The 126,778-nt window shown below is 36.1% G+C and overlaps 3 protein-coding genes across 3 annotated transcripts; 1 reads left to right on the plus strand and 2 right to left on the minus strand.

Moving 5' to 3' along the window:
- Positions 1-40,485: 40,485 nt before the first annotated feature.
- Positions 40,486-74,511, minus strand: LOC123244355 (protein SCO1 homolog, mitochondrial). Its single transcript, XM_044672780.1, has 6 exons — positions 74,173-74,511; positions 71,709-71,799; positions 69,536-69,733; positions 61,563-61,655; positions 53,114-53,229; positions 40,486-41,678 (listed from the first exon to the last, which is right to left on the minus strand). Exons 1-6 carry the CDS (start codon positions 74,443-74,445, stop codon positions 41,544-41,546), a joined length of 906 nt encoding a protein of 301 aa, XP_044528715.1. The 5' UTR covers positions 74,446-74,511; the 3' UTR covers positions 40,486-41,543.
- A 6,269-nt stretch (positions 74,512-80,780) lies between these two features.
- ADPRM (ADP-ribose/CDP-alcohol diphosphatase, manganese dependent) lies at positions 80,781-86,128 on the plus strand. Its single transcript, XM_044673733.1, has 3 exons — positions 80,781-81,966; positions 82,298-82,414; positions 85,585-86,128. Exons 1-3 carry the CDS (start codon positions 81,300-81,302, stop codon positions 85,878-85,880), a joined length of 1,080 nt encoding a protein of 359 aa, XP_044529668.1. The 5' UTR covers positions 80,781-81,299; the 3' UTR covers positions 85,881-86,128.
- Positions 86,129-90,432: 4,304 nt separating this feature from the next.
- Positions 90,433-119,651, minus strand: TMEM220 (transmembrane protein 220). The gene is given in 8 exon segments (XM_044675178.1): positions 90,433-90,568; positions 90,949-91,008; positions 93,796-93,919; positions 99,590-99,650; positions 103,980-104,009; positions 105,553-105,684; positions 105,686-105,795; positions 119,540-119,651. Coding segments are annotated over 8 exon segments (765 nt in total).
- Positions 119,652-126,778: the final 7,127 nt, after the last annotated feature.

The following is a 126,778-nucleotide window of genomic DNA, read 5'->3' on the forward strand; positions in this document are numbered from 1 at the left end:
AACAAAAAACATGAAAAATTGAGAAAGTTTTTTTTTAAGCTTCAATCTGCATTCAGACTCCATTGGTTCATTCTCTGTAGGTGGATAGTACTTTTTGATCATACAACCTTTGGACTTTTATTGCTGAGATGGTGAAGTTATTCACAACTGATTATTATGCAATATTGCTGTTTCTATGTACAATGTTCTCCTAGTTCTGCACATTTCACTTTTTATCAGTTCATGTCTGGCTTTCAAGACTTTTCTGAGAGCATCCTTTTGATCATTTCTTATAGCACAATTGTATTCCATCACAATAATATACAACAATTTATTTAGCCATTCACTAAATTATGGGTATACCTTCAATATCAAATCCTTTGCCACTTCAAAAAAATATTTATAATTTTCGTACAGATAGGTCCACTTCTTTTTTTTTTAATCTTTGGAAGAGATCTAGTAGTGATATCATTGTATTAAAGAGTATGCATGAGCTTCCCGGTTAAGATGGTGGCAGAGTAAAAAGCAGCTGCTTGACCTCTCCTAACCCATGCATACAGGACTCCTCAAGAAGACATAAAAACAAATCCAGATGAACGAAGGGACCCCACAACAGGGCTCAGCATTGAAGGTACATGGAATCAGGGCACTTCCATGCTATAAAGGGGTGAAATAGCTCTCACTAAAACTTGAGCTGAGCAACCCCCTCCCCCCCACACCACCTACAGTGCCAAAGCCAGCTCAAAACAGCTAGAGCAAGTTTGGGGCACCCATTAAGTCACTGGCAGCTGTGGGGCCTGCTCCTGAAAGCAGCAAGACTTAAGACCCCAAGAGGCTAAAGAACGCGTGGATTTTCAACACAGACCCTGAGTGCAGGCACAGACACAAATCCTGAGCACAGGCGTGGACCTTCAGTGGGGACCAAGCACAGAGGGCTGCAATACTGTGGAAGCAGTGCCCTGAGACGGTTAAAGAAGCTTCAGGCAGAAGAACAAACAAGGGGACCACCAGGAGGCTTGACCCTGAGAACAACTAGACCTGAGATCTCAGAAGCCTAAAGAGCACAGACAGACCCTGGGCATGAGGATAAAGCTGAGAGGGCAAGCCAGACTCAGGAACCCCAGAAGAGAAAGATCAAGAAGAAACCTTTAACACTCGACAACTTTTACACGGAAAAAATCCAGACAACAGAGGAAACAGCAGAGGAGAACAAACAAGTAACCATATCCAAACATTCCCCCCAAAATGAAAACAGGTCACAAGGTCTTAAAGAATTCAAATCTGAGATTATGACAAAGATGGAAGAGATCTGGCAAGAAAATAACAGTTTAAAAGACAGAATTTCGCAATTGGAAAGTGAGGCAAATAAATTGAAGACCAGAAATGACCAGATTGAAAAGGAAAACCAGTCTCTTAAGGCTAGAATTGGGCAATTCGAAAAAGATGCCCCCAAATCAGAAGAATTGATAAGCAAATTGGAGACCAAAATCAAAGAGCAGAAAAGCAGGAGAGACCAAATCAAAATGGAAAATCAAAAGCTTATAGCAGAAAACCAGTCTCTAAAGACAAGAATTGGGAATTTTTGTGGCTTCCTGGTTAAGATGGCGGCAGAGTAAAAAGCAGTGCTTAACCTCTCCTAACCGAAACATACAGGACTCCTCAAGGGGACATAAAAACAAATCCAGACGAACGGAGGGACCCCACAACAGGGTGCAGTGTGGAAGGTACGTGGAATCGGGGCATTTCCATGCTATAAAGGGGTGAAACAGCTCTCACTAAATCTCGGGTTGAGCAACCCCCCCCCCGGAACACAAACACCACCTATAGTGCCAAAGCCAGCTCAAGAGAAATAGAGCAATTTTGGGGGACCCATTGAGTCGTTGGCAGCTCCAGGGCCTGTTCCTGAGAGCAGCAAAACTTAGGACCCCAAAAGGCTAAAGAACGCGCACAGACTTTGAGCGCGGACACAGAGCTCAGGCGCGAGCACAGGTGCGAGTGGAAGAGGACACAAGCGCGCGTGAGCGAAGGCTCTTAAACCCTGAGTGTGTAACCAGTGCAGACAAGTATACGACTGTGGAAGCAGAGCCCTGAGACTTGTAAAGGAGCCTCCGGCAGAGGATCAAGCAAGGGGGTACACGAGGGGGATTGACTTTGAGAAAAACCAGACCTGAGTCAGCGTGAGGATAAACCTGAGAATAGGCTGGGCTAACAATGGCAACCCGAATCAGGAAGGCCAAAAGAGAAAGATTAACAAAAAGAAGAAGAAATCTTTAACACTCGACAACTTTTACACAGAGAAAATCCAGACAACCAAGCAAACAGAAGAGGAGAACAAACAAGCATCTGGACCCTCCCAAAATAATAAAAACTGGTCACAAGCTCTTGAAGAGATCAAATATGAGATGACGAAAAAGTTGGAAAAGATTTGACTAGAGAAATGGGAAATAGCTCAAAAGAAATCAGGCAAGAAAATAACAGTTTAAAAGGCAGAATTTTGCAATTGGAAAGTGAGGCCAAGAAATCAAATGAACTGATAAGCAAATTAAACACCAGAAATGACCAGATTGAAAAGGGAAACCAAAAGATCATAGCCAAAAACCAAAAGATTATAGCCGAAAACAAGTCCGTAAAGGCTAGAATTGAGCAATTAGAAGCTAATGATCTCTCAAGACAACAAGAACAAATAAAATAAAGTCAAAGGACAGATAAAATAGAAGGAAACATGAAATATCTCAATGAGAACGTGACAGACCAAGAAAACCAGTCTAGAAGAGACAATTTGAGAATCATTGGTATTCCAGAAAAGGCAGAAATTAATAGAAACTTGGACTACATACTTAAAGAAATTATTCAGCAAAATTGCCCTGAAGTTCTACAACAAGAGGGCAATATAGACACTGAAAGGATCCATAGAACACCCTCTACACTGGACCCAGAAAAGTCAACACCCAGAAATATAATAGCGAAATTGAAGAGCTTTCAAGTTAAAGAAAAAATCTTACAAGAAGCCAGAAAGAGACAATTCAAATATCAAGGAGCACCAATAAGGATCACACAGGATCTGGCAGCCTCAACACTAAAAGACCGCAAGGCTTGGAATACAATATTCAGAAAGGCAAGAGAGCTGGGCCTTCAGCCACGAATCAACTACCCAGCGAAACTAACCATATACTTTCAGGGGAAAGTATGGGCATTCAACAAAATTGAAGAATTCCAAGTTTTTGCACAAAAGAGACCGGGACTAAATGGAAAGTTTGACACTCAACCACAAATATCAAGAGAAAGATGAAAAGGTAAATAAGAAACAGAGGGGAAAGAAAGAAAACTTATAATTTTTAAATTTGCCTTTTTAAGGGCAAGTAAGTAAGATCTAATTATCTATATTCCTATGTGGAGAAATGCTATGTATAATTCTCTGTAGTGAACTCTATTCACTATTATAGAATTCACTATTATAGAAATCAGAAGAATAATTCATAGGGAGAGGGTGGAATACTAAATGGTCTAAGATGATATGGGGGGTGGTAAAGAGGGGGGTGAATAGCAGGGGACACCAAGAGAAACTTGAGAGAATGAGAAAAATAGGATATTCTATTACACACAAAGAGGGTATGGGAAGGGGAGGGGACGAATACTATTATAAGAAGGAGAGGAAGAGAGCATTAAGAGGTAATATTTAAACCTTACTATCAGTGTAATCAACCCGGAGAGGGAAGAGTAGTTATATTATCCTTTGGGATATAAAACTCTATCTAACCCTACGGAGAAAGTCAGAAGGGATAAACGAAGGGTAGCAGAGGAGTGGGGAGGTCAAAAAAGGGAGAGGAGAAGAAGGGGGAGGGAATTTATTAGGCCTTTAAAAATAAAAATTGGGGAATAATAAGGGAGGGGGTAGAAAGGGAAGTTAATCAAGGGAGGGGAGATAAGGGATACCGGCTTAAAGCAAATCACTGGTTTAAAAGGAAATAGTTTAAGAAGAAGGGGTAGGAATAGGGGAGGATACGAAAATGTCAGCAAATGCACAACTGATAAATATAACTCTGAATGTGAATGGGATGAACTCTCTCATAAAATGGAAGCAAATACCAGAGTGGATTAGAAACCAAAACACATGAGGCGGGTGGACATACACAAATTTAAGGTTAAGGGCTTGAGCAAAATCTTTTGGGCATCAAATGAGAAAAAGAAAGCAGGAGTGGCGATTGTGATTTCTGACAAAGCCAAAGTAAAAATAGATATGATTAAAAAAGACAGGGAAGGTCATTACATCCTGATTAAAGGCAGTATAAACAATGAGGAAACAACACTGCTCAATATGTATGCACAAAGTGGCATAGCATCCAAATTCATAAAGGAGAAACTGGCAGAGCTCAAGAAGGAAATAGATAGTAAAACCATAATAGTGGGAGACCTAAATATTCCTCTTTCAGATCTAGATAAATCAAACCGAAAAATAAATAAGAAAGAGGTAAGAGAGGTGAATGAAGTCCTAGAAAAATTAGATTTAATTGATATGTGGAGAAAAATAAATAGGGACAAAAAGGAATACACATTCTCTTCAGGTGCACATGGTACATTCACAAAGATTGACCATGTAATAGGGCATAGAAATATTGTAAACAAATGCAAAAGAGAAGAAATAATAAATGTAACCTCCTCAGATCATAATGCAATAAAAATAATAATTAGTAATGGCACCTGGACAGGTAAATCAAAAACTAATTGGAAATTAAATAATATGATTCTCCAAAACCCGTTAGTCAAAACTGACTATATACTTTCAGGGGAACGTTTGGGCATTCAACAAGATAGAACATTTCCAAGTATTTGCACAGAAAAGACCAAGACTAAATGAGAAGTTCGATATCCAACCATAAAAACCAAGAGAAATATGAAAAGGTAAATAAGAAAGAGGGGAAAGAAAGAAAACTCTTATTTTTAAATTTACCTCTTTAAGGGCTTCAATAAAATCTAATTATTCATATTCCTATATGGAGAAATGTTATGTGTAATTCTCTGTAGTGAACTCTATTCACCATTAGAGTATCCGCTATTATAGTAATTAGAATAACTATTCACAGGGAGAGGTTGGAGTACTAAATAGTCTAAGAAGATACGGGGATGAGTTGAAAAGAGATGGGTGAATAGTAGACGGCACCAAGAGAAACTTGAAGGAATAAGGAAAATAGGATATTCTCTTACACACAAAGAGGGCATGGGAAGGGGAGGGGATGAATACTATTATAAGAAAGAGAGGAAGAGAGCATTAAGAGGTAATATTTAAACCTTACTCTCAGTGTAATTAACCCTGAGAGGGAAGAGTAGCTATATCCATTTGGATATAAAACTCTATCTAACCCTACTGAGAAAGTCAGAAGGGATAAACCAAGGGGAGCAGAGGAGTGAGGAGGTCAAACAAGGGAGTGGAGGAGAAGGGGGAGGGAATTCATTAGACCTTAAAAATAAAAAGAGGGGAATAATAAGAGAGGGTGTAGAAAGGGAAGTAAATCAAGGGAGGGGTTTAAAAGGAAATAGTGTAAGAATAAGGGGTAGAACTAGGAGAGGATACTAAAATGTTGGCAAATACACAACTGATAATTATAACTCTGAATGTGAACGGGATGAACTCGTCCATAAAATGAAAGCAAATAGCAGAGTGAATGAGAAACCAAAATCATACCATATGTTGTCTACAAGAAACACATATGAGGCAGGTGGACATACACAGATTTAAGGTAAAGGGATGGAGCAAAATATTTTGGGCTTTGAATGAGAAAAAGAAGGCAGGAGGGGCGATCATGATTTCTGACAAAGCCAAAGTAAAAATAGATATGATTAAAGAAGTCAGGGAAGGTTATTACATCCTGATAAAAGGCAGTATAGAAAATGAAGAAATAACAGTGCTTAATATGCATGCACCAAATGGTATAGCATCCAAATTCATAAAGGAGAAACTGGCAGAGCTCAAGAAGGAAATAGATAGTAAAACCATAATAGTGGGGGATCTAAATATTCCTCTTTCAGATCTAGATAAATCAAACCAAAAAATAACTAAGAAAGAGGTAAGAGAGGTGAATAAAGTCCTAGACAAATTAGATTTAATAGATATGTGGAGAAAAATAAATAGGGACAAAAAGTAATACACCTTCTTTTCAGCTGCACATGGTACATTGACAAAGACTGACCATGTAATAGGGCATAGAAACATTGCAAACAAATGCAAAAAAGCAGAAATAATAAATTTAACCTTCTCAGATCCTAATGCAATAAAAATAATAATTAGTAACGGCACCTGGACAGGCAAATCAAAAACTAATTGGAAATTAAGTAATATGATTCTCCAAAACCAGTTAGTCAAAGGAGAAATCACAGAAACAATCAACAATTTCATTGAAGAGAATGACAATGATGAGACATCCTACCAAGCTCTGTGGGATGCAGCCAAGGCAGTACTCAGGGGGAAATTTATACCCTTGAGTGCATATATTAACAAATTAGGGAGGGCAGAGATTAATGAATTGGACATGCAACTTAAAAAATTAGAAAGAGAGCAAATTAAAAATACCCAGATGAAAACTAAATTAGAAATACTAAAAATCAAGGGAGAAATTAATAAAATCAAAAGTAAAAGAACTATTGAATTAATAAATAAGACTAGATGCTGGTATTTTGAGAAAACAGATAAAATAGACAAAGTATTGGCAATCTAATAAAAAAAACAGAAAGAACAAAACCAAATTAAGAGTATCAAAGATGAAAAGGGAGACCTCACCTCTAATGAATGGGAAATTAAGGCAATCATTAAAAACTATATTGCCCAATTATATGGCAATAAATATAGCAATCTAAGTGGTATAGATGAATGTTTATAAAAATATAAATTGCTTAGATTAACAGCAGAAGAAATAGAATACCTAAATAATCCAATATCAGAAAAAAAAAAATTGAACGAGCCATCAAAGAACTCCCTAAGAAAAAATCGCCAGGGCCTGATGGATTCACAAGTGAATTCTATCAGACATTCAAAGAGCAACTAATCCCAATACTATACAAATTATTTGATATAATAAACAAAGAAGGAGTCCTACCAAATTCCTTTTATGACACTAATGTGGTACTGATTCCAAAGCCAGGGAGATCAAAAACAGAGAAAGAAAACTACAGACCAATCTCCCTAATGAACATAGATGCAAAAATCTTAAATAGAATACTAGCAAAGAAACTCCAGAAAGTAATTCTTTAAGAAGATCATCCACCATGATCATGTGGGATTTATACCAGGAATGCAAGGTTGGTTCAACATTAGGAAAACCATCCACATAATTGACCACGTCAACAGTCTAACAAACAAAAATCACATGATTATCTCAATAGATGCTGAAAAAGCCTTTGACAAAATACAGTATCCATTCCTATTGAAAACACTGAAAAGTAGAGGAATAGAAGGACCTTTCCTAAAAATAATAAACAGTACATACCTAAAACCATCAACAAGCATTATATGCAATGGGGATAAATTAGAAGTCTTCCCAATAAGATCAGGAGTAAAATAAGGATGCCCATTATCACCTCTAGAAACAGTAGCAGTAGCAATTAGAGAAGAAAAAGAAATTGAAGGTATCAAAGTGGGCAAGGAGGAGACTAAGCTATCACTCTTTGCAGATGATATGGTGGTATACTTAAAAAATCCTAGAGAATCAACTAAGAAGCTTGTAGAAATAATCAACAACTTTAGCAAAGTTGCAGGATACAAAATAAATGCCCATAAATCATCAGGATTTCTATATATTTCCAACACATTAGAGCAGCAAGAGGTAGAAAGAGAAACACCATTTAAAATCACCCTAGACAATATAAAATACTTGGGAATCTATCTACCAAAAGAAACACAGGAATTATATGAACACAACTACAAAACACTTTCCAAACAATTAAAACTAGATCTAAACAATTGGAAAAACATTGATTGCTCATGGGGTAGGACAAGCTAACATAATAAAAATGACCATTCTACCTAAATTAATTTACTTATTTAATGCCATACCTATCAAACTATCAAAAAACTTTTTTACTGAATTAGAAAAAACTATATCAAGTTCATTTGGAATAACAAAGGATCAAGAATATCAAGGGAAATAATGAAAAAAAAATGTGAAGGAAGGTGGCCTAGCAGTACCAGATATTAAACTATACTCTAAAGCAGCGGCCATCTAAACGGTATGGTACTGGCTAAGAGATAGAAGGGAGGATCAGTGGGTTAGACTTGGGGTAAATGACATCAGCAAGACAGTGTATGGTAAACCCAAAGAGCCCAACTTTTGGGACAAAAATCCTCTATTTGACAAAAACTGCTGGGAAATTTGGAAAACAATATGGGAGATATTAGGCTTACATCAACATCTCACACGCTACACCAAGATAAATACAGAATGGGTGAATGACTTGAATATAATAAAGAGGGAAACTATAAATAAATTAAGTGAACACAGAATAGTATTCTTGTCAGATCTCTGGGAAAGGAAAGATTTTAAAACCAAGCAAGAGTTAGAGAAAGTTAAAAATGTAAAATAAATAATTTTGATTATATTAAACTAAAAAGCTTTTGTACAAACAAAACACTGCAACCAAAATCAGAAGGGAAACAACAAATTGGGAAAAAATCTTTATAACAAAAAACTCTGACAGGGGTCTAATTACTCAAATATACAAGGAGTTAAAGCAATTGTATAAAAAATCAAGCCATTCCCCAATTGATAAATGGTCAACGGACATGAAAAGGCAATTTTCAGATAAAGAAATCAAAAGTATCAATAAGCACATGAGAAAGTGTTCTACATCTCTAATAATTAGAGAAATGCAAATCAAAACAACTCTGAGGTATCACCGCACACCTAGCAGATTGGCTAAAATGACAGAAGGGGAGAGTAATGAATGTTGGAGGGGATGTGGCAAAATTGGGACATTAATGCATTGCTGGTGGAGTTGTGAACTGATCCAACCATTCTGGATGGCAATTTGGAACTATGCTCAAAGGGCTATAAAAGATTGCCTGCCCTTTGATCCAGCCATACCATTGTTGGGTTTTTACCCCAAAGAGATCATAGATAAACAGACTTGTACGAAAATATTTATAGTCGCACTTTTTGTGGTGGCAAAAAACTGGAAAATGAGGATATGCCCTTCTCTTGGGGAATGGCTGAACAAATTGTGGTATATGCTGGTGATGGAATACTATTGCGCTCAAAGGAATAATAAACTAGAGGAATTCCATGTGAACTGGAAAGACCTTCAGGAATTGATGTAGAGCGGAAGGAGCAGAGCTGGAAGAACATTGTACACAGAGACCAATACACTGTGGTAAAATAGAATGTGGTGGACTTCTGTACTGGCAGTAATGCAGTGACTGTTATGTGGGTAATTTGAGGAATGGTGGGGTATAAAGGAGTTTGAAAGGAGGAATGTAGGAGACTTGCTAAATTGGTAATCTCGGTTACAGGTAGGCTGGGATTAAAGGAGATCCAGGGTATAATAGGACTGAAGTTAGGAGTATAACACAGAAGGAAAACAGAGATTTTCAGGGAGAAGAGAAGTTAAACTAAACAGACAAACACAGCAGGCTTACAGACTGGGACTTAGACTCAAACACAAGCTGAGGGAAATAGATTAGACTGAAATTAACAAACAGGCTTTAGTTAATTTCACAGGAAGGGACTTGTTTTGAAGTAACACCTTCCTTCAAGATGGATGCCCCAGCTTCCCTCTAAGCCCAGAGTATGTTGTCTCTTTCCCTCTTCTTCCCTCTTGATAACTAACAGACAAATTACACTAATAGGACTGTTGAAACTCAAAAGGGTTTATTTTGTTTAAAGGATGTTTGTTAGGAAGGTGGATCAAAGGAAAGCCCTATCAGTTGTCTCAGGAACCTCAGGCAGGGGAAGGGAAGCAAAGATGGAGTCTGAGTAAGGGCCTGCCTTTAAACTCAGCTTTACAGAATGCTATTGCTATCTAAAGGGAATAAATGATGACTGACTAACTATAACTAATGCTGTCAATTAGATAACTCTTCATAGATTTAATTCCTCTCTAATTACTCTCCTTATTAACTCCACAGACATATAAGGTAAGGGAGGGAAGGCAGGGTGGTATTAGGAAAGGAAGATATAAAGGATTTATCTAAAATAATAATTTCTTAAGTAAATATAACAAAGCTAGGCTAAATTTCAATATTAAAGCTAGATAATCAAAGCAGCTCGGCTGATTCACAACCTCCCTCCACGGAAGATCCAGTCAACTGCTTTTCCTCAAGATTCTAAACCTCTAACAGCTTTTGGAACTCAGCCAAAGCTAGGAAAAACTATATGACCCCAATTCTGTATACTACACGACTCAGGACAATTCTTAGGGATTTATGGAAAAGAACGCTACCCACATTCAGAGGAAGAACTGTGGGTGTGGAAACACATAAAAGGGGCAACTGCTTGAACACATGGGTTGAGGCAGACATGAATGGGAATGTAGTCTGGAAACTACCACACCAGTGCAACTATCAACAATTTGGAAATGGATCTTGATCAATGACACATGTTAAAACCAGGGGAAATGCGCAACGGCTATGGGAGGGGGATGTTGGGGGGTGAATGGGGAAAGTAAGAACATGAATCATGTATCCATGTTAACTTTTCTAAAAATTAAATATTAAAAAACAAAGAGTATGCATGTATAGCTTTTTGAACATTGATCCAAATCACTCGTCAGAATGGATGGATTAGATCACAACTCCAATAATGCATTAGTGTCTCAAATTTCCCACTTCCCCTCCACATGTGTTATTTTCTTTTTTGACATATTAGTCAATATGATAGGTGTGGGGTGGTATATCAAAGTTGTTTTCATTTGAATTTCTCTAATCAATAATTAGAGTATTTTTCCATATGATTATAGATAGCTTTAATGACTTCATCTGAAAACTGCCTGTTCACAGGCATTAACAATTTATTGATTCAAGGAATGACACATTTTTTTTAAATCTTTTTTTTTTTAAACCCTTAACTTCTGTGTATTGGCTCCTTGGTGGAAGAGTGGTAAGGGTAGGCAATGGGGGTCAAGTGACTTGCCCAGGGTCACAGAGCTGGGAAGTGTCTGAGGCCAGATTTGAACCTAGGACCTCCCGTCTCTAGGCCTGACTCTCAATCCACTGAGCTACCCAGCTGCCCCTTGAGGCTACTTTTTGAGTCTGCAGTTTCTGCAGTGTGCTGCCTCAGCCCCAGTCCCCTCTCCACACCCAAGGTGCACACTCTTCAGTCTCCTGAGGTTTCAGGTCTAGCTGCTGGTAAGGGTACTTTTGATCCAGTGCCAAGAACTTAGAGGTTGTCCTACACTGCTTTAATTCTAGTGCACTGGCTGTGAATCCTGCCTTGTAGGAGGGGTGGGGGAGGGTTGATCAGCTCATGTTTTGGTGGGAGCTAATTCACCCCCTTATAGCATGGATGTTTTATAGACATTTGAACTTTGTTCCTGACACAAGTCAACACACTAGAACATCAGTTCCAGTGCAAGATGACAAGCGTGGGATAACATCAAACGACACAAGTGAGGCATTGCTGACTTCGCAGATCTTCACGAGGACAACAAACCTGAGAACTACAAAAGACATCCGTGACCAAATACATCAATCGTAAGAAGGACATCCACACTGTGAAGAGAAGTATCAGATCAGCGTTGGACACATGTATTTGAAGAAGATAACTTACACCCAACAGAATTCTCACTGCATACAACACTAGATTCCATCCAAGCAGTACATGCACTTTGCAAAGAATTCCGGTGGAGTAAGTATGTAACACATCATTACATGGATAAGTCACACTAGACAATACATAAAACATTTTTTCTGACTTCACATCTACATGTGAAACACTAATCTTACACTTAAGAGAGAAGAGTATGTCTGCCTTAATACAGAATTTCCTCTTACTTTGGGTTCTGACACCTTCTACTCAAATCACCTGACACTTCATGTAAATATGTAATTTTGCTTACTAACCCTTAGCAATAAGTTTTACTAACACAGAGAGACAGTTTACTTAGTTTAGTAAGTTAGAACAGGGACAGATTTTTCTAAACTTTCTTTATAAATATTGTACATAGCATAAGTCTATGGTTTAACCAATAGACTTACAAATAATTATAGTCTTATTTATTCTCACTAACATTTCTAACATCGGCATAAGTGTACTAACCTATTCATACACTAACTTTAGCAAGTGAACTAGAATTTAGGAGATTAGATTGCAAAATTTTTCTTAGTTAATATTTTTCTTGTTAGATTATAAAATTATTGTGATAGTCTTTGGGAGGTGAATGCTTGCAATGTGGTGTATCTTAAAGTAGATTCCACTTGGTGTGGGGAAAATACTTTCAGTTCACTCCCTAATTCCAAGGATGAAGATTTTCTAATCATGATGGCTACAGCAGCTATGGCTTTTAAACAACTAGGCATACCACAAATCACCGAATCTAATTTTGAGCTGTAGTAGGCGACTGGTCTTAATCTATTCCCGAATGATTGTGTGAGAACACTAGAGGCTATCCCTTTATCTTCAGGTACATAAAGAAGGAATGGTTTGTCATGAACAGGGATACCTAGACTAGGGCTGATAGAGTAAGTGATTTTAATTTCTTTATTGCATGGACATGATCGTTAGTCAGCTTTAATGGTTCTGGAAATTCCTTCCTGGTTAGCTCTATCAGACGTCTTGCGATAAGAGTATAATCTGGAATCCAGTTTCTACAGAATTCCTATGATTGCCCTGAGTTGCCTCTCGGTCTTAGGCAAACTCAAATTTTGTATATCTTGTGTTCTCTTTTGGGAAATTCTTCTGGAGCCCTTTTCTAGGATGAATCCTAAATAACTTACTTTTTTCATCACAAATTGAAGTTTCGATTTAGGAAATTTTATGGCCCCTTTTGCCTAGCTCTTTGATTAAGTGTATGCTATCAGTGTAACAGACTTCAGCAGATGGTGACATCAGCAGGATGTCATCAACATAATGCACCATTTTGCTGTTTTGGAAAGTGATCGACTCCAGGTCTCTCTTCAGGATTTGACAGAAGACCAAAGCTGAATCTGAAAAACCCTGGGGCAGACAGGTCCATGGGATGGATTTGCCTTCCCATGAGAAAGCAAACAGCTTCTGGCTGTCTCTGTGCAGAGGAACAGAGAAGTATGCAGAGCTCAGGCCCAGAACAGTAAACCAAGCAGCTTCAGGTGGAATGGCTACTATGATTTCTGATGGACTTGGTACTACAGCATAGGTCTTTTGCACATGGTCGTTTATTGCTCTGAGATCTTGTACTAAACGCCATTGAGTCTTCCTATCAGGAGATAATTTGGCTTTCTTTACAGGCATGATTGGTGTATTATATTGTGAAAAGCCACATTTAATATACCCTGCTTTAATAAACTCTCTATGATGGGTTTCACTCCCTCTATCGCCTCTTGGCTAAGTCTGAACTGAGGAATTCTTGGAGGTAAACCTTCTTTTACCTCTATCTTTACTGATTCCACTGACAATATCCAGCCCACCTCATTTGAATTTTTAGCCCACACGTAATCTGGAATATCATCTGGAACCTCATAGATGTTATCAATTGATCGGTATGATGGTTCCTCACTACATGGGTCTAAAAATAAAATGGAATGGTGTTTTAGAGATCTCTTGGTAGGTATAGATAAATTTGTCCATCCAGTTGACATTGGATAGTGGCGGCCAATTTGCATAGGAGGTCTCGTCCCATGAGGTTTGAACGACATGATGGCATCAATAAGGTGTGTTCAAGAGTTAGAGGTCCAAATTTTAGCGTTTTAAGTTTTAGCTTCGGGACTTGTTGTGATACCCCAGAAGCTCCTCTTACTCTCAAACTGCCTTGATATTGGCATCCTTCTGGTGCCTCGCGTAAAACGGAACAAGTTGCACCACTGTCCAGTAGTCCTTCATAGTGCCCCCCCCCCCCCGATTTCTAGAGTAACTAATGGTTCTCCACTGTCATTGGACTTCACTGGCACTAGGGGTAATAAAGAATCCTCAGTATTTTTTGTACACTTATCATCGATCCAGTGTTACGTATGGTCATTTGTGTCTAAACCCAAACTTCCTATAGCACCATTTGGCAAGTTCAGTTTAGACTCAGGAATACAGAAAGCAGGCTTAAAGAGCATTCCACTCATTGAGAGTTGGTAAGTCATTGTCATTTGTGCAATTTTCATGTTGGCTTTTGCTAAGGGCTGCAGAAATGGAGGCTTGATTTGATTTACTGTCCACTCTGATATTTAAAGAACTGTCATGCCCCAAATCAGAAGTTTTCCCCTCAGTAGTATCCGGGAATGTATGGTAGTTAGATGTTCCCTTCAACACTTCAGGTACAACTACTGATTCAAAAGCTGACTGATGTTCCCTATTTTGCCCTGATGTTTGCGTGACTGAAGTCATATGGTTTTTGTTTTCCATCACAGCAACAGTTTCATTGGTGTTATTATTAGCCACACTGATTACTGGGGACAACAACTGCTCCCTTTCCCTTTCCCAAAGTTTTTGTTGAAATGCTCTTAAGAGGTATAAGTAGCATGGGAAGCCAAGTAGGAATGTAAATAGTTTAACATTATTGAATTCCTTATGCTTTCTCTTTTCTGTTTATCTTTTTAGACCTCTTGAGTCTTATATTTGAAAGCCAGATTTTCTGTTCATCTGGCCTTTACATCAGGAATGCTTGAAAATCCTCTATTCCATTGAATGCCTGTTTTTCCCCCTAAAAGATTATATTCCATTTTAATATCTACATTATTCTTGGGTGTAATCCTAGCTCTTTTGCCTTCTGGAATATCATATTTCAAGACCTCCAATCCTTTAATGTAAATGCTGCTAAATCTTGTCTTATCCTGACTGTAGCTCCATGATATTTGTATTGTTTCTTTTTTTGGAAGCTTGCAATATTTTCTCCTTGACCTGAGAGCTAAGAAATTCAGATACAATGTTCCTGGGAGTTGTCATTTTGGGATCTCTTTCAGGGGGTGATCATTGGATTCTTTCAATTTTTATTTCATCCTCTGGTTCTAGGATATCAAGGCAGTTTTCTGTGATAATTTCTTGAAAGATGCTGCCTATGATTTTTTTTTTAATGGCTTTCTGGTAGTCCAATAATTCTTAAAGTATTTCTCCTAAATCTATTTTCCAGCTCAGTTTTTTTTCAACTAAATATTGAACATTTTCTTCTATTTTTTTTTAATCTTTTGATTTTGTTTCTTGATGTCTCATGGAACCAATGGCTTCCATTTGCCCAATTCTAATCTTTAGGAAATTATTTTCCTCAGTGAGCTTTTGTACCTCTTTTTCTATCTGGCCAATTTTTTTTTTAGAAAGATTTTCTCTTCAGTTGATCTTTGTGTCTCTTTTACTAGTTGACCTATTCTGTTTTAAGTTGTTATTTTCTTCAAGTATTTTTTGTTTTCTTTCCCAAGTTGTTGATTCTTTTTCATAATTTTCTTGTTTCATTCTGATTTCTTTTCCCAAATTTTTCTCTTTCTCTTTTATTAGGTTTCCAAAAACCTTTTTTAAGTCTTCCAGAAATTCTTTTTGGGGGGGGAGCTGAGACCAATTTATTTTTCTTTGAGGTTTTGGATATAGAGTTTTGAATGATTTGTTTGGTTCTGAATTCATGTTTTTATCTTCATTGTCACCATAATAACTTTCTTTTGGTCAGTTTCTTCTTTTTTTTGTTCATTGTTTCAGCCTTTTTCTTTATATTTTATATGCATTTATTCTTTTTTAAGTTACCATTTTAATTTTTTATATGATATATAACAATAACATAATACATATAATTTGTTATAAATATGTAATAATTTATAATAAATATGTTTATTCAAAGGAAACAAATTTTCACATTAGCTAAATCCAAATTTTTTTTATGTCTTCTTTCCCTCCTCCCCTCCCAAAGAAGGTAGGTTAAATGATATAGGTTGTAGATATGTTATTATATAATACATATTTCCCTATTTGTTATTTTGGGAAACAAGACACATATTGTGTTCCTTCTATGGTGGTAGATATCCTTTTTAATCATTAGTCCCTTAGAGTTATCTTAGATCCTTGTTTTGTTGATAATAATTAAGTTATTCACAGTTGATCATCAACCAAAAAGAAAAAGTAATTGAAACTATTAATAATTTTAGCAAAATAGCAAGATACTAAATAAATAAATATAAAATAAAATTATCAGAATTTCAATATATCACTAACAATGTCTTGTAAGAAGAGATAAGGGATAACCCATTTTAAAAATTAACCATATATAGAATAAAATACCAAGAAGTATATCTTATAATACAAATCCAGAAACTATATCAACATAATTATAAAACACTATATATATAAAGTCAGATTTAAAATAACTGGAGAAATATTCAATGTTTATGAATGGGCAGAGCCAATATAATTAAAATGACAATCCTACCTGAACAAATCTACTTATTCAATGCTATCTCAACTAAATTACCAAAAAATTATTTTTATTAAATTAGAAAAAATAATAAAATTCATTTAAAAAAGCAAAAAAGTCAAGAATGCCAAAGGATATAATGGGAAAAAATGTTAAGGAAGAAGATCTAGCAGTACTAGATTTCAAACTATATTATAAAGCAGTAATTATCAAAACTTATAAAGCAGTAATTCAGTAATTACCGAAACTATCTGGCACTGGCTAAGAAATAGAAAAGTAGATTAGTGGAACAGAAATAGATATTCAACAAACAGTTGTAAAAGATTATAACAACCTTATGTTTGACAGAGATAAAGTTCCAAGTTAAGTGACTTTCCCAGGGTCACAAAGCAAGTCTGAGGCCAGACTTGAACCTAGGACCTCCCGTCTCTACGCCTGGCTCTTACTGAGCCATTTAACTGTCCCCTGGAAAATATAATTTTAAGGCAGAATCAAAATTGAAAGGTAGCATTTTTTAACATTTATTAATATTCATTTTTAACATGGTTACATGATTCATGCTCCTCCTTTCCCCTTCACCCACCCCCCCCACACTCCCCCCACCCATGGCCGATGCGCATTTCCACTAGTTTTGTCATGTGTCCTTGATCTAGACCAATTTCCAAATTGTTGGTAGTTGCATTGGTGTGGTAGTTTCGAGTCCACACCCTCAATCATGTCCACCCCAACCCATGCGTTCAAGCAGTTGTTTTTCTTATATGTTTCCTCTCCTGCAGTCCTTCCTCTGAATGTGGGTAGCGTCTTTACCATAAATCCCTCAGAATTGTCCTGGGTCATTGTATTGCTGCTGGTACAGAGGTCCAAAAGGTAGCATTTTTGCCTTAGATCCTCTATAACTTACTCCATAACAACAGATCAGATTCTAATAAAGTCAAGAAAAAGTCACAGCAAATCATTTTTCTGGCTCAGGACAGTCTAAGAAGATAAATACTGGATGTTAGACACTGGTGCTGGCCAGGTTAGTGACAGTTGTATAGCAGCAGGAGGGGATAATCCAGTGTCCAAGGAAGATAAAGGGATTGAAAACCAGGGCAGAAAACATTTGGAAAAAATGAGATTTGAGGGAACCCCTGTAAAAGGACCAGAGGCAGGAATGAATGCCATCTGACAGCTCTGTTGCCAATTCCTTAGTTCCAAGTCCAAATTCCAGGGCAGAGAAGAATAGTCCAAGGCACATGAGAGCAGGAGCTCTACCTATGTAAAGAACGAGGAACAAGATCCAGAAACACAGCTTTGTGGCTCTGAGCTCAAGAACAGAGGGAAGACTCAGTTCTAAGCTTTATCCCAACATACAAGCCTGCAGCGGAATAAACTGTCAAGGAACTAAAACCAAGGTGAGACAACAGTTTAGTCACTCTAAACTTGCAGACCTTTCCATTGGTCTAATGGCAACCAAGCCTAGCAGCAATCTTTGGAAACTCAGTCACATACAAGCCAACAGACCCAGTATGGGTCAGAAACTTGCAGAGCACAAACCAAGAAGGAACAATCAGATCCCTTCTGTGGCTTATACTATTTTGGAAGGGCCAGAAATTTATAGGTCCCAAGACTGAGCTTTGAAAATAGCAGAAGGATATTAAAAAGGCAAAGGCTTAGGCCAGATAAACCCTATGCAGAAATAAGAAGAATCCAACATAACATAAAGTCCAAAGTCAAGAAGTAGGCTAGAAAATTGAACAAATGCTAGAACTCCATCATAAAAAATTTCTATTGTGACAGAGAAGCTCAACATACAAACACCGAAGATAATGACAAAAACAGGTATAAACAAAGAACACAAGCCCAAGAAGAATTCCTAGAAGAGTTGAAGAAATGTTTTTTTTTAAAAGCAAAAGAAATTACTTTAAAAATAAAATAAGAATAGAAGAGGTAAATTGGGAAAAAGGAGAGTTATGAAAGACAATTATGAAAAGAGAAGTGACAGTTTGGTAAAAGATGTACAAAAATAATGAAGAAAATCAGAATTGGTATAGTGGAAGCTAATAACTCCATGAGACACCCAGGAAACAATAAAATAAAGTCAAAAGAATGAAAATAGAAAAAAAATGCAAAAAAATCTCACATGAAAAACAATTACCCTGGAAAATTGTTTGAGGTGAGATAATTTTAGAATCACTAGGCTACCTAAAAGCTATTAAAAAAAACTCACACGTAATATTTTAAGAAATTATGAAGGAAAACCACCCAGATATTTTAGAACCCAGAGGGCAATGTAGAACTGTAAGACTCTACTAATCATCTCCTGAAAGAAATCCTAAAATGAAAACTCCCAGGAAGATTATAGCCAATATATGGAATTTCTAAGTCAAGAAGAAAATCCTGAAAGTAACTAAAAAAATAATTCAAATATTATGAAACCATAGTCAAGACCACACAAGATGTAGAATCTATAAGTATAAAGAACAGATGTATTGGAATATGACATTCCAGAAGGTATATGAGCTAGGATTACAATCAAGAATTAACCTTAGGGGGCAGCTGGGTAGCTCAGTGGATTGAGAGCCAGGCCTAGAGATGGGAGGTCCTAGGTTCAAATCGGACCTCAGACACTTCCCAGCTGTGTGACCCTGGGCAAGTCACTTGACCCCCATTGCCTACCCTTACTACTCTTCTGCCTTAGAGCCAATACACCGTATTGACTCCAAGATGGTAGGTAAGGGTTTTAATAAAAAATAAAGAAAGAAATAAAGAATTAACCTTAGCAGTAAAGCTGAATATAATCCTATCAAAGGAGGGGGGAATTGATATTTAATGAAATCGAAGAATTTCAACCATTCTCATGAAAAGAACAGAGCTGAGGAGAAAATCTGATATTTAAACCTAAGACTCAGGAGGAGTACAAAAATGGTAAACATGAGTGAGAAATCACAAGGAACTAAATAAAGTTAAACAGTTTACATTCTTATATAGGAAGATGGTACATGTAACTTCATCACCAATGGGGGTTTTAGAGGTAATCTACTAAAACAAGCAACCTGGTTATTACTCTATAATGTTAAGAAGATCTCAGAAGAATGTGTAAGAACAAGCAGGCAGCAGGTGAACTGCAGTCACTGAAGCCCCCTGTGTGGGGATGAGTACTTCTTAGGCCAGTAGCAGTTACTCTCCACAGGAGGCTGATCAAGCTGACCTTACTGGAAAAAGGCAAGTCAGAGGCTTCCCTGAGAGGATTTGATCTAATTCTCTCTCAACTTAATGAACTGGTTGAGAAGAGGAGCTCTTCAACTAGAAGTGATGTCTCTGGCTGATGGGTGAGATCCACACACACAAGGATTTGTATGAAAAACAACAAAGCCCCCACTACTGAAGGTCCCTTTTAACTGCCACTCTTGGATGTAATGGAGGATTCTATCAGGGTGAGTGACGATGTTAGAGTGTACCCCAACTGTAGAATCAAAGACTATTTGAACTGTAAAGTAACTTCTTTAATTACTATAGGAAGGTAGATTGGGAAAGGGATGAAAATGAGGAAAATGGGATGAGGTCTCTGTTATCTAATCAAGTTGGGTCTGTGGCTGGCCTTACCCTGACAGGGCAAAGTCTCTTCACAGTTCTTCCTCTCTCTCTTCCTATCCTAAAGCTCAAATACCTAACTAACAAATAAATGAGCAAGCTTTAGCAAGGTATTGACAGATGTTGCTTGAAGATTTTTAGAGATGATGCTTAATCTCAAATACTGCTAGTTGGATATTATAGCAGCAACAGGAAGTAAGTTAATGTGGGGACACACTGGAACAGTTTGTATCTGAAGAGCAGGGAAAGGCTTATGGAGTTTCTGATATAGGGAATAGCTAAGATTCAAGGAATGTCTTACTCAGACCACCCACTACCCTAGATGCCATAACCCAGAATGAGCTTCCTCTGTCTGGGGGTCTCCTCCTTATATAGTCCAGTTCTAACTGCCCCTAACTGCACTCAGTTTCTTGGGGTTCTAAAGTATGAACCTCCTTTTGCTTTCTAGCTTACAAAAATGGAAGGGTGAAAAAGAGGACTACATTGGGAAATAAGGAAAGAAGTGAAAGGAAGAATGGAGAAAATTCTCACATAAAGGATAAATTAAGGAAAATAATGGTTTAAAGCAAAACAGACTCTTAAGGAGAGGATAGGGGAAAAAAGAAAGATAAGTATAAGAAACTAGATAGAAGGAAAAAGGCAATCATAACTATGAATTTGAATGGGATAGAATCATTCATAAAACAGTAGAAAAAATGAGAAAAAAATCAAAGGGGAGATGAATAAAATTGAAAGTTAAGAAAACAACATGAGGACTTCTGGGTTAAGATGGCCTAAGAGTAGAAGCAAGGCTCTTCCTCTCCTCTCCAAAGACCGATATAAAATGCCTAAAAAGGGCAAAAGCCAAAATCAGATAAGTGAAGGGGCTCCACAGTAGGGTACAGCACTGAAGGTAGGCAGAGTTTGGGCATTTCCACACATTGGGCAAAATTACTCCCACCAAAGTGCAAGCTCATCATCCCATCCCAACTCCACCTACGGCACCAGAGTTGGAGCGAGTGTGGGGCAACCTCTAGGTTCTCAGGGGGCAGTCTGAGGACACCTCAGACTTACCTCTGAGAGCAACGAGACTTGGAAACCAAAGAGGCTGAGAAAACATGGAGATTTGGTGCAGAGATTGGGCAGAGAAGGACTGCACACAGCAGACACTGCAGAGACTCGAAAAATAGCTTCAGGGCAAAAATCTTTCTGGAGCTCAATGCAAAGATTGCCCACCTTTCTCACTCAGACTTCTGACTGAGAAGGAACAAAACAACTGCCACCAACACCCAAGAATGACAATCCACAACTACCCCCCCCCAAAAAAAAAACAAGGAAAAAAACCTTGACCCTAGATAATTTTTATGCAGAAAAATTCCAGACTACAGAAGAGACAGCAGAATATGACAAACAAGCAAACATATCCAAACCTTCCCAAAAAATGGAAATTAGTCAAAGTTCTTGAGAAACTCAGATTTGAGATTATGAACCAAATTAGAAAGATGGCAGAAACTTGGCAAGAAAAGTGGGAAATAGTTCAAAAAGAAAATAACAGTTTAAAAGGCAGAAACTCCCTCTTGGAAAAAGATGTCCAGAAATCAAATGACATGATTAGCAAATTGGAGACCAGAATTGAACAGCTGGAAGCCATGACAAGCAGGATAGACAAAACCGAAAAGGAAAATCAAAAGATCAGAGATGAAGACTAGTCTTTAAAGACCAAAATTGGGCAAGTAGAAGCTAATGATTTCACAAGACAATAAGAATTAATAAAACAAAGTCAAAAGACTGACAAAATAGAAGGAAACATGAAATAGCCCACAAAGAAGATGACTGAGGTGGAAAACTGGTCTAGAAGAAACAATTTGAGAATCACAGGTCTACCTGAAAACCTAGAAATAAACAGAAATGTTGACATCATACTACAAGAAATTATCCAACAAAATTGCCCTGATGTTCTTCAACAACAGCAAAATAGACTTTGAAAGAATCCATAGATCACCTTCTAAATTAAATCCTGAAACGACAACCCCCAGGAATGTAACTGCCAAATTCAAGAGCTTCCAAGCTAAGGAGAATATATAACAAGAATCCACAAAGAGACAATTTAAATATCAAGGAGGATCAATCAGGATTTCACAGGGTCTGGCAGCCTCCACACTAAAGGACCACAAGGCTTGTTATACGATATTCAGAAAGACAAAAGAATTGGGTCTACAACCAAGGATCACCTACCCATAAAATTGACTATATACTTCCAGGGGGAAAGTATGAGCATTCAACAAAATAGGAGATTTCCAAATATTTATTTAAAAAAAAGACCAGGACTAAGTGGGAAATTTGATGTCTCAATAAAAAAATCAAGAGAAACATGAAAAGGTAAATAAGAGAGGGGGAAATTTTTTTCTTTTTTTTTAAGGGCTTCAATAAGGTCAAATTGTTTATATTCCTATATGGAAAAATGTTATCAGTAACTGTCAAAAATTGTATTTATTATTATAGTAGTTAGAAGAATTATTCATAGGTAGAGATTGGGGTACTAAGTGGATTAAGATGATATGCAAAAAAAGGAAAAAGGGGCAGGGAATAGAAGATGGAACCAAGAGAAACTTGAAAGAATAAGAAAAATAGGATAATCTATACCACAAAAAGAGGTGCATGGGAAGTTGAGGGGAAGAATACTATTATAAGAAGAAGAGGAAGAGAATAGCTAATAGGCAATACTTAAAACGTACTCTTAGTGGAATGAATTCTGAGAGGGAAGAGCATCTAGGTACATTGGGGAATATAATTCTATCTTATCCTACAGGAAAGTTGAGAGAGAAAAACCATAGTGGGGAGTGGGGTAGGGAGTACAAAAAGGGAAGGAAAAAGATAGGGGAGGGAATTTAATACACCCTAAAGAAAAATAAGAGGGGAATAAGAAGGGAAGGGGTGAAAAGGGAAGCAAAATAAGGGTGGGGATTAGGGGGACTGATTAAAAGCAAAACACTGGTGTAGTAGGAAATAGTGAAAGAAGAAAGGGCAGGACTAAGAGAGGAAATCAAAATGATGGGGAATACACAGATGATAATCATAACTCTGAATGTGAATGGGATGAACTTACCCATAAAACAGATGCAAATAACAGAGTGGATTAGAAACCAAAATCCCCCCAAAAACACATGAGACAGGTAGACACACACAGGGTAAAGGTAAAAGGCTGGAGCAAAATCTATTGGGCATCAACTGAGAAAAAGCAGGTAGGAGTCCCTATCATGATATCTGACAAAGTCAAAGTAAAAACAGATCTGATTAAAAGAGATAGGGAAGGTAATTATATCCTGATAAATGGCAGTATAGACAATGAGGAAATATTAGTACTCAACATGTATGCAACAAATAGTATAGCATTCAAATTTTTAAAGGAGAAACTATTGGAGCTGAAGAAAATAGATAGTAAAACTATACTAGTGGGAGACCTGAACCTACCTCTATCAGATCTAGATAAATCAAACCAGAAAATAAATATGAAAGAGGTAGGAGATGTAAATGAAATCTTAGAAAAATTAGAGTTAATACATATATGGAGAAAAATAAATAGGAACAAAAAGGAATATTGTCTTTTCAGCAGCACATGGTACATTTATAAAGATTGACCACTGTAATAAGGAATAAGATAAGTGCAAAATTTAGAAAGGTATATTGGAAAATGTAAGCTTGAGTTGAACATTCTAAGGGCTTTTGGAATGTAGCAGAAAGGGCACAGAGCTTTTGAACTCTGGGACAGTTGGGAGGTTTGCCACTGGTGGAGGAACGTGTGCCCTAATCTCACAGAAGAAACACCACTTGAGGAACTACAAAATAGGTCTGGATCAGAAGCTTTGGAGGGTGGACCTCTAGGTCTGTGACAGCCTATTGGAGTAACCTAATGGAGTTAGTGGACTGTACCAACATCTGGGACCCTGGGACAGCAGAGAACATTGTTGGAGCAAGTAGTGAGATCTGTAAAACCCTGTAAAGCTTGCATTTAGTCTAGTATAGTGTAGTGTTACTTTTATCTCCCCTGCCCTGATTTCCTGGACCACCTAAACCCCTGTATCTTCCCTCCTATAGCAGTTAAGAGTAGTTTGCCCCATTTCCCACTTGCCCTGCCTTATTTTATTAAAATCCTTTTATGTTGCTTTCTACTGTCTCATTATAACCACAAAAGACTCACAAATATTTAATTGGTTTCCCTGGCTTAGTTAAGTGTGTAACTGCCATACCAAGTATTCCTGTCTCCCCCATTATTCCCCTATTTCACAATGTACTAGGGCATAAAAACATGGCAAACAAATGTAAAAAAGTAGAAATAATTAATGCAACCTTTTCAGATCAAAATGCAATAAAAATAATAATTTGAAAGGGTACCAAACAAAAAATTAATTGGAATTAAATAATATGATTCTCCAAAATCAGTTAAAGAACAAATCATAGAAGCAATTAATAATTTCATTGAAGAGAATGACAATGTTGAGACATCAAAATCTATGGGATGCACCAAAACAGTCCTCAGGGGGAAATTTATATCCTTGAGTGCATATATTAAGAAATTAGGGAGGGCAGAGGTCAATGAAAATGGGCAAGGGACATGAATAGGCAATTTCCAGATAAAGAAATCAAAACTAACAATAAGTGTTTCAATAACATGAAAAAGTGTTCTAAATCTTGATAGCAAAGGAAAGTAATAAATATTGGAGGGGATGTGGCAAAATTGGAACATTAATGCATTGCTGATGGAGTTGTGAATTCATGCAACCACTCTGGATGGCAATTTGGAACTATGCCCAAAGGGCACTAGAAGACTGCCTGCCCTTTGATCCAGTCATAACACTGCTGGATTTATACCCCAAATAGATAATAAGGAAAAAAGAATTGTACAAAAATATTTATAGCCATGCTCTTTGTGGCAGAAAAAAAACTTGGAAAATGAGGGGATGCCCTTTCGTTGGGGAATGGCTGAACAAATTGTGGTATCTGTTGGTGATGGAATACTATTGTGCTAAAAGAAATAATGACCTGGAGGAATTCCGTGTGAACTAGAATGACTTCCAGGAATTGATGTAGAGTGAAAGGAGCAGAACCAGGAGAACATTATACACAGAGACTGATACAATGTGGCACAACTGAATGTAATGGATTTCTATACTAGCAGCAAGAATCCAGGACAGTTATGAGGGACTTATGAGAAAGAACACTATCCACATCCAGAGAAAGAACCATGGGAGTAGAAACACTGAAGAAAGACATTTCCTTGATTACATAATTCAATGGGGATATGATTGGGGATATAGACTCTAAATGATCACTCTATTGCAAATATTAATAATATGGAAATAGGTCTTGATCAATGATACTTTTAAAACCCAGTTGAATTGCACATTGCCTATGGGAGGAGGGAGGGAAAGAACATGAATCATGTAACCATGGAAAAATATTCTAAATTAATTAAATAAAAATTTTCAAATCACAAAAAAAATGGAATTAATAAATCTGACCCATCACAATTCCAATGAATACAAAAAATACTATCCATCTCTCACCAGAACTGAAGGTCTCAGAGTATAGGATGAATTTTTTTTCCTTTTCTTTTCCTTCCTTCCTTTTTTTCCTGAAAACATGGCTAATATAGAATTCATTTTGCATGATTTCTCATTTGTAATGTTTTTTTTTAAGTAGGTGAAATGAGGAAGAGAATTTGGAATGGAAAATGAAATAAAATTCAGAGTAACCTATTTAAGATTTTAATTAAAAATTAAATTTAAAAATGAACCAAGATCATCAGTGACTTTGGAGAGAGTAATTTCAATTTAGTTATGAGGTTGGAAGCCATACGGTTGGCAAGTATATGAGAAGATAATGTAGATCGCTTTTTAAAGGAGTTTGACTAAAAAAGGGAGGAGAAATATAAGTCAATACTTTAAGGAGATGGATATTTAAACCCAGGGAATGAAAAAGATTTTTTTAAAGGAAGCTAAATGGGCAGATTTAGAATCAGTATAGGGACTAGTCGAGAAGGAAAGTTTGATGACTTGAGAAAGAGAGAGGGAAAAAAGGTTTTAATTTGCTAGAGATGACCAAAGAGGATGAAGTGAAGTATTCTAATGGAGGGTTTGGTATGAACAAGGAGAAAAGTCATTTATTTTTCATAGATTAGATTATTCTCTTAAGAGTTTGTAAAGGAATGCTTGGAGGTAGAATGTATAATCCTTTAGAGCCATGTGCCCAGATCCAACTTAACTGAAAACATTTTAACTCTCAGAAACACATACCCAGTATAATTTTCATGCCTTTTCTCTTTAGTAGTTCCAAATTTCCTGAAAGGCATGTGCAAGATGGTCTTTTCTTAGTCCTAATCCATGTTGTCCTTATCTGCTACATTTTATATTATTGACCCCCTCCTGGATAATTTCTCCTGTTCTCTGAGTCTTGGTGACACTACTACTCTCTCCTGATTCTTCTCCTATAAGACTTAACAAAATCCTGGTACAAAATGGGCACTAAGTACACACTGACTGATTCTGAGAGGTCAGATACTATCCTTGTTTTCCCACAGGTACAAATTTGGGCAGAAAATGAAGAGCATAGCTAGGTGCAGAAATAAATAATCCCTAAGCATAAGAACAGAAGCTGAGGGTTCTAGTTCTAAAAATACAACTGCAACAAGAGATAATTTTTCCTTTGGACCTCATCAAAATACCAGTGATACTTAGTGCAATTAAAAAAAGCTTTGGATCCTTTTATAGAATGTGTGCCAATCAGGAGGAGAGTCTAGCCAAAGCCCTTTTTGTAAAAACCAAACTTCAAGGAGTTCAGAAGTTCAAAAGCTCCTAAGCACATCAAGGATTCTCTATCAAATAATCTTCTGTCCTACTATGGCACTTACTCTGGCATCTTTCTACTGTCTTCCAATTATGACAAAAGAATTATCTATTTAGGTATGTTTATACTTCACTGTCTTTTTGGCCCAAAGCTTCCCTTCTAAATATCTTAAGTTAGATACTAAGAGAGATACTTTCCTTCAAAAGAAATAATACCAAAATAGAGGAACTGAATTCCTATTCAGAATTTTCAAACTGATAAGGTAATCAGGGCAAACAGAGCATATTACAACCCTGAGCCCAAATATGAAGAAGACATCATAGTAAATAAATTCATAGCCCATGGACATCTTTGTCTCAGATTCCCATATTAATCTACTATGCAGAGTCTCAATGGATTCAGGAATGAGAGAAAATCTAAAAAAAAAGCTTCCAGTTCTTTAAGCAGGTATAAATTCTATGAGAACAAAATGGGCAAACAAATGACCTAACTTCAAGATATACTTGGGTTGGCCAGATGAGTTTCTAGGAGCTCACTTTTAAGACCAGTTGCTAAGTAAAAAAAAAAAAAAAAAAAAAAAAGCTATCATGTGGGGACAAACCACATTTTCTTTTTATAAGTTGCTTTATTTCCTAATGTATAAAGATGTGTGAAAAACACAAATAAGTCCTTTGGATTGTGGCCCACGTTTAGGGTTTGCACAACTTGGAGAATAGATATTTTGTGAAGAGGTGAAGAAAAGGCATTAGAAAGAAAATGATTGTAGTTCATTTTGCATAAAAAGTGAAAACCCAACTCAAGAATGACTAACACACAAATTGCTGGCCTGTTCTACACTGTAAGTGGGGGAAAGCTTCCTACAGATCCATGGAGGAGCCATCAAGTTCTTGTCTTGGAATATTGCCTGTATTGTTGTACTGGGTGAGACACAATCACTTTTCAACCATTATTAAGAGTTTCTCATAAAAATAATGGGTGAAATGTGCTATCAATTTGTGATATATAAAATTCCTGAAATGATATTATATCATTAGGACTACTTCAACAATGTTCATACTATTTGTCCCATAATCAGGTTATATTAGTTGTACTATTTGTTAGAATAAATGATATTGGTTGCTTCTACCTCCAAATTCTGATTTTAACATTGAATGGAACTTTGCAGGAGAGTGGAGGAACTTCACTAAATATTCCTTCTTTTTAAGTTGGGATCTTCTTGAAAAGAGAGCTGGAAGTCAAGTGTCAACAATGTCAGTGAGGTCCAGGGCAAACTAGTACTGCTACAGTCTCCCTTTAAACTTTTCCAGCTCCCTTCCTCCCCAATCCCAGAAGACTGAGGGGTAACACTGTCTATGGGAATAGTGGCTTCATAAGTTTCAGTGATAAGGGGGATAACGTAGGGATAACTGGATTTGGAGTTAGAAGTGGGTTCAAATCTCACAGTTTGCTACTTACGACTTCTTTGACCTTGAGCCAATTGCTTTCTTTCTCTATTCTTCAGTTTCCTCACCTGTAAAATTTAAAAATCCTTTGTGATGATAAAGTAAAAAATGCTAGATTTAAAATTCAGTGAACATAGTAGGTGCTTAATGGACATGGATTTGAATTCTGGCTCTGACACTTACTACGAGTATGAAAGTCTTTAATTTCTTTGGCCTGAGAGCCAACTCTACTACATGAGGAGTTTCGACTTGATGATCTCCAAGGCTTCTTTCAGATCTAAATTAGTGATCTATTGAACTACAAGATGAAGTTAGACAAAATGACCTTTAAGGTCCCTTCCAATTCCAACAGTTCACACTTTACAGAACTGGGGAGATGAGTTTGTGTCAGAGTCTTTCCTTCTGGGGCTAATTTTCTGCATGATCTTGGGCAAATAATTTACTTCTATTTCCTCATGTGTAAAGTGAGTAGATTTGACTGAATGATCTGTAAATTCCCTTTTGGTTCTAACATTCTACAGATGCCACCCTTCAAACTTGATATTAGATAAAAAGTCAAGGCAGAAGAATTTTCAAAATGATTACCCAGTCTAACCTGCAACAGCTGAGAATGAAGGTTCCAACTTATCAACCCATACAACACACTTAGTGCAAACTGATCCAGACAAATGTTTGATGACTTAAAACAGACAATCTTTTTTAATCTACTTGGCATTTAAGATTCAGTTAAGATCTCTCAGGTTACATGGAAATGTTCTTTTAGTAAATTCTTCACCTTCTTGAGAAGTTGCCTGGGACAACTACCCATTCTAATTTATAACCTCTTTATAAGCCAAGTACTACAGCTGTTTATTTAAGAAACTAACTAAGGAAGAGGAAATGACTATAAAGTTTACTGATTTCTAAATGGTTTTGTTTTACACCGTTTCATACACAAATAGCATCCCTTTGCACACAGTAGGCACTAAATGTTTGCTAAATTGAAACTTAAGTGTTTTTAAGTCTTGAAACCATAATTTAAGAAAATAACATTGCTATACCAATCAAATTACCAAGATAATACTTTACAGAACTTGATGAAATAATAAAATTCATTTGGAAACAATAGAACTCAATAATCTAGTGTTTGATAAAATGGAAAACATTTGATAAAAACTGCTAGGCATACTGGAAAGCAGTCTGGCACATATTAAGTTTAGACCAACACCTTATACCATATTCACAATAAATTCTAATGGATATATAAATTTAATATTAAAAATCATATTATAAAAAATTAGAAGAGAAACAGAACATATACTTCTCACACCTGGGTATTAGTTCTAAGAAGAGCGGTAAGGGCTAGGCAATGGGGGTTAAGTGACTTGCCCAGGGTCACATACCTAGGAAGTGTCTGAGGTCAAATTTGAACACAGGACCTCCCATCTCTGGGCCTGACTCTCAATCCACTGAGCCACCCAGCTGCCACCAGGAGCTCTTACTCTTAGCCAGTATTCTTAACCAGAAATAGATAGAGGAAATTACAAAAGATAAAAATAGCTAACTTTGATTTCTTGAAACTGAATTTTCTGCACAGACAAAATTAATGCACCTAGGAAGAGAAGTAGTCAAATGTGAAAAAAATCTTTGTAAAAAATTTCTCTGAGATTCTGGGAAGATGTCAGCATAGAAGCAGCAAGGCTCCAAACCTCCGTAAAGCCCTTCACCACTAATTAAGGACAAAAGGCTCTGAGGGAACAGAAAACCAAATATGACAATACAACAGAGCTGGGGGATCCTCCAGCTGAACCCAACTTAAAAGGTACATGGAAAAAAAGAGAAAAAAAACCCCCTGAATTCTTGGAACTCTAGGGTGGGAGGAGAAAGAAAGAAGGAAGATCCCAGATCCCCTCCTCCACCTAATGTGCTGAGTCTTCAGCAGATACTAGAATCCCTGGGTGGGCTAGGCCCCTAGTGGGAGAGAGTGCCTCACTGGCACAGCTGTGCCAAACTCAAGGCTTTGATCTGAGACAGCAGGGAAGCTGCTGGGGGAGAAACCCAGGGAGGGTGAACATACCCTCCATCTTGGGCTGCCCACACCCCTTTCTCTTGAGGCTTTGACCTCAGAGCTCTGCAGATCAACCACACCCAGGCTTAATTCTATCAATACAATGGACAAGAGGTCTTCAGAGGGCAGGGAAACCCCAAAACCCCTCCCCCCCCCAGACAAGAGTGAATGAAGCTGAACTCACCTCTATAGCTTTTACCACCAGCTGGGGAAAATCTGACTACAAGTCACTTGGAGCTGAGCATATTAATCCCACCTGGCTTAATCCTATCAGCACAGCAGACAATAAGTCTTCATAGGGCAGGGAAGCTCCAACAACCTTCCCCCACAGACTATAAGAAAAGTAGCTGATTTCACTTCTTTAGCTTTCACCAACAGCTAGGGAAAATCTGATCTCAGGGCACTTAGAGCTGTGCAGATCAACTCCACCTGACTTAATCATATCAGCATAGCAGACAAGATATCTTCAGAGGACAGGGAAGTTCCAACAACCCTCCCCCACAGACTACAAGGAAAGTAGCTGAATTCAATTCTTTAGCTTTTACCACCAGCTCCCACCAGGGAAAATCTGGCCTGAGGTCCCACTAACCAAATTAATCATCAAAACAGAGAAGAAGCCCTCCCAGGACTGAATAGCCAAAACCCAAAAATATGATCAGAGGATCAAGATTACAACCTATTAAATGGGAGAAAGAAGGAAAAAACATGAGTAAACAAAAGAAAAAGAAAAAGAAACCACAATTGACAGCTTTTATCCAGAAATTGAACAAAAAGCAAATGGATCAGAAGAAGATAAAGGAACACCAAGAAAAACATAGAAAATTCAGTGAAATGGACACAGGCTTTGGAAGAAATTAAAATTCAATTAACTCAAGAACTCAAATTCTAAATAACTCAGGAACCAAGAAAACAATCAACAGCGGCTGAACGCAATTGGGAAAAGGAAATACATGATCTAAAACAAGAAATAATGTCCTAAAAGCCCAAATTGACCAGCTGAAAAATGAAGCAAAGAAGACAAAAGATGATCTACAAAGAAAAGCAGACCAGAAGGAAAAGGATGGGCAAAAAACCAGGGATAAAATTCAGTCTTTAAAAATTAGAATTTGATAACTAGAAGCAAATGACTTCACAAGGCAGCAAGAATATATAAAACAAAATTTAAAAAATAAAAAATTTGAGGAAAATATGAAACACCTCATTGACACAACCACATATCTGGAAAACAGACCTCAAAGAGACAACTTAAGGATTATTGGACTGCCAGAACATCAGGACAAAAGGAAAACTTCGGACATCATCCTACAGGATATTATACAAGAGAACTGTCCTGACATTCTCGAACAAGGGGGAAAACTGGAAAATGAAAGAATCCACAGATCACTTCCTACATTTAATCCACAACTAGCAACTTCCAGAACTATTCTAGCCAAATTAAAAAAACTATCAGACCAAGGAAAAAATATTACAAGCTGCTAAGAAGTCATTCAGATACCAGGGAACCACAGTTAGGATAACACAGGATCTGGCTGCATTTACATTGAAGGACAGGAAGGCATGGAAAACAATATTCCTGAAAGCAAGAGAGCTAGGTCTACAACCAAGAATTAACTATCCAGCAAAATTGACTATATTCTTGCAGGGGAAAGTATGGTCATTCAACAAAATCGAAGACTTCCAAGCATTCATAAAGAAAAAACCGACTTAAGCAGAGAATTTGCTGCTCAAACACAGGACTCAAAAGAATCACCATAAGGTAATTAAGAGAGTGGGGGACAAAACAAAACAAAAACCAAAAAAACCTTTTCTTTAAGGGACCCAATAAGATCAATCGACTTATATCCCTATAAGAAAAGAAGATATTGGTAACTCTTAAAAACTGTATTACCAACAGGGTAGATATAATAAGTATAATTAGAGGGAAAAGGGACAAATTGTATAGGATAAAATGTCAAGATATATATATGTGTATATATATATATATATATATACACACAAAAAAAAACTATAGAGGTAAAAAAGGGAGATAATATTAAGAGAAAGGGGAAAACAGACAAAATGGAGTAAATTTATATTTCATAAAGAAGTGCATGTGGTGAACAGGGGAGAAGACCAACACAATGGAAGAGTAAAAAGGTTGGAGAAAGGAAATACTTAATTCATAAGTGCATTGAAATTAACTTAAAGAGGGAAGAACAATTAGATCCATTGGGGAAGAGAATTGATTTGTGCCCTATAGAAAAGTAGAAGGGTAACAAATGGACTGGTGGGGAGGGAAGCAATACTAGGGAGGGAGAGGGCTTGGGGGGGAGCTTGGCGTAGCTTTAAAGAACAATAAGAGAGGAATAAGAAGGGAGGGGGGAGAAAGGGAAGTACACAAGGGAGGGGATTAGGGGAAGTGATTAAAAACAAAACACTGGTATAGAAGGAAACAGTGAAAAAAGAAAGGACCAGACAAGGAGAGAGAATCAAAATGTCTGAGAATACACAGTTGATAATTATAACTCTGAATGTGAATGGGATGAACTCACCCACAAAACGGAAGCAAATAGCAGAGTGGATTGGAAACCAAAATCTTACTATATGTTGTCTACAAGAAACACACATGAGACAGGTAGACATACATAGAGTAAAAATGAAAGGATGGAGCAAAATCTATTGGGCTTCAAATGAGAAAAAGAAGGCAGGGGTTGCCACCATGATCTCTGACAGCCAAAATAAAAATAGATCTAGTTAAAACAGAAAGGGAAGGTAATTATATCCTAATAAAAGGCAGTATAAACAATGAAGAAATATTAGTACTCAACATGCATGCACCAAATGGTATAGCATCCAAATTTCTAAAGGAGAAGCTAGTGGAACCCAAGGACAAAATAGAAAGCAAAACTACACTAGTGGGTGACCTCAACCTTCCCCTATCAGACCTAGATAAATCAAAATAAAAAATAAATAAGAAAGAGATAAGAGAGGTGAATGAAATCCTAGAAAAATTAGAGTTAATAGATATATGGAGAAAAATAAATAGGGAAAAAAGGAATACACATTCTTTTCAGCAGCACATGGAACATTCACAAAGAAACACCATGTACTAGAGCATAGAAACATGGCAAACAAGTGCGAAAAAACAGAAATAATAAATGTAACCTTATCAGGTCATAATACATGGAGAGACAAACAAAAAACTAATTGGAAATTAAATAATATGATTCCCCAAAATAATTTAGTGAAAGAACAAATCATAGAAAAAATAAATAATTTCATTGAAGAGAATGACAATGATGAGACTTCTTACCAAAACCTATGGAATACAGCCAAAGCATTTCTAAGGGGGAAAATTATATCACTGAGTACATATATTATCAAATTAGGGAGGGCAAAGATTTGGGCATGAAACTTAAAAAACTAGAAAGCGAACAAACTAAAAATCCCCAGATGAAAACTAAATTAGAAATATTAAAAATCAAGGGAGAAATTAATAAAATCAAAAGTAAAAGAACTATTGAATTAATAAATAAGACTAGAAGCTGGTATTTTGAAAAAACAGATAAAATAGACAAAGTACTGGTCAACCTAATAAAAAAAAGGAAAGAAGAAAACCAAATTGACAGTATCAAAGATGAAAAGGGAGACCTCACCTCTAATGAAGAGGAAATTAAGGCAATCATTAAAAACTATTTTGCCCAATTATATGGCAATAAATATAACAATTTAGGAGATATGGATGAATATTTACAAAAATGTAAATTGCCTAGATTAACAGCAGAAGAAATAGAATACCTAAATAATCCCACATCAGAAAAAGAAATTGAACAAGCCATCAAAGAAATCACTAAGAAAAAATCACCAGGACCTGATGGATTCACAAGTGAATTCTATCAGACATTCAAAGAGCAACTAATCCCAAAATTATTTGACATGATAAGCAAAGAAGGAGTCCTACCAAATTCCTTTTATCACACAAATATGCTACTGATTCCAAAGCCAGGTAGATCAAAAACAGAGAAAGAAAACTACACACAAATCTCCCTAATGAACATAGATGGAAAAATCTTAAATAGAATACTAGCAAAAAGAGTCCAGCAAGTGATCAAGAGGGTTATGCATCATGATCAGGTGGGATTTTTATCAGGAATGCAAGGATGGTTCAACATTAGGAAAACCATCCACATAATTGACCATATTAACAAGCTAACGAACAAAAATCACATGATTATCTCAATAGATGCTAGAAAGCCTTTGACAAAATACAACACCCATTCCTACTGAAAACACTGGAAAGTATAGGAATAGAAGAACCTTTACTAAAAATAATAAACAGTATATATCTAAAACCATCAACAAGCATCATATGCAATGGGGATAAATTAGAAGCCTTCCCAATAAGATCAGGCATAAAACAAGGATGCCCATTATCACCTCTATTATTTAACATTGTACTAGAAACAGTAGCAGTAGCAATTAGAGAAGAAAAAGAAATTGAAAGTATCAAAATAGGCAATGAGGAGATTAAGCTATCACTCTGCAGATGATATGATCTACTTAAAAAATCCTAGAGAATCAACTAAAAAGGTAGTAGAAATAATTAAAAACTTTAGCAAAGTTGAAAGATACAAAATAAATGCACATAAATCATCAGGATTTCTATATTTTTCAACACATCACAGCAGCAAGAGGTAGAAAGAGAAACACCATTTAAAATCACCCTAGACAATATAAAATACTTGGGAATCTATCTACCAAAACAAACACAGGAATTATATGAACACAACTACAAAACACTTTCCAAACAATTAAAACTAGATCTAAACAATTGGAAAAACATTGATTGCTCATGGGTAGGACAAGCTAACATAATAAAAATGACCATTCTACCCAAATTAATTTACCTATTTAGTGCCATACCTATCAAATTACCAAAAAAACTTTTTCACTGAATTAGGAAAAACTATAACGAATTTCAAAAGATCAAGAATATCAAGGGAAATAATGAAAAAAATGTGAAGGAAGGCGGCCTAGCAGTACCAGATATTAAACTATACTATAAAGCAGAGGCCATCTAAACGGTATGGTACTGGCTAAGAGACAGAAGGGAGGATCAATGGAATAGACTTGAAGTAAATGACATCAGCAAGACAGTGTATGATAAACCCAAAGAGCCCAACTTTTGGGACAAAAATCCACTATTTGACAAAAACTGCTGGGAAATTTGGAAAACAATATGGGAGAGATTAGGTTTAGATCAACATCTCACATCCTACACCAAGATAAATTCAGAATGGGTGAATGACTTGAACATAAAGAGGGAAACTATAAATAAGTTAAGTGAACAGAGAATAGTATACTTGTCAGATCTCTGGGAAAGGAAAGATTTTAAAACCAAGCAAGAGTTAGAGAAAATTAAAAATGTAAAATAAATAATTTTGATTATATTAAACTAAAAAGTTTTTGTACAAACAAAAACAATGTAGTCAAAATCAGAAGGGAAACAACAAATTGGGAAAAAATCTTTATAACAAAAAACTCTGACAGGGGTCTAATTACTCAAATATACAAGGAGTTAAATCAATTGTATAAAAAATCAAGCCATTCCCCAATTGATAAATGGTCAACGGACATGAAAAGGCAATTTTCAGATAAAGAAATCAAAAGTATCAATAAGCACATGAGAAAGTGTTCCAAATCTCTAATAATTAGAGAAATGCAAATCAAAACAACTCTGAGGTATCACCTCACACTTAGCAGATTGGCTAAAATGATAATAAGGGAGAGTAATGAATGTTGGAGGGGATGTGGCCAAATTGGTACATTAATGCATTGCTGGTAAGTTGTGAACTGATCCAACCATTCTGGATGGCAATTTGGAACTATGCTCAAAGGGCTATAAAAGAATGTCTGCCCTTTGATCCAACCATACCATTGTTGGGTTTTTACCCCAAAGAGATCATAGATAAACAGACTTGTACAAAAATATTTATAGCCACACTTTTTGTGGTAGCAAAAAACTGGAAAATGAGGATATGCCCTTCTATTGGGTAATGGCTGAACAAATTGTGGGATATGCTGGTGATGGAATACTATTGTGCTCAAAGGAATAATAAACTGAAGGAGTTCCAGGTGAACTGGAAAGACCTCCAGGAATTGATGCAGAGTGAAAGGAGAAGAGCCAGAAGAACATTGTACACAGAGACTAATACATGGTGGTAAAATTGAATGTAATGGATTTCTGTATTAGCAGGAATGCAATGACCCAGGACAATTCTTAGGGATTTATGGAAAAGAATGCACATTCAGAGGAAGAACTACAGGAGAGGAAACACAGAAGAAAAACATCTGCTTGAAAACATGGGTTGAGGGGTACATGATTCGGGATGTAGACTTGAAACTACCACACCAATGCAACTATCAACAATTTGGAAATATGTCTTGAGTGATGACACATGTTAAAACAAGTGGAAATGCACATCGGCTATGGCAGGGGTAGGGGGGAAGAGGTCGGGAGGTTAAGGGGAAAGTAAGAACATGAATCATGTAACCATGGATAACTTTTCTAAAAAATAAATATTATTTTAAAAAATTTCTCTGAGAGGTGCAGCTGGGTAGCTCAGTGGATTGAGAGCCAGGCCTAGAGATGGGAAGTCCTAGGTTCAAATCTGGCCTTAGGCACTTCCTAGCTCTGTGACTCTGGACAAGTCACTTAACCCCCATTGCTTAGCTCTTACTGCTCTTCTGTCTTAGAATCAATATGTAGTATCAATATGAAGTATTGATTCTAAGACAGAAGGTAAGGGTTTAAAAAATGTTTTTTTTCCTCTGATAAAAGATATCTAAGATATAAAAATAATGTGTCTAATTGTCATTTTCCAGTAGATATGTAGTCAAAGAATATGAACAAAACAGTTCTCAAAAGCATTGCAAAATAATCACAATCACAGGGAAGAAACCTCTAAATCACTAATATGAAAAATGCAAACCAAAACCAAACCTGAGGTTTCACTTCACACCTTGCAGATTGGTAAAAATAACAACAAAAAAAAATGGCAATAGTCAGTATTGGAAGCTTTATGGAATGGTAAGCACACCAATTGGTGTGGATCTGTGACATGATATAGCTAATTTGGAAACATGATTTGAAATTATGTAAATAAAGTGACTAAAATGTCTCTATCCTTTGAACTATTGACTCCAATCCTGGGCTTATTGCCCAAGGATATCATTGATAAGAAGTCCTCATATATTCCAAAATATAGCAGAATTTTATGATTTTGTTAAATTTATTTTTTGTTTTTTGGTGTATAATTCTTGCCATTTACATTGTTGTATATACCATTTTTCCATTCCCTAATTAATGGACATTTCTTTGTAAAGTTCTGCTAAAGACCTAGCAGTACTTAAATGAAGAGATATGAAAAGATACTCCTAACGTACACCTTCAGGAAGGTGGGTGTTCCACAGGTATTACACATTGTACATGTTTTCAGACTTTTTCAGTATATTAATCGTGATGACATTTTTTTTCTCTCCCAAAAAGATTGTTATAAGATCTGGGAGGAGGAAAAAGAAGTATTTGGTTTAACTATGATAATGGAAGAAACAGAAGATGTCAGGATATTGAATAAAAGCTATGTCATTGAAACTGTTAAAAAATGGAATAAGGTAGTTTTTTGAAAATGTGTTATAAAAAAAAAATAGGGACTCCTTGATACTATTATGCTTTTAGGGGATATAGGTTAGGGAAGCTGTGTCTTTGTATTCCCCTAGGTAGCTGGTGACTGGGGACACCAACTTAGTCACCTTTGCTTGATGGTATAGTTCCCTTTCGTAACAGTGCCCAGGCAGGACCCTTAATGGTCTGGCGGATGGGTAACCTTTTTAGGTACCACCTGAGGTTGGATTAATTATTAGTATGGGGCTCTAATTAGCCTTGGATCACTTTTCATCTGACTGCGTTGCTCCCTCCCCAAGGGTTGTGATATAATGACCACTCAGGAAGGTACTTAATAAAACTTTATCTATTGATCTTAAATAGGGAAAGGAATAATCAGGAACAGATTGGGGATAGGAGACCTTATCACACTAACATCTATGATCAATAATCCCTCAGGACTGTAGGCTGTTGTTTCAGTAAAGTTGGAGCTAGTGGTTTCACACTCCTCTGGTTCAGCTTGGCCACTGCCAAACCAGAGAGGGCAATCTGCTAGGTTGGTACAAATATTGTGATTTTTCTCAGCTTCCTTGTTATCAGTTTGTGATGTCAGCCTGCACAGCCTTCAGGAAGTAACTACCCTTAAAGAAATCCACTCTCTTTTTCTTATACCTCCCCCCTCCAGGTTCCCACCTGGGGCCCAGAGATCTAAATAGCTATGATGATTCAGATGCCTAAAGATCTAGGGAGATTCAGAGAGAACCAATTGTCAGAGACCCACAGATCACTGCTCCAAGATCAAAGATCAATGGTCAAAGCTCAAAGACCAAAGACCCCTCCCAGATGACTATTAGGGGTATTTATATCCTCAGGGCAACTGCCTTTGCTCCTGTCCTCAGGGCCTCTGGGAACATTCCAAAGTCTCCAACTATCTTCACCTGTCAATCAAGGTTAAACTAACAATCCTCAAAGTTTGAATATAACAAATACTAAATTTAAAATTGTAATTCAATAAACATTAAATGTCTATTATCCTAGGGAAGACAGAGAGACTTTTATCATGAGAAGAGATGGACTAAACCCTAACAATGTATTGGAAAAGCAGGAAAAAAATGGAATGATTGGAGAGGGGATGAAGAAGGTTTAGAAATGAAGCAGAGGGAGTGCTGGAATAATGAGGTTTTGGTTGGAGATAATTTTATGGTTCTGAATTATGTGTTATGAGTGATAGTGGGATAAAGGGTTAAGACTGTGATGAGATCAAGGTGAGCCCCATGGTTCAGCTAAGTACCATTAAGAGAAAACGTAGGACACAGGAACTGCTGTTAATAAACTAGAATAGGGTGTTTGCAAGAACATTAATATATATCAGTGGTTCCCAAACTTTTTTGGCCTACCGCCCCCCCATCCAGAAAAAATATTACTCAGACCCCTGGAAATTAAATTTTTTTAAAAATTTTAATAGCAATTAATAGGAAAGATAAATGCACCTGTGGCCACCACCGCTCCCCTGGATCACTGCAGCACCCACCAGGGGGCGGTAGCGCCCACTTTGGGAAACACTGATATATATGATGAAATCTCCAAGTATGAGGGTTAAAAGGTAAAGAAGAGAATAACCATTTACATAGTGCCTACTATATACCAAGTATTATTCTAAGAACTTTAAAAATATTCTCATTTGGTCCTCACAATCCTGCAAAGAAGATGCTGTTATTATCCCCATAGAAGACTGTCATGTACTAAACATCTTTTTAAAATGCTAGGAAATAACTCAAGGTTGGCAGATCACTGTAACAATGACCAAATTAATAAAATGAATGTCAAAAAAGTTGTTGAATTATGGTTATGGTAACAGAGAAGGGTCTAGAACTGGCAGTGAAAATCAAAGAAGCTTACTTTTCCATGGCACTGGGGGAAATGAAAAAAGGTGTAACCTCTGGAAAGGTTGGCAATGAAATATTTCTGTCAGGAGATAAATTTCCACGAATGCCAGTAGATGTAGAGTGAAGTGAAGAAGTATGAGCTGAAAGGGCCATAGCAGTAGGTGAGGGTAATCAGGAGCTTGGGTAGGACTGTCAGTGAAATTTGTTATCCTTAGGAAGGGAAAACAGTACCATTTGGCTAGGGCTCCCACTTCTGAAAATCTGATAAAGATGTTATGATAATCTGATAGTGATGATTATGAGTTACTCAGAAAGATCAGTTAAGGTATCTGGATTAATAAATACATGGTGACTGGGCTCCTCGGCCATGACTGAACTCAGATTGAACTAAGATACCAGAGGACGATGCAGTCACAGGATCCCTGAAATGTGGATCAACTTGGGTCATGATAACCTGATGTTCTATGACTAGATGAGTCCCTGATGACAAGAGGCTAATGCCACTATTTAACTCCTGTTGAATTAATGTCATTAATTTAAAGTGTTTTCATTACATTCATGTTGACTACATTTTTTATATATTAAGATACTTATTCAATATGCCATAAGAACAACTTTATTTCAAGTGATAAGTATCCATGAAAAAAATTGATAGTGAAGTCTGGGAGCACAAGATAGGCAAATTCTGAAAGTTCAGGCTAAAATTCAATCATTCACATGACAGACATATTTACTCAACTTAGATTGTTTGATCCTGTACTGACTCATATTTAAAATAAAAATCTTCAAATCCCCTTTATTCCAAGAACCCAACTTCCTATCCCTAGAAAAGTATGTTGCCAATTTAGGCTCAAATATTCACCCATAAGATCTAAGAACTTGGTTCTATTAGAATAAAAAACTCCATGAGCTAAACTATGCAAAAAGAAGTGAACATTTTTATTTTATACTCCGTGCAACCGTAATGCATTGCAAAAGGCTATTTGTAATTATAAGTCACTTTTATTTCCAAATATTTCCACTGACGATCTCATTCACATGACAAAAAAAAATATGAAGGATCCAATAGTTATTCCTAGCTTAAAAAAGAAAAATAAAATCTTCCTATCATCTCCCCCTTCCCAGATGAATTAATGTAGGTTAAGTAAAAAACAAGGATATAATTTCTGCTTTTAAAAACAAACACTACTTTTGCCCAATCATGGTCTCCCGAAGATTATTCTTTTAAAGGAACCACCAGAAATCAGAGAGAAGAAAAATAATATTATGAAGGTTTCTCCTTTTGTCTGGAAATAATTCTCCACAATTTCTAAGAGTGTCTGTGAAGATAGGAGGTCAGCAAGATGAAATACAGGGCATTGAGAATTTCTCCAGTGTTTGTGGAGAGATTATACCTATGATTTTTATGCTACTATCACTGATATCTCACCATACTTCAGTAACAAGACAAGTGTATACCTTTTGGAGAGATTTCCTGCTTTAATAATTACAATTCAAATAACTAAGCAAACTTGTTCTGGTCTTCTTCCTTTTCATGGGACAATGTAGTTGGGGTACAGGAATTTGGAGGAGTTGAAAATCACATACACCACATCTCCTACGGGAGATAAAGTTCTCTTACTAGTAAGAAAATATAACTGTAACACAAGTAACATTTTTTAATGTTTCTTCTTGTAATCCCTCATATGTGCAGCAATTGAACCAGCTATTTCTGTATTCTTCTTGTTTTGGCCAAAATAATCCAGAAATTCACCATCTGGGCCAATCAAGTACATTATTATTGTATGATCCACCTGTACAGAAAGAGTAAAATGCAAATTGGTGAGGCAAGCAACAGCTGTGGATGAAAAGAATGAATTAACTTTTACCAATGATTATTAAAAGAATTGTGCAATTATCAAATTTCATTTTGCAGGGCAAAAGTGTTATGTAAAATTGGATCAAATTGTTTTATGGTAAATTCCTAAAATTCCTTCCTTCTGTGTACTAGAATATTCAAAGAGTAAATACTATATTCAGTTAAATAAGCATTTATTATAAAATCACTGACATCAAGCAGGGCTCTATTCTTCCCTCCCTATATGCTCCAGTATGGGTTGGCTATGCTTCCTGATTCTTCCCTCCCAATTTAAGTGATTTTACACTGAAAATAGCTAGACTTCACTAAAGTCAACTTTAGAGACCACTAGCCATGCTGAAAGAATCAAATGACCAACTATCCCACTGAGTAAATTTTCTTGCCTTGTACTGAGCATGAAGGAAGATCTAACCTATTCAACCCAACTATTTAGAAATGCTATTTAGGGGCAGCTGGGTAGCTCAGTGGAGTGAGAGTCAGGCCTAGAGACAGGAGGTCCTACGTTCAAACCCGGCCTCAGCCACTTCCCAGCTGTGTGACCCTGGGCAAGTCACTTGACCCCCATTGCCCACCCTTACCAATCTTCCACCTATGAGACAATACACTGAAGTACAAGAGTTTAAAAAAAAAAAAAAAGAAATGCTATTTAAGAGCATTGTGTAAATAGAATTAGCCAGATCCCATTAATAGTCAAAAATCTACTCAACCCAGGCGTGCTAATGATGTCACTCCCACCTCCCTTAGTGGGGAGGGGAGACGAGTTACCCACACGTGATAATAAGTAACAAATCAAGAATAAGGGACTGCCCTTTGGGCAGTCCAAATCAATGTAGAAACTGCCATTTGTCCATTTGAATTAGAGGTGGACCACAGGAAGTGATGAAAGACATGATCTCTTTAAGTAAGTTAGTGAACTTCCTGTGGGGGCAGTTGCCGTCTGGAACTAGAAGAAGAAGCATCTCCTGAGACCACAGACAGCTTACACTCTGTATTGTCACGTGGGTAAGTTAGGCTGGCTTCCTTGGCCTAGCTGGGCCAATTCTAAACTCTGCCTATCTGGCTGTTGGGCCCTGTGGCTTACAGCTTCATTTATTTAGACTTCTAACCTCCCTTTTCTCTTTATCCCTACTTTACCTACCTGATTGTAAATAAACTCCTCAACCCGATGCTGACTTGGGTCTGATTTAATTACGGAATCAACCTGAATTGTTGATTCCTGGCGGCCACATATTTTTAATATATAGATATAATAACTAAATTTTAATTCTTACAGCATGTAAAGAGGTAGCAATAGTGGTGCCCAAAAAAAGTATACTATTTTGTTTTTAATGCAAAGAGGACAAAAAAAAACATTTTAAAGTAATATGTAGAATTTATTACATACTTTTAAAGAAAGAAGTGAAATGGAGATTCACATAGAATCCTACTTTTGTGTGGTTGTGTGCATTGAATGCTCTTTTTGAGGGGTTCAAATTGATAAAATAAAAAATTTTTAATAGCAGCATGTATATATACTAATTTATAAATAAAACATTTCATCCAATTCCTGAATTTTAATATACATTCTTTTTAGAGTCTAGGAAATAAAATAAAATGGTGTCAGTATGAATGTTACTTCCTCTTGCTAAGTGAATCAAACACATAAACTTTTATTTTGAATTGGAATAAGAAATATGTTTGATTAAGAATATTTCTTATCTGCACTTTTATACTTAATTATACATAAACCTGGAATAAGCCAGGAAACTAAGAATACTAAATCAATAATCTGGTTTACAAATTCTAACACTGAATTTAGTGCTGCTGCCAGGAATTCCAAACGTGGAGACCAGTGCATGGGGAGGAGGAAGACTATTTTAGCTTCCTTTATAAACTTCACCAATCAAGTAATCCTATTTGAAGTAAAACTCCCTGCATACTCTCAAAAGGGTACATAAACAACACCCCTCCGAAGTTATCTTAAATCCATCATCTATTTTTCCCCCTTCTGGCAGAGTTCCTAGTTTACTTTAATTTGAGCTTAGATTAACTAGTTATTTTTTGCTAAATGTCTCCAGAAAAGTCCTATTAATTTTTTTCTTTAATGTTATGCTAAACACTAACTTTCTTAACTAAATGTCTCCAAAAAATCTTATTTCAAAATGACAACTCAATTATTACCTCTGTCAATAAAGAGCATAATATTTAGTACCAAAGACTGTAGTATTAATGGTAAATTTGGCCATTTGGCAAGGACAAAAAGAAAGACAGGAATGCATACCTAATATCAAACTGGAGACACACTACCATAAATAAGAACAAACACTATGAAAGATTATTTTTTAATTATACACACATATTTAAAGATCCAAAGAGTCAAATGCCAAAAGTCTATTTTGTCAAGGGAATTAAAATAGCCAATGGGTTCTTTTGCTCAAAATAACTCATAGGGAGAATTCTCACAAGGAATCTCTGCCTCCCCTTTGGTATATATACTATAATCAGAATATATATGAGCTAATAAACATCTCAAAGTCGGTATGAGAGTAAGTATCTAGAAAGCTAGGTGATGCTGTAGAAAGCATTGCGCCTGAGAGGAAGAAAGAGTTTTCAATTCAAATGTGACTACATATTTACTAGCTAAGTGACCCTGGGTAAGACACTTAATCTCTGCCTCAATGTCCTCAACTATAAATTGGAGATCATAGCTCCTCCCTAACAGAATTGTTGTGAAGATCAAATGAGTTCACATATGTAAAATGCTTAGCACAATCCTTGGCACAAAGAGGGTGCTAATGTTTATTCCCTTCCCTTCCTTTCTCCTTAAGATAAAATTGAGTGTGCATTTTATTTGAATATAAACCATTTAGGACTCTGAATAGAAATTTATGACTAAGGGTTTTCAATGACTTTTTTTTTAAAATCCTTAAATTCTGTAATTAGAATTGATACTGAGGCAGAAGAGCTAGACAATTGGTTAAGTAACTTGCCCAGGACTAAGAAGTATCTGAGGATACATTTAAACCTAGGTCCTCCTGTCTCTAGTTCAAGCTCTCTGTTAGAGAAATTAAGTGATTTGCTTAAGATCATTCCCCAAGTTAAGCATTGGATGATTCCTCAAACCCAAACTTTTGGGTTTTGACTTTCTTTATGGCTGGTCATGTACAAAATGCACAATCAAAACAACACTGGGTTACAAATCAAACATAAATAATAGACTGAAGTGCACATGAGATCTAAATAAAATATCCCTTCTAAAAACATCATTTACCATTAAGGGAATCACAATTTCCATCCATTCACTTTGTACCCCCAACAGTCCCACTCCCATCACAATTAAATCTATTTTAAAAGATATTAGAGATTAACTGGTTATAGTCAAGATGATATACTTCATGCTAGAAAAAATTCTGGACTTGGGAGCAAGAAGGTTTTGGTTTGAGGGATAGCTCAAACACTTCCTTGCAGAATGATCTTAAGCAAATCACTTAATCTCTCTAAGACTCAGTTTCCAAATCTTAAAAATGGCAATAAAAAACACATACTCCTTACCTGAATTATTTTGAGGGATGTTCTTTTTAAGTGTAAAGGACCATATGAGCTATAATTAAAGTGTAAAAAAAAATATTCACTGACATACTAACAAGTCCAAGAATACCACAAATTATACATTGGTTCCTTGGGGCCTGGATCCAGATTTTTTCAGCCTTGAGGCAGAAAAAAATCTGATGCCCATAATGCGTGAACATATCTAAGTGCCTACAGCTCTAATATATGTAAAAAAAATGATTACCCTCTAACATAAGATAATTACAATGCTGATGTATATTATCACAATGCAAACTGATGTAGCCTCAAAGAAGAATGCTAATAAATTTTTAGGTGTAGTGTTGTGAATTTAGATCTTATCTATTCTGCCAAATATCCTACTTTGGTTAGTATATTCCTGGTTTTGGAAGGCTTAAATAAAGTGTATAGGTGTCTTTAGATTCAGTCAGGAATTTCTACCAATTCAATTCAGTAAACATTAGCTCTTCCTCACACATCATATATTACATTCTAGCCAAACTGGCCTACTTATTCATGATCTACAAAATTCCATCTCATACTTCCATGACTTTTTGCTAGAATGTTCTTCCTTCTTACCATCACCTCTTGGGACCTCTAATTCTTTTTAAGACAGCTTAAATTTCACCTCCTACTTGAAGCCCTTCTTGGTCCCCCCTACTTGCTAGTGCTTTTGCACCCCCAAATTACAAACTATATATGAAATATTTACTGATCTATGTACATGTTGTTTTCTCACCCAGTAGGAGATGAGCTGCACAAACTGTTTTGATCTATTTTTTGTCTTTGATCTAATCCTGAGTTGAGTCTGGCACATAATATAGATGAATAATCTAGATGTTGAATCAAACACAAAACTCTCCTAATACTACTTTACAATGTTGGATGACAATATTCACCACAAAGAAGCTATGAACCCTATGAGGCTGGAAAGATTTCATCTGAAGAGCGACATGGGATTATATTCCACTGTCTGACAAATTTCATAAATTTTGATAGAACTAAGATATATTTATATTTTGCATTATTGAAGAAAGTCCAAGGGAAAATACTTTTATAATAATTTTCTGGATGAAATATACTATTTAAATATTTCTAAAAATCTTCCTGAGTGAAATATAGTAAGATGCTTTAAAGTGCTGAATAAAATATGGTGAACAAAGCCTCAGAGCTAATCAAAAATTTAAAAATTAAAAAAACCCTTTGAGGAATTAGGTAAAGGCTATCAAAAGAGAAGACAAAACTAAAACACAAGGATAGAGTTGGGACCTGAGATTTCATTAATAAAGGAAGTTCCCAAAAGAGGAAACCAATGCAGGCTAGTACCTACTCAGCAAAAACCAGTGACAGAATAAATAACTTGGTTAAATGACATACATAGACAGTATCAGAGGTGGGACTTGGTCCTAGGTAGTCAGAGCTCTGAGGCCAATCTCAAAAACTTTAGCTACTGTTTAAAATATAGCAAGCACCCAATCCTTGCCCTGAATGTGTTCCTTAGTTTGGAAAACTATCTAAAATAATATTGATTTTTATCTTTTAATCAATGATAAAGTATTAAATAGTTAAATAAAATTGCCCTTCTTGAAGTTCATTTCAATTCTCTCTTTTCATCCCTAACATCAAGGCAAAAAAACAAAAACAAAAACGACACAGTGGTTTTTAATCTTCATACTTTTTTTGTAAATAAAAAAATTTTCATGCCCCTACATTAATTTATAAAATAAGCAATTTTTCTTTAGCTTGGATTTTATTCTAATAAAATGGATTAAAATTTTATACTATACAAATATACAATAAAAATGATGTATAAGATAACCAAACTTGATTGTGCTCTATTCACTGTAAAACAAGAACACAGGATCATATATTCTAAAACGGAAAGGACCTTTTAAGTTCTTTAATTTATCCTACTTCATCTTAAAGTTGAGGAAACAGAGGCAAAGAGAATTTGAGTGATTTGCAAATTCCATACTTTTTCCACTATACCACACCACTTCCCAAAAGGCAAAATAAAAAACATCAATGTAGTGAAACTCTCCCCAAATCTTTATCCTTTGTACAAGAGCAGGCCAGGTACCTAGGAATAGCTGTGGGTATCTAATTTTCATAAAGATGAAAGGCACTTTTAAGTGCCTGCCACCTTCCTCCGCCAGTGGTTCTCAGCTCCTTCCTTTGCAACACAGCCTTGCTCAAAGCTACTATAGAAAGAGCATGGAACTGAAGATAAGTAAGTGATACCCCTAGCTGCCCACAACTGTGGCCCAACAACTGTACTCTTCTCTTCTTCCACTCCCTACCAAATGGAACAGAATTGCTACGTTAATCACATTTTCAATGACTTTATATGGACTTTTTTTATTTATGTGGGAGCTATATATATATATATATTTTTTTTTTAATTAATTAATTTTTTAAAAGTATTTTTTCATGGGTACAAGATTTGTGTTCTCACCTTTTCCTTTTACCTCCTCACTCTCAGAGCTGACAAGCAATTTTACTGGATTACACATGTATTATCACACAAAACTTATTTCCACATTATTCATTTTTATAATAGAGTAATCTTTTAAAATCAAACCACAAATCATATACTCTTATGAACAAGTGATAAATCATATGTTCTTCTTCTGCATTTCTACTGGGAGCTATATTTTAAAATATCTCATTTTAAAATGAGAGTTAGCCCCAATTTGGAAAACTGCCTTAATAATCACATCTTTTGTCCCTCAATTTTTCTTGAATATTCTAAAGCTCTGCTGAGCTTACACTTACCGTATTTCTCCCCTAAGAGATAACTCTTTTTGTAGGTGAAACTGAAACATAAATGAAACACTCAATGGAATACAGAATTAACTGCTGAGGAGCAGAGATGAGGTTATATAGGTAATATGTAGCTGTAATGATTGCATGTTACTCCCTAGTCAAGGAGGATAATGTAGTTGTAAATCTCCCTCAATATTCTATAAACTAAAGATATTAGAGTTAAAATATTAGCATTCCCAGAGAATCTGGCCTACTGCACATACCACCTTAGGTTAAATTATTTAAAAATGGGTAATCAGAACAATACTTAAGTGATATTAACATTCCTGGGAGAAGACTCACATTAGCTTAATTATGGAGACTGGGCTCTTAAAGAGATAGAGTTAGAAGAAGGGTTCAGGATTGAAGATATGAGAGTGCAAACAAAAAATGTGTTTCAATTAGGTCATGTAATAGAAATAAGAAGGTTAAAGTAAAATTTTAGTAAATCCTCCCTGTTATATATCATAGGCCTCACATTTACTAGCAGAGACTGGGGCTGCTTTGAACTTTGGCCAGAGTTCTCAGCAGCTTCCCAAGGTCTCTGATCATCTGGAAGATAAACATACTTCTTCGAGATTAACCCTTGTCTCACAGAATGTGCTGTCTTCATGACAGTTGATTAAATTTTGAGACATGTTTTGCCTGGCTGCTTCTGGTGGCTCAGGATCTTGGTCAGGTTGTGGGGACCCTGAAAGTAGTGGCGCAAACTACAGTTAGCAAAAAAGCAATCTTTGTTTTCAGGTCAATATAAACACCCTTCTGGAAAGTGGACCTTTCTAGGAAAGCCTCACCCATGGAAAGGACACTTTGCCTGGGGCTTTCCTAATTGGGACCCTGAAATGCTGAATAAAGGGACTTCCCAGCTAAGAATATTCAGCTGTTGGAATATCCCCCCATTCAGTGATGTATATCTTTCTTTTCCATCTCTCATTATTGCTGGTGTTGTTCTTATCTATATATATTCATTTGTATTTTCTATTGTAAGCTAAATTGCTATATCTTTGCATAATAATAATAAACCTATTTATTTTTTCCTTTATACTTAAAAATGCTGTGGAGAAATGTGTCTTATTGTAGAAGCAAATCCCAAATAGTTAAGTTAAGCAACTGCATACTGTTATAGAAGGGAGGGATAATACAGGGTATAAGGCCTGATGGAGAGGTGGCCCAAAGTCCTCTGATGGTATAAGAACCTGAGCTGAGTGAAGGTGAAAAGCCTAGGTGAACACCAGGTCCCAGAAAGTATTTGAAAATCAGCTAAACATCCAACTCCCCCACACAACAGCACCCAGGGATAAGTGATGAAGTGAGAAGCTGTGAATTGGATCACACAGCCACTCTGGTTGCTTATCCTAGGTTAAGTTGATGGAAACGATATAGACTAAGTGGATAACGCCAATGACTACAATTTGACTTTGTTTGAACAATTCCTTTCCCTCAAATCCAAAGGATATGATGAATGATTCTTAAGACAATAATAACATTCACCTAAGTAAGCCTTTAAGATTTAATTATAACAGGGGCAGCTGAGTAGCTCAGTGGATTGAGAGCCATGCCTAGAGACTGGAGGTCCTAGGTTCAAATCCAGCCTCAGACACTTCCCAGCTGTGTGACCCTGGGCAAGTCACTTGACCCCCATTGCCTACCCTTACCCTCTTCCACCTATAAGTCAATACACAGAAATTAAGGGTTTAAAATAAAAAAAAATAAATAAAATAAAAAAAAGATTTAATTATAACAAACTTAGGGAAGGAATAAGGTTGAAGGAAAGAGGTGTTAGGAAAGCTCACTAAACTACTGATGATCAGGTTTGTCAATCAAAGGGTAGACAGATTTGTGACTGTTTGGGGGAAAGGTTTCTACTCTCTGTGGCACCCTGGCCAGGCCAGACACCTTTGGTCTTAACCAGATTTGAATGAATATTGACATTGTTTTCCCTTGATGTTCAAATGATTAATATATAACACAGCTTCGTCCAGAAGTTGAGGATGAGGAATAGGATGCAGCCTAAGCAGATTTACTGTGGCCTACCCACCCAACCAACCCAGGTCCCTTCTCAGGAATGAGAGAGCTTCTTGTTCAAATTTCTCCCTTTTATAGTCCTGGCAGTAACTGCTTTTGCCTTCTGGCTCATGGCATCTGGGTTGGTTCTAAATTCTAAAACTGTTCAGTGTCAATCATCCTGTTCTCCATTTTCCATAGCAAAATGATATTACAATACATAACACCTTAATGTTACAGAAGGGATCTATTAAGTGGATCCTTCATTGCCAAGCCTAGAGAAGGTAGGTTCTGGGTTCAAATGTAGTCTCAGATGCTTCCTAGCTGTGTTACTATGGACTTAACTCCCATTCCCTAGCTCTTAGCACTCTTCTTGCCTTGGAACCAATACTTAGTATTGATTCTAAGACAAAAGGCAAGCACCTAATAAATAAATAAACAAATAAACAAACAAACAAACAAACAAATAAATAAATAAATAGAGGAAGAGATGATGTTAAGTACATCTTGACTTAGGAAAAGAGAACTCTCCATATAATTGCTAAAGAAGAAAGGTAGGAATGGTTAAGAGGGAGAAAAGTGGACTTGAATCTAACAGAAAACCAAAAGTGAAAGGACAAAGTGAAAGAGTGACAGAAACAAGTATGAAAAAAAAAAAGGGCTTGGTAAGCTGGTTTAGTGATAAGCTCTTTTTATTATATGAACTATTTTACCTGAATGATAGATTTTAGACTATATCTACCACGTGTAACTGTTTTTTGAAATTGATATTGTGTTTTCTAGAATAAGAAGCAAATTATCTGCTTTTCTAATTCAATACTAGCATATATTTATAAATATTATTTTCTAGTGGAATTATGAAGGTTTTGTGTAAAGATTTTAGGTAGAGATTTTTAAGACTTGGATGTACTTGATTAATTTTCTAAACTATAAGGCAGTTCTTTAACATTCGAAGCTTTATGGCTGCTTAACTTTTATTCTTTTAGCAATTAAAGGGTCCTCATCCCACAACTTTACTTATTTCTTTTTATTTTTTAATATACAACATAACATGTAACACAAGAATAATATAATACATGATTTGTTATATGTATGTAATAATTATAATATACATATCCAAGAGAAACAAATTCTCACATTAGCTATGTCCAAAAATCTAAGTATCATTCTCCACCCCCATTCCTCCCTCCTCCCCAAGAAGGCAGGTAATATTATATAGGTTGTACGTTTATTATTGTATAATAATATACAATATACCTTAAACTAGCTAGATTTTCAAACTGGGCCAATTTACCCTTCCACTGGCAAACTGGTGGTCCACATCTTCTTTGATCCTGAGAATTTACCATCTTGATGCTGGTCTAAGTGTGAACATTTGATCAACTTAGCCCACTGTAGCTCACAGTACTTGAGTTTTAGATAGTTTCAGCCGCCTTGGTAGATGGGATTTCCAAAGGGAATACCACATTGGATCAGGACTTCTTAAAGATTACAGTGAAGGAAATCATTGAGGTAAAGAGGAAAGCTCTGGAATCATGAATCAAAATTTACCTTTGTAACTTACTACTGGAAGGACATTAAATCACTTAACTTCCTTAGCTTCATTTTTCTCATATGTAAAATGAGGGAGTCAGATTAGAGGGTCCCTGAGGTCCATCCTAACTTTAAAGTAACTATTCTATGATCTTTCCTTCTATGGATCTCAAGGTCTATCACTCTTGCTATACAGAAAAGTCTATGCCTATTCAAGGAACATAATTACATGCTCCATCAACAAAAACCTGAGAACCTGAATTATGGCTCCCTCTACTGGTCCATTTAGCTAACAATACCAAAATAGAGGTAAAGGTCCTAACTAAGGCTTAAAGAAAGGGAGAGAGACCATATAGGTTATTATAAGAAATATAGAACTTGAACCAAAGTCTTCTGATTCCAGATACTGCTTTTCCCATGCCATTTTGCCTTTTCCTTGTCTTCTATAAATGAAACTTTACTACTATTTTCCAAAGACAATAATGCCCTACAGCTTCAGGGAATGGTAAGGTAGGTCGTTGGAAAAGCTTATGGGAAGTCTGGTGCTGGATCAGCTGGGGGCCTATGGGAAAGGAGTGGGCAAGGCAGGGAATTGATTATTCTATACTTTAGTATTAAGTTTTAAGGCTAGAGACCTTCACATGGATTCAAGTTCTTTTCATGAGTAGAACCCAATTTAGCATGAGTTCTACTCCAAAATTAAGTCACCAACCTTAAACTAGATCGTATTTTCCCACAGAAATGAAGCTACAAATGGTGGACCTCCAAAGTCCGTTTAACTAAAAACATTATTTCAGGTATTTAGCACAGGTTTATAGTAGTATTCCAGATATTAATTTTATGGGAAATTGTAATTAGGGATAAGAAGGGGAATCTTATGTTCTCTAAAGCAACTATACTAGCCATTCACCAAGAAAGGAACCTAAAGCTTCCTTTTCTGTGGATCTTAAGCTTTTTACTAGTGTAGTGTAGGTCAGCCCTTTATAGGTTCAGATGCTCATGAGCTGAATCAGAATTCCCTATATTAATTTTATTTGGAACTTCTCTCTTACCTCCTTCAAGGACTGCCAGTTTCTCAAATATGCAGACTGTAAACATATGCCATGATACGAAAAAAACTATTCCATAGCCCTGGGTTTCTCATATACCTTTGAGGAGGGGACTTGAGGAAATCAAGTAATTTAAACAATGAAAACCTAATAGGTCCACAAATGCTAACTTCCTCTTCCTTATTTATAAAATGATTTTAGGTTGAGTGTCCAAAAGATTTATGTTGGAAGCCCAACTACATCCTTAAAGTTTGTAATTTGTCCCTAATCCATTCTGAACTCAAAACAGTCACTTTCTTAAGCAACTACATGTAGCTGGTGCAATTATCTTTCTTTTTAAATCTTTGATTACAATGATTTAAATCCAAAGATATTCTCCAGATATTATTATGAGAACAAACAAAATTAGGGCTAGAACTAGGCATTTACTTACTATGTAGTCTTCATCTTCATCCTTGGGTCCTGGGCTATAATAAACTCTGTATGCTCTGGCAACCTGATCAATCTCTTTTGGAGCACCTGTCAAGCCAACTAGCTTAGGAGAAAATTCTATAAATGAAACCAACAAATAAACATAATATTAATGGAATAAAAGCAAAACAGCCTTCTCTATTTGAGAAGTCAGCACTTTAACACATCAGTGTTAAAATATGTTGAATGAAATATGGGATACATCCTATGATTTTCCTTGATTCCAAAAATCTGCAACCTGCAAAACTACTAAGAATTTCCCTGGTAAAGTCATGAGAATTAGTCTAATATAGATCAACTCTTTAATAGTAAATACCACTAGAATGACAAGCTGCATATATTTTAAAAACTTTTAGAATATTAGAACAGGAAGGGACACCAGAAATTATCTAATCCAATCCCTTCATTTTACCAGTGAGGGAACTGAGGTCCAAGTAAATCCTGTAACTAAGGAGTCAAATCCAGATCTCTTTTTGATCATTTCTTTTCATTTAAATCACTTTTTGAAGTTAACAAAGAAATATCTACCTAAGTAAAGATTTCATTTCAGAGATATGGGTCAAAAAATTATCAAAGAATACAGATACCTTAAAGCATATAGTAAAGATAATATAACTGTGCAAACTTTAAAAGAAAATGTCTTAAGCTCACAGCAAGTTACCTTTCATGCTTAGTCCTAATGTCAATTTCTAACTATTGATATAGAAGGATCTGGCTGGACCACCCTTCCACAACATCCACTTTAATAAATTTCTTGGCTAAGACTAAATCAAGAATCTATGTTGATGAAATTTTAAAGAAAGTCATATCAGTGAAATGGCAGGAGATATTTCACCTAGATACATCAGGGTACATTAAGACAATTTCACTTCTATATATTTTGCCTTCCATGGCAAAGAAAATGCATTTTCTTCTTTTGGACTAATTCATTTTAAATTAAGGAACTGTTCAGGAATCAAAAAAGTGGGACAGCTTATTTATCTTTTTCATTCTACTTAGGCAGAAAAAAGTGAAGATCATTAGCTATCTATCTATATTTTTACTGTTGAAATCAGATTAATTTTTGTCATTAAAGAAACCTATCATTTAAAATAATTAGGAAATTAAATATTCAAAAAACAGATGAAATTTGTTAAAGCTACATTTATTTCTTTAACAAAAATAGTTGTAATATGTAAAGTGGGTGTTGTAATTAAACAATGAAACTATCTTAATTCTGATGATGGTTGTGGCTATACTAAACAACATATAACAAAACTCAAGAACCATGATTTGTATTGCACTGAAGACAATTCAGCTCCCAAAGCTTTCATAAATAAAACAGCCACATCATCATCTTGTTTCCTAATGTAATTGTAAATTTTATTAGAAAAACAATCAACATTTATTAAGTGCTTACTATGATACAAAAACCAAAACAATCTATTTCTTCAGGGAATTTTTAGCCCAATGAGGGAGACAACATATATAAATCAGAGCACACAAGGTAAGTTACAGAGGGAGGAAAGATGCAAACAACATTATATCTCTAAGATACATACAGTATAAATGGAAAAAATGACATCACCAGCTGGAGGGACGAGATAAGGGCTTCTCAAAGAGGTGGTCATTGAACCGAGTTCAATACATGGAATCCAAAGGTCAAAGGTTAAGATGGAGATTATTCCAGGCATGGGGAATAATCAGTACAAAAGCATAGAGACTGAAGATGGGAATATTGTGTTTGAAAAAGAAAAGGCAGTATGGTGGAATCAAGATATGAAAAGGGCAGAAAAACCAAAGGAAATTGGAAAGTTAAGAAGGTGACAGGTTGTGAATAGCTTTAAATGCCAAATAAAGGAATCTATAATTGATCCTGGAGGTAACAGAGACATTGGAGTTTACTGAGGTGGGTGAGGGTTGAGAGAAGAGAGACATGCTTACCTACTTTAGGAAAATCATTCAGAGCCTAACATTTGCCTCTTCAAGGGGGAATTTCTACATTGGGTTGTTCCCAATTATTTTCTTCTTCCCCAAATCACCAGTACCCAAAAGATTGAGTGAACTCTTTAGGTAAATATTATTTTTTAATATATTAGAAATCACAGACACAAACATTAAATACATATTGTTCAAAATGTGCACAGGGTTGTAGAGATAAGATAAAGGGTGAGAGAGAGAGAATGGTTGATAATGTTTCTTCCATTCTGAGTTAATTTACCTCAGTTTTTTGAAGAGTATAGATGAACAACAGTTCATCTCTGAGCCAAGGCCTAAATTCAGTCCCTCGGGTAAAATGGAGGATGAGAGAAAATGAAGGTTCACAAGATGAGAGAATTAAGCTCTAGTGTTTTATCAAGGACTAATGCAGGTTTCTCTTTACTATGACCTTAGTCCCAGACCCATTCTGCCTTATTTGGGTGATGTCCAGGTCCCATAACAGCCCCTTCTTTTCATTCCCTCATACTGTCAGTCAGCACCAAAGACTATTTTACTTTGTCAGAGTACTAGGGAACCAAGAGAATGATCATTCTTTGAGATGGTCAGGAATGATCTCACTACAGTAGCTTTGCCAGCAGACTTTATTCTGGGAGATGTGAAACATCCTCTCAAGAACTTGTTTTGGATGGTCAGGATAGATAACGAGAGCTGCTCTGTTACTCTCATAAAGTATGTCTGATTACAGGAAACCCTAGTTTGGCTCATGGAAGTGGGTGGTATCTAGTGATAAAGGGATAAAGCAGGTTCAAAGAATGAGAAAAGTCTAGCTCAGGGTCTTACTAGGGCAAGCCAAGTGGAAATATTAAGTTCGGGGACTTCAGCTCTAAATGTTCTGCCTAAGCTGCTTTAGAGAGTGAAGTCACAATTGAAATCTTGGAAACATTTAACCAGGCAAAAAGGAAAAATAATACTCAGTAAGGTGAAGATTATTTGAGACATGACTGGTAAAAGCAAATATAAATATATATTTTTTTAATTTTAAACCCTTAACTTCTGTGTATTGACTTATAGGTGGAAGATTGGTAAGGGTAGGCAATGGGGGTCAAGTGACTTGCCCAGGGTCACACAGCTGGGAAGTGTCTGGGGCTGGATTTGAACCTAGGACCTCCTGTCTCTAGGCCTGGCTCTCAATCCACTGAGCTACCCAGCTGCCTCACAAATATAAATTTTAAGAAATTCTGGATTAGAATATGGAGGAAACAAAGTAGTTCAGGGACTTTAATGAAAGTCCGTTGGAAAAGTATGGGGCTTTAATTAAAATTCACTGGGGAGAATATATAAATTTAAAGCAACTAAGCATTCCCAGTCTCCTAACCCTTGCCATTAGATTCATGGTTTTATATAGCAAATTATAGAGATGGGTTTGGAGGTGGTGTCAGTGGAGTTTCAAAAAACAACAAAAAAAACAAAGAAAAATGAAATTAGACCTGACACTTAGGAAATTGCTGATGAGAAGAGGTGTATGACTGGAACATTTAGATATTAAGGAAGTCTTACAAAAATTGTTGGAAAAAAATTGTTAATTATTGTGTGAAAAATAAGTTGTAAGACATCTCCATGCCATCTATATCAGCAAAGAGATTGGGCTCTTGAAATTCCCAAACAATGAAATTGGGTTACTGAGAATTTTTAAGTTTGTTTATAATATAGAAATGATTTTTCTTTACAACAAAATCAGTTTAAAACTTGAGAAGAAAATCAAGTGAAAGATGCTAAGAGAAATCTTACACGTTTATGAGCCTTGGTAAACTTTTATTAATTATTGAAAGTAAGATTAATTGTGTTTGACCCTAAGTTTTGGTTAGGGAAACTTGCCATTTGAGGTAAAAGCTCTTAGGACTATAACTGATATTATTTTGAATAGAATAAAAGAATAGTTGTTTGATGAATCATTAAATAAATAAACCACCATTAAGAGAAATGCCTCAAGTTATTCAGAACTGGAGTATGATTCTGAACTGTGAGAGTTGGGGGTCTTTATATGGGAAAAAGCTGAGAGAACATTAACATAGCTGAAGGTAGGATCCTCTTGACTCAGTTCCCCATGTTACTGAGAAAGAGAGGGACAGGGAGAGAGAGTTATTTCCTACTTTATTATTCCTGAGTCTGATTCTGAAATGGAATTGTTACTTAAGACTGGTTTTTAACTGTGACTCTTACCTGAAGTTAAACAGAGTTAAGGAGGCTTTAACCTGGTATACATGTGTTAAGTCATTCTGTGAACTTAGCCTTAGGCCTGATTGGTCAGTTTTGATGCTGTTATAATCATGTCCTTGCTTTTTCCTTTTGTAGCAAATTTCCATAATCACAGCAAGTGGTCAATGCAAATAAGATGCTACTGTTTTCAATATAAGATTTGTCATTTGCCCAGTATTTACACATTCATGTAAAGATATTCCTGAAATAGCTCAATTCTTTTAGAATGTAAATAACTATGTAATATTTATTTCATTTGAATGTGGCTAACAGCTGAATGTGTACTACTACAGGCAATCCATTTGATATTCATTATTCTCTGTATATATTGAGATACACAGTTTTTACTTTCTGTTTTCAATTGGAGTAAAGTTGGCTTCTTGTAAGTAAATTCATTTTTATAAACATTTATCTTAGTGATGAAAAAATTCTATCTGCAAGGAGTGTTTTTAAAGTAAACAGAATCAGATAACATGGTATTTCTAATATAAATGATCCTAACTGGGCATTTCTTATATTTCTAATATAAATGATTCTAACTGGGTATTTGTAAAAACCTAAAATCTCTAAATTTTTAAGTGATACTTAGTTCTATTGGTAATAAGGCCAGAACTATAAGGTTTTGAAAGGTTTTTGCCAAATTTGAAAAGCTGCACTAATTTGTATTGAGATCTGATCTGTAAAAGGTTTTAGCAAGAACATTTAAGAAATCGCTACAAGTAATTTGGAATCAAAGAAGCAAATCTATTAAAGAGAAGACCTATACCAGGATTTCTAAGAAAAGATGTTTTTGAAGATCAAACAACTACATGGAACATCTGAAAGCCCAGATGAAATTTCTTGATTAAATTGACACTGGAGGATGGGCTACTAAAATGAAGAGAATTGATGTTAGTTAACATTGATAAACATTATTGAATTACTTTGACTTTTTGTTTCACTTTATCTGTACATCGAGTACCTTTGTTCCTTTGTGTTTTAGCAGTTGATAAATTTCTCCTGGCTATTAGTCAAGATGCTTACAGCAGATGGTGACCAGCTTCATGTTCTATTAAGCTTTTTGTTCTTGAAGGTTCATTGGGAGTCCCTTGGACCTCTTGACCAAGAGAGGGGAATGTGAATATGTTTAAAATTCTAATGGGTTTGTGAATGACCCTACCTCTAATAGCTTTGTTTTATCAGAATTGCCTTAGTTTCTGAATCTTGATGAAGAACATTAGGATTAATCCAATAAGACAATGACACCTGCCTGGAAGTAACCCTGCAGATATACAAGAAAGGTTCAGACAAGTCCCGAATGATCCGTGAGTGCCTTTGGTAATTCCAAGGCTGTCTTCTTATTGTTATTAAAGTCTCATCCTGGTCTACATTTTAAGCTACAGATGAACATCTCATGCAGAAATTTTTCCCTTGTTGCCTAATCCCAGAGATTCCTTCCCCTCTTTCTCAGAATACTACTTCTACTTCCATCCCCCACTCCTGACAAGTGTGTCTTGTTTTTTCTCTCTTAAAGGAAATAAATACTTGCTGAGGATGGTGACTCTCTGGTTTCATGACTAATAGTTATAAACACTGTGGATCTCTGGTTTTAAGGGTTGGCAAGGTCATTGAACTTGAGTTCCCTCTTCTCCCCTGTTCACTCAAGTGCTTTGTGCTACTTTTTCCTCCTTCACCCTGTTTTACAGGAAGTAGACTTATCCTTTCCAAAGGTAATTCCTCTACTTGTTTAAGTCATTCTAATATATCCCGTTTTCTCCAACAGACAACCCCCTCTGTCATTCCTACTCTTTCACTTATTTTCAATCTCTTCCTCTCTACTGGCTTATTTCCTATTGACTACAAACATGACCACAAAATCTCTTACTTTATCCTTCCATCCCTATTAATCATCTTATATCCTTTCTGCCATTTGTAGCTAAACTTTTCAAGAGGTCATGGTGCCTTCAATTTCTCTCCTCTTTTTTTCTTAACCCTTTATAACTTGGCTTCTGACCTTATCATTACACCAAAACTTCTCTTAGCAAAGTTACTAATGACCTCTTAGTTTCCAAATCCATTAAACAGCCTTTTCTTAATCGTCATTCTCCATGACCTCTCTGAAGCCTTTGACAACTGTTGATCAATCTGTCCTTCTTGTTATTCCTTTTCTCTAGGACTCTGGGATACCACTTTCTCCTGGTTCTCCTCCAACCTATCAGACTACTCTCTGCCTCCTTTGTTGGATCTTCCTTTAGAATTGTGGTCTCAAATGAAATAATATATATGAAAACACTTTGAAAAAAATTACAAAAAGTAATACAAGTCTATTATTTAATAATACAAATATCACTGTTATAACCATTAATTGTAGTTAAAAATAACTGCCCCCCCCCCAAAAAAAAACCCCTCTAGATACCTCTAACCATTGGTGTGTCCCTAATGTTTCCTTTCTGGATCTTTTCTTCCTGGACTACATTCCTTTTCAGAGAATCTCCAGACTGTCACTTTCCCAGAAATTTATAACAAAGAACACAAAAGACAAATGATTGAATTAACTATGAATTTTTCTTAGGACTTAACCTCTTTTGCCTGGGAATTGAATTTTAAACAAATCATCAAATCACTTACTAGCTGGGTATATCTTTAAGTTACTTAAACTCCATCAGCTTGAGTTTCCTTTTCTGTAAAGGTAGTGGTAATAAACAGCTTTACTTCCCACCTAGAGTTGCAATCTCACAAGAAAGCACTTTGAAAAAGTTAAAAAAATGCAAATTAAAAGTATCATTATTACAAGCATGAATGGTAGTTTTAAAAAACCTAGCATTTCTTGACAGAGCCATAAAGATACTTTGCATCAAGTGAGGAAAAGCAGCAAAAAAGCCAGGCCCAAACTTCTCCTCTGAAACCCTTTGGCAAGACCAGATTTCAAGAGAACTATGGCCCTTTGTTAGAAACCAAGATTAGCTCCAAGATAACAAGTTGTCATTCCTCAAGTAAGCCCCAGCTGATTGGCCAGACTCCTCAGACAAACAGTATCTGCATGGCCTAGTAATATTTTAGGCAAGAGACCATTATGAGGAAATTGGGATTTAAAGTAAGGAGCATAAGGGAGCAGCCAGAGCTGGCAGGCAAGATCTGAAAATTCCAATCATGGAACAGTGGTAAGAGTAGAGCTTTTCCTGAGTGACTCTGTGGCTAATGGCAGTTGGGTTGGTTGGCTTAACTGTTTAAGTGAAGAGCCTGGGAAAAGTGGATTATCTCCAGCAAGAAACATCAATCCAGTGAAGGAAGATCAAGTTGAGCATAGAAGTAAAATCTTCATGGTGGACATGCAGATGACTTCATCTCCTTGACTTCTTCTACCCTGTGGATTAACTGCTGTGATACCCAAGTTCCTGTGAAAGCTGTGTTTATCTTGTGGAGCTGAAGTAGACTCATCAGTGAGAAATCTCTTGCCCCTTCTGACAAGCCAGGCTTGTCCTGACTGCTTTAGTGTTAGTGTAATGTGTCCCACCTTTCAACCCTTGAGTTCACCTATAGTTGATAAGAGTTAGTGTGATAGTTCCCTCATTACCTATCCTTTAAGTATAACATCAATAAACCAGTTTTTTCTACTTCCTGATTCCTCTATGACATAAAGATCCCACAACCTGAAGCTAATTATATCTGTGCCATTCCCTGGCTGATAGGTTTGACAGTTAACTGACAAACTGCCATTCCCCAACTCTCACATCTTTTACTTGTTATTCTGTTTTTACTTGGTTTACTTGTCAGTCCTTCCCTTTGTGAGGTGTGGGAGTGTCCCCAGTTTGTCTGGCACCCAGTTATTCCCCTATCCTCCTTTTTATTTTTTTTCACTGTGAAGCTGTATCTTCATAGACACATGTATGCTAAGACCAAAAACCCTATGTATTCTGTGTATGACCATATTACACCTGCACTCTCTCCCTCTCCTCAAATGTTGGCTAATTCTAACACTATGCCCATAATTCTTGATTGGCTTTTGTATCATTTGTCCATAAATATCGGACCTGTAGGCTCAATAAATTGGAATCCATAATCTCATTCCTGATTGGCTTTTGTATCAGTTGTCTATAAATATTGGACCTGTAGGCTCAATAAACTGGAATCCATGATCCCATTCATAGTCCTCTCAACCCTGTCAACTTCTCATCCACAAATGCCTTTTCTCTCTGTTTTCTCCCTTCTTCCCTGGAGTCAGTCTCTGGAGAGAACCAGCTTTTATCATAACTTACCTCTCACATATCTTTCAACAGCTTCTCTGTTGTCTCTCTCTGGGTCAATAGTGATGAAAAGTGGTATTAAATTTGGCAGAGTTGGAATACTATCTGAAAGAAAGTTTTTATTAGTAAAATCATTATTTATCATCAGGCTAATTTTAATAGGTAGATTAGTTCAGTAGTCTAAAAAACAGACTGAGGACTTATAAGTAATTATCATTCTAAGTTGGCTTTTTATCTTCTTGTCAACTCCTTTTTTTATTTTTTATTTTTATTTTTTTAAACCCTAATATCTTTATATATATCCTTCTATATTCATTTTATTTGTTATAGGGCTAGGCAATGGGGGTTAAGTGACTTGCCCAGGGCCACACAGCTAGGAAGTGTCTTAGGTCAGATTTGAACCTAGAACCTCCTGTCTCTAGGCCTGGCTCTCAATCCACTGAGCCATCCAGCTGCCCCTTGTCAACTCCCTTTAATAAAAAGAAAGTACCTAACAGCATAGCAAGAAGTAATTCTATATGTCAGTTTATTATAAATATGCTAACAACATGTCTGGTTGTATCCCAGAATGTAAGATTTATAGAGTCAGAAGTAGCACAGCAACTGGGTAGCCTGAATCCTACTTTAGTATTTTTTTATATCATACCATGTTGCTTCATAAAACCTTTATTAAACATATATTATACTGAGGATCATTTACTGAATACAAAGTTTTTCCTTTGTATTCTCTGAGACATTTTAAATTTATGGCAAGTAGCAATTAATATTAAATACTGCTCAAATAAAAAAATGGCATTTCCCTAAAGTTCTGCATAAGTGTCTAAAAATAGTGATTACATATGAGATTTGTTCTTATGCATGTACATATGAAAGAACTGGACAGTTAGTCCACAGGCAAGCATCCAACTTCTATTATTCATTATAGCCAACTAGAGAAAAAGACCAGAAAATAGAACGAAGAATGAATCAAGGTAAAGAACAGAAAAAAAGTAGAACTTATCCTGTTTTTTGCGACTTTCTGTGCTAATATTAATTACAATTTCTTCCTATAACAATTCATTATTAGAGCCGTCCAAACATATTTGCTTTATAAAAAATTCTTATTCTGCTTCCTTCTGGAGGCTACTATTTCCATTCATCCTTTTAAATGAATATACCTTCAAACAAAAACAGATCACCAAAAGTGCTATTACTTAGGCTAAAGCTAGCCCTTTATCCATGCTTCTTTAGTGTTTTCCTTGGGTTTTATTTAATATTAAATGTAGACTGAATATATATCTTTTCTGTATCATAAAGCACTTAAAATTTTTTGTAAATGTATTTTCAAAGGGAAGTTTTTAGCGTCTGAAAATAACTGGTTCACAAATTGTCATGTTACTGAAAATGATAGAATATTACTATAGAAATTATTCTCTTCATCTATCAGAGTGAGCCTACCTTACTTAAAAATGGCTTTCAGGGGGCAGCTGGGTAGCTCAGTGGATTGAGAACCAGACCTAGAGATGGGAGGTCCTAGGTTCAAATCTGGTCTCAGACACTTACCAGCTGTGTGACCCTGGGCAAGTCACTTGACCCTCATTGCCTAGCCCTTACCACTCTTCTGCCTTGGAGCCAATACACAGTATTGACTCCAAGACGGAAGGTAAGGGTTTAAAAAAAATGGCTTTCAGTAATTTATAACTTTCATATGCAAATATATCGAGGATTTTCTTTCTTTCTTTTTATTTTAAACCCTTACCTTACAATACTGTGTATTGGCTCCAAGGCAGAAGAATGGTAAGGGTAGGTGATGGGGGTCAAGTGACTTTCCCAAGGTCACACAGCTGGGAAGTGTCTGAGGCCAGATTTGAACCTAGGACCTCCCATCTCTAGGTCTGGCTCTCAATCCACTGAGCTACCCAGTTGCCCCCCATATCGAGGATTTTCATTTAGGTCTTCAAGAAGAAAAACTTCAAATTTCAAATTTTAACTTGATTTCAGTCTCCCTAAGAACAATCAATTGAGGAAAATACCTTAGCCTAAAGAACCATCTCTAAAATAGGATAAAATTAGTGTATTCTACATATAGAATATATATAGAATTCTATATAATAAATTCTATAATATTTACTATAAATAGCCCAGCTTTAAGATAAATATTTAATATCTTGCTAAGTTTTTTTTTTGTTCTAAAATTATTTTAAAAGGCTTTTGAGAGTAATATTATTCCATTGCTACTGCAAGGCTGTGAGTCCCATACAGTCACTGAAGGTTTAAATGTTGAGGGTTACCTAAAAAGCAAGAAAGGCATGGCTGGTGTGAGTAAGAGTGCAACACATTATTAATGAAGAACTGGAGAGGAAATTAGAATAAAGGATGTGAAAATGTAATTATCCTCCTTTGGCTTTTTGTTTTTGTTTTTTTGTTTTTTGTTTTTCTTAAAACCCTTACCTTACAATACTGTGTATTGGCTCCAAGGCAGAAGAGTGGTAAGGGTAGGCAATGGGGGTCAAGTGACTTGCCCAGGGTCACACAGCTGGGAAGTGTCTGATGCCAGATTTGAACCTAGGACCTCCCATCTCTAGGCCTGGTTCTCAATCCACTGAGCTACCCAACTGCCCCCATCCTTTTGTTTTTTTAACTTAGTCAGGAACTTGAAGATACTTTAGCATTGATTGCAAGGAAGTTCACACCCTCAGAGAAAGGAAGTTCATATCCTCAGAAACAGGAAGTTGATCCCACAGGCGCTACCCCCTGAGCAATGCCAAATTATTGGTTCTTGAGGTGTGAAATGGGATGGGAGAGACCTGATGGTGGAGAAAAATGCAGGACCCAGGGACAGCTCAGTCTCTTTGGCTTTGGTGACTCTCTTGGGTTGGTGACACTCTGGCTGGAGACATTCTCAGACTTGGATTACTGCATTGGTGATTTGGGCTGAGGAGGGACACTTACTTGGGGACTCTTGCTGAAGGTTCACACTCTTTTGGTCTTCTGGCTAGAGATTGGGACTTGAGGGAGCCTTTGTCGATGGTGAGCTAGAATCCATCACTTGGCAATTAGGATATTTAGGTAGGCAATTCTTTACCTCCTTCCTACATTTTCCTCTTTTACTATCTATTTTAATTAAACTAAATTGTTAAAGCTACTAACAGCCTCATAGTTTAATTTTTAATTATTGCAATTGGTGACCAGCCTTTTTTAACTAATACAATGTCATTTGATGACATTACCTTTTATAAAAGGTAAATCAGTGATATGGCAAGATTAATAAAAAATAATTTTTAGTCCATGTACTCTGATATTCACACAGTGTCAAGAAAACCAAATAACACCAATATATTGGGAGTAAGGGTGAGAGTACCTATGGAAAGTGTAACCACTTCTATGAGATCACAACCAAGCCACAAGATTGAAATATGAAGGCTAACCATTTAGTAATAAATTATTTGGTGAAAATAATTCATAGGTCAAAGAAAATACAAAATATCTGTCAGTTCCATGTATTCCATGTAGATTGTCTATAAAGATGAACTTAGCAATGTGTAGCCTTAAGTATAAGATAAAGAGCAAGAAAAGTGGACATATTAATAGGAGAAGAAAAATCACAAAATCTGAATAGAAAAAAATTGCAGCTGAATGGAACAACAATCTATAGTTTCTCTTTGGAGAGATAAAGGGAGTTGGTTCCATGATGTACTCAAACACAACACTGAAACATTGTGACATGGAAATTTTATTTATTTTGTATTGCACCGTTCATGATAAGTATCTGCAAAAATACTTCTAAGAACTGTGGATGATGGAGACATAGATCAATAAATTCTACAATGAACTGGAATACAAACAAAACCAATGCAAACAAGATTAAAAAAAAATTATATACAGTGTTTCTGACAGAGGCTTAATCTCTTACATATATAGAGAACTGGCTCAAATTTATAAGAATACAAAGTATTCTCTAATTGATAAATAGCCAAAGGATATGAACGGGCAGTTCTCAGGAGAAAATTAAAACTACCTAGCCATATGGAAAGATGCTCTAAATCACTACTGATTAGAGAATACAAATTAAAGCAACTCTGTTCTACCTCACACCTATCAAATTGGCTGATATGACCAAAAAAGGAAAATTATAAATGGTGGAGAGGATGTGGGAAAACTGTGAAGCTAATACACTATTGGTGAAACTGCGAATTGATATAACCATTTTGGAGAACAGTATGGAGTCATACTCTGTTATGAGGGTATTAGGAAAAGTCAAGCAATAGACAATAAGTTAGCTGGCATGACTGTCAGGAAAAATGTTGAAAGGTTCCAAGCATGGAACAGTAAGGGAGAGATTTTTCTGAGACACTCTCTGGATGAAGCTGATAGGTGCTTACTTAGCTGCTAGAAGTGAAGAGCCCAGAAAAGTAATTGTCTCCTGCCAAAACCATCTACCCTGTGAGAAAGGTCAGGTTGAGCAGAGAATCCAGTTCTGGTTGGTGGACATACCAGACTAGTTCAGCTCCCTGACTTTACCTCTTTGTGGCCTTATTTGCTGTGGTTCCTGGAAAGCTGTGATCATCACTGAAGCTGAAGAGGAACTTACAGTGAGACATTCAACCTCCCTCTGACCTAACAGGCTAGTCCTGGAAGCTTAAGCTAGAGACAGTGTAGTGTTTGTCCAACCTTCTACCCCTTGAACTTATCCCTAGACAAATACACTGTGACCTTTCCCTTACTTCCCAACCCTTCAACCTCATTATTAAACCATTTACTTTACTTCCTGAGTCTTCCTCAAAACCCAAGAAAGGACCACAGAGAGATAATCCTGAGTGGTGACCAGTAACTGTTTTTAACTGACATTTACCAACTAGTATGTTTTACCCATTTCCCACATCCCTTGTATAGGTTTCCAGTTTACCTTGTGTATCTATCCTAACACTTGTGGGTTTGTGGGTGTGGACCTGTTTATGTTTGGCACCCTTGGGTTTTATTATCAGGAGTCAGTTACAGATCTTTCAACTCAAAGGGCCTTTTGACCCAGCAATACCACTATTGGGTCTGTATCCTAGAGAGATCAAAGATAAAGGAAAAAGATCTATCTGTATAAAAATGTTTTTAGTAGCTCTCTTTGTAGTGGTAAAGAGTTGGAAACTGAGGGAGTGTCCCTCAATTGGAGAATGGCTGAACAAGTTGTGGTATATGATTGTAGTGGAATACACTGTACTATAAGAAATGATAAATAGGATAAGTTAAGAAAAGCCTGGAAAGACTTATCTTAAGTGATACAAAGCAAACTGAGCAGAAGTAGAGCATTGTACATGGGAAAAGAAATATTGTATGATGATCAACTGTAAAGTACTTATACTATTATCAGCAAAGCAAGTTTCCAAAATATTCACAAGGGACTCATAGTGAAAACTGCTATCCATAGCCAGAGAAGGAACTATTATAGATTGATTACAGGTCTGACATATATTTATATATATATATATACTCTGTCACAACATGTGCAATATGGAAATGTGTATTGCATGAAAACACCAGTATAAACTATATCATACTGTGGGGGGAGAATCTGAATTTTATAATGTCAGAAAACAATTGTCAAAAAATTATTTCTACATGTAATTGGGGGAAAAAAGTTTTTAAAAATTGTTAAGACATTCCAAATGGTGGCCTCATTGCAAAAACTAGCATAAATAAGGATAGTAACAGAAAGCTGGAAAAGATGCCACTGAAGTAAGAAAGAAGAGGGTCAAAGGCTTGTAAAAAGTATGGAAGTGTCATCCTTTTACTTCATAAATATGTTTGAGAGATTGTAGGCACTAGGTATGGTGAAATGACACCTCAAAAAATGTGAAATTGGTTCTATTTTTAAAAAATAAAAAAGGAATGGTTACTGATGTGGAAACTATTTCTGAATTAGCTGTCTAAGAATAGTCAACTCATTGACTTATTGCAGCAAAGATCAAATTAAATATCAAACTAGAAGAATTAAAATAAAATTGCATGGCACCTGTGTAAATAGAATTAGCCAGATCCCATTAATAGTCAAAAAATCTACTCAACCCAGGCGTGCTAATGATGTCACTCCCACCTCCCTTAGTGGGGAGGGGAGACGAGTTACCCACACGTGACAATAAGTAACAAATCAAGAATAAGGGACTGCCCTTTGGGCAGTCCAAATCAATGTAGAAACTGCCATTTGTCCATTTGAATTAGAGGTGGACCACAGGAAGTGATGAAAGACAGGATCTCTTTAAGTAAGTGAGTGAACTTCCTGTGGGGGCAGTTGCCGTCTGGAACTGGAGGAAGAAGCATCTCCTGAGACCACAGACAGCTTATACTCTGTATTGTCACATGGGTAAGTTAGGCTGGCTTCCTTGGCCTAGCTGGGCCAATTCTAAACTCTGCCTATCCGGCTGTTGGGCCTTGCGGCTTACAGCTTCATTTATTTAGACTTCTAACCTCCCTCTTCTCTTTATCCTTACTCACCTTCCTGATTGTAAATAAACTCCTCAACCCGATGCTGACTTGGGTCTGATTTAATTACGGAATCAACCTGAATTGTTGATTCCTGGCGGCCACATATTTAAAGATATAACTATAATAACTAAATTTTAATTCTTACACACCCAGAGAAGATAAAACCATCCTAACCTATGTGAACAAGCTGTTGACTTTGAAAAATGAAAAAAAAGAGAAAAGATTAGACAGCATCATAGATTATTACCATACATAAAGAAAGTTTGAAAAATAGGTTTTGCTAACCTTTAAGTCAAAATTACAGAATGAATTATTTCAAATAACTCCCCAAATCATCTTTCACAAGGTTGAAAAATGAATGTCTTTAGTAGTTTTACCTAGTAACTTTTTTTACTTTAGTAGATTTACAGACTAATCTGATGCTAACATTCCCATCCCATAAGACTAAATTCCCAATATGCCCCCAATTGATAAATGGTCAAGGGACATGGATAGCCAATTTTCAGATAAAGAAATCAAAACTATCAATAAGCATATGAGAAAGTGTTATAAATCTCTAATAATTAGAGAAATGCAAATCAAAACAACTCTGAGGTATCACCTCACACCTAGCAGTTTGGCTAAAATGACAACAAGGGAGAGTAAAGAATGTTGGAGGGGATGTGGTGAAATTGGGACATTAATAATGCATTGCTGGTGGAGTTGTGAACTGATCCAACCATTCTGGATGGCAATTTGGAACTATGCATAAAGGGCTTTAAAAGATTATCTGCCTTTTGATCCAACCATAGGCACTGCTTGGATTATACCCCCAAAGAGATAATAAGGAAAAAGACTTTTACAAAAATATTTATAGCCGTGCTCTTTGTGGTTGTAAAAAATTGGAAAATAAGAGAATGTCCTTCGATTGGGGAATGGCTGAACAAACTGGTATCTGTTGGTGATGGAATACTATTGTGCTCAAAGGAATAAAGAACTGGAAGAATTCCATGTGAACTGGAATGACCTCCAGGAATTGATGCAGTGAAAGGAGCAGAACCAGGAGAACATTGTACACAGAGACTGAAACACTGTGATACAAACAAATATAATGGACTTCTCTATTAGCAGCAATGCAAGGATCCAGAGCAAGGCTGAGGGACTTATGAGAAAGAAAACTAGCCACATTCCAAGGAAGAACTGTGGGAGGAGAAACACAGAGGAAAAATAACTGCTTGAACACATGGGCTGATGGGGATTATTATTGGGGATGTAAACACTAAATGATAACTCTAGTCCAACTATCAATAATATAGAATTAGGTCTGGATCAATGATACATGTAAAACCCAGTGGAATTGTGCATCAGCTAAGAGGGATTAGGGGGGCTTGGGGAGAGGGAAAGAACATGAAATATGTAACTATGGGAAAATATTCAAAATTAGAAAATAAATAAATTCCCAATATGATATTACAAAGCAAGAGTAAGAAATGTAATATGGGAAATATAGACTAGAAAACTATAGGTATTTTATTTATAGAGTGATATCTTACCAATTTCATCCACCACAGCTATCATTTTTTCCACTTCCTCTGGACAGATATCAGGACAATGTGTGAAACCAAAGTAAATTAGTATCCACTGTCCCAGGTAGTCTTTATCAGTCCTGGGCTCTCCATTGTGATCCATGAGTGAGAAAGGTCCTCCAAGTAAAGGCTTTCCTATGGTTCGTTTCCGTTCCTTCTCTAACTCTATGACAAAATATTAAACAATAAGTATTAGGATACTTACTAGCTCAGCACTTTGTTAACAAAGGAATTCATCAGGGAAACAGAAATAAGATAGACATGGTTTCTGCTTGTAATACTCATGAAACAAGGTGCAGAATAAAACAATGCTAAATTATTTAAGATTCAGGCTCTATATAACTTAACTGTTTTAAAAATTGGAAAACTGCATTTAATTCAAGTATTTATGACGCTGGGAATTCAAAGACAAAATGAAATAAATATTGCTCTCAAGAAGTATACAATCTACTGAGGGGAAACATATATAAAGTACCAAATATATACAAAGAAAATAAAATAATTTAAGGGGATGTACTAATAAGGAAAGGCTTCATATAAAAGAAATAATACTTGAGCTCAGACTTGAAACAGAGTCAGGGATTCCAAGAGGCAAAAGTGGGGAAGGAGAACATTCCAGGCAAAAGAGACAGTCTGTTAATTCAAAGGCATGTGTATGGTTTGTAGGATATCATGGGGAAAAGCAAGTAGTCCAGTTTAGCTGACCTGGGAATGTGAAATCACTCTAGAAAGAAAGGTAGAAGCTAGATTGTGATATATTTTAAATGTCAAACAGAGAAGTTTATAATTTACTGGGAAGAAAGAAAGCACCAAACCAAAACTTCCTGAGCAGCAAAATAAGATTTGCCTCGTAGATATATCAAATTGGTAGCTGTACTGAAGATGGATTCAAAAAGGAAAAGACTAAAAACAGGTAGAAATAATGGGAAAGCTACTACAATATTCCAAGTGAGAGGTAATGAGGCCCTGAACTACAGCAGGAGCCATGCAACTGGAAAAGGAAATGGATACAAGGGATATTATGGATATTGTCAACCAATGGGCTATGACAGAAAGTGAAGAGCTGAAGATGATTTCAAGGTTTTAAACCTAAAGACTAGGAGAATGCTGATATCCTTGGCAGAAATACGGAAGTTAGGAAAAAGGGTCAGTTTTGGGAGAAGGAAAATTAGTTCCAATTATGGACATGCTGAATTTGACATGCCTATGGGAATCCAAGTGAGAAGAACTGAGAATTAGGTATAAAGATTTTAGAATCTTCAGCTATCAATATGAGAACCAAAAATATCACCAGGACGGAGAAGAGGTTACTCCAGACAGAGACCTAAGGTATAACTAGGACAGTCTAAGATGGAATAGTCAGATAGATAGGAGAATCAGGACAAAGCAAAGATGGAGAAAAGGATACTGAATTTAGCACTTAAGATATTGTTGGTGGAGTAAAAAGCTACAGGAATAAATTCAATGTGAGAGGTGAAAGTGAAAACAATGAGTATAGATGGCTTTTCTAGAATTTTGGCAAGGAAAAGTTTGATATAGTGTGAAGGTTTGTTAGGAATGAGACAAATTTTTTCAGTGAACAGAAAAAGGAGCCAATGGATAAAACTAGATTATAAAGAAACAGAGGAAGACAGAAGGAATATACTTACAGAGGAAAAATAGAATCAAAAGCACAAATAAAAGAATTGACCTTGGCAAGAAGGATCACTTTTTCCTTAAAGGTTGAAGCAAAAGAGGAGGAAATGAAGGATAATTTCAAGGTGAGAAACTGGGGGAAGAGTTTACAATGGATGGCTTTATTTCCATGGTCAAACATCAGGCAAAGTCCTCTTCTGAGAAGGAGAGGGCAGAGATTGGTACATACAGCATGAATGGAAAAGAGGTCTGATAAAGACTGTAAAGAGTATAAATAATCAAGGGCTTGGATATTCTCAATTCCAGATTAAAAAATTAACAAAGTGATGATAACCTTAAATGAGCCTACAAACAGATTTAGGCAACATCTTAAAATGCTGCAAGGTACTAAAACAAATATAAAGCACTTAAATATAAATCTCCTAGGAGTAAGTTCTAAACACATTCTGTTAGTACATAGCTACAAAAATGCCTGTTCAAAGGTCATCAAGGGATATGTACGTACTTTCTGCCTTTTCTTTCTTGAAATACTTCATTCCAGCCAATAAAGCTCCACCAATAGCAAATGTGAATGCCAGGGACTTCCAGGAAACAGGCTACTAGGACAGAAATTTCAACAGTAAAAATATTAATATCATGCCATTATATAATCCTACAGATTTTACTATAAGTACATACAAATGGAATAAAGTCTATAATGATCCAACAACACTTAAGTGTAAATAGCCAACTAAGCTAGCTGATAAAATGTTGAACTTAGAGAAATTTCCTTTTATTCCATTTACTCTTTGGAATACTCATAAGGAATCATATATTGTACCTACCCTGATACAAAGGAAGATAAACTGAAGGGCTTAATCATAGTTCCTGAAGGAAGAGTAAAAATAATACAAGGCAACTCTCTTGCGTAGTGCTACCACCTCTCCTCATTTACAGTGATTGTCAGTCCTATTATTTGTGATCAACAAATGATTTTACATTCAAGAAATAGTTCTTATCTGTGTGCATTTGCTAATATTATTTGAGATTTTTAAATTACTTAAAGTCCTTATGACTAGAAGTAGTATAAGTTGTTAGGAAAAATTGTGCAAGTCTTGAGGTCCTAACCCTCTTCCTAAATAAAAACTATGATTTCTTCCTAGGCACATGAAATACTGTTTTGGCTATATATGGAAAGAGAAATAGAAAAGTAAGAAGACCTAGGTTTGAATCAAGTTTGTGCAAAGGCATTATCATCTAATTTATTTGGGTATGATTTCGACTTACAATTCAGAGGATGTTAAAATTGTAAATCATCTAGTCCAAGTCTCTCATTTTTAAGGAACAGTAAAGGGAGACCCAGAGATGTTACCAGCTCTTCACACCTTACAGGAAAGTTTCTTATTCTCATCTATAAAATGGTGACAATACTTATACTACCTACCCTCAAAGCTGACATGTAAAATATGCTTTGTGACTATATGGATCTATATGAAGGAGCAGTGTGTGGTTTAAAAAGCAAAACAAAACAAAACAAAACAAATCCCTATTATTCCTTTGAGACTAGAGGTAGCCAGGCATAATGAATAAAAAGTTAACCTTGGAGTTAGAAAGAGCTGGGTGTGTGACACTAAGCAAGCCATTTAATCACCCCAAACAGTTGCTGATCTGCCCTGATAAAGAGATTTTTCTACACCATAGAAATCAAAGGACCTAAACCAGGGGCAAAAAAGTCTAAAGTACTAATGCATGTTACTGTATAGTTATAATGAAGAAACTTAGTAAACTATTCTACTATAGTACTTAGGTACTTCATATACTAGTTAATAAACTATAGTATATAAACATTTGTTATTAGTTAATAAACATTTATTAAGCACCTACTATGTGCTCTACAGTCCTAAAAACTGGGCATGAAAAAGAAGGATAAAAGACAATCTCTCTGGATCTCAAGGAGCTCAGTCAAGTAGGAGACAACTATGTGTAGTCAAACTAGGTCAAAGACAAATTAGAAATGATTAACAGAGAGAATTTCTGCACACTAACTACTTTATTGTAACAAATGAGTAACAGGTTGATTTTTTTAAAAGCATGAAAAGAACTACATGAAGTTATAAAGTGAAACAAGCAGAACTAAGAGAACATTATATACAGCAACAGAAATATTGTTTGAAGAATGACTTGTGACAGAACAGAAATAAGCAAGACACAGTTTTACATATGCATAATATTTTTTTTTTGTCAAATGATGCCTCCTTTAATAGGGGAGGGTAGAAGGGAAAGAATTACAAGTTATTTTAATATACCAAATCAGGAAAGGCTTGCTGAAGGTGGGGTTCTAGTTTAGTCTTTAAGGAAACCAGGAAAGCCAGGGGGTGAAGATGAGGAGCTAGAGAATTCCAGGCATGGGGATCAGCTAATGAAAATGTCCAGGGGGCAGCTGGGTAGCTCAGCGGACTGAGAGTCAGGCCTTGAGATGGGAGGTTCAAATCCGGACTCAAGACACTTCCCAGCTGTGTGACCCTGGGCAAGTCACTTGACCCCCATTTCCTACCCTTACCACTCTTCTGCCTTGGAGCCAATACGCAGTGTTGTAAGGTAAGGGTTTAAAAAATAAGAAAAGAAAAAAGAAAAGAAAATGTCCAATCAGGAGATGAGAATGTCAATGGGCCTTGAGGAGGAAGGAAGACTGAGGGAGGGACAAGTTATGAAGGTCTCGGACATCAAACAAAGAACTTTTGGACCATGGAGGTGAGGTGATTATTAGTAATGACAATAATGACAACTGAAGAACTGAAGATACTTCTCTGATGTGGGTTAGGAAAGGATTCATGATTTATGTAGAGCTAAAAGTAGATGCATTCGGGCATCCCTTTCACGCGAATGTGAAGGTTCTAGCTGGGCTTGGAGAAATAAAGAGAGTAAGAAATGGAGAAGCTGGCAGAGCCCTCATTACACCTGACTGGGGCCCCAGACCCAGGCTTACTTACCCCCGCTGCGCGCGGGCCACTCAGGCCCTTAGTAGCTCCCCGCGGCTGCCTAGACGTGGAGAAGGGTTGGTTCCTGCAAAGTCCACACGGGACACCCGCGGACCGCGGACCGTGAGATCCCCTTCCTCCTGCAACAACTGGCCTCAGAAAATATCTCTTGCTCCTTAGGACTGGACCCCGGAGCCACAGGTCCCGAAATAATTGCCCCTCCGGGAGCCTGCCGGGAGCCATACGACCCCAACAAGACCGAAAGAGGAGTAAAGAGCTCGCCATGGACTCCGGAAGAACCACGGTGGGGGACAGTCTCCCAGCACTTTAAGTTCCGGCTAAAAGAAAAGGTATTGGGAGGTCCCACTCTCCTCCTAGGTGAGAACTCGATGGTTCCGCCGGAAGTTAGGCTGGTCTTCCTGGTTGTTTTGGGAGCGAATGAGCGAGTGTCCTAGATGGGAAGCGGGTAAGTTACGTGTTTAGGCAGTCTTGGACTGGAAGTGGTTCTCTCTTTTATGTCTGCGGCTTCAGCTTTCCCTTCCCAAGTTTCCCTTTGAGTTAGTCGAATCGTTTAAGGTGATAAGTGGAAAGATGACGAAAAGGAGGAGAAAGAAAAAGCTGAGGTGGCGCCATGGGAACCACTATGCCGCTGGATGGTGCAAGAATGGTCGAGAGACAGCTCCCCCCTCCCCCCTTTAGCACACATTTGAGATGCTCTTTGACGCACGGTTAAGATACTCTTTAGAGGCCAGTCCCATTTTGAGGGCAGCGCCAAGGGATCCTTGCAGCCTCAGTCTTGTGTAGACTTTGTGCACTCTGTCCACTCAGCCGTTCTGTTGCAGATTATTGTGATAGAAAGAAAACTGGATTTGGAGTCAGAAAAGTTAACTCAAAGTGTCTCAAGCCCATTTCTTACCCTTACCTATAAAAGGAAGGAGTTAGATGATTTTTAAGTTTCTCTTCGGCTGTGATAATTCTGCTCTTCTCTGAATGCCATTTGGCCCTGTAAAATTAGGGGAATAGATTAAGTATACTAAGATGATTCGTTTATTCAACAATTACTTTTTAAACATCCACTATGTGTAGAGTTCACTAGATGCTTGGTAGAGTTGTCCTACTACAGCGAACTCTGTAGGTGTAGGGCTGATAAGATGTTAACACAAGTTTTTGCTGTAATAGTAATGTGCACTTTTATACCTTAAGGTAGTGTGTGTAGTGGAAATTGAGGGTACCTTGAAAATTTCAAGTTATACTCTTTAAACACTATTTAAAAAAATGATGGGGAAATCCATCATTTAAAATAGAATTTTTTATTGAGAAAAATGAGGAGCACTATCTCAAGTTATTGACCTAAGACAGATGCCCCTACCCACCCAAGGATTTATAGAGAAAATTCGGACTTTGCCTCAAGTCTTTGACCTAAGACAGCAGTTCAAAAATTCACAGAAAAATCCCTTATTTGTAGGAAAATTCTGATGCAATCAAGCCCCCAGTCCAGAGACCAGGAATAGGTAAAAAGCCACCAAGTAAATGCTTTATATTTATTTTATTATATGTATTTTAAGGCCTTATAAACCCTTCCCACTCTCCTATAAACCTTTTCCACACTCCTATTAACCTATAATCTCTAAGCCAATCAGTGCCCAGAATACAGACCAACAGCACTATGGTTGTTCACCTTTCATTTCATCAACCAATAATGTACTGTGATAAGTGTATCTCTGCTATACGGGAATTAGGTCTATTTTTTTAAAAAACCCACTATACAGTGAAGCCCCAATAAGTGAACTTTGTATATCACTGTATAACATTTTTACTAGGGTTGGAGACAGAATATTGAATAGCTTTACAATGGCTTTATAAAAATTAACATATTCAAGTTAACATCTTCAGGAAATTGAGAAATAAAGGGCAGGAATATTATTCAAAGAGAGGAGGAGGTCAGGACTGGATTATCTGGGTAGGGCTAATGTCTAGCCATTGGGCTTGACTATCTGGAAGAAGCCTCTGATATAATGGAGGAGATTGCTATGACAAAAGAGTACTTAAGATTGGTATTTAAGATTTGCTCTTTGGGTACTTTCAGGATCTGAGACCATCAGCCTGGGATTCCTGCACCAAGCAAATTCCCAGATAAACTCACTTAAGGCTTTAAAGCCTTTGTAAGAATGGGGATGGGGAGACCAACTTTTATTAACTTTTTGGAAATATTAATAACTTAATTTGAGAATAACACACTAATTTCTCACTCCACACAACAGCGTAACAAAAATGTCATAAAAGGATAACAAAAGTGCTTCAGAGTGTTGGAAAATGCAGTTATTTCATCTCTTTGGGTCTCAGTGGCCTCAGAATAAAGTAGTTGGACCAGAGCATTCCAGAATCCCAAACTCATGTATTAAGCACATATTATTTGCAGATTAAATGGAAATCTTTGTCTTTCTCTCAGTTGTTCTCTAGAAGGGGAAGGCTATAGGGCCCTGGCCATAAAAAGACCCATCTACTAATCAATCACCAAACATACTTTACTTTTTTTTCTCTTTCCAGTAATGCTTTATTTTTTCCCAGTTACATGTAAAAACAATTTTTGGTATTTGTTTTCTATCATTTTGAGTTCTAAATTATATCCTTCTCCTCTCCCTGACACGGTAAACAATTTGATCTTAGTTATCCAGGAGCTGCCATACAAAACATACTTCCATATTCACCATGTTATAGAAAACACATTTTTAAAAAGTAAAAATAAAGTAAAAAAATTGTATGCTTCCATCTGCATTCAGATGCCTTCAATTCTTTCTCTGGAGGTGGATAGCATTTTTCATCATGAGTCCTTTGAGAATGTCTTGGATTATTATGTAGAGTGTTCTCCTGCTTCTGGTTACTTCATTGTGCATCAGTTAATGTAAGTCTTTACAGATTTTTCTGAAATTATCCTGCTTGCATTTCTTATAGCACAATAGTATTACATTACAATCATATACTACAACTTGCTCAGCTACTCCCCAATTGATGGACATCCCCTCAGTTTTTAATTCTTTGCCACCACAAAAAGAGCTATTACAAATAGGTTCTTTTCCCTTTTTTTTCCCTAAATCTCTTTGGGATACAGATTTAGTAGTGGTATTTCAGCAAACATTCTCAAACAATTTATGCCAGGCACTGAATAGACATAGAACCAAAAACAGACCTCTACCCTTAAAGAACTTAAATTCTAATTTGGGGAAACAACACATAAATAAGCACATACAAGATATGGGTAGAATTGGTGAAAGATAATCTACTAGGAGAAGACACTGACCCCTGGAGGTGTTGATAACAGCCTCCTGGGAATGTGAGATTTAATATCAATCTTGAAGGAAGACAAGGAAGCTAAGAGGTAGAAGACATTGGACAGACAATTCTAGATAAGGGAGAAAACCAGCACAAAGGCATGACAATGGGAGATGGACAGTGGGGTTTGAGAAATAGCAAGTGTCTTGAGGTGTTGGTCTTTGTCTAATTTCTGCTTGTATGATTTTCCAGTTTTGCCAGCATTTTTTGTCAAATGATGAATACTTCTTCCAAAAGTGTGAATCTTTGGGTTTGTCAGATACTGTTACTGTGATCATTACCACTGCAAACAATTTCATTGCTCTCTTTTTTTTTTATCTAGTTCCAGATTGTTTTGATGTTTGCCACTTTATAATGTAGTTTAAAATCGAGTATAGGTAGGCACACATTTCTTCATATTTTTTCACTAATCTCTTGATATTCTTGATCTTTTGTTCTTCCAAATGAATTGTATTATAATTGTTTCTAGCTCTTTGAAATACTTTTGGGGTAGTTTGATTGATAAAATACTGAAAAAGTAAATTAATTCAGGTAGAATTGCTGTTTTTATTATATTGGCTCAGCCTACTCACTCACATATTATTATTCCTCCAAGGGAAAGCAGCCTTTACTGATCATTACAGTCTGGTAAGTAAAAGAGATTCAAGAATGTTTTAATTTACTGCAGGAACCAGTTATTTCCAGGTGCTCTGAAAAAAAATAGATAACGTATCTGTTGTAATTTCTAGTTTATCATATTATCCAAAAGGAATTTTTGGTTTACAAGTAAAGCAAAACAAAAATCAAAACATAATAATGCTCTTCAGTTAAGATATTGTCCACTTGGAAAAACACAGAACTACCTATAGGGGACCAGCCTCCTATATGATAAAATGGGGGTCCTGAGTGGCGTTTACGGCGTCAGATTGATAAGACAGGAAAAAGAAAATGAGAACAACCAGACTAGTGGTTAGCCCATGCTGTTCCAAAATCTGTGGGCTTGGGAGTTTATTATATATTGGTTTCAAACAAAGAACACAGCTATGAAGGGGTAACAGATTATACATAACCCATTAAACTCTAAAGAGTAAAGGTATAAGTACCAAGACAATGGCCAAATTCCAACCATCAATTTGTAGGGATAATTCTGGGAGAGGAAATATTTTTATGGAGATGCTCACTTATTGAGTTCTGTCTTCCAGGATTATAGGCACCTGGACAAATAAAGTCAAGACTAAAAGCGCCATACTTATCTAAGTATGCAGACTTATCTTAAGTAATGTTTGTTAGGGTTTAGGCTTCTTAATTATCAAGGAGAGGAATCATTAACTCAGTAGATGCTGGTCTGCCACTTCAAAGTTTTCCAATAGGAGTTCTAAGAAAGGTGGGGATCAAAACTGAGTCAAAAGAGGAGCCTCAGATTTTTATCTTAGATGGCCCATTCTGTCTGCATTCCTGACATGCAGTGCAGAAAAATCATACACACAGTTTTACTTGCCGATGATTTTGTAATGGGATCCAGATAAAATATCTGTTACAGACTCTGTTTCTCTAAATGACTTCTAATAGCCTTTTCGGAGGGATCAAGTTGATTTTGGATTAACCTACCTGCTGGTACCAGAGCCTTTTGGGGCTCAGGTGACCAGGACCAAACACAAAGACTGCCTCAGCCTGGATTGGTCACGTAGGGAATCCAGATAACAGGCCCTAAATTTGATCCTATTTCTCCAAAGGTTTTAATACATAGAACGGCTTCCCACAACTACCAAAGTAGTCAGAAAAACCAAGTCTTTAATCAGGAAAGAGGTAGGTCCAGTATAATCTAGCCTCTATCACAGAGCCAAATGCCAAAAACTACAGGTAGTCAAAACCCTGGGGCTCTGGGGACAGTATCCCTGGGAGAATGCACCAGGAGAGATGATTCTTCAAAGAACAATAGAATCCAGGGTGGTTTCATTCCCTTTGGGGAACTCAGGACATCAGACCTACACTGACAGCCTGAAAGCAAAGAGTGGTCTACTTATAATAGATACTAAAAGTATGGTTCCAGCCCAGGTGTTGGTCTTCTTAGGAACAGATCTCTGGTACAATGGAGGAAACTTTTGAGACTAAAAGGTTAACATTTTTTTTTAAACCCTTGTACTTCAGTGTATTGTCTCATAGGTGGAAGATTGGTAAGGGTGGGCAATGGGGGTCAAGTGACTTGCCCAGGGTCACACAGCTGGGAAGTGGCTGAGGCTGGGTTTGAACCTAGGACCTCCCATCTCTAGGCCTGACTCTTACTCCACTGAGCTACCCAGCTGCCCTAAAAGGTTAACATTTGATTAGGTCTGCTAGACCACCTAAGCTGGGATCATTAAGTACTTTAAGGTCTATGTTCAGTCTGAAGTGGGTGAGTCTGGGACTTCCCTCAGTAAATTCTTAGTATACAGAGGTTTGCCTAAAGGCATGGGGGTGGCCTTCATAGTTTGGAGGACCAGATGGATGTCTGAGATACAACTTGATGATATCAAGGAAGTGTGTCTCTGTCCATCTCAAAGGACAATCCAAGGAGGATAATCCTCTCAGGGTCTTGTAGGAGTTATTAGCTGTTTTGGGTTAGGAGTCACAAGGATAGAAGGAGGCAAAGGAATTTCCCTGCTTATAGTTTGTCTGAAACACTTCTGTAGTTTGGGGGTACAATGCCCATGCCATCTCCCCCCTCCCCAGATATCTAAGGGGACAATGGTCTCAGTCTTCTATAGCTTCTTCATAGCTGATAAGGGACATCTAATCTCAGGGAGGGGGCCAGAGGCTGTGGGCACAAGGTCCTCAGTGAATGCCTGGGGACCTGAAGGCTTGGTCCAGTAACTGTTCCCCCTGATTGGCAGACAGATCAGACTAGGGATCCAGCTTTTCCATCTCTCTTCTGTTCATCTTATTATAGTAATTACCTTTTTTTCTCAAAATTTGCCTATGTATAGTTCATCCACTTTCCATCTGTCCTTGTCCCCTGATTGTCTATAAAGAATCAACATGAGAAATGGAAGGAGCATTGGATATACCCATATTTGAAGCCCATCTCTGACTTAGACTAGTTGTGGACTTGTGTCTTAAACTCTATGAACCCTAGTTTCCTCAAACATATAGTACTTACATCATAGGGTGGTTGTAAAGTTCAGACTTTTGGTAAAATAGAATATATCATCCATGATTATTGAGACAGTTTGATGGTGCCAGGAGAGGGCTGAACTCTGAAAGATGTTCATGTAATAACTATGACAGAAACAAATATTAATGTTCTTTATTTTATTTTTAGATGCAGTGCTACCAGAAATAATTTTTAATATTATAATATTAATATTTAAGCCATTTTTTATCTCAAGAGAGAAATGTCCAAAATATCCATCCCCTCAAACAATTCTTTTTTCCTCCAAATGGTGACATTTATAGGAATCTTGAAAAAGGAAAAAATTGTAATATGTTAAAACACGGTTTAGGGGTAATATTCCAAAACAGTAGGGAATAATGTACAAATTTCATCCCCACAACCCCATTTACCTTAGTCAAAAAATTATTTTCATAGTCAGTCATTTCTTGACTAATGCTGAAATATTAATAAATAACTGATGCTGGCATACTACCTGGGCATGCTCACAAGGGGTGGGAGTGAGTGTATTTCTAATATCTATAAGCCTATATTCAATTTCATTTAGAATTCATTTCAAAGTAAACTTGTTTCAGTATTTTTTCCAGTTTAAACTGTCAGTCCTTAATTAGAGAATTGATGTTTTAAAATTGACTTGTCCTTTTTTATGTAATTTAATTTTCAGAAAATCAATTTGAAAGTTATGGATAAAAACCTCAGTCCAGGAGCCATAGATGGGATTTCAGAACCCAGTCCAGAAGTCATAGATGAGATCTCAGAATCCAGTTCAGGAGCTATAGAGGGGATCTCAAAACCATACTTCAGTTTTGGAGTTATAGCAGATATTCAATATGCTGATTTAGAAGATGGCTATAATTACCTAAGAACCAGAAGGAGATATTACCGGTATAGTCTTCATCATCTTCAAGGGGCTATTGAAGAGTGGAATGAAGAAAGCAGTCATCCCTCTTTTGTGTTGCAACTTGGTGATCTCATTGATGGATTTAATGCACAGTATAAAATGTCAGAAGAGTCACTTAAAAATGTCATAAAAGAATTTAAAAAACTCAGACCTCCTATTCATCATACATGGGGAAACCATGAATTATACAACTTCAGCAGAGACTATTTAAGAAACTCTAAACTTAACACAAAATTTTTAGGAGACCAGATTGCACATTGTCCTGAGACTATACCTTCAGAAAACTATTATGCTTACCACTTTGTACCTTTCCCTAAATTTCGGTTCGTTTTACTTGATGCTTATGATCTAAGTGTCCTTGGAATGGAGGAGTCTTCTCCAAAATATCAGGAAAGTATGAAGATGCTGAAGGAGAAGAATCCAAATAAGGAACTGAATAGCCCTCAAGGTGAATTATTCCTTTGAGCTGAGAATCTAATGTAGTTTCTTAAAATTCTTCAGTTATCTTTTATTCAGCAGGAAGATGAATACTTAAGGTAAAACCATAATGTTACTATTCAGGGTCAGGATTCAGTGACAAACATAAATGTCACATAGCTCATTTGTAACAAATTATGTTACAGTATGATTCGTAGTTTTCTCAACTCTGAAAAAAATTAATGATTATCCAACGTTGCATTCATTTAAGCAAAATAAATACTAGTTTCTCAGTCTTAAGATTAAATAGAATATTTAAATGATCAACAACATATATGTTTGACCTGCCTTATTTGTTACAGGACTTTCCGAACCTCAGTTTGTCCAGTTTAATGGAGGATACAGTCAAGAGCAATTGGACTGGTTCAATGCAGTTCTTACTTTCTCTGACACAAACCAAGAAAAGGTAGTAGTTGTGGGTAGGTTTTAGTTTTGTGTCTTTCTGAATTACTTATTACTTAACTATTTTAGGAAAAGGGAAATTTTTTGTTTTTGTAAAAAGAAAAAATTCTATTTTGATATTCTGATTATATAAAATTAAAATTTTGTTTCAGTTTCTTATTGAGAAATACATGAATATTATTAATTTTTCAGGGTGAATCAAGAAATGACCATTTGCAAAATAAAATATTTTAGAATGTTTTACATACCTTAAAGCCATGTATTTTCATTTGAACTTGTCATTTAATTGGAGTAGGGAGTTCCTTGTAAGGAAAGCACAGGTTGGTAGCTGTCTTACAATTTACAATTTAGTCTTCCTTACAGTTACCAGAAATAATGTTCAATGACTGTTGCCCATGATCATGCAAACATAAATGATAGATTTTATTTCTCCTCCTCCTGTTACTTCTTCTACCACGTAGTATAACAAATAAATGCATATTTAAATTATTTATATCTCCTTCAAATGGGATTAATAAATGTGGACTTTAAAAAAAATACAGAACTACCAAAGTAGTTATAATAATAGGCCTTTAATCAGGACAAGGAGATTTTTAGAAAACCACAAAGAGCCATAACCTTAGGATTATAGTCTGGGAAGACCCACAGAGCCATAGCACTGGGAAGACATATATATGTCAAATATTCAGTCAGATTATAAAAAAACAATATCTCAATGCCATATCAAAATTTCAATTTGAAATGTTCATATGACTCATTCTGAGCATCTTGGCTCACTAATTTCTATTACGTATGATTCTTTTTCCTTCGGTAGTAGGCTGAAGGAGAAAAAAAAACTGGGCAGAAATAAGCAATTTGAATGGGTAATATGAAATGAGAATGTCATATTGTTTGCTAATTTTTAGCCTATGTGATTTTATGTTGAGATTCTGAGAAAGGTTTGTTTATCTCTCAGACATCTACGAACTCAATATTCTATGAAAACAGGGACCACGCTGACAACATTTTGGGTAGAAATACTTCTAAACTGCATTGCACATTTCCTTTCTTAAACTAACATGAGCATGATTTAACCTAATCTGATAATTAAAATTATTGAATATCAGTTATTGAACTGTGCTGAAATCCAGTGCAGTCTTTAGGACATGTTGAGTTGAAAGAGTCAGTCAGTCAAAAAACATTATTAAATGTTTGTGTCATTGTGCTAAGCAGTTTCTAGGAAAGGCCAAAAACAGTCTAATGGAAAATACAATTTGTAAATAAAACACACATAAAACATATACAGAATAGATGAAGTGTAAACTGAAATGGAAAGATATTAGCAATGGGAAAGGCCTCCTGCAGAATATGGCCTTTGAATTGAGTCCTAAAGGAAACAAGGAAAACTAATTGGTGTAGGGGAGTGGGTAGCATATTCCAGACATGTGGAACAGCCAGTACAAAGACAGAAAACGTATTGTGTTGTAGGAGTTCGCAATTAATCCAATGTTACTGAATCATAGAGTGTTTGGAGAGGGGTAAGAAGTAAGATTGTGCTGCTAGGTACATTGATTTAGAGTGCTGGGCCTAGAGTCATCTTCCCAGAATTCAGACATATATTAGCTGTATGCCCTTGGGCAAATCACTTAACCCTTTTTGCCTCAGTTCCCTCATTTGTAAAATGAGCTGGAGAAGATATAAAATGACCTGGAGATGGAAATGGCAAACCACTCCAATATTTTTGCCAAGAAAACTCCAAATTGGGTCATGAGTTGGATATGAATAAGCAACAATGTTTAAGACTGGAATGGTAGGAATTGCCAGGTTATGAAGGTTTTTGAATGCCAGAGGACTTTATATTTGATCCTAGAGAGGCAATAGGGAGTTTATTGAGCAGGAACTTGATCACATTTTAGAAAAACCATTTTGGCAACTGAGTGGAGGATGGAATGCAATGGGGAGAAACTTAAGGCAGGGAGATAATTTAGAAGGCTATTACAATAGTCCAGATAAGAGGAAAGATTTGCTTGAACTAGGACTATGATTATTTGAGTAGAGAGAAAGGATATGTAGGAGAATTATTAGAAATTAGAAGATTTGGCAAAAGATTACATATGTGGGAAAGTGAGGATTCAAGGATGATACTGAGGTTTTAAGCTTTGGTGAGTTGGGAGAATGGTGGGAATAGGGAAGTTTGGGAAGAAAATTGAGTTTGGGGGGCCGAATAAGTTCAGTTTTGGACATGTTGCTCCTAAGTGCTCCTGTGTATAGCAGCTTCCTCCTACTTCTTTTTTGTTACTTTTGTACTCTTGTGGCTTAAAAAACAGTATTTTTCATTATTTCTCTGATTCTCAACCTTTGTTCTCAATATGGTCTTGTCTGGTATTCAGGAGCTCATGATCTTCCTTGCTCTACTTAGACACTCATACTGGAATCCAAAGGAAATATTTGCCCTTTTCCAGTGGTTCTCTTATCTGTAAAAGGCACACTGTACCTCACAGGGGTATTGTGAGAAAAAATGATTAAAAAATAGGAGCAAGTGATAGGTGAAACCTCATATCCTTTGTTTTCATCTTTTTTTTTTTAAATCCTTAACTTCTGTGTATTTGTTCCTAGGAGGAAGAGTGGTAAGGGTGGGTAATGGGGGTCAAGTGACTTGCCTAGGGTCACACAGCTGGGAAGTGTCTGAGGCCAGATTTGAACCTAGGACTTCCCATCTCTAGGCCTGACTCTCAATCCACTGAGCTACCCAGCTGCCCCCTGTTTTCATCTTTTAATCAATATAGACTATTTAGATTGGGGGAATGGGGGGAGCAAGCTTGTTTATCCTAACAATGCATGAGCAGAACTCTTTTTTTAATAATTTATTTTTAAAAAATAAAAAAGGGGCATCTCTCTACTTGCTCAGACCAAGGCATTATGCTGATTATCTTGAGATTATAGTTGTATTGCATGAAATTACAAAATGGGATTTTTCTGCCTCTGTATAAACTTTCTTGCTCCATTTTGCTAAAAAGGGGAATAACCTTGAAATATAACGTAAGATTATTTGAATTTCAATCTGGGTCATCCTTGGCCCTCTTTAATCAGTCTGAATACTGAGGTGGTATTTCATATTGATACCAAATAATAGTTCTCAGAAACCAGTAATTTTAATGGAAAGATATTCCTGAACTAGTTAACATTGTATTTTCCTCTTTAATTACAGGTCACATTCCTATTCACCCAGACTCCTCTGACAGTGTGTGCCTTGCCTGGAATTACAGAGATGCTCTCTCAATTATTTGGTCTCATAAATGTGTGGTGTGTTTCCTTGCTGGTCACACTCATGATGGTGGGTACTGTATAGATACTCATGGTGTGCACCATATCACACTGGAAGGAGTTATAGAAACACCACCAGAGAGCCAGGCTTTTGGTACAGTGCATGTTTATACAGATAAAATGGTGTTGAAAGGGAAGGGTAGGGTTCCAGATAGGATCATGTATTACAAGAAAGACTGAAAGTGAAATTTTATTTCTTGAATGGCTTTTCTTTTTGTTAATTTTAACAAACATGATAGAACTTACTTTGTTTTTGTCAATAAATATCTCAGTCTTTGTTTAGCATGTGTAATACATTAATTATATATTTTCCACATTGGCATGTTTGTCATATATTTTAGAAATTCTATTTTGGATAAAATGGCATTTGTTCTGTGGTTAGAACAATACCTATGATCTTCCTGTTTCCTGATGGAGCTAATAATAATAATAAAGCATTTACAAAGAACTGAAAGATTAAGAGTTTGCAAAGTGCTTTACACATTTTCTATCTCATTTTATCCTCAAAACAACTCTAGGAGATAGATGCTTTTATTATTCTTTGCCCTGAAAGCTACTTGGTTTGATCACTAATCATTTCATAGGTGAATGTATAGAAGCTGTGTTTCACCATATGGGGACCTCCCAGCAAAGTTTTAAGATGTGATCATAACCATAACTGAGACTCAGGTACCAAATGCAACTTCATTGCTACTACCCTGATATATTTAGGTCACCAGTTATATAGATCACATTATACTTTTAGCTGGTGGACTAGGCAATTAGAGACAGACTTGATTGAAGGAACTGAACTTAAAGATTCTATAACTATGTTTTATGATGTGACCATGGGCAAATTACTTAACTTTTCAGTACCTCAGGCAAGTGGGTAGAGGAGTTGCTGATGTCTATTGGTGGAAGGGATCTCCATACTTTTTAAGTTCCCCAAATCAATGAATTCATAGTCTAGATCAAGAAAATTTTGTATCCTTTTTTTTTTTGTATTTATGCTTCTCCTTCATATTAATGATGAAAATAACTCATATCCTTCTTTAAGGCAGTAGTTTCCAAACTATGTAGTAATGGCTACCCCTATAAAACATTGTCATACCTCACATGGTTGATAAAATCTATGTAAATAATTTTCTTAGTAAATAATATTTTACTCAAATTAAGAATTTCCTACATTTTTTATAACACATGTTAATAGATATAGAACTCTAAGGGACTTCAATGGCCAACAAGCTCAACCAAGTCTTTCATTTACAAATAAGGAAATTGAGTATCAAGGAGGTTATGATGTTCAGTCACCCAGGTAATATTCAACCTAAAATTAAAGTGTTAACATACAGATTTTTTATTGTAAAATTCTTAACAGTTTTCACATAATTTACTAAAATCATAAATCAACAAGCAAATGCTTTGCTTATTAAGCACTTATGTTCCAGGCACCCTATTAGGCAGCGGGGAAATATTGACAAAATATAGTCTTTGCTATCAAAGAGATTGCATTCTCTTAGGGATTATTATTGTGATGGATAAGCTTGTTTTTTGTTGCAAAGTTTCTCAAAACATGGTATCATTGATGATATTGCTAAATATAATTCTTTGCCAAACCATTCAATCAAGTGTCAGGATGAGAACTGATAAAGGTAATTAGACTTGCCAATCAAGATATATAAATAACTTTGGAGAGAGAAGTTTTGGTTGAATGATAAGGTTTGAACCCAACTGTAGTCAAGAAGAGAGTGAGAGGAAAGGAAGTAGTGCTTGTTGTATATGGTTTTCTCAAGGAGTTTGGTCACAAAAAGCAAGAGGCTCATGGGCCAATTACTAATAGGCTTAAAAGGATCAAATAAGAGTTTTTTTGAGAATGAGAGAGACATAGGCACATTTGTGGGCAGCCTGTAGACAGAGAAAGATTGAAGAGAAGTGAAAGGAATCAAGATTGATATTTTGACTTTATAACAGAAAGATCCCCTTTACAGAAATAAAATGTCACAAATTGGTAAAATGTGTACCACTTTGAAAAAAAAGAGAATACTTTATTAGCTAAAGCATAAGATTTTAAGATTAATTTTGTCTGTCTCCTCCATTCATAAAACTTCATTGCAGTTGATGGAAGAGAATGCAGTATTCCTTCTGCCAGAATGAAGTACCCCCTCTGTAACATTTTTGATCAAAATAACTGGCCAAACTAAGTGCACAGAACACAAAAAAGCAGAAACTCCTGCCCAGCAGATTTAGCTGTGAATGAAGATCTGAAAAAGCTCTTGGCCAAGTGGTGGAGCCATCACCATTTTTTCCTGCAAAGTAGCACTATCCAAAATATACAGTAGTTTTCACTGGTGCTTCAAAGCTCAGCTTTAAAGTTTGCAAAGCGCTTTCTGAGCAACCTGAGACTTGGGGTAGCATAAAGTATGCTGGATTGGTAGCTGATGATCTGGGTTGAAATTTGGCTGTTACTTCTTGTGTGGGCTTGAGCAAGTCACTTAACTTCACTAGGCCTCAGTTTCCTAAATAAAATCAAATTAGATGGTATCTTAAAATGCTTTCAAGTTCTAACTCTATTATTGTTATTCCATCCTTCATATAATTCCTCTGACCCTGTTTTCTTAAATGACTTGAACCCACGACTTATGATTCCAACTTCAGTGCTCTTTCTAGTACATCATGTTGTAAGTACCTCCATACCAAGAAATAGCACCATCCCTTGTACATGTTTCCATCATAGGAATTAATTTTCTATTCCCTTGAAACACTCTTAGAAAAATGGCTTTTGAGGCAAATTGGCATATATTAAGAAGGTTGAGATGAACCTATCTACAAAGTGACAAATGAGATCTCTCCTCACTTTGACTAAAGCTTTTAAAAAAAGAATAGTATTGAGGTAAAATAGAAAACTCAGAACTGATAAAAGCCTTACCTTTTTCATAAGTGACTTGAGCAAGTCACTTAACTTCACTAGGCCTCAGTCTCCTAAATAAAATCAGTAATCAAAAATAAAATTAATAAAATATTTTTCCATCATATAGGTCAACTCATCCAGTGTTCTATGGATATAACATTTAAAAATTTACAAGGATATAAAATGAATGAGGGTTTGGGAAAAATTCATAATAGCAGTTATTTTACATTCTAATTATTTAATTGGTTAGTAATGTTATTTTTCAAGTCTTAAAAAGCTACATCTATTCTCATTAAATTTTTTCCTAAACAAAATTCATGTCTAGACTTTGGTCTGTTTCTTTTTTAGGATATCCTGGACAATTCCTTTCTTATTTCCTTATCTGCCCTTTATAGCAAACCTCTTTTTCATTCTCCAAAATAAATATTCCTCTCTATTTTTCTCAGCCTTAAGACTATACTGAATACCTGAGATCCCTCTTATTTTATACTGGTTCAGTATGGTGAACCATTCATGAATCTCTCTGTTCCTTGTCTTGGAAATATATTTAAGCCATTTTCCTTTCCTTTGCTCTTTTTAATTTCAAAACCCTTAAGTAATAATAATGCTACCCTGAGTTTGTAGAGTGCTTATACTTTTGAGTTTCTACATATTACCAAAATAATTTTATGAAGTGGGTAGGGAAGGTATTTTTAGATGAAGAAATATAGAGAGATTGACCAGTTGCCCAATACACAGTAGCCCAAGTTTTTTTTTGTTTTTGTTTTGATGATGTTTTTTAAATTTTATTTTTGTCATACAAAACACTCTTTCATATTGGTCATTTTTGTAAGAGCACTCTCATAACCAAAACCCCAAAATAAAACTATAAAAACACTGATCTGAAACATGACTCCAGCACTTCTTTTTCTGGAAATGGATAGCATTCTCCATCATATGTATTTCAGAATTGACCCAGATAATTGCTTTGCTGAGAGTAGCCAAGTTTTCACAGATGATCATCATACAATATTGCTATTACTGTGTGCAATCTTCTCCCAGTTCTGCTTATTTCACTCTGCATCTGTTCCTACAGATCTTTCCAGCTTTTTCTGAAATGATCTTGCTTATCATTTCTTATAGTAACAATAGAATTCTATCACCAACATGTACCACAATTTGTTCAGCCATTTCCTATGGACATTCCCTCAGTTTCCTATTCTTTGCCACTACAAAAAGCTGCTAAAAATATTTTTGTATAAGTAGGTTCTTTCTCCTTTTTAATTATCTCTTTGAATAACCCATGATTTTTTGTTTGTTTGTTTTTTAACCCTTGTACTTTGGTGTATTGTCTCATAGGTGGAAGATTGGTAAGGGTGGGCAATGGGGGTCAAGTGACTTGCCCAGGGTCACACAGCTGGGAAGTGGCTGAGGCCAGGTTTGAACCTGGGACCTCCTGTCTCTAGGCCTGACTCTCACTCCACTGAGCTACCCAGCTGCCCCATGTTTTTTTTTTTTTAATGCTCTTTACTGTTTACAGAGAACTTTCTTCACAGTTTGTGAGATAGTGCATTCAACTAGTATATAATAATAGCTCAGAATAGTAGTCAAAACCCATGACTCAGTTCAGTATTCTTTCCACTACATCACAGCACTTTCCTTTTTAAAAAAGACTTCCAATGACTTCTTATTTCTATCTACTCTTAAGACTAATAATCAGTCAATCCTTAAAGAACTCAGGTCAAAACCTTTTACTTTTACATCTTAAATCATATAAAATTATTACTTAAATTGACTAGCTTATAACTAAATTTTATAACAGATTTATGAAAATACCCATTTTGTGAAATGGATGATAAAATTCATCTAAATGACCGTCTTGCAGTGTGTTGGCCAAGTGGAACGCAACTCTTTGTTTACATATATGTAGACCCATGTGATAAACAGGCAAAGAGAAATAGTAATGGCAACAACCAGTTGAACTCTTCTACCAATTGGATTTCTAGAAAGAAGCAAAAGATCAATGTTATTTTAATTAAAAGCCATCATATCAAAAGTGCTTTTGATACAAGGCCAAAGATCAAAAAAGATGCAATGAATATACACTTTCATATACTGTTTTATTTATTGGTAAAGTGTTTAGGCAAAGTAAAACTTATTGAAGTATGCCATGATTTCCAAGAGATTTCTTTAACATCTAAGATTAATAATAACTGCTACTTCTTATAACACAGTAGTCTTATATCACAAAGCCAACTTGTTTTCTCTAGAAAAGTAGGTACTTTTAAAACTCTTTCCCTCACTAGCATTTTCATCAATAATAGTACTTGGTTTGCTAGTCCTGAGGTTCCCTAATTTTAAACTATTGAGTTGAAAACTTACTTTGTTGAAATGTGGCAAAGACTCAGCCATATTATAATAATCCCAAGTCCGAAGAGCTCCCTAAGAAGAAAAGTATAGTATTTTTATATAAACACTTAAAAAAGTGTTTAAGAAAAAATGAAAAATTGAAATTAAGTACTCTATCCACAATTCCTCTAATACTAATTTTTCATTGGATACCTAGCCTCAATATCACTTTATTCAGGAGTTACAAAGTTACAAAAATAAGAGAAATGACTCTCCTCTTGTGAGAAAGTTAAAAAAACCACCAGAAACAAACAAAAAGGTTAAATCAGTAATCCAACAAGAATTTATCATGACCCTAATATATGCCAGGCACTGTGCTACCAAACAAGAACCAAGGAAGTGTGATTCCTATTTCTTGCAATGATTTTTTAAAATGGTGAATCTAACATATGAAATTATATATTGAAAAAATTGTCTCTTTTGCACAGTGGCTATATGAAGTTGGGCAAAACACTTCTCTTCTAACCAATACAGACAATTCTCTAAGAATTGGAGTCAGGAAAACCCATGTTCAAATCCCACCTCAAACATTTAGTTACCAGTATGAGCCAAGGGAAGTCACCTAACTTAATTTCTCAGCCTCTTCATTTGTAAAGTGGAGATGGTAATAGATTTATTTCACAGTATTGTTGTAAGAATAAAATGAGATAATATATGGAAAGTATTTTGGAGAACTTAGAGTTCTCTATAAATGCTAACTATTGCTGTTATTCTTAATAATAAGGGAAATTGTTTATTGGGAATGTCCTACACAGGTAAAATTATAGGTCTAGAAAAAAAAAGTTCTACAATAAGACCAGATCAAATTTCAAGAACTATTTATTGTATATTTAATGATGCAGATTGAGTTAGGTATCTGTCAGTGAGGAGGGGTGACCACTGAAGAATTTCTGATTACTAAAGAGCACATGCTCTTTTAGATGGAGTTCTATATTGTGAGTTAATGATCAAGTATGTTTTTTAATTTAGAAAGACTATTCAAAGCCAAAGTTAGTGAATATGAGTACAGGACTTGAAAAAACTAGGTTTTCCCATCCTTCCTATTCCTTTTCCTTTCATATCACCAGATTCAATACACTGTTTACTGTTCATTCAAGGATTTTATTTATATGTATGTATACACAAGTATGTGTGTTTGTGTGTGTATAAAGAGAAGGGCAAAGAAAGAGAATTTATTTTCAGATTCACCAGTGAAGCAATAACTTTTTATCTTGTGGCAGTTTGGGAATAGACCTAGGCTGTATTGAATATAATCTGAAGACAGAAACAGAAACTAATGGGTAAAAAAAAAAATGGGGGTAAAATTTACCTGTTAAAAGTCTCTGAATTTCAATAGTTGGCAAGTAAATGGGGAAGAAGTGAGCTACGAATTAGGATCAGGGATGTAAGAACAGAATATTAGCTATAGAGATTGATGGGAGGTGAATTCATCAGATTAGTAGAGTAGGGATATGTATACATAGGCATTAGGAAAGCTTGATGGAAAAAGACTATTAAGCATATAGGAAACAGGCATAGACCATGAAAATTTCACTAGTATTAGGCTTCAATTGTTACTGATTGGTTGACTGATTAAACTAAGAAATTACTGAGAATTTAGTTTGAACTTGAACTAAAACAGAATGCTGAAAAAGGAACCATTTAAACAGTAAATAGACAACCCAAAATACTGTGGAGCATTTGTGGTTCTATGCATCAGAATCAGTTTAAGAATTTACTGAGCTTATGGGATTGTATATTAATATTGTGGTAAGTTTTTCTGCCTATCGTTTGAGAGAGCTGCATTCATTTCCATGAAGTGCAGTGATTACTCTGGGGAGGCACTGTGTTACTATTGAAAGACCTCTGGAATTGGGAATCAGAAGACCTGGATTTGAGAAATAGCACCACAAGCTGCTCAGTTTTTTTACAGGGATACAACCTGTCATACTTGGCCCATATTGTAGGAATCACATGTGATAATGTAAAAATGTTTTGAAAAGTAAGGAGCTATACAGAGATGAGACTGTATCATTATACTACCAGTGAAGCTGTGGACTGGTCATCATTCTAGAAAATAATTTAAGACTATCCCCCAAAAGTTATTAACCTGTGTGTACCCATTTCAGTACTACTTCTAGGTCTATACCCCAAAGAGATCAAAGACTATATAAATATATGTAGAAATATTTATCAATAATAAGTATAGGATCCAAGGCAGAAGAGTGCTAAAGGCTAGACAATTGGGATTTGCTCAGGGTCACACAGCTCATAGGTGTCTGAGGCCAAATTTGAACCCAGTACCTCTTGTCTCTATCCACCTCGATGCCCTGTGTATAGCAGCTCTCTTTTTTTAGAGACTAAGAACTATAAGGAGTTGTCCACAACTGAGGAGCAAATGGCTAAAGAAATTATAGTACGTGAATATAATGGAATAGTACTATGCTATAAGAAATGATGAAAGGAATGGATATAGAGAAACTTAGTAAGACATATGAACTAATAGTGAAGTGAACAGATCTAAAACAATATAAAATGTAACAACAAATTATAAAGATAATCTTGAAAAAGACTGAATACACAATACAATAACCAACCATGATTCCCTAGGAATAATTCTGAAGCATGCTACCACCTAGAATGAATCATGGGCACTGGAAATCTCTTCCTTATTGCACATTTGTTATAAGGTTTTTTTGTTTGTTCAGGAGGGGTAGGTGGGAGCAAAAGAAAATATATTTTTGTTAATTGATTGAAAGTTGATTTAAAATACATTAATCTATTAAAGACTTCTTAATTTCCTACCTATTTAAAGCAAACCTGCCAAAAGTCATTGCTCACCTGCCTTCCTCCTCATGTAAGATGTTCCTGTCCATATGAAGGAAGAGGTAGAAGCCCAAGTTAATTGTTCCCAGAGTGCAAAGGAATAAGTGTAGCTTCGCAAGGCTCTTCCAAGTAAAATTGCCTAGGAAAAACAATGCTAAGACTATTAATCATGACCACATGTCTTACAGTAGGACTTTCTATAAGGAGAAAAATCAAAAGTATAGATTTTTGACAGCTGTCTTATGTTTAAGATCTTATTAACAATAATGGTCTGATGCCAGGTATTCAAGGCAGACTTTTAATTGGGTACTGCACTCAGACAATCCATTTGTGGAAGAAGCATCAGTGAAAAATTAACTGCCAGTATGGAGAAGAAATGGTAAGAAGTCACTGCAATGGCTAGATGAGAAAGCTTTTCTTTACCAGGATGTAATATATCTATAAGTATTTATTAAAAATAAATGGAAGGTAGCTCTTACTTACAGTATACTTGGAAAGATAAAATATACATACATATGAACAGCTAGAAAATAATTTGAAAGCAACATTCAAATATGTGTTAAAAGATTATAAATATCAGTGTCAGAATAAGGATATAATTATTGGAGTTGAAGTCTGGAAAGAATTTATAAAGGAAGGGGGTTTGAATGTAGACCTTGAAGGATGAATAGAACAGGAAATAATTGTATACCTAAATCCAAAGTTGTGTCCTCCCTTCCTCAAGTCTCTAGTAGTAACTCCAATCCATTCTACACTCTAATGCCAAAGCAATTTACTTTTAGTTACCATTTGACCATAAAGTCCCCTACTCAACTAACACCAACAGCTTCCTATTGCCTCTAGAACAAAATTCTTCCGTTTAACTTTTAAAGCCATTCACAATCTACCCTAATCTATCTTTTCTCCCTCAGGTCCACATTATTTTCCTTCTCACCCTCTGATCCAGCGAAATTTGTCTTCTTTTCTTCACTCAGTGGTCATCCTCCATGCCTGAAATGCCCTTTGTTCTTAGACATTCCAATCTCTCTTCAAGATGAAACTCAAACATTATCACCCTTCTTGATCCTCTCAACTGCTACTGTCATTCCTATAGAGTACCTTATATTTAAATACTATTTGTATATATATAAGAAATATCTTATACATTTATTTATGCTACATGTTTGTATATACACTTGTCTTCCCTATTGGAATGTAAGCTCAAAAAATTCTCAATCATTTTTAGAGAAATGCAAAATTAAAACAATTCTGAGGTATTATCCCATCCCTATCAGATTGATTATTAGGACAGAAAAGGAAAATGACAAAACTTGGAGGAGATATGGGAAAGCTGAGACATGAAGGCAGTATTGGGGGAGTGGTAAACTGATTCAATCATTCAGGAGAGCAATTTGGACCTATGCTCTATAAAACAGTACATACCCTTTAACCTAGCAATACCATTACTAGATTTGTATCCCAAAGAGATTTTTTAAAAAGGGATGTGGGTTGGGTAGGAGTACTTACACATACAAAAATATTTAAAGCAGTTCTTTTTGTGGAGGCAAATATTTGGAAAGTGAGAGGATACCCATCAATTGGGGAGTGGCTAAATAAGCTATAGTATATGGTTATAATAGAATACTATTATAGTGTAAGACATGATAAGCAGGAGAAGCTCAGAAAAACCTAGAAAGACTTACACAAACTGAAGCAGTGTGAAATAAGCAGAACCAGAAGAACATTAAACAGTGACAAGAATACTTTACAGTGAACAATACCTATTCTCAGCAATACAGTGATCCAAAACTATCCCAAAAGACTCATGCTAAAAAATGCAATCTAATTCCAAAGGAAAAGAATTTAATCTGAATCCAGACCAAAGCAAACTTTTTTCACTTTCTTGATTTTTTTTTCTAGTTGAGTTTCCACAAAATAATTAATATAGAAAAATTATTTATGTGATTGCACATGTAAAATCTATAGAGATTGCTTACCAGGAGAGAATTGGGGGAAGGGAGAGAGAATTCAAGACTCAATATTCTTTGAAAAATGTGGAAACTTTTTACATGAAATTGTGGGGATTAAATTAAATTAGAATATAAGCTCATTTAAAATAAGGGATCCTTTCGTTCTTTGTACTTGTATCCCTAGGGTATAGCAGAATGTCTGACACATAGTTTACACTTCATTAATATTTACTGATTGATCTTCTGCTCTTGAATCAGAAGCAAATAGTAAAAAGTTAGCTTATTAAGTGGACAGCTTACTTGGCCTGAGAGAAGTCTATGACTTTGACTTTATTAGCTCAATCTAACCATTTCAGCCACCTGCTTAGAGATTGGCTGAAAGGAAAAAGAACTGCTTTGTCCAATCTTTAAAGTATGTATTAACACACCTTACTATTCTACTACTGATGCATTAAATTATATCTTATATGTTCTGGCCCAATATTTCTGAAACCTACCCAGTTTAGGAAAACATTTGGGCTATTAAAAATAGCTCAGTAATGGTTCAATGGAGATATGATTGGGGATGCTGACTTTAAATGACTACTCTATTGTAAATATTAATAATATAGAAAATAGGTCCTGAACAATGATACATGTAAAACCCAGTGGAATTGCTTATTGGCTCTGGGAGGGGGGAAGTAGGAGGGGAAGGAAAAAGCATAAATCATGTAACCATGGAAAAATATTCTTAATTAATTAGTTTTTTAAAGAAAATAGCTCATTAATTAACTGAATTAAGCAAAATAAACTTCTAAAAACACTAGAAAAGTATAGGTATCAATGGATCTTTTCTTAAAATAAATAACATTTATCCAAAACCAAGAACAAGCACTGGAAATAAACTAAAAGGCTCCTCAATAAGATCAGGGATGAAGCATCTTTCCATTGTCACCACTGTTATTCAGTATTGTATAAGAAAGCAAAAAGACAAAAGAAATAAAAGGAATAAACACAGGCAATGAGTAAATAAAACCATCATTCTTTGCAAATAATGTGGCAGTATACATCGGTAACTCTAGAAAAAGAAAATTAAAAACCAGGGAACAATTTACAACTTTAGCAAAGTTGTAGGATATAAAATAGATCAGCATTACTGTGTATTATCAATAAAACCCAGCAAGAAAAAATAGAGAAATTCCCTTTAAAATATTTGGGAGTCTACCTGCCAAGATAAATCCAAGGACTATCGAGCACAATTACTGAACACTTCACACGTATAAAGACAGGAGAAATAGAAATTGCTCATAGATAGACTGAGCCAATCTAATGAAAATGACAATTCTACTTGTTAATTTACATATCCAGGGCTGGAAATAACAATAGATTGACAAAACTGTAAGTCAAAGAATAAGGATCATTAAAAAATTAAATCTTTTTAAGAAAAAATAAAACAATCTGATTTTTTTAAAAAATGGAAAAATCACATTGTTAGTGTCAGAAGAATCCACAACAGATAAAAAAAGACAAAAATTATTAGCAACCATTTTGCCCAATTATGTCAACAAAAACTGACATGAAATGGATGAATATTTACATGAACATAAAGCACATACATTAAAAAGACAAAACAAAAGCTTTTTCTGTTCCTTTTAATATAATCATGCAGTTTAAATTTTTTTCTTAATAATATGGCCTCAGTTCTTCATCTGTAATACAGGGACATACTAGAAAAGAAAATGGCAAAGATACTAGAGTAGTTTGCCATTTAAGTCCATGGGATCATGTAGAGTTGGACATCACTGAACAACAAAAATATCTATATTTGTTAAAAACACAAAATTATGGAAATAAATGGGCCATTCCTTAATATGGCAAGTAACAGTTTGTTACTATGCCCAAAAATTCATTGTATTATATATATCCTTTGACCTAAAGATACCACTACTAAGTCTATATAGTCCAAAGTGTGGTAGGAAAGGGAGCCATATATCCAAGAACAATTATAGCAGCTCTTTATTATTGCAAAACTGCCCATTTATGGGGTGCTCATCAACTGGAGAACTTTTAAATAATCTCTATTATATTAATGTAAAGAAATTTTATGGCACTCTAAGAAATTACAAATTATTTCAGAGAAACCTGAAAAGATTTGTAAGAATTGATGCAGGTTAAACTTAGCCAAACCCAGGGAATAATTTCTATAATATCAATAGTACTGTAAAGAAAAATAACTTCAAAAGACTGAAATTTGTTCACTGATTATGGAAGATCTGTGATGAAGCATCCTACCCATCCTCCTGAGGGAGAGATGATAGACTCAAGGTAAAAAATGAGACATTCTTTTGGACATGGTCAACATAGGAATTTATTTTGTTTGACTATATATATTTGTTGCATTTTATTTTTGTTTTTTTAATAAAAGAGGAAAGTTGGGAGAAGAAGACTCATAATAACAATATCATTTCCAAGAAGAAAAGAAAACAAAGAGGTCACTAAAAGAATTTTTAAAAATACACAGAAAAGAACATAATGAAAATCAGAAGGAAACACAGATATAGTCAATAAGCATTTATGCACTTAATATGTTCTAGGCAATATGCTAAGCATAACTTAGAAAAGCATATGTTTAACTTATTATACTTAAACGTTGTCCTGCTTTTCTGTGTACCTAATAGAGATTCATGGTTTAAAATACAATCCCTTTTTTCCATCCTACTTTATATGTAGGAAAATGCACATTTCTAGGCTTTGTTAAGTTCAGAATTTAAAAAAAAAATTTTTTTTAAGAAAAGGAATACCTAGCAGTTAGCTAGATGGCCCTGATGGTCTTACTTTCTAGACAACAGAACACTAAAAATGCCATGTCTCTGAAAGAGGCATCAGTGGATAAGTGGGAAGGATACTGTAATTATCTCAAAAAATAAATGATATAATTTTAAGTGTATTTAACCTAACCCTTTTGGAATCCATTTAAATTACTCATCTCTCAAAAGTACAATATATAAGCTTACTATCTAGAATATAAAATACTTCTTTAATTGTCCTAAAACTATTTTATCAAGCTTTACAGAGTATTCTCTGGTTCTAGTCTGGTATTTAAAAACAATTTGCTATTCATGCCTTTTATGATTTCAGTGGCTTTGATTCTGTTTTCTTTAATATCCTCTTTCTAGGCTAAGGAAATGAATGATCCAAATTATCTGTGATAGTAACCTTGGAAGGATCAGCAAACAACCCAGAGCAACCAACTACTCATCTCACTTGTTAAAGATGCCAAAATACCCCCAAATCTCACTTAGTGTGTGATATTTTCATTAATGAAAAATAAAATTTAGCCTCATTGAATAAATGATTAATTTTGCTTGAGGGAAGCATTTGATAATCACTGTCAAGGACATGGAAAATTACCGAAGAAAATTTCTATGCTCAATAATAATGTACAAACCCATTAAAATGATATCTATGGATACAGTACACAATCTTTAGTATTCCCTAAAGATATGAATGTCATTTCTGGAAGGAAGACTTGTAGAAGAAATTGAAAGAAGAAAATATACTGGAGAATTGAAAATTTTGAAGGTTTTGGAATTGTGAAGATCAGAGAATAAATCTGAGGTGAAATTTAAGAGTAATTGAGAAACTGAAAGAAGATAATAAGGATGATTTAAGAAGGACTCATGGAGAAGGTCTCAAAGAGAAAGGTGTTTATTACAAAGTAACCATGAATCTAGATTGCCTCATTTCCTCTCAGGAGTTAAATAGGAGTGATTCTCATTTTTATAGAAAAAGGTAATAGAATTGCTTTAGCTTAGTTCAAAAGCTAGTTTCATACCTGGTCAGAAGATTGCTTTAGTTTAATTCAAAAGTCAATTTCATACCTGTGGTCAGAGGATTAAGTCCAACAAGCAGAGTAAGGATAGCAGGTATCATGTATATAACCTGTTAGCAAAACAGAATATTCCCAAGTATCACACAATTACAGAATTATTTAGCATAGGGAATGGTACAAATCATTCAGAGGATACAGGAAGGAAGGAAGATAGAATCACTGGCTGTCATTGTCCTTAATTAAGTTTGAGTAAGCGCTTAGGACTGGTAGGCTTGTTAACTATCTGTCTCTTTATCTACATTTTCCACTTTCACTCGTCTACTCTTTGTAAATAAAAGCTGCTAAAAGTCATTTTGACTTAAGCTGTGATATTTTAAAATCGGTGACCACAATATTACTTTATAACTCTCTTATTGAGTCAAAAACTCCAATTTATATTTCTTACATTAGTAAAAGAAGAATGTTAGAAAATTCAAGCACAATTGTTCCCTTCATTATGATCTTTTGATTATTAGTTATTTGGATAACCATGCTCCTAAGTCACTATACTCCTTTCAAGTTTAAAACAGGCTTTTTAGTGGTTTTCAAAATCCTTTTAAAAAACATTTATGAAAAAAAAAGGCTTCTTTAAGAAAGAAACAATTCTTAACAAGTCTAAATATAACTGCACAAAAGATTGGAACTAGAAATATCACTGAACTGGAAATCAAAAGGCCTTGGATCTACTTTTGATCTTGGATAAGGCACATCGACAATTTGCTTATATATAAAATGAAGGGACTAAACTAGATGGTTTTTAAGGTCCCTTCCCTTCAACATCAAATTCTATTTTTTTCTTTTTTAAACCCTTACCTTCCATCTTGGAGTCAATACTGTGTATTGGCTCCAAGGCAGAAGAGTGGTAAGGGCTAGGCAATGGGGGTCAAGTGACTTACCCAGGGTCACACAGCTGGAAAGTGTCTGAGGCCAGATTTGAACCTAGTACCTCCCGTCTCTAGGCCTGGCTCTCAATCCACTGAGCTATCCAACTGCCCCCTCGAATTCTATTAACAGAACAGTTTTAAAACTTTTGCGATAATTTTCTTACAGAAGCTGTCATGTTGAGAACAGTTTAAGTCCTCACTTAAATCCTGACAATTATGTATTTATTCATATTGAATGAATACCAAACTTCAGGGCAGAGATTTTAAAATTTATTTTTAATTGTCCTACAAACTTGTCCAATAGTACCTGGAAAACAATGATGTTCACTTTGTGCACTCAATAAATACGGTGGAATCTATTTGTAATGCTGGTATTTGGTTAGTTTGGGTTGCTGTTTCAGCAGGTGTTTAGTACTTATACCAAAATTTCAGTGATTGAATTTGACTCTTTACTGAATGTGGATAATAAATCAATAAGCAATGATGTGCCAGACTCTGTGCTAAGCAATGGGGATATAAATGAAAGTCAAAGGTCCTTTCCTTCAAACAAAAACTAAAAATCACAGGAGGGAAAAAGAGACAGGGAAGATACCTGAGGGAAGCCTGATTTCGGAAGAACTAATCTATCAGAGGAAGGGACTGTAGGGGCAGAGAAGTGGCATTTCATCTAATAAGGCTGATCTTTGGATATCCTTAAAATGCCTTCCAAATTAAGATCAGTCAAAGTCATAGTCACCTTCTGTGATCTCTCCATTGCTTCAATCTTGGGAGGAAGAGAGGATGGGCCAGAGGGCACTAAAGAGTAGAGGTTGGGGCAGAGAGAAACAGTGACTAGAGAAGACAGTGGCATCTCTGGTATAACTAACTCATTGGCTTTCAGAGGACGACATTAACAATGGCCACCATCCCACTATAGGAAGAAGGAAATAGTAATATAATTTATGTCATAACATAATATAATAATATATTATAAATGTATTATAATAAGAGTCTGCTGAATCAGTAAACTGAATTAAATTCAACAATCTAAAGTACCTGGAAAATGATTAGAATAAAATTAGATCACTGGCTTCTCTTGCTACACAATTCAAAAGAAAGCAGAAATCTTAGAATCTTTTCATTGGAAATGTAATACAACCATGCCTGGTCAGACCAAACAGAACTGAATATGATCTATAAATATAAATTCAAGATATTCTATAATATTATAATACTACTCAATTATGTATAATGCTTTAAGATTTAAACTTTTTTAACAGCTTTATGAGGTAGTAGTGTGCCCATTTTACAGATTCAATATTTAATAAGCTTCCACTATGGCGAGACATGTATTGGTTATATGACTCTTGGACAAGTCACTTAACTTTCTTAGTGCTTAGGAAACTCTGTAAAACTATAGAATCATTGCTGATCTGCTTTGGTAGATGAAGGGGTTTTGTTTGTTTACTTGTTTTTACTGGATATCAGTGAAACCACAGATCAGTACTTCAACCTTACTCCCCCAAAATGGTGAGGAAATGAAGATCAAAGAAAACAGGTGAATTATTTGCCAACAGACACATATCTATTGTCAGAGATGAAAATCAAACCTAAATCTTGACTCAAAGTTCAGCATTTACTCACTTAATTACATGCAAAGGAAAGACTTCTATTCACAATCCCTCTTTCTCATGAACTTCAAATGATAGTATTTAGAAGAACTGAGTATTTTATATTCTGCTTTGATTTTATTTTGCAATTATCCTTTATAGATTTAGTAGAAGCACAACCCTGGTAGATGTGATTTCCTGATCAAAATTAAAAGGATAAGTCTTAAAGAAGTTGCTAGCTGATTCTTGAATTTTGTAGGCTAAAATGAAAGGAAATATGAACGAACTTGCTTGTGTAATGCAAGGTGGCTAACAGAAACTTTTGTTCTGTAATTTCTAACGGTCACAAAACGTCAGTTAAACATCTTAGAATCTTCAGAAAGTCAGTTAGGACTTGAAGCTATAAATAGAGGTGAAGTTCCAACTGAGGGGGTTTGCCTTCTGGCTTTTGCTGTGGCTGGAGGCTTTGGCTTTGGCTTAACCCGTTGGTTTTGGCCTAATTGCTTCGGCCTTGGCCTGTGCTTATTTTGTTTTGGGGAAATTTGGACCTATCTCATTTCTCTGGACCTCTCCCTGATCTCCCATCTCCATCCCTCCCCTTCCCCAAATTTCCTTTGGGTCCTGAGTGGAAGGGAGGGCTTGGTGATTAGACACTGTGGGTTTAGTTTCTGTAAGCTAGTAGAATATCCTCAAATAAGTTACCCCTAGTTTTAATGTTTTGATAAAGACTTTACTTAAAAGGCAGTCAAATCTTCCTGACTGGGAGAGCTGGACTCTCTCTGTCTGAATCTCTCCGAGACCCATCCCTCACCATCACTCTCTCCCTAGCAGCAGTTAGAAAACCCTGAACCCCTCTCCCCTTCTGACTGACCCTGGTATTAATAAATCCCCTTGTTACCTATTCAAACCCTCTAGCAAATCACTGTGTCGAAAATTAAGACAAGGGCTCAAGGGGAAGGAATCATTTTTCTTTTATTTCTTGAAAGAACTGGGGGCATCCATCTTGGCAGGAAGTACCTACCTCAATACTTCCTCCAGCCATCAGTTTGACTGGCAGGGAGGGGCCCTCTTAACTCCTCACTCAAAAGACTTGAGAAACTAACAAGAGAAACCTTCCTGCCAAACCTAAACATTTCTTACTGGCCCTAATTTCCTCCCTATATTCTCTGCCTCAAGCCTCTGGGAATAAACCTGTTTGACCTCTCCTACATACCCCATTTCCTTTACCTCCTATATACCCTCCCATTTACCTTCTTTCCTCCTCCAATCACCTTATAATCACCTATATCCCCTTTATCCTTCTTCACACCCAAATTGTGTTCCTCTGACCTACTCAGGTTACCTTAGTTACTTTCTTGATAACACTTGCTGGAGCAGCTTTAAAAAAAAGTCTGCTTTTTCTGCTAATTCAACAAAGGTAATTGATGAAAGTAATAAAGATCTCCAAGTCTCCATATTTTTATATTTTAGAGAATCTTTAATTTCATTGATGTGGGTATTCAGCTAATGTTGCATATTGTAGCCTTCTCATATAAAAAAATAATTGTTAACCCTTACTTTCTTAGAATTGATACTAAGTATTTGTTCCAAGGCAGAAAGGAGGTTAAGGATTAGACAATTGGGAGAAAGTGACTTGCCTGGAGTCATACAGCTAGGAAGTATCTGAGGCTAAATTTGAACTCAGGATTTCCTATCCACTGACTCTTTCCCATAGATAAATTAAGTAGTAAGAGCTACCCCAATATGTGGGAATCTTCAGAAAATACTTTATATGTAAGAAGATATCAGCAGTTTGCAATCAGGTGTTTTTTTTTCTCCTTCATGGAAAAAGGTATTAAAGCATCTGATATGCAAGTAAATTCAGAAGGGTAAAAGAACCAGACAAAGAAAGGTATAATGTATTATATGAAATTTAATTCATACTCACCATCCACAGTTCTGCATCTGGGTCATTTATCTGTAATAATAAAACAGGAACTGAAACTTTAAAAAGCACACAAGGAAATGATGGTTAAATGAGTTATTTTATTAAAGGAAGTTTTCATACAAGCTAAAACTGAGGGAAGGCTCTAATATTCACAAAAATCATCCTGGGTCTCTAAAGTGCATAGATCAGGCCTAGAATGGATAAAGGATAAGAAAAAGGGTTTGAAGGTGACCATAGAGAAAATAATAAGATGCTATTAGGTAAAAGGTATCAAGGGGAATGTGATGAGATTTAAAGCTAAAAAAGACTTTAGGGATCATCTACCTAGTACAACCTCTCACTTTACAGGTAAGGAATCTAGGTGGGGGGCTGTTTCAGTTGTATTTATGAATTTTAACCAGATATTTAATTCCCAAAACAGGGCTCTTACCACAGCCTCCATCTGTGAGACTTATAGGCATTTGACAAGCACTTAGGGTCTATTATGTTTTTAGAAAGTGCTGTTTGATGTTCACAGGAAGTATGAAGCAGTTAAATGAAAAATGACTGCAATAAATATCAGGACTCAACTCTTGACAGTTGAATTTTGGGCTCCTCCCATTCAAAAACCACAGTGATCTCTAGCTGCCTACAGATCATGGGAACATAGATTTTGGAATGAAAAGAAACTTCCAGGTTATTTAGTCAACTTTTTCATTTTACAGTTGAGGAAACATATCCAGAAAGATTAAATCACCTGCCCATGGTGAGAGTAGGAAGCTAGATGGTAAAGTGACCTAAAGGTGATAGATGGTAAAGTGGCCTAGAGTCAGGTAGACCCAACATCAAATCTAATCACAGCTCCTTAATAGCTGTGTGACCCTGGGCAAGTCATTTTACCCTGTTTGCCTCAGTTTTCTCATTTGTAAGGAAGGAGAAGGACATGGCAAACCACTTCAGTTTCTAAGAAAACCCCAAATGGGGTCATGACAAGTTGGGACAGGGCAGAACAAGTGCAAGGTGACAGTGTCAGGTGTATTCATGAGTAGTGATGGGGGGGGGGGGGAATCCTTAATTTGGAAGTCATAAGTCTAAAACACAATTTTGCTACTTATTCTGGCATCAACTATTCAACATGTAAGATTTCTTCCTAACAATAATAAATAGTATTTATACAGTACTTTAAAGTTTCTGAGAGGTAGGTGCTATTATTATTCCCTTCTTACAGATGAGTTAACTGGCGGTTCAGTGGCTTGTCCGGCATCACACACACAGCTAGTGTCTGAGATTGTATTTGAACTTGGGTCTTTCGGACTTTGGTTCCAGTTCTCTCTATCCACTCGGCCACTCTAACTGCGTCTCCTCCTGAACACTGGGTGATAAAATACAACAACCTTGCCTCCAACTCGTTTTAGAATTCTCCCTTCCGCTCCTTAGCAATCCTCTCCTCTCCCTCTTTCTTCTAGTCCCCGCCCCTTCACCCCCAACTTTCAGCTCTCCTCCACCAACCACAGACACAGACCCAGCGCAGGCTGACATCAGAATCTGCCCCTGCATCGGGAGCTTAGGCTGTTGGGGTTTAGCTTGAGCTGACCTGTACATAGGTAGCCAGCGAGAAGAAGGTGGCCATGACGAAGTTGCAGCTTCTCCACAGGGTCTCAGCCGGGGACCCCGTCAGCGCCATCCCACCCACTTCAGAGTCTGGGGGTCCCAGGAGCGCAGCTTGGGGCCTGGGAGAGGAGCTGAATTCTGGCCACGCCCACCTCACACATCACTCCCCACCCTGAGCTTGGTGACGTTTGACTGGGAGGATCCGGAAAAAGCGTGGAGGCAGACCCTAGAGTTCAAGGTCGCGCTTGTGACTTTGGACACTCGGAGTTACCCAGCTATGGAGGGACCGACATCCATGTGACCGTGTGATGTACGGCAAAGCCAGGATTAATGCAGGGATTTGATTTGATATTCGGCTCTCTGAAACAGTAACAACAAAAAGTACATATAATACATTTAAGTTTAGTTTGCGTTATTAATATTTACTTCATTACTTTAAATCTACATGACCAACAAAACGATAAATCTGCTTAGCATATTATTCTAGTACACTGATTAGTATATTTCAAAAGAGTAAATGCTCACACTGAAATTTAACATCAGCTCTTGTAGGAGCTGACCTCAACCGTGCCCTTAAGAAGCTTTTTGATAACCACTAACAATTAAAAAGTACTTTACCGTTTGCAAAATGCCTTGACCCCTGCAACAGTCTTGTAAAATTTTTCATTTTTTGTGTCTGTTTTTGAGTTGGATCTCAGACAGGATTCAGACCAATGTTTTCCATTATACACGGGAGTGGACTTTTTCCTAGGTCAGACTGATGTATGATCTCAAGCCAAAAGTATTATAAGGTATTATCCTTATAATGGATGACATACATCATTAAAAATTTCTTTTTTACTCTTGAGCTTGTAGTGGAATGAAAAGTAGGCTTCATCATTAGTCCTTTGTAAGCATGACTATTTATTACATTAATCAGAATTCTTTTTTAATTTTATTTAGAATATTTTCTATGGTTAAATGATTCATAATCCCCCCTCTCCTGCTTTCCCCCCCCCCCAAGCCGACAAGCAGTTCCACTGGGTTATACATATATCATTGTTCAAAACATTTCTGTTATTCATATGTTCATATATATTCATATAAAAGAGTGATCTTTTAACATCAAAACCCTATTGCACTATGTGATAGAGCATTTCTGGTTCCACAATTCTTTCTCTAAATGTGGATAGTGTTCTTTCTCAGAATTTCCTCTGGCTTGTCTATTACATTTGATTATGCCATATGGGCAAACTTCGGCCTGCGGGCTAGATGCCACCCCCTGAAATGCTCTATCTGGTGGTAGGGCATTATTCTTAATCTGATGAATACAACGAGTAGAATACAATACAATGAAACTTCAAAAGATTTGCCTTAGAAACAGACTGACATATGAGCATTTCCTTTTCCTTTGGCTCCCTCTTTAAAAAGTTTGCCCATCACTGCCATAATGTATCAGTCTCTGTGTACAATGTTCTTCTGGTTCTGCTCCTTTAGTTCTGCATCAATTCCTGGAAGTCATTCCAGTTCACATGGAATTCATCCATTTCTTTATTCCTTTCAGCACAATAATATTCCATCACCAACATATACCACAATTTATTCAGCCATTCCCCAATTAATGGACACTCCCTCATTTTCCAATTTTTTGCCACCAAAAAGAGTGTAGCTATAAATATTTTTGTACAAGTGTTTTCCCTTATTATTTCTTTGGGGTACAAACCCAGCAGTGGCATGTCTGGGTCAAAGGGCAGGCATTCATTTAAAGCCCTTTGTGCATAATTCCAAATTGCCCTCCAGAATGGTTGGACCAATTCACAACTCTGCCAGCAGTGCATTAATGTCCCAATTTTGCCACATCCTCTCCAATATTTATCACTTTCCTTTGAGTGGTGAGGTGGTACCTCACAGTTGTTTTAATTTGCATCTCTCTAGTCAGAAGGGATTTAGAACAATTTTTCATGTGCTTATGGATAGTTTTTATTTCATCCTGTGAAAACTTCATGTCCCTTGACCATTTGTCAATTGGGGAATGGCTTGATTTTTTGCAAATTTGACTTAGTTCCTTATATATTTTGGAAATTAAACCTTTGTCAGAGAGTATTGTAATAAAAAAGTTCTCTCAGTTTGTTGCTTTCCTTCAAATTTTGGTTGCATTGGTTTTGTTTATATAAAACCTTTTTAATTTGATATAATCAAAGACATTCACTTTACATTTTGTAAAGTTCTCTTAACATGTTCTCTTTCTCTTGCTTGGTCTTAAATTCCTTCCTTTCCCGCAGATCTGACAGGCATATTAATCTATATTCACCTAATTTATTTATGATTTCATTCTTTATATTTAAATCATTAACCCATTTTGAATTTATCTTGGTAAAGGGTGTAAGATGTTGATCTAAACCTTATTTTCCCCATACTGTTTTCAAATTTTCCCAGCAGTTTTTGTCAGAGTGAGTTCATGTCCTATAAACTGGGGTCTTTGGGTTTATGGAACACTAGCTTACTGAGGTCATTTATCCCTTGTCTATTCCACTGATCCACCCTTCTGTCTCTTAGTACCATATTGTTTTGATGACCACTACTTTATAGTACATTTAAGATCTGGTACTGCTAGCATCCCATCCTTCACATTTTTTGTCATTATTTCCCTTGATATCCTTGATCTTTTGTTCTTCCAGATGAACTTTGTTATACTTTTTTCTAATTCTATAAAAAAGTTTTTTGGTAGTTTGATAGGTATGGTGCTGAATAAGTAGATTAATTTGGGTAGGCTTGTCGTTTTTTATTAATTAGCTCATCCTCATTAATCAGAATTCTTAAGTCCTTCAAACTAGTTTTTCTTTACAATGTTGTGACTATTATGACTGATGACAATTCCAGAAGACCAAAAATGAAGCATGTTGCTTGCCTTCTGACAGAAATATATGATGCAGGTAAGATACATTTTTTGAACATAGCCAGTGAGAGAATTTGTCTTGCTTGACTATTCATATTTATTGCAAGGGTTCTGTTTGTCCTTTATTTTTTAATAGAGAAAAAGTAGAAAGAAGAAAAAAATAATTTTTTATTAATTAAAAAATTATTGCACTCTATTGAGTGAGAAATGCAGATCTAAATAACTGGAGAAATATGAATGTTGTGGGGGGCTGGAGAGTAACCCTTGGTCCCGGGAGGGTACTCTTTCAAGAATGACAGACTCCAGTGGAAACCCTTTAAAGATAGAGAGATTTATTTAGGTTGAATGGTCAGGAGGCAGGGTGAAGGGCCAACTGCCTTCCTGGACAGAAAAAAGCTCAGGATTTTTATATCCTAAAGGGATGGGGTCTAGGTGACTTGGAAGGGAAGGATGGGAAGGATGGGGAGGGGGTGAATAATGGGAAAAAACAAGTGGGGTAAACAGGGGAGAATAGGTAAAAGAATAGGTGCCTTTGGGTCTGAGGGATTAAATATAAATGACATCCTGATCATAAAGGTGGATAAGTTATCCATCTTGAGAAACCTAGGGATGTTTGAGATCATAAGTAACATTTGAGATGTAGGGATCATAAAAGTGAGTAAATTATTTGGAGGAACCTAATGTGTTTGAGATGTAAACACAAGGTATCCCCTCATGCTTGGACCCTTATTTTAAGGCTTGTGTAAATACATCCAAAGTTTAGAGGTAGAGGAGCCTATGTCTGCTCAGCTGCCAGCCCTGCAAGGTGAATTCCTCACATAATCTTTGGCCTGTGATGTCTCTAGTAATTTGGGATGTACTGCCCTGGTGCCCACCACATACCTATATAGTAAAACTGGCTATATTTTCAAAATTAATCCACTTATTCTGTCCCATGCCCATTACACTGTCAAGGGATTACCTTGAGGAGCTGAGGTGGGGTTGGGGTGACAAAATTGATCTAGAGCAGTGGTTCCCAAACTTTTTTGGCCTACCACCCCCTTTCCAGAAAAAATATTACTTAGCCCCCTGGAAATTAATTTATTAAAATTTTAATAGCAATTAATAGGAAAGATAAATGCACTTGTGGCCATCACCGCCTCCCTTGATCGCTGCAGCACCCACCAGGGGGCAGTAATGCCCACTTTGGGAATCACTGATCTAGAGGAACCAAAGGTTAAGAATCTCATAGGAAAAAATAAGAGAAAAATGGTAAGGAAGGTAACCCAGCAATACCTGATTTTAAACTATATTAAAACAGTAGCAGTAATACTCAAAATAATTCAGTACTATTTAAGAAATAGATCAATCACAGTTAAAATTAGAAGGAAAATATCTGGGAAAAAACCTTAGAAATAAATCTCTGATAAGAATCACATTTCTAGGTTATATATGTACATAAATTATTTATATATATTTACATGTTTGTATTTAGGTTATATATGTATGTGTTTGTAAATATGTATACCAGGGGCACATAGATGAATGGAATGCTTGGCCAAATTCCTCTTCCTTAGTTCACATCTGGCCTCAGACACTTAATAGCTGTTTGATCACTTATAGCAAGTCACTTAACTCTGTTTGCCTCAGTTCCTCATCTATAAAGTGAGTTAGAGAGTGAAATGGCAAACCATTCCAGTGTCTGTACCAAGAAAACCTCAAAAAGGGTCATGCAGAGTAGGACAGTACTAAAATAACTGAACAACAAAAATAAATATATATCCTAGAAATCAAACCCTTATCAAAGAAACTTGCTAAGATCCTAACCACTGTTTTCCTTCTAATTTTAGATGCATTGATTTTGTTTGTGCAAAAACTTTTTAAAGAAAAATTATACACACATACAGAGTATACCAGTTCTTTGTCAGAAAATGCTATAGCACAGTAATGGGAAAACTACAGCCTATGGGCCAGATGTGACCCTCTGAAATATTGTATCCAGCCACACAACATTATTCCTAATCTGACAAATATAATAAGTAGGATTCAATACAATGAAACTTTGAAAGAATTGCCTTAGAAACAGACTGACAGATGAGCATTCCCTTTTCTTTGGCCCCCTCTTTAAAAAGTTTGCCCATCACTGCCATATCATGTTTTATTTTGTCTTTGAAATCATGGTTGGTCATGCAATGATTAGAATTCTTAAAGTCTTTCAAAGTTTGCTTTCATAGTATTGAAATTAGAGAAATAAACATCTAATCAGCTCTAAGGTTCTAAACTCATCAGATTGGCAAAAATAATGGAAATTAATAAATGTTGGGCAGACTATGAGAAATAAGTACATTACCAATCATTCTGCAGAGCAACTTAGCCACAGTCAAAAAGTCATGATTGTGCATGAGTTTAGACTTAGCAATACTTCTACTAGGTCCAAGCTCCAAAGAGCTCAAAGAAGGAGGAAAGGAATGATATATTCAAAAATATTTTAGCAGTTCTTTTAGTTGTGGAAAAAAACTGGAAATTGAAGGGGTGCCCATCAGCTGGGGAATGAATGAAATGAAATATTATCGTGCCATAAAAAATTAAAAAAGAATGAGTTCAAGCTATGAACTTATGCAGAGTGAAGTGGGCAGAACCCAGGGAGTGAGTACAATAACATTGTAAATACAAACAAGTTTGGAAGACTTAGGAACTCTGATCAATGTGATGGCTAACATAGGATCAATGATGAAGTGAAGTAGTTTGAATAAATGAAATAGGTTAGAGAATAAAGTAGAATTGAAGTAGATTAATCCATTCCTGCATTATTTAGAAAAATGACCTAATCCCTCTAGGAGGTCAAGCAACCTATGCAAATGGTGGGTCAGAGTCTAATTCCCCTATGTCCAACAAAGGGACATCAGGACAAACAAATAGGTCAGGATGGAATGCAAGGTAAACACATAGCTAACTATGGATGAGTGTTTAGGTATATGTGAAAAGTTAATATCCCCTGAGTATTATCCACTTATCACTGACCGCACATGCATGTGTTTGTGATGAGGCTTTTCTTGACAAATAAAAACCTGGATGCAAAAGGAAATAGCCTTGTATCTTGTAACCTATATAAACTGTCTTGTAATGTCAGTCTGATACAGCTTCCATTAGGGAAGGCTGTCCCAACTGATAGATTTTTTCTTTTCCTTTTTTTAATCAATAAATAACAGTTCCAATTATTGAATTTCTGGGTGTCTGGACTAATGTTATGAAACACCCCACTTCATTAGCATGCTACTCCTTTCTTGACAGAGACCCAATGTAATTGAGATACGGAACAATGTGTACTTTCTTGATTATGGCCAATGTAGCAATTTGTTTTGCTTAACTGTGCATATTTTTTTACAAAGGTTCCAGTTTCCTTTTTTTTTTCTTTCAGTTTTTTTGGGGATAGGCAAAATTGGAAGGGAAGGCTAAGGTTAGTAGTTCTCACCACCCCATGAGGAGAAAAGAACAGAAGGAAGGCCTAATGTCTAATTTAATTCTTTATTATTTACTTTGTATTTTGTTGAAGTGAATGACCTTTGCTTTGTTATGTTATCTGGCATTTTATTTTGTCTTTGACTTGCACTTAACCAATATCTTTTTTAAATGGTAGGTAGGCTCTTTGTTTTTTCACATTGTTCAGGTAATTCAAAGATTCTTATTGTATCTCTTTGAGCTTTACTAATTTGTCATTGCTTATCTAACATTTCTTCTCCCAGTAGAGATGACCTTTGCTCTTTGTTTCATATTCTGTCACTTCAAACAATCCACCTTATGGCCTGAGAATTTTTTTCATTGATTCCATTTATTCAAATGTCCTATTGCTTTCTCTAGTTTGTTGACATTTTTATTAGTTTCTCATGTTCTATTTTTACTTTTGATGGATCTCTTATTACAGATGTCAGACTTTTCTGATATATCATTCTTCAATGATATTGGATCCTGCTTATTTTCTTTAAAGTGTTATTATTTAGCTTAATGCACCTTGTGTTGAATCTGTCTTCATTTCCAGAGCTCTTATTGACATTAATTTGATTTTTATTGCTTCATCTCATGAAGGTGTTTTCCCCCCTGCTGTTTTCTCATTTCTTTGCCCTATGCTTTCTATTATATAAGTAGTTACTCTCTCAGTGTTTTTTTTTGTTGTTGTTGTTGTTTCTCTTTTCTTTCCTTCCCATTATTCTACTTATTGACTTTATTGGGGATGTTTTATTTATTCATGTAGATAACAGGTTATGAACTTTCTCTTCCATTTCACTGGAATTCTCATCTTTTAAAAGAATCCCATTTTTTCTTTTCTCATATATTTTGTACTGCAACTGTGGATGCCTGTTCCAGATCTAAAAACTCTCCTCTCTCACCTACCTTTTTATGTCCCCTATAAATATTAGTAGAGCCAAATTGGTACCTATAAGGACCTGTTTTCTCATATCTATAAACCAAAGTATTTCTATTATCCCTTCAAAATTGAATCCTTGTTTTTTATTCTTTTGCCTTTCCTTATAGTAAGACTTAACAGACTATGTGTGGAGAGGCAAGGCAGTTCAGGGCAAGTTACTTAAAATCCCTGAGCCTCAGTTTCTTCATCTGTAAAATGGAGATAATAATACAGGTAGTCCCTACTTCACAGAATTATTGCAAGTTTCAAATGATATAATACATATAAAATACCTTGCAAGCTTAAAAACTTTGATACTAACAGCAGTTAAGAGGAGATTATGGTAAATCAGAAGTCAGTGGTATTTTATCATTTCTCCACATCTTTCTTATTGGACTTCACGCCATTAGAGTGGAATAGTCAAGATATTGTATCTTGCAGGGAGATAAAGATATGAAGATAGCTATCCTGAGAGTTCTCTAGGCTAAATATTACCATTTTCTTCAACAATGAGAATAGTGAAAAACCTTAAATCCACATGGTTTCTTCATTATTCTCATTGCTTTTCTCTGGATAGTGTTCAGCTTATTTGTCTTTCCTAAAATATGGTTTACAGAACTAAACATATTATTCCAGATGAGATAAGGAAGACCATCTCCTCCTAATTCAGACCAACATCTCAATAACTTTACACACTTTCATATCTTACTGTTGATTCATATTGAGTTTGCATGCCACTAACACCTTCAGATATTTTTCAGAAAAACTTCTTTCTAACCATGTTTCTATCATCTTGTGCTGAGAAAGTCAGTTTCTTTACCCAAAATGTAAGACTTAATATTTACCCTTCCCAAATTCCATCTAGGTCCAGCCCCATTTTCTATCCTGTGAAGATGTTTTTTTGGATCCTGATTCTATCATTCATTGTGTTAGCTATACTTTCCAAATTTGTTTCTGCAAATTTGACAAGATATCTAGCTTTAGCCATGTAGTTAATAAAAATTTGCAGCAATATAGGGGCATATAGAGTTTCCCTGGGGAATTTATAAGTTGAAATTGAACCATTAAGGTCAATTCACAAGATCTGGCCATTCAACTAGATGTGAGTCTATCTAATTAAACTATCATTTAGTCCACATTTTTTCATCTTTAAGAATAGCATAAAATACTTTATTATATCCACAATAGTCTCATCTACCAGTTTAGTAACCCTATAAAAAATGAAATAAGATTAGGCTCAGATGATCTATTCATGCTAGTTCTATGTCACTTTCTTTTCCAGATATTCACTAACCATTCCTTTAATAATATGTTCTAGAATTTTCCCAGGAATAAAAGTCAAGCTTCCTGATCTATAATTTGAAGACTCCATCTCTTCTTTTTTGGAGAATGAAATAACATTTGCCATTCTCCTGTTCTAAACTCTGACACTGATTCAGCAATCATATACACCATTTCTTTTGCTAAAGAAGAGTACAAAAACATAATCAGTTTTGTAATTCTTTCTATTTACAGACAGATGTCTATATCTGTTTTATAGGTGTAAAACAAATAAGTAATTAACACTTGAATACTATGGCAGTGATAGAACTGGAAATAGTTTCTTTTGTATAAGTAGCATGCTAACAAAAATATTATTTTTACTACTATCTATAATTACCAGTCCAATTCTTCTTCTCCTCTTACCTCTCATGTAATTCATGTAATATTGGAGCTGACTGAAGATTTCCATTGGGGATAGTCAAAGCTGGAGTACTATAGCAATTTCATATACACTAATTTGACATCTAACAGAACTGCGGATCTTTCCAGCTTTGGCATCAAGTTAAAAAGCAGTATTTTATAGTTACTTGTTATTTCTCTAAGATATTTGTGTTCTAATAGTAAATGTGTTTTTCACTTAAGGCTCAAAGTATTACAATAAGATTTAGTCAGCCCATAATTTTATGGAATAACTACTATGCACATCAGTCCCATTATATACAAAAGAAAATAAGACATGGACTCATTTGGGGGAGGGGATGACAAACACAAGAAAGAATTTGAGAACAAAGCAGTGTATAACAAATCAAGCAATAGGAATGCTAGAAATAAATGTCTAATCTGGAGAAGAAAAAGCTTGAGGACTGCTTGAACACATGGGTTGAGGCGGACATGATTGGGGATGTAGACTCGAAACTGCCACACCAATGCAACTATCAACAATTTGGAAATAGGTCTTGATCAATGACACATGTTAAAACCAGTGGAAATATGCATCAGCCATGGGAGGGGGGGTGAAGGAGGGGTGAAGGGGAAAGTAAGAGCATGAATTATGTAACTTTTCTAAAAAATAAATATTTATAAATGTTTTAAAAAAGAAAAAACTTGAGATAGAAATGGGGATAGTCTTTTCAAAAAGTATTTGAAAAAATGTCATATAGAAGACCTTTCTAGTTTGGTCACAGAGGACAGAGAAATGAGCGATGGATAGAGATTGCAGAGGCTTTTACATGAGGATTAGAGAATGATGTATAACTACTTGACTTCTGCAATGCAGAAGATACTTGAAGATCATTTGTGTTAAAGGCATTTTTGATTAAAGTCATTCTCCTTGGGATATAACAGTGACTTCTAAGGATTTGCTTTTGAGAATTTTTGCTTGTCACTTAGAGACGGACTCTTAAAATAGGATAAAAAGCCCATCCTTTCCTCTAAACTATATAGAGGCTGAAAATGGACAACATAAATTCTAAGATCTCTCCAGTGATTCTATGACCCAAACCTATGATTTACAATTCTCTAATACTTCCTGTTTTAGAGAAATGTTGCATTTCGACACAAGGTGGCAGAAACCCTCGAGAAATGACCCTCTGCTAAGCATTTATTCTATAATTGCTAGTCAGTGGAAAAGGAAGGAAAAAAGGGAAGAGAGGGAGATGGCGAGAAATGTAGTGAAATACTCAGACCACTCTAAACTTGTCCACTTCTCAACCAGGTGGCATTGAGTGACCAGAGATGCCAAAACACACAGAAACTAGAAAAATAGCCACGGCAGTCTAAAGATTCCATTGTGACAGGGAAAGAGGATGACCTCAATAGACATGGTGGTATAAATAAGATGATGCCAATGTTTGTCCTTTCAGGTGATCTGAAAGCTGGTGATGAAAATAGAGGCTACTTCTGGACCTTATCCAGATTATCAGACTGATAAACAAGAGGGATGCTAATAGATTTTTATATTTCCAGATTTTGCTATCCAGTGGGGAGGCTATAATATGAAATTGGTTATTGAGATTCAAAGAAAAGGGGGAAAAATTTCAGTGTCCGGTAAATAGCAGGTTCAAATATTCCCTTATCTCACACCTGAACTCTTCCATTACCCTAGAGAACTAAACAATCGGAGTACCTGTATCCTCAGTTATGTTCTCTTAAGAGGGCATGGTGATAAATAACCTCCCTTTCCAAATATATGTATATTCTAATTGAACATTGTTGACAGACAAAAATGTTAGAATCATCATAATAATAGATGACATTTGTATAATGATTTAAAGTTTGTAAAGCATACTATAGATTTCGACTCTCACCACTAGACTGTGAGAAAAGTATTATGATTATTTCCATTTTATAGATGTGAAAACTGAGCTTTAGAGAATTTATGTGTCTATGACCCTATGGCTTGCCCAGAGACACATAATTGGTGACTAAGATAGTAATCAAACCCGAGTCTACCTACCTTTAGTTCCAACACTTTATCCATAATCGTAGACTGCCTTAAATAGGATATTAAAGATGGAAGGGACCTTAGAGATTAACTTAACCAGAAGGATAATTGTCTATTCTTTGAGGGTCATTCTTGTAATCTGGGCAAGTCTCACATATTCAACTAGTTAGTATCTAGACTAGAACTAGTTTCTCTTTCTACTATACCAAATTAAGGTAAACCTACGTATTCTGCATACTATTGCCCTATCTAAGATCATTTCTACAACCTAAAGTCCTTATTTAAAATCCAGTCCATTGTGTCATTTCAAATTGTTGTAAGCCCTGGCAGACTATATCTCCCAAGACTCTCTCTGCTACAACTTCCCCTGACACCTCCCACTTCCTTTGTGGGAGGTTCCAGAGAAAGTATAAAAGGGAAAGTTTGGCACTTTTTCTCTCTCTCAACCCTGGAAGCTCTGCTATCTACCCTGGAGCTCTCTACTCTCAGATCCTGATCTCTCTCTCTCTCTCTCTCTCTCTCTCTCTCTCTCTCTCTCTCTCTCTCTCTCTCTCGGCCCCCTTTCTATCTACCTCCTAGTTTTCCCTAGATCTTCCCTTTCCTAATCTAAATAAAACCTAGCTCTTCAAAACCCTAAAGTTGCTCTCTGATCATTTATTTGAACCCCTGAAGGGCTCTGATCAATTTCCCCTTGCCTGGAACTGGGGCTGGGGACCTCTACCTTCCTTTCCCTTCCTCTACCTTCCTCTCTCCTTTCTCCCATTCCATCCTACCTTCCTACTTTCCTCTCTTCACTTTCACCGCACACCATCACACATTTAGAAAACTGTTTTTATAGCACTAACTACTTCTAGTAACATTTTGCTTATATTTTCTCAAAGAGAAGCAGTATTGCATAATGGGGTCCTTAAAGCCAGGAAGACCTTCGAATCCTGCTTTCGACATATACTGCCTGTGTGACCAAGGGCTTCTAGCACAAAGTGTACCTTAGCACCCCCCAAGAGAGTCCACCCAGCCCCAAATAAGTAATACTTCTTCACTGCCAACTCAAAATGCCCAGGACCTCCTCTGCTGAGTCTCCAAAAGATGCTGGACGTCTGCTCTGTGGATCCTAGAAGACTGAGGAAAGTAGAGGAGAAAGAACACTTATTGGGGGGCCAGATAACTAAGATATTGTCCAAGCTTTAGCACTAACTCTCAGTGAAATCTTAGACCAATTATTTAATCTATTTAGATCTCAGTTTCCTCATCTGTAAGATGGGAGTTTGTACTAGATGGTTTCTAAGATCCCTTCCAGCTCTCAAATTCTATTGTGGCTGCCACTGAACAGTGCTTATAATTTGAACCTGAGCAACATCTGTTTCACTTAGAAGAAATGGAATGAGTCAGAGATGGGAAAAGATGGAAAGAAGCCCTTCCACTCTCTCCTTGTCTGTCTATAAATTAATTATTCATTTATTCGTTCAACTAACATGTATTGAGTGTCCTCTGATGGGAACTGTGAAAGTAGTTTGATCTTGATTTTTATAGTCTGTTTCTTCCATAGAGATCATCAGAGAGGCTTCTTGAAACTACTTAGAAATATGGGCCTCCAAGCTGCTACAGCTTGCCAGTGAGGTCATTCAGATGATAAACCATGTACTTCCTGTAGCTACTTGTATATTCTATACTTCATTCATTTTGGACACTATAAACATAAAAACATAAAAACAAATTTTTAAGAAGAGTCTATTAGCACCTGAGGAGACTCTTTGAGACAAAAAAACTGAGGACAGACTCCCCCAGGGGGTTTTTGACCTGGCAAAAATTCCAACTCCATGAAATGCATTAACTCCAACTCTAAGGTAAATAATTATATTTTTATATTTATATACACATAAATATAAAATTATATTTTTAGAGCAGACAGAGACAGGGACTTTGGAGATCCTTACATTTCACAAATGGGATAAAAAGGTCCCAAAGATTGTGAAAAGAACCTTTAAAAAAAACAAAATACCCTTACCTTCTCTCTTCGAATTGATACTAAATATCATTTCCAAGGCAGAAGAGTGATAAGGATTAGGCAACTGGGGTTAAGTGATTTGCCTAGAATCACACAGCTAAGAAGTGTCTGAGATCACATTTACACCCAGGACTTCTCATCATAGATGACTGAATCACCAACTGCCCCCAAATTCATTTCTGAATGTGGCATATTTTTCATTCTTTAATAGATTTGATGGCCTTCAAAGTCTGACAGGGACTCCGTTCTTGGACTCCTGGCATTCCCCCTGACGTTTTGAAGCTCAAACCATCACAGCCTAATCCATTCTATCTCAAATATTCCCTTCCTGCAGGTAGGAAAGAATAGATATCATAGGGATTGAACAACAGCCAGACCAAATGTGTATGGATTCATATCAACCCAGGTGGGGTGGGAGAGTGGGCCATTAGTTCTCTTTCTATGCCCAGGCTTACAGACATTATTGGCTTCTTGTCAAATGTAGCCATTCAGGAAGGAGATAGAATTGCTCTTGTGGAAACTTTTTGTATATAATCCCAATTCTGGCTCATCAGCCATTCAAAAAGGCATTGAGGTAAGCAGATTGGAAACAATCATAAAATGGCTTGTTCCTGTAGGGCTTCCCTGAAATGGTGTAAGGCTGGGATTAACTGGCAGATAGCAAACCTGATTTGATTTGGTTTGAGAGACTCTAGCCTTGGGGGACCCTCCTCACAAGGAAGGAATTTGTTAGAGCCTTAAGGGAAAGAGTTGTTTTATTGTGGCAGTGTGAAGGAGCTGAGATCTTTGGCCACAAGCAGTTTGGAGGTCACTAAGAGAATGATTTTTTTGCTTCAGGTGTCATGAGCAGCGCTACTCCCTGGGTGTGGGAATGGTCCGGGTCTTCATGGCCAGAGTAAATGATGGTTTCGCCTGATATCAGACTGGTCTGGCCGCTTCCATTCCATCTGGTCTCGCTTAAACCGAGGACCCTGATGTCGTATCTTTTCATCTCATTTACTACCTGAGCGATTTTTCCGCTTTCGTATAAGGTTCTTACGTTCCATGTCGCTATTCTGGTTTTTGCCTTGGTCGTCAGAAGATTTATCGGCGAGCTTTTCACCAGCACGCGTCATGGACTCTGTTGGAGAGCAATCCTCCAGACTAGCGATCGTCGGTTTTGTTGGTTTGGTGAGGTTGCGGTTTCTATAGCAAATGTGATTTTTTACGGGATGGGGTTGCTAGCCCCACGCCCAACCCTCCTCCTTTTTCAGCCGGGCTTGGGACCGTCCTTGGCGGAGTTTCTCTTTAGGACTATTCACTTTTTTCTATAATATCTTTATTTGCTTTTCAGACAATGTGATTTCCCCAGCTCTGCACCATGGCTACAGGGACTATATTATATCACATTTTGAGAGGTCCCCCAACATCAGTCACTTCTTACTCTTGACACAGAGTCTTCTTTAGTATAATTGAAAAATATTTTCTCCTGTTCACTTATCTGGCTTAGTGTGTGGAGAGGTAATTATGGGAAGTAAGATGACTCCTTCCTCCCTGGGCACTCCAGAAGGAAAGCATTAGCAAATACTCTAATTGCTTGGAAAGAGCCTTAATGTCCTATTAAGGAAAGACAGCAGCTGAGTCTGATTTACCTTTCATTTCCTATATTAATGCCAACTGAGGCAGATGCCCTTATGAAAGGAAATGTGGTATAGTAGAAAGAACACTTGATTTGGAACCAAACAATCTAATGGGTAAGCCACTTTTGAGCTATGAAACTTTAAATTTCACTTAATCTCACCACACCTCAATTTTTATATTTTGTATTTATTATAAACCTGGTTTTTTTTTTGTTTGGATCTGTATAAGAGCTCCTCTCTACCAAAGCCAATCAGTAACTATTCTACATCTTGCTATAATGCCAGAAATTTGACAATCTGCAATAAAATAACTAAGGCAAATCTCTGAGCCAATAACTCTTTATTAGAGGGACCTGCCCCACCACCCAACAAATTGGATCCCGGTCCTTCCTCACAGTCTGAGACCCCAACCTTCTCTGAAGTAGAGCTTTAGTGCCTAGCTCCTTCCTTATATGCACGGCCAGTCTAGGTATCAGCACATTATATTATTGATGGACTCCAAACTCTTGGTATATCCTGTGGTCACATTTCTATCAAACAATGAGGTAGGCACATGACAATCAACCTATCTACAACCCCATCCTCAAGACCTCACTGAGCATTGGGCCCTGGACACCCTAGCAATGGATCCTAAACTGATATGATTTGGTATTAGATGAAGCCTCTAGTCCAGTCCTGCCTGTGATGGGTCATGAGGTGGATGTGATACAGAGTGGAGGAACTTTTAATATATCTTAATATATCTCTTAAAACATTAGGACTTTTCACTGAAGCTTGTGACATCTGGGTAGAGGCCCTCTTCAAGGTACACTGACAAGTTAAAATTTATCATGAGAAAAAAGACTCATTATGGGAAAGACCCTATACTAAGTTGCTTTTGATTATTGCTTTTAAATTAATTAATCATCATCCCTATCGAATCACATTAAACTAGATAATGCCGGTTAGAACTAATCAAAGGAATAAAAAGATTGATTTAAGATGGACAGGGATCTACTAAAATAAGTAGAGATCAAAGTATTTTTCACATTTCAGTCAGTTTTCTGGAGACAGAGAGATTAAGTGACAATATGTTGCCAATATATGTCAGAAATGGGACTCTGAATGTAAATTTTCCTGACTGAAGCAAAGGCTGGGTCTCTCTCTACTACATCAGGCTACTTGTATGTCTTTCTCCATTGAGAAACTATTAATAAAATCAAACATTCATATATATAATTATAAGGTAATATCCTTTGTGAACTGTTTGGTTACTGAAAGGGGAGAAAAAGAACTTTGTGTATGAAAAATTGATAAAATCTTTATGCCAAGAAACAGTTTCTCTGATAAAGCCTGAGGAAAGACACAAACTGTTTAGGAAAACTAGAGTGAACTTGCCCCTCAGATTAATAGATTGAGAAGGCCTGTTTGAGGGGAGGGAAATGACTGAGGCTACAGGACATTGTGATAGCTTTTTTGCATGTGACTATGGAGCTGTTAAAGTGTTAAATTAAATAACTGTTTGGAGACAAAGGGAAAATTAAATAAGGATCATTTGTTTCACAACCTAAAAAAAGGTAGATTTCATGAGTTTTATCTCATGAGGGAAAGGCAACTGATTAATTTGAGGCAGAGAGTAGCAAAAAAAGAAAGAAAATTGGCTGTAAAGGCTGTGAATAGTGGAAAAGACAAGGTTTTGTGGCAATTCTCCTGAGGCATTAAGGAACTATAATCAGAATAATGTAACATATTTTCTATTATGGTTCTATTTGAGACATTTGTGAGTAAAAAACCTCATCACTACTTCATTAAAATAAAAGGCTGGGGGGGGGAGGGTGGATATTCCTGGCAGAAGAGCAGTGAGATTCAGAAAGAAAACAGCAGAGAATTGGCTTAATTTTTGCATATTATGGTTCCCCTGATGGGACCATGGATATTAAGGTTTGCATCTATTTTTGTGAGTTGCTTTGAACACAATGATTTTTCTACTCTTGTGCCACCCTCCTAGATCTCTATAAGCATATGTCCATTCTCCCATATAGATTCTGGGTACACTGATGGGAGTATCTGAACCATACTGGACTATAATGTTATTTACACCTGTATTTGCTTTATATAGATTAACTGTAATATTTATTTGTTTTGCCTTGTTATTAAGTAAATGGTTTAAGTTTGGAATTTAATTACCATTGAATCATGATGTTAAATTTTGCTTGACCTATAGTGACAGCTATAATAACACCTTCCCTCACCCCCTAGCAAGAAAACTGAATTAATGACTCTATAAACCTTTGGCTTGAACCTTGAAAAACATTAGAGTTTCTAAGAGGTGGAGAATAGCAAATGAGGAAGGAGTACACTCTAGGCATGAGAGACAGCTAGTGCAAAGGAAAGGAGTTGGGAGATTGAATGATATGTATAGAGAAGAACAGGAATGCCAATTTGGCTAGACCATAGCATTGTTAGAGGAGATTTAAGGTCAAGTTGTGAAATTCTTTAAATGCCAGAGATCCAAGATCTAATAATGAGTTACTGTTATTATTATTCATTCATTCACTTGTGTCTGACTCCCTGTGACCCTCTGGACCATCGCACACTGAAAATGTCCATGGGATTCTATTGTCAAAGGTAGGATAAAGATAAATAGAGGTTAAGTGACTTGAACAGGGTTAACACAAGTCAGTAAGTGTCTAAGACTACATTTGAACTGAGGTCTTTCTAATTCCAGGCCCAGCACTCCATCCACTTAGTGACCTAGTTGCCTCCAATAACAAATTATTAGAGGTTATTAAATAGGTTAGTGACATAGTTAGGCATTCACTTTAAGAAAACACTGTCAGATGTCTGGGAAATGGAATGAAGACGAGGAGAAGCTTAAAGCAGGAAAAAAATTTGGAAAGCAATAGCTGTGCTAAGAAATAATAAGGGTCCTTTTAAATAAGGTGATAGCTATGTAAATAGAAAGGAATATGCAAGTGAGAGATATTGTCAAGCTAGAATCAGTAAGACTAAGCAAGACATGTTTGGTTATAAACTATATTTGAGACATAAGGGATCTTATTGTGAATCTGGATGACTGGAAAAATGATGGTTCATTTAGCAGAAATAAGGAAATTTACAAGACAGTTATGTTTGAGAAGAAAGTTTTACTACTATTGTATAATTAGGATTTTGCTCCCCAGGGACTCTCTTTCCCAGCATCCCAGTTATGTATCTATGTCACCTACTGACATAGGGAAGATATAAGTTTTGTGTAGCTCCACTCTCTCACTCTTCTTCCCGGAAAGCGGCTGTTGAGGCTGGGAGGAGAGCTTGGCAGGAAAGTTTACTTTAGTTAGAAAATTAGGCTTTTAACTTCTATTTATTTTTCTTCTACTTCAAGTGATTATTAATAAATCTTATGAAATATAATACTTGGAGTTATTTGATATTAATTTTAATTTTACACTATTAAATTCAGTAGTAAATTCTCCCCAGACAGTCCCCTGACATCCTTAATGATAATATACTCCTTGTTTCTCTCTCCAAGAAGTCTACCAGCATTCATATGTCTTTCCTGTATATGGAACACCCTTTAAAAAGGTTTTCTAACAACAGCTTCTGATTGGCTAATACACTCCTTTTTTGACCTCTGCCCTCTGTGCCGTAAATATTTTGCTTTCTTTCCCCTAGGTTTATTTAATAATTTCCTTTTCTCTCTTTCCTTGGCTAGTAGATATCCTCATTCACAATTTTTTCACCAAAGAAGTCAAACTTTCATCTTGTGATTAGGCCTGAGCATGTTGTTGCATCAACAGCATGTCCTGATGTTAAAGTACATAACTTAGGTCTGCCCCCAAATAAAGGAACATCTTTACCTGCCCTTTACACTTCCAAGTCTTCTGGAATAGACAAATATAAAGTTAAAAATCGCCAACTCTCTATTTCCATCTTTACTTTCCATAGAACTCATGGATGGGCCTGTTCAAAGGCAAAAGATCCTTGGAGTTATTCATAGTGAAGCTTATCTTACCCTTCAATAATTCTGCCCTCCCTAACATGCTGGAGGAACTGAACTCAAGGTGGCGCAACACCATAGTATTCCAGTCACTATGCTTCAGGAACTTCTTCCTGTGGTTTGGAATAGTGTTACTGGAAATTTGTCTGACTCCCAGGATTGAAACAGCCAAGGGATGGTATGCAGGAGAAATTCTGCCACAATCTGAATGTCAGTTTACATCCTAGGGAAAATGATGTTACTTTGTATTGAAGGCAATGTCCATTAGGAGGATAAACAATTGCTGGCATCTGGAAGGTTATTCAATTAAGTTGTAATGAGCCAATGGGGCTTAATCACCTACTGAAAAATACAAAGGTTTAGAAGAATAGACAGACCACCCAGACCATGATTTTATATTAGCATCATCTCAAAGATCAGGTCATATAGCTCAGTTTTTGCAATGCCTTCTGTGGTAAAAGGCATAATGAAGCTGTGTTGGGATCCTAGTGGGTAGGGTCTTTACATGGGACGAATATTTAGGATTTAAATAAACTTTCCCTTTGGGAGTAATTGACTGAGTACAGATTCAGTAGCAGGAGCAGAATTCATTTGTATAACTAGATAACTACTGTAACCAGGTTTTACTGCTTTGTTATGATCCCATCTCCTTTTTCAACAAGTTGTTTGAGGGTTTAAAGCCTTTATTTCATGGAAGATGGGGAAAATTATCCAGATATTCCCCATGGAGCCTAGCAGATTCTTGGTAAATGATGAATGCCAGAGCTTCGTCATTTTTTTTTCCTCCTCGATAATTTTATTTTCAGTTTTGGAGAAGAGGAAACTAATACTGAATTAACCCTCAAATTGGGGATGAGGCAGAAGTTTTGACTACAGAAGAAGTTTTGGGGGGAACTTTCAAAGAGAATAAGGAGGGAAGAAGTGGTATCTGACCAATGCATTGGAGCAACCAAGGTAGCAATTGGTGCCTGACACCTGCGTTTCCTTTCTATAAGACCATGAGAGATAGAAAGTGTAGGTATAAATGGTCTATTTCTTAAAATAATAAGTAGTATCTATCTAAAACCATCAGAAAGTATTATGTGAAGATAAATCAGAAGCCTTTTCAATAAAATCAGGGTTGAGGCAAGGATGCCTATTATCACCAATATTATTTAATATTGTACTAGTAATGCTAGCTTTAGCAATAAGAGAAGAAAAATAAATTATTTTTTATACAAGATGTGTTGTATAATATATACAAAAAGGGAGCTAAACTCACTCTTTGCAGATAATATGATGATATACTTAATTAACTAAAAAACTAGTTGAAATAACTTAAGTAAAGTTGTAGTATACAAAATAAAACCACATAAATCATCAACATTTATTTTTTTCTATTAATTTAAACATTTATTAATATTCATTTTTAACATGGTTACATGATTCATGCTCCTACTTTCCCCTTCACCCCCTGCAAACCCCCCCCCATGGCCAACGCACATTTCCACTGGTTTTAACATGTGTCATTGATCAAGACCTATTTCCAAATTGTTGATAGTTGCATTGGTGTGGTAGTTTCCAGTCTACATCCCCAATCATGTCCATCCCAACCCATGCGTTCAAGCAGTTGTTTTCTTAAATGTTTCCTCTCCTGCAGTCCTTCCTCTGAATGTGGTAGCGTTCCTTTCCATTAATCCCTCAAAATTGTCCTGGGTCACTGTATTGCTGCTGGTACAAAAGTCCATTACATTCGATTTTACAATAGTATATCAGTCTCTGTGTACAATGTTCTTCTGGCTCTGCTCCTTTCGCTCTGCATCTGTTCCCGGAGGTCTCTCCAGTTCACCTGGAACTCTTCCAGTTCATTATTCCTTTTAGCACAATAGTATTCCATCACCAGCATATACCACAGTTTGTTCAGCCATTCCCCAATTTAAGGACATACCCTCCTTTTCCAGTTATTTGCCACCACAAAAAGCACAGCTATAAATATTTTCGTAAAAGTCTGTTTATCTATGATCTCTTTGGGGTACAAACCCAACAATGGTATGGCTGGATCAAAGGGCAGGCATTCTTTTATAGCCCTTTGAGCATAGTTCCAAATTGCCAGCCAGAATGGTTAGATCAGTTCACAACTCCACCAGCAATGTATTAATGTCCCAATTTTGCCACATCCCCTCCAACATTCATTACTCTCCCCTTCTTTCATTTTAGCCAATCTGCTAGGTGTGAGGTGATACCTCAGAGTTGTTTTGATTTGCATTTCTCTAATTATTAGAGATTTAGAGCACTTTCTCATGTGCTTATTGATACTTTTGATTTCTTTACCTGAAAATTGCCTATTCATGTCTCTTGCCCATTTATCAATTGGGGAATGGCTTGATTTTTTATACAATTGCTTTAACTCCTTGTATATTTGAGTAATTAGACCCCTGTCAGAGTTTTTCGTTATAAAGATTTTTTCCCAATTTGTTGTTTCCCTTCTGATTTTGACTACATTGTTTTTGTTTGTACAAAAGCTTTAATATAATTAAAAAAAGTTTAATATAATTAAAACCATTTAATTTACATTTTGTAATTTTCTCTAACTCCTGCTTGGTTTTAAAGTCTTTCCTTTCCCAGAGATCTGATAAGTATACTATTCTGTGTTCACTTAACTTGTTTA

Source organism: Gracilinanus agilis, chromosome 4, assembly GCF_016433145.1.
Source record: "Gracilinanus agilis isolate LMUSP501 chromosome 4, AgileGrace, whole genome shotgun sequence".
Taxonomy (NCBI): Eukaryota; Metazoa; Chordata; class Mammalia; order Didelphimorphia; family Didelphidae; genus Gracilinanus; species Gracilinanus agilis.

What these genes read in the sequence shown, in the direction of transcription:
- LOC123244355 (XM_044672780.1), bottom strand. Translation starts at nt 74,445, where the DNA reads ATGGCGAGCTCTTTACTCCTCTTTCGGTCTTGTTGGGGTCGTATGGCT. An exon ending in CAAGAAAGAAAAGGCAGAAA is followed by an intron (nt 69,734 to 71,708) that starts GTACGTACATAT and finishes ATTTTGTCATAG; the next exon opens with AGTTAGAGAAGGAACGGAAA. An exon ending in TGTTGAAAGATATGTGAGAG is followed by an intron (nt 53,230 to 61,562) that starts GTAAGTTATGAT and finishes TTTCATTTATAG; the next exon opens with AATTTTCTCCTAAGCTAGTT.
- ADPRM (XM_044673733.1), top strand. Translation starts at nt 81,300, where the DNA reads ATGGATAAAAACCTCAGTCCAGGAGCCATAGATGGGATTTCAGAACCC. An exon ending in GGAACTGAATAGCCCTCAAG is followed by an intron (nt 81,967 to 82,297) that starts GTGAATTATTCC and finishes TATTTGTTACAG; the next exon opens with GACTTTCCGAACCTCAGTTT. An exon ending in AGAAAAGGTAGTAGTTGTGG is followed by an intron (nt 82,415 to 85,584) that starts GTAGGTTTTAGT and finishes CTTTAATTACAG; the next exon opens with GTCACATTCCTATTCACCCA.